The sequence below is a fragment of the Tursiops truncatus genome, chromosome 5 (genome assembly GCF_011762595.2).
Source record: "Tursiops truncatus isolate mTurTru1 chromosome 5, mTurTru1.mat.Y, whole genome shotgun sequence".
Lineage (NCBI taxonomy): Eukaryota > Metazoa > Chordata > Mammalia > Artiodactyla > Delphinidae > Tursiops > Tursiops truncatus.
In genome coordinates, this window is record NC_047038.1 from 135,258,925 (window position 1) to 135,403,103 (window position 144,179).

A 144,179-nucleotide genomic window follows, 5' to 3' on the forward strand; every position below is an offset into this window, starting at 1 on the left:
CTGTTTTGCAATTAGATTATTTCGTGACTTCTGCATATGGAAGAGGATATCATACAGATAATTAAGAGTAGACATTTACAATATAAGAAATTTGAAAAATAAATAAAATAAAATATAAGAAATTGTCTTTTCTTAGCTCAATCAGCCTAAGACCACCAGAGACAAACCTGTGTACCAACTAAGTCAGCTTTACTGACTCATTGCCATGTGGGAGACTGCACATCCAAGGAACCATGGGGAGTTTCACCAAAGAAAGGAAAAAAAAAGAGTTACTATGGGATTTTGCAAGAGTGGCCTTTAGGTGCAGTGTAAATGAGGTGGTGTTTTGATGGGCTCCAAGAAAAGTCAGGCTGTGTGTAAAGGGGCCACCATCAATTCTGGCCTGTGAAGTGAACCCACAGTTATGTTTTCCTTGGAAACAAAGTTAACGTAGATGTCAAATGCTGTGTCCAAGACCTGCTTGCTGAAACTCTGCACATGGACTGCCAATCAAGGCTGCTTCAGAGTATCACAATGATTAAACTCCTCCAGACCAGACTCTGGTGTTTTATCTTTACTGAAATAATGTCAAACAGAAATGTTTCTGATAGTTCGTGATTTCAGACAATAAGAATTCTCAGTATGAAATCCATGGTCACCCCAAGAATTGGGCTGTTACTGCCTTTTATGGCTGCAGCTTGTATTGGGAGAATTACTGTTTTCTGATAAATTCTCACCTGGCTTTACTTACAGTTCTGATTCTGGATTGACGAATGGTAAGGAAGATATTTACTCTCTACATTCAAACCAACTTTTAGGTTTTTACTCTATATTATTATAACATACTATAGCTCAAAATCTTGATGCATACGTCATTCTCCCTTCCTGGGTTATCTTGGTCAAGACACCTAAGGAGTTTGTACCTCATGTTTTAAATTCATAATATAAGGAGGTTGAAAGAAGTCCTCACCAGTTGGTTTATATAAAATTTGACCTCTTTTATTTTTAAAGCTGAAATTACAATGCCTCCTGCAGTATGTTTACAAGACCTCAGCATCCAAGTTCCCGCAATTACGTCTGCCAGTCCCCAAAGGGGAAGCCTCCCAGGTGATCCCAGGGGCCCGTGTGACATTTTCATCTTCTTCTTTTCCTGTTCTAGTTTCCCTAGGTTACCAGCTACCAGCATCACAGTCGTCAGAAGACCTCTTGCTGCCGTGACTGATGAATGTGGCACCACCGCTGTGCTCATGATGCTGCAGCTCCTGAGGTGCTGGGCACCGTTAGTTCTAGAAGAAGCTCGGAGGAAGTCTCTCCTCACCGTGATGTCCTCTGGGCCTTGAAGTGGTTCTGCTCCTGCTGGGTCTCTCAGCAGAGCAGCTTCTGCCTTCTGGGCTTCATCACCTGCACGTGATTCTCAATGCTTCAAACAAAACAGAATCAAATAAACAAATCAACCAATAATAACAATAAACAAAGGATGTCAATATTCTCAGAGATGGAATTCATTCTACCTTACATGGTGACTGATCAAACCACAACACCTGACTTCAGTCTACAGGTCACTGCAACTTTGTCACAGACAAAGGACTTGTCTTAAGTATGTGTGGTCAAAGGGCTCATTTGTTGATTTTCTAAAAACGAGGTAATTTAAACTCTCCATCTTTGGAGACCAAAAACTTCTCCTAGTATCACATTTAATTAAAAGTTTTACTTGATTTTACTCATCAAAAATATAAAATCTCTTGAGTCCAGGGCTTAGCCATGATACCTGTCGTGTACATAATCTTTACCGTGCCCGCCTGTGAACGTACATGGCCTCTCCACTTGCTTGTTGGTGTGAACGTGTGGTTTTTCTTCAACAGCGTTTCCAGTTGATGGATTCACAGGGTAAGAGGGAGGCAACATGACACCTGTGGTGGGAGGACAGTGGGGCAAGGTCAGGGGTGTGCTGATGGGTACTCTGACAAGAGCTGGCAGGCGCTTGAGGGGGTAGAAACAAGTCAGGAGAGAAGGTCACTAGTAGGGCCCTAAAATGAAGACTTCTGGATGGAGGATAATGATACTAATGATAAATAATAATTATGGAGTGTTTACCATAGGCAGGGACTGCATGAAGACCCTTCTCTGCATTATTTTGTTCAGTTCTTAGACCAACTGGGAGCGTTACACGCTATTATTACCTCCATCTGATGGGTGACGAGGCTGAGCAAGGTTCAAAGGTTGATTTGCTCAGATCCACACGGCGCATCAGTGGTAGTGTTAGTTCTCAAGTCAAAATGTCTCTGATTTCAGTGATTTGGTTATTCATTTTTAATATACTTTCTAAAGTATTATGAGATCCATGCCTCATTCTGACCTCTGTGAAGATACCTGAAATGTGCATTCAAGTATCTGAAACAGGTAAAAAACTATAATGTATCTATACACCTTGACATGTATGTTCAAAAGCTCACGTCTTACGACCACCTCTGAGTTGGTCACTCTGGCCAAAAGTGTGGGGCACTCTGACCGGCCAGTCCTTGCTCATCCACTTCTCCTGTGTCTGTGAGTATGTCAGACGTAGCTGTACTCGAAACCTGGAGACTGTGATTAGAAGGGATATGAAAATACATTCTGAGAAGACAGCATAGTAGCTACCACGGTTCACGACATTGTTGCTGGTTCAAGCCTTTCTTCGATTCCATGCAACAAGAAAAGCCATTTTTTGTCTGAGCCAGTTGAGTTATTTCCTCTTATTTGCCACCAAGAGTCCTGATCTCATCTCTGTTTTTCTTCTTAGGTGCTTATCTCCCTGCAGCATGCTGTTTACCAGATCGCCCTAGTTGGAGGTGTGGGGATCCTCTTCCATTTCTCCCTATTCCTCCTCTCCCTTTATCCAGAAATGTGAGAATTATCCTCCATTTCTCCCTATCCCTCCCTCTCCATATCCAATCAGATATCCTATGGCAGTTCTAACTCTGAAATGTCTCTAAAACCAACCTCACTCTTCCATTCCTATGGTCCCAGCCATTGTTCACGCCTTCATCATCTTTTGTTTGATTTCCCCCTTGGTTAGTTTTCTTACTTCTAGTCTTGTTTCTTTGCACTCTGCCCACCATCCTTCTGTGAAAGTGAAATGATCATGTCACTTCCCTGAATACATTTTTCTCTTGGACCCATTGCCAAGAAGTTAAAAACTTCCTGGTGACACGTTTGGGACCCTTGTGAACACTTGCTGAGGATGACTCACATGGTCCTCGTGCCCAGGTCTCAGCATCAGCTCCTACCTATGTATCCTGCTACTTGGCTACTGTGTTATCTTGTTACCTGGGTCCTATTCCTTTCAGGCATTGCTGTCCTGGCCCTAAACTCTAATCTCATAATTTTATTGACTTTTATTGGCTCTTGGGATTCCTTGATATCCTGACTCCTTCTGTCTTTGGTACTTAACACGTTTCCAAACCTGATATTATCTATAAATGACTTAGGAAGCTTTTAATAAGCACATAGTTCCTTGACTCAACCCAGATACACTGCATCAAAAATATTTTTTGAAATGAACTCCTGGAGATACAGAGGCAGACAGTTTGTAGAAGTGGTCATTTGGCAGACACCAAGCTTGAGTGTGTTTGCTGTTGCCGGCTCTCGGGGTCCTCTGATGCCTCTTCTCTACACTGGCTGAGTTTCTTCCTTTACCTACTCCAGAGACTCCTGATTGGCTGACCTGCCTTGGAGTCCCCTCAGTTTACATCCTGGTCATCTCTGCTCTGGACCCTCATGCCATCAGCCAAGAATCAGTTATTTCAACCTCTGAGCTCTCCTATAGTTATGTAGTCCCTTCATAATTCCACATCCTTGGATTTATTCTGTCTATTCTTGCTTTATCATCCATACTTCAACCTCTAGTTCAAGTCTAAATCACTTTTACCATCTGCTTTGGCCATGTCTCCAACCATAAATTCTCCTCCTCATTTAGGGGCCCCAAATACTAGGTAGATAGGTAGATAGTTAGATAGATAGATAGATAGATAGGTAGACAGATAGTCACTAACCCTTTAAAATTATCATAAAGGTTCCAGTTAGTGGTGAGGTGCAGCTGATGGGAGAATGTATACATCTCTCTCAAACTCCATATTCAATAAAATTACATTGTTTGAAATTGAATATTTACACAGAAATCAGCAAATACTCAGAAAATCCTACTCCCCCCTCCAAGGGACTGGGAAACATTTCCCATCATACCACTATTTCCAGAGTTAGACCAAGCTGTGGGAGCCCTGTGCCAACCTGCAGTACCTAACACAACACTTGCAGGTAAGACATGTGTACCATGAAAGCACAGGCGGACTGAGCCTGGACAGGTGGGTGGTTAGTGTTCTCTAGATCTTGAAAAGTAGAAGAGCGAACTCCTTATATTGCTCCAATCTGTTCACCTCCTAGACGATCCCTCTCAGCTAATGGCAATTACGTTCACATGTCATTTAAGCAATCTGTACATCAAGTTCCTCGTCCATAAAATGGGGATGCTAGTAACATTTATATCATAGGGTTGTTCCGAGGATTACATGAGCTGTGATTGGCAAAGGGCTTAGAATAATGTCTGGAATAGTTGTGATGCCCTGAAATAGTATGTGAGTATTTAAATAATTGCTCAGAGTAAAACCTGTGGAGTCAGCCTTGCTCCGTTCATTCTCTCATATCCTAGATTCGAAACTCCAGGAAATCCTTTTACTTTGCCTTTTAAAATATACATCTGGATCTGACCTCATCTTACCACCTCTCCTGTGACTACCATGTATCAGGGCTCCATCGTCCCAATCAGAGCTATTTTGATTGTCTGCAGATCCACCCCCACCACAATCTGTTCCTGAAACAACAATCAGAGCGATGATTTTCAGTCATTTTTAGACCGCATCCACTTCTCAACTGAAAACCCTCCAGGGCTCTCTAATTCCCTAGGGTAAAAGCCAGTGTCTTTACAATGGCCTTGGCTTTGCTCTGAGCTCTCCCGGGACATGACACCGTCTCAGTCTATCCAGTCAGGCCGTCCTAGCCATCCTAGAATGGAGGGGCAGTAGGGAGTACAGTAGGATTGTTAAAACAAGAACAGGGGAGAAGGAAGATGGACACAGTGAAGCAGTGGGGGCAGGCAGGAAGGGCGGGGTTTAAGTTGTACAGAGAAAACAAGTAAGAGGTAGAGTAGAAGCAGGTCAGGAATTTTGTCCAAAGCAGATCAACTAAGAGCTTGATCTGTATCCAGTCTCTTGGAAATAGGCTTAGTATGAAGAAAGCAAGATAGCAGCCACAACTAGTACCTGCAGAGAACCTGGCAACCCTGAATGCCCCTGAGTCCTGGGTAGACATGGGTCAAGTGTGGTCTGGCTTTGTTGTGCAGTATCAGAGCTGGGGACCCTGTGCAAGTCTGGACAAAAAATATTTCCAAATCTGGTGGTATGTAGAATACACTCCACTAAGAATATTGACCTCCTCCTCTCCTAGGAATTGAATGTTCCTTGGGAACACTGGGATGGGTTTAGGATGAGGGCAAAGGTTAACACAGCAAAGAACAAAATCGTGGCAACCAAGGCACTTGGGAGAATCAACCTTGATCCAGCTCATGGATAATCTTCCTTTTCCTTGAGACAGAGAAAACATACACCAAGAACAAATATACTGTGTCATCTTTAAGGTCTCATCTTGATAAGGTCGGGATTATAAACCAAACAAGCAGATAATCAAAAAGAAAACAAATATAAAAACATTGCACTAAGGAAAAGATCCCGCAACAAAACCTACTGGGATTTCAGCACAGAATCAGGATGGGATCCTGTCTGTTTTCTTACAGACCAGCCTCATCTTCTGCCTTTTCTCCTCTTCTGGTACCGATCTCTGTCTATTGATCCTGTTCTGGTCTGTACATGTACCTTTTAGGCTTTGTGTCTCATCCATGAGCTTGCTGTTAGCTGCCAGTACCTAAGAGTCAATACCTCTATGATGACTTGGATGTGGCTTGTCCACTGGCTACTTGCTTTGCTTAGATCCCTATGCTTTAGGTCCCTGATGGTACAGTAGGCTCTAGTGTTGTAATCTTTCCGCTGCTGCCTCTTTGTCCCCTGCATCCACCCCATCCTGGTTTTCTCCAGACCACATCCTTGGGTTAACCCAGGTTACCCTCAGAGATACACCCACAGAGGTAGACTCTGTGCAAACACCTCAGGACAGGATAGAAAATTCCATCATAGCACATCCAGGTACCAGATAAAAGATTCTGGAGTGCTGACAAGGTCAAAGCTTGGTCTTGGAAAATTTGTTCCAACTGAGGATTTAGGACTTGGTGATCAATCATTTCTACTCAGCAGCTGAGGCTGCTGGTTCCCCACAGAGTTCTCGTAGCCAGTGTGCCCTCCCGCAGCCGCTCAGAGTAGAGGAGCTCAAGCTTAGAACTACTACAGCTTCCTCCAGAGAACTGCCCTCGCCTTTGGCTGAGAGGAGCTGCCCCTCGCAGAGAGGCTTGGGGCCTTACTCTCCCCTCCCCCATCAGCCCACCTAGATTAGATTTCAAATCTCACGTTTTGTGTAGGTGGAGTTGGGGGGAATGATGCTTCCACCACATAATCACCAGGTAATGTGGTTATGAGTCTGTGACTTTGTGCTGATCGTGTGCTGTCAATTAAAATGATCCTTCTTCCGACCTATAAATAAAATCTACCTTGTGACTTGGAGTTTTTTGGTCAATTCAAGCATTAATAACTTTCTGTAACTCTGATTAGGGAATTATTTCCAGATGAGAGCTCTGATACATCTTCTTGGACAAGCTGTCAAACCCACACTTCATCAAAGGTGCCTCACCCCTGTGATGACTTGCATCTTTTGGAGGTAATAGAGCTTTAGACTTATAAAAGAGAGGTAGGAGGTGATGTGTGAGTTCCTCTCATCAAACTGCATTGATGTGAAGCTCTAGAGAGAGGTATTGGATTCTGTTTCCATGGCAACTGCTTCACTGCTCAAGGGGAAAAATAGGACAGCAATTGAAGTCTGTATTAATAGCAGCTCTAAATATAATCAGTAATGTGTTGAAATCAAGTGAAAGGACCACAAAAAAGCAATAGGTAAAACTTACAACCATGCAGGGTGGGGTTGAAAAATGAGGTGTTGTACAAATATTATTGCAACTACAATATGCTTTAAGAATTACAGGAATGGGGGCTTCCCTGGTGGCACGGTGGTTAAGAATCCGCCTGCCGATGCAGGAGACACGGTTTTGAACCCTGGTCCGGGAAGATCCCACATGCCGCGGAGCAACTAAGCCTGTGCGCCACAACTATGGAGCCTGCGCTCTAGAGCCCGCGAGCCACACCTACTGAGTCCACGTGCCACAACTACTGAACCTATGTGCCACAACTACTGAAGCCCACATGCCTAGAGCCTGTGCTCCACAACAAGAGAAGCCACTGCGATGAGAAGCCCGTGTATGGCAAGGAAGAGTAGCCCCCACTCGTTGCAACTGGAGAAAGCACGCACGCAGCAACGAAGACCCAACGCAGCCAAAAATAAAATAAATTCAAAAGACTAGACTTAAAAAAAAAGAGAATTACAGGAATGGTTGGTGACAAATATAGTTTTGAGGAGAATCAACTATTATTTTATTTGCCCATTCATTCAGGTGGATGAATCTGAAGCTGTAGAATCCTGATCGTATGTCAGCCACGAGTAGGATCTGAAGGCACAGAGGTATGTCAGGACTCTCTCTCTCTTACAGGCTCTCATGGTTTTATGGGGACAATAGAAAAAAACCTACTGTGATTATAACGATGCTTTACTCGTCTACCCAACACCATTCTAAGCGTTTCCCACCGTGTAGCAGTCAGGAGGTTAGGGATTGTATGGGATTAATATCACACGCAGCTCCAGGGATAATTCAAAGTCATTTACTATAGTTATTGGTTCAGCAGTTCCTGACCTCCGGTTCGCAGCCCCTGGTGGACCCCATGGAGCACCTGGCCTGACCTCCGGTTCGCAGCCCCTGGTGGACCCCATGGAGCACCTGGCCCTTACCTTTGACCCCGACAATGGGTGCTGCTTCCTGCCCTTCTTCAGGCCTGCTCTGCACACTCACGGCCCAAGGTTGCCCAGCCACGTGCCCAGCCGTGTGAGGGAAAGGCAAAGGCAGACTTGGGGTCACCGTCTGTGACGATCCTCTCTCCTCAAACCCAGCGCCTCTGGCTTCGCGGACCCCACATGTGTCTCGGCCCGTGAGACCCCTGCCTTCTTCTCGGGCCCTTGTTGCCCTGGCCACAAGTTGGAAGATGCCCACGGGAGACTTCTGAGGTGACGCGAGTCCCCTGCGTGTATCCCTTTCTAGGGATTCCAGCTGCTGCAAACCATTTGTGCTGGCTCTCCAAGGCCTTCAAAGGATTGCTTATATGTGTTTACAACTTTTAAAGTTATTTTTGGTAGAAGATTTCATTCAGTATAAGCTACACTGTTGGGCCCAGGGCTCAAAATTGTATCCATTGAGTTTTAATTTCTATTTTCATTTCTAAATGTTACTTTAAAATTTCTTTTAAATATGTGCTCAATCATTTTGAATCCCCTCTTATTGCATGCTCACTTTGTTGTCCCTTAAACATTATTTATATAGTAGATACTAAATTTATCTTTGGTTTCTAATTCTAAAATTTCTCTTTTTTTTGAATATTGGTGATTTCTGATAGTCATCTCATATAAACTGATATTCTTTTGTGGAAAATTTAAATTTGAGAATTGTTTCTTTTAGAGAACTTGCAAACAGTGGTTATATGTTTTTCCTTATTTGTCCTGAGTCTAGGTTTAAAGTACGAAGGTCTTTGAGAGTAACGGCCTCTGACACAATGCTGAAGCAGAAGTTACACATTTTATTCTTGAACTGTGTTCTCTGTGGAAAACTTAGAAAAGTGATAAAATGTTTAGTGATGAACTTAGATTCACTAAGCTTCTCAGACAGTTAAAAGCTTCAGCTGTTGAAGTTCCATACTCATCTTTTAAATGTTTTAAAATTTATTTAAAAATTAATATATTTTAGAGGGAAAGTTATTCACCTGTTAGCTAAAATTCGACTAATTTTAAAGGATTTTCTGTTTCTTAAAGAAAAGGACAATGTCTTTTTTTCCAAGGTCCAATAAGTGAAAATAAGCTTTGGTTTGGTTTGAAACTTACGACAGATTGGTAGTTGAATTCTTCATCAAGCTAAAATGAATAATCTATAAAACTAATCAAAGTCTCGTTCTGCCACTTGGCAGATGGCAAATTTGGCCTGATTAGAATTGTCGTATTTGAGGCTGTGTGTAGGAGGGATCTGCTTAACTGTGTTGAGACCAGACAGGATGGGAAGAATTTGGGTCTGAAACCAGACGTTATGTCTGGGAAGGTCCTAAGGTGGTGGCTGGGGAAGTGGGTGGAGAACAGACAGAGCTGAAAGCTCTTGGGGAGCCTGGCCTGGAAGATGGGATCCCAAACTCCCCTTGACGGCGAGATCCTAGAAGAAGGTCAACCCTCTTCTCCACAGCTACATCCAAAGGAACTCGACAGTGCCTGTCACAAAGTACTTGCTGCAAGGATATTTTAAATGAAAAAAGCAAAAAGACTAATGTAGGAGTCTAAAGATACGGCAACAGACACCTCAGGCTCTGATAACCCCTTACAAGTGTCTGCATAGGGGGGAGAAACCTGCCTGGAGAAGGACTGTTTAAAACCATCCAACAACTCGGTGACTCCTCCCGTGAGCTGTGAGCAAAAGGCGGTGTCAACTCTGAATCTCTTTCTGGCCATGATAAGTAAACATTTCTAAGGTCTATTTTTCCCCACCACAGTGTCCTGGTAATGACTGAGTTAACTTCTTTTTGGTGTGCTAAGGGCTTTTATTTATTAATTCATCTAATCCTCACACCAACCCTATGAGGTGTTACTATTAAGAAAAGTAAAACGAATATTAGAGTTTTATACTTCTGTCATCAGTCATTATTGTTCTGGTAATATTGTTCTGGAGGTCTAACCAGCTGGAAGATGTCAAATCACCCGAGGGGAAGTCCTTCCCGGTGTGATCCACACCGTAATACCTTGTATGACAAACGCCCCGTGATGTCAATTACATTGCTAAAGATCTCCTGACTGTAGCCTCCCAGCGGTTACCAGAGACTAATTTTAAATAAAGGCAAAAATCACTGAAGGTTTGAATCCAAAGTAGCCAGCAGAATGTACCTGATTATCTTTTTTTTTTTTGCGGTACACGGGCCTCTCACTGTTGCGGCCTCTCCCGTTGCGCAGCACAGGCTCCGGACGCGCAGGCTCAGCGGCTATGGCTCACGGGCCCAGCCGCTCCACGGCATGTGGGATCTTCCCAGACCGGGACACGAACCCGTGTCCCCTGCATCGGCTGGCGGACTCTCAACCACTGCGCCACCAGGGAAGCCCACCTGATTATCTTTTAAGTCCTTTGCTAAGTATAGAAGGAAATAGTGATTCAAATTCTGGATAATTTGCTGGATTAGTAATTCAGTAAGATTGATGACTGGTTCTTGAACCTGAAACTAAGGGTTGATCAATGTTTTACCCACTGGTGTTTTCTTATGGTCTCCTGAGAGAGTGCTCAGTCTTCCGTGTCATCCTTGCAAGAAAAAGAGCAGGTGAATAAGCCATGACCTCTGTGGATCGAGCACTGTGCTAAGTGCTTTACGTACATATAACATAGAATTCAATTGTTAGAACAACACTTGAACTAGATACAATAACCCCAGTTTTTCAGATGAGGAAATTGAACAAAATGAACTTTCTTGGTCTCTTAGTCCAGGCTAATCAGTCTATGGTAATAAGAAATTACCATAGACTGGGTGGTTAAAACAACAAACTATTATCACATGCATAGATCATCTAATTATCTAGAAGTGAAATGACATCTGTTGCTTCCAATATGTGTCAACTTGACTGTCATATATTTTACCTGTTTCCTATACTATGCTGTGTTTCTGGAAACATTGCTCAGTTTCTGGGCATGTGGTGGGACCATCCTAACACAAACACAACTTTAAATAAACGGAACCAACATTCCTAGGGAGATGAGGCTAAAGGGATTGTTGTGGGAGATTTCTACACCGGGAAAAGGCGAGGTTACTCTTCACCAGATATAACAGTAGACAGAGGGGAGGAGACCCAATGCAGTGAAAGGCCAGCCTGTGCATCCCCTGGAAATAGGCCTATTGGTGCTCTCTTGGTCGCACGTGAGAGATGGACCTAGGACACTCAGTGTCGCTTCATAGATGGGTGAGTCTAGCTTTTTTTTTTTTTTTTTTTTTTGCGGGCCTCTCACTGCTGTGGCCTCTCCCGTTGCGGAGCACAGGCTCTGGACGCGCAGGCTCAGCGGCCATGGCTCACGGGCCCAGCCGCTCCGCGGCATGTGGGATCTTCCCGGACCGGGGCACGAACCCGTGTCCCCTGCATCGGCAGGCGGACTCTCAACCACTGCACCACCAGGGAAGCCCGGCAAGTCTAGCTTTGAGAAGACATGGGGTTTTCTTTGAAAGTACTTCTATTTAGACTAGGTGTGGTGGCATGGGTCAATAGGAGAAATGTCCTTAGCAGTGTGTCATCAGTGTCAGATAAAAGTGCACGTATCTCTACAACACGTAACACAAAACGTGTAACTTCTTTATAAGGTTTTAAAGACAGATCTAAGCACTACTGAAGGAACCACCAACTTCTTGGTACCAATTAAACCCCTTTGTAACAAAATTTCAAAGCTTATCAGGCTAAGAGAGTTTCAGAAGCAGGTCAGGCCAGCTTGGTCCCGCCCAGGCCTGCTGTTAGGATGGGTAGCAAGAGTACTAGCAAATTCCTCATGACAAGCAGGTCAGAGGTCAGACCCAAGAACCGAGGCTAAGGCCAGGCTTATGATTCTAAGAGAGCTGTGGGTCCTATAGGTCAGGAGGATGGTGGGCAAGTGTTAGGGACCCTGGGGGCAGGTCTGGACAGCACAGACCAGGGATAGAGTATCCATCTGTGGGTCTATAGCCTACGTAACAAGTCTGGGTCAACCACAGCAAGGAAAAGCTTATACTTAGGTCTTCACTGACTGGAGCCCTTACGTAATCCTCTGGTGGGTGAGCTTGTTCCCACGGTAGCAGCAAACAGTACACCTGACAGACATGGGGAAAGGAGAGTCCTTCCTACTGTCGGCCCTGGTCCTGGACTTCTCCCAGGTTGAAGGAGAAACAGCCTTTCCACACGTGGGTCTTTCCCTTGGAAGAACTGAAGGATTTAAAGATTATTTCCCTGACAGTAAAACCTAACGCGTGTCACTTGACTGTGAAAAGCTGTTAATTTGCCTCTGAAACTAGCCAGTTAACCTTTAGAAGAGTGAATCATAACCCTGCACACTGGACATTTTTCACACTATGGATTTCTGGGCCGCTCCTCACAGCAATTAAAGGAGAACCTCTGGGGAGCTGGATGGGACCTAGGCATCTATTCTTCAAAGTTTCAGTGATTTCGTTGTTCTTCAAGTTTTTAATTTAATTCTTGAATGACGAAAGTATCAGGACCTCTTCATTGTAAATAAAAAAGATGTGAAACATTGTTACTCTCTCACTCCCTTTCTGTATGGGGGTATAACGGCTATATCCACAATATAAAGAATATAAATGAATATTTGTTAAATAAATATTTGTTAAATAAAATAAAAATAAAATAAATAAAAATAAATAAAAAAATATTTGTTAAATAAATATTTGTTTACCCACCACCTCTTTCAGTTTTATTAAAGGATAAGATATATACGGAAAAGTGCACAAATAGTAAATGGATAGCCAAGGAATTATTCCCAAATAAATATCATCTAGGTCAAGAAATAGAACATTAGGGAGTTCCCTGGTGGTCCAGTGATTACACTAACGAACGTAGTAAGGTAGATAGCTAGTGGGAAGCAGCCGCATGGCACAGGGATATCGGCTCGGTGCTCTGTGACAGCCTGGAGGGGTGGGATAGGGAGGGTGGGAGGGAGGGAGACGCAAGAGGGAAGACATATGGGAACATATGTATATGTATAACTGATTCACTTTGTTATAAAGCAGAAACTAACACACCACTGTAAAGCAATTATATCCCAATAGAGATGTTAAAAAAAAAAAAAAAAAGACTCAGCTCTTTCACTGCAGGGGCCCAGGTTCAATCCCTGGTCAGGGAACTAAGATCCACAAGGTGCATGGCATGGCCAAAAAAAAAAAAGAAAGAAAAAGAAATGGAACATTGCCACAAACCCATGTTACTTCTCCATAAAGATATAAAAAATTCCCGGTTATTTAATGGGCCACACCATTGTCTTATCGTCTACCTTTACACTTTGTTTTGCTCATAGATCTATTTTTTAATGGAGAGAGAATACTTTAGGTATGAGGTAATATTATCATATCAGTCTCTCTGAGCTAATAATATTCAGAGCAGTAACAAGTATTTTGAGTGCTCCATGCGTCCTCACGTGGTGTATGTGAATATCATATCGTGACAACAAATTTTCAAACCGTGACTCACTGAAGGAATTCAGGCTTATTTTTCTAAAACTGAATGGAACTTCGCTCTGGAGCCCCATGATACCTGACAGGAGAAAATACCTTTCTGTTCAGTTTCAGCTGTGACCTTGAGCAACAGATGGGAATGGTTGCACATTCCAAAGTGTGATGTGAGATCCCTGTGCCTGGGAAGGCGGCTGCTGTCTTGGGGAGCCTGAGGTTGCTGAGGCAGATGATGTGACTGTGTCTGTTGGACCATTTGTGGGCGATACACACAGGCCCAAGTGAGAAAGCCAGCCTGCTGGTTATTTCAAATGCTTTCCAAGAAAAGGGCCTGAAGAAACAAGGTGATCTCCGCAGAATAGTGGGCTGCCAGATTCCAAGGGGCTGAGCAGACATCGACAGCCAGCCAGAGAGGCCACGATCTTCAAAGTGACTACACCTTCCCCCCTAGAGCGGACGCGCAGGCCCAGTGGCCATGGCTCACGGGCACAGCCGCTCTGCGGCATGTGGGATCCTCCCGGACCGGGGCACGAACCCGTGTCCCCTGCATCGGCAGGCGGACTCTCAACCACTGCGCCACCAGGGAAGCCCTTGGCCATACTTTTTTGAGGAACAGCAAGCTGCCCGAGAGGGGAAATGCTGTAAACATAAAAGAAATGTGAACATCGCGACTACTACATAGAATCTAACTGTTGATTCGCTTATGTGCGTGTATGTGTGTGTCTGCGGCTCAAACGATGGAGAAATTTTAAAAAGTCGGACTACAGAAATTATGCCTGAAATTTTATCCAAAGGAGTTGAAAAGGGCTACTAGTGCCCAGAGTGGGTTTGAATAGGCAGTGGGAAGAATGATTCAAATTGTTTTCTATCTGCCGAGCCCTGTTTATCCAGTGTATTTGTAATATCAATATATTAGCTACACCCATGATTCCATGAGCTCGTTCCTAATTCTACCAGAGACCTTCCCCTTCGGCAGTGGTGACTCCCTGTCAGATGCCAGGGCTGGGAGAAGGGCCCCCAAGCAGTTCAGTGAGGTGTCAGGGGGCGAGAGGAGGAGTCCACCAAGCTTACTAAGCCAGACAACTCTTATCTACTTCCTAAGCATTTCGCCGCTAAAGAAACCTCTGGAAACAGCTAGCAGAGTTTTCTGCTTAGTAGAACCTGGCCTCTGCCAAAGGCTTACTTTTACTTTTTAAAGACTTCAGGTCAGTTATTCTTCTGAATACTGAAAATAGCAAGATAGTTTTACAAACTGGCTTGGTTATCGTTTCCTTTCAAAAAGTTAATATTTACTATCTAGAAGATAATTCTGGGCTCATGGAAGTGTGCTTTAAGAGTATTGCTACCATATGATCCAGCAATCCCACTCCTGGGCATATATCCGGAGGAAATCATGGTTTGAAAGGATACATGCACCCCAATGTTCATTGCAGTGCTGTTTACAAGAGCCAGGACATGGAAGCAACCGAAATGTCCATCAACAGCGAATGAATAAAGAAGATGTGGTACATATTTACAATGGAATACTACTCAGCCATAAAAGAGAATGAAATGATGCCATTTGCAGCAACATGGATGGACCTAGAGATGATCACACTAAGTGAAGTAAGTCAGAAAGAGGAAGACAAATATCATATGATATCACTTATGTGTGGAATCTAAAAAAAAAAATGATACAAATGAACTTATTTGCAAAACGGACTCACGGACTTAGAGAATGAATTTATGGTTACCAGGGAGGAAGGTGGTAGGGAGGGATAGATTGGGAGTTTGGAATTAACATATACACACTACGATATATAAAACAGACAACCAACAAGGACCTACTGTATAGCCCAGGGAACTCTACTCAATATTCTGTAATAACCTAAATGGGAAAAGAATTTGAAAAAGAATAGATACATGTATATACATAACAATCACTTTGCTGTATACCTGAAACTAACACAACATTGTTAATCGTCTATTCTCCAATATAAAATAAAATTAAACAAAGAGTATTGGAGAGCAAAGGAAATCAATTTGATGCTCAAGTTCTCATGCAGTTTAGCCAGAATCTATGGGTGCTTCTAGGAAGCATGGTCTGAGTCTGAGAGCTACAGGAACAGTTCTAGTATAATTTCTGGTATTTGATCACTTGGAAGTTTATCCTTTCCTTCTACACGTATTCCAATGCCTTGATCTTTTCCGCATTGTTAAATATAGTCTTTTTACAATTACACACCATTCTCTAATTCCCACTCCCTGCCCCCACGCCCCCATAACAACCTTCTTTTCCTGTGGGGAAAACATTCCCTGGCCCCTGCCTGCCTGCGTGCCTTCTAGACTCTATTTGCTGTAGAAGCAAAAACAATAAGTCTAAGTGAGACCCGGAGGTCATCAACCCCTGCCTTTGTGCCCGGACATGCAAGCCACCTAAAGCAATCACTAACCTGTTTTTAAAAGAAACCTCCAATCAGGGAGAATCCACAACTTCTTTTTGTGAACTGTTGCACCGGGCAACGGCACACTATAAACGTCTCTTCCCACCGATGTGTACTCTTATCGGCCTGTTCTTTTTTCTCCCTCATTTGCATTAACCCTTTCTTGCCTTTTTCTGAACTTCTGGGCCTTCTCTTCTCAGAAGCGGTGGGAGGCCAGTGTTACTCTGGACACAGCCAGGATGGAAAGGTAAGTCCCTGGCAACGTTGCTGCTCTAATCCCCGGTGGCTGGGATGGACAGAGAGGTGAATGCCTTCACCTCATGAGGTGTTTATTTCACTGCTGCTAAGCGAACACTCTCTAATGCTTTTTAACACCAAAAAGACTGACACTTCTGAGTCTGTTTCCATGCAGGACACTAGAGGGCTCCCAGGAGTTAAAAATAAGTGGAAAAATACGGCATTTGCTTTTTTTTTTCCCCAGAATTTAAAATTAAAGTTTATTTTTTACAATATTAAAAAAAAAGAAACCCTTACACATCTTAAAAGTGGGTTGTCAGCAGCCAGTGAACAAGTACCCGTTTTGCTTTGCAATCAGGAGTTTTCAAGGGAGCTTTGAAAGCAGAGCTGAAATATTTGAAATGTGGAACACTCTTGACCATGAAATATGTTCTACTTACATGCCTCAGCCTTTAATAGTTCTTTGCATTAGAGTCAGGGATTGCATTCTTCCTGGGGCCAAGCACGGGGCCAGCTGTGTAAGTAAGGTTGCTTTTTACCAGTTCTTCTTTTTAATAATGTGAAAAAGTAGAGCTAGAGGGCTTTTGGTTCTCTTCTTTCAGCTGACTTTGGTGAAAAGAAAAGGAATAAAGAACAGTTAGATGTGTGTTTTGTGTTTACGTGTGTGTGTGTTTCTGTGTGTGTGTGTGTGTGTGTGTGACTGAATAAACGTAATTGCTTCCGAGATACATGGGCATGTATGCCTTTGTATTATGAGAACCCTTAAAGTAAGATAATGGAATATATTATGAAGAAAAGACTGTACCATACGATTAAGAGAATATGTTTCTGAATTTGAATGTTAATACTTGGTGCTTCCGTCCAACTAGTTAAAGCAGGACTTTTAAAAATAAATAGAAGGTAGCTACAGATTTCTAAAACCTGTGGTTACTTTTCTTAAATTATTTCTGAATTTCAAAACGAAAAGCCTGGATTTGTCCAATTTTAATGCTTTTCCTTCAGGATCAAATTAAATGACTCTAGCTACAAGTTATAAAATAGTCTTGGATTTTGGTGGTTGGTTTTCACTAATTGAAACTGAATATCAAATCTATACATCTATCTTGTTTCTACTTTTTTTTTTAACCTCACTTAAAAAATCATTTCGTGGTGATAGTGATGAAAGGAAAAGGTTCCGCGTTTTTCTTTCCTCTTGTGGAGGAACTGACCGAGTTTGAGACTGTGACTCAGTTCGCTCTGTTTCCATTCATTCCCAGGAACTAGCCAGACTTCTCCTCGGGGAGGCTGTCGGGGTTTAGAAGGTCTGTTGTGGCCAGTGTCAGAAGCCTGCCCGGCTCCATCACCGGCCCTTAACTTCCTCCTCGATCCACTGGAGACCACGTAGACACCTGAGTGGAGGCGACAGCTGCGTTCAGCAAACCATGCATCATGCCAGAAGGAGCCAACGGCAGACTTTAAACTCTGTGCAGCATGTGGACGAAGCTCAGAAATGAGCTGTCCGGACAAGCCAGGGCAACTCATAAACTGGTTCCTCTCCTCCCTGTGCGTCCCGAGGGTGCGGAAACTCTGGAGCAGCCGGCGCCCCAGGACCAGGAGGAACCTCCTGCTGGGTACGGCCTGCGCCATCTACCTGGGCTTCCTGGTGAGCCAGGTGGGGCGCGCCTCTGCCCCGCACGGAGGGCGCGCGCGCAAGGGGCCGCACTGGAGCCGGGCCACCGCCGAGGCCCCCTTCCCTGAGATACCCCTGGATGGCACGCTGGCCCCTCCCGAGTCCCAGGGCAATGGGACCACGCTGCAGCCCAACGTGGTGTACATCACCTTGCGCTCCAAGCGCAGCAAGCCCGCCAGCATCCGTGGCACCGTGAAACCCAAGCGCAGGAAGAAGTATGCGGTGGCTTCTCAGGCCCCGGGACCCGGGACTTTGGTCGGACCGTCCCTTCGGGCTCAGGAAGCTGCAAGGGCAGCTGATGCTGAAGTGCCCGGGCACGTCCGGGGAGGAAACCTGGCCAAGGCTGGGGAGCGACCCTGGGGGTGGCTGCAGGGTGTGGGAGCGCAAGGTGGGGACGCAGATGTGCAGCTGCCCCGGGCCGAGGGAAGCAACATCAGGATCTACAGCGAGAGCGCCCCGTCGTGGCTGAGCGGAGAAGACATCGGCCGGATGCGCCTGCTGGCCGACGGCACGGTGGCGGGTCTCCAGCCGGCCTGGCCCAGGAGCAGAGCGCGCCTGCTGGTGTTGCAGGGGACCGGCCGGCCCGCGGGGCCCGCCTGCGGCCCCAGCCCCTGCGGGCTGCTCAAGCAGCCTCTGGACATGAGCGAGGTGTTTGCCTTCCACCTGGACAGGATCCTGGGACTCAACCGGACCCTGCCTTCTGTGAGCAGGAAATCCGAGTTCATCCAAGGTAACCGTTTCCCGGGCTTCTTGTTTGCAGCTGTTGCATTGGGCTTGATTTTCTCTTTTCCCTCAGCCTCTTTTTCTAAATGATTTTCTCCACCCGCCTTTCCCATTTGGACAGCAGCAGCACGTCTTTCCATACGCTTGGCATCCTCGATTTTCTCAGCTTTGGGAGGACGCGAGAGTGCGCGGGCGATGCTGTGCTGCACACGCGAGAGAAGCCCCCCGTGCAATCTGTGCTCTCCGTTTCCCTCGCCGCGCTTCCCGAAGGCTTATTACACCTGATGGAAGCCAGTGGCAACTGTGTGATCAGGAGAGAGAGCCGGGGTGGAGGCAGAGAGCTTGCTGACAGTCAGGCATGTTAGTAACTGGGTTTGTATGGAAGTAAGTAGAATCCTGCGCACTGGAAGTTTTTAAAAATAAAGGCAAAGAGGGTTATTTTTCTTCGGCAGATGGAATCTTTTTAAGAGGCCCAGAGCCAGACCATGTTAGATTCAACCCCTTCATCTTTCACGATGGACGTGACCGCTTTAGTTTACAAAGAAAATGAGGCCAAAAGAGGTGATTTGTTCAGTGTATATACCGACCAGCCACGTGGTTTCTCCAAGTCCATGACTATGGTTTCTTGAGCCTGAGTGCCGAGAGATGCCGTCAGGTGACAAACATCGTGGCAGGTTCCGGGGTGTGCAGCCTGCCGATTCAGCTGCAGGCGTCAGGGCTGGCGTGTGACAGTGCTCATGCCACAGAAAGGATTTTCTCTGACTCCTAAGGCTATTCCAGCGTTCCAACACAAAGTAGCGTGGGTCCTTGGCTGTGTTTGAAAGCAGAGTGATTCCAGAAGTTGCCACTCTGAACCCAGGCTGGTCCAAGAGGCTAAAATGGACCCCAAAGAGATTATAAGCTCAAAGGCTATTTCCTTACAAAACATAGCATTTCAGCCCAGTTCCCATGGAGTCTGGACTGGAATGGATTAAAGCCTTGGGAGTGGCCAAAAGCCAGACTGCATTTCAATGGCTTCAGGGGTATAATTTAGTCTTAGAATGGGCACTTCTTGAAGCACCACTGGTTTATTTAGAAAGACTTGGCATTCCTTACTCAGCCTGGCTCGTGGCTAAGCGCTGCAGATTCATAGGTGTGTTTCGATGCCTCAGATTCACAAAGTCTTCCACCAGTGTGATGCTGATGTGAGAAGCCTCTCAGCCATTCTATCAGATGGTGATACAAGTTCGTTTCTAGAGGGTGCTCACTATTTGCTAAGCGCGATGCTGCCTGAGACGTAGAGTCTCTATAGGTCTTGACTCCTGTGTTTCTCACAGCAGTACTAGGAGGTAGGTGCGATTCTTATCTCCATTTGGGAGATGAGAAAGCTGAGGCTTATTTAGGCAAAGTAACTGGCCTCATGTTAATGGTTAAGCTGGGTTTTGCGCCCAGGCCCAGTAAACTTCAAAACGTCAGCTCTTAGCCATTGGGCTTAGGTGACGCTACCACTTCTGTCCACCCTGGAGAGAGGGAGTATGCAGGTGGGCATGGGGAAGCAGGCACACACGGAGCCTCTCCTGGACCAAGCAGGGCAGAGGGTCCCCCTGGAAGGCTCCCTTGCCGTTCACTCATGTCATAAAGGCCCTGAGAAGAGGTGATGCGTGTTGAATGTATCCTGAGGCATGGTACTCTGATCTGTCCTTCCGGCTTCCCTGGGAGCTCCTGGACGGAAGTTGAGAGAGGAAAGTAGTGGTTAGGAGGCTGGGCTCTGGAGCTGGACCCCTGGGTTTGAATTTACCAACCTGTGACCCAGAAACGCTCATGTTCTCAGCTCTAAGTGACAACAGTACCCACCTCATGAGTTTGTCGCTAGTTAATACAGGGAACACACGTAGACCTGGTGCTTGACACACAGTAAATCTTCAATAAATACTGCTGTTGGTGTTACTACACGAAGCACATGAGGTTCCATGTTCACTGAGTTACTCATATAGCCTCCAAGCCTCACCTGTCATTTCTTTTTTTTAATTGAAGTCTAGTTGATTTACAATGCTGTGTTGTTTCAGGTGTACAGTTATACGTATATATATTCTTTTACAGATTCTTTTCCATTATGGTTTATTACAAGATATTGAATATAGTTCCCTGTGCTACTCAGCAGGTCCTTGTCGTTTATCTATTTTATATATAGTGGTGTGTATCTGTTAATCCCAAATTCCTAATTCCTCCCCTTCCCCTTTGGTAACCAAGTTTGTTCTCTATGTCTGTGAGTCTGTTTCTGTTTTGTAAATAAGTTCATTTGTACCATTTTTTTAGATTCCACATATAAGTGACATCATATGATATTTGTCTTTCTCTGTCTGACTTACTTCACTTAGTGTAATAATCTCTAGGTCCATCCATATTGCTGCAAATGGCATTATTTCCTGCTTTTTTTGGCTGACTAATATTCCATTGTGTATATACCACATCTTCTTTATCCATTCATCTGTCAGTGGGCATTTAGGTGCTCCCATGTCTGGACTATTGTAAATAATGCTGCAATTAACACTGGGGTGCATGTATCTTTTCGAATTAGCGTTTTCTCTGGATACATATCATTTCTTCATGTGACAGGGCTAGGACTAAAACCTAGGTCTCCTGCTGGCTTAAACTTTTTGGTGTCAGGATACCTCTTAGGTATTTAATTCTGTTCTCTGAATATCCAGCATCTTTGGGAATGAAGAAGGCAGTTGCATTAAATTTGAAGGAGGCCTTTATAATTCCAGTGTAGACTGGTGTTCCTCTCTCTTTGCAGAAGTAAGTGATGATGGAAAGAAGCCAACAAGGTTGTATTGACATGACTCTCAATATGATGAGTTAAATACCTAAGGCTGTATCTCAAGGAATACCGGAACTTTCTTTATTCTCTCTTTGATACTTTCTACTAGAATGTAGTTATTGAGAGTCATAAAATCAGACCAGTTTCCTCAGGAGGCTAGGACATGATTTATAGTTATGAGCACCCTACACAATATAATCCTACTCACGGAGACATTGTACTGATGCAAAGTACATAAATAGATCAGTTCTGGTCACGGTAGGGGATTAACAGTCTTAGGTTCTCGGTATCTCTCTTCACTCACCTACCTCTAGTCTCTTCCTGACTTGTGTCTTTCTTCCCTTGATTTCCACAGATGTGTGGGTCTTCCCTCTAGGGTCCTCCTAGTCTTCTCTTGGTCCAAGCTTAGCTTTATTTGCGCCTCCCTAGGTACCTAAGGGGGTGATAGATCTTATCTTGTTACCCAGCATCTGTTTCTGGCTCATTCTATATCATTGCTGTATAATTATAATTGCTTATTTAATCATCTCTTCTTTCCCACTACGCTCTAGATCTGTGAAGGCAGAGACGTTTCCTGTCGTGTTCATCATTGAATGTCCAGATCCCAGTGGAGAGTCTGGCACATAGTAGTTGCTCAATAAATATTTTTGAATGAATGCAAGAATGCATTTTTGGTCTGTTTCACTGACTCCAAACAGTAAATCTGTACTTGCTTCTGGCTTCAAAAACTCAGGACAAGTGCTACCATTTTAGTCCCAAATCCAGGCTGGGATTTCTCCTTGAGATTCTTATAAATAACTCATTGAAAAGGTAAAGAAAAATATCCTTGGCAGCCTCTGTATTCTGCAAATAATAAGGTTTATGGAGCTTATTCTTGTGACGACCATCAATATATGGTCTGTGGCTTCACTCCGTAATGTAATTCGATAACGAGTTTTCTATAGGAGGAAAAACAGAACTCAGCTTAGGAATGCATTTCTCTGATGATCTGGCTTGGTCTGGGAGGAGATCTCTTCATATCTGGGAGAGTGGCTAGTCAGCCAGTCCTGTAAATAATCTGCCTTAAGTGTTGTTTCTGTTCTCTGACTTTTGATGAATGTTTGTGAAATAAATTCATGCTTAGTACCAAGAACATCGCTAGTCTCTTGTGAGTCGAATATAGATATTTGGCTTATCGCAGTTAATCTTTCAAAGAAACCTATGCAGGAGATACTTTCTTACCTCGATTTTGAGAAGAAAGAAAGATAAGAAGAAGGCAGCTCAAGGTCGTACAATGAGTTAATTGTCCAGAAAGAATTCAAGCCCTTGTCTTGTAACTTCCAAGACTTTCCTCTTTATCAATCTGCTTTCCTCACCAAATCCTTTTGGGGGTCCTGAAGGTGTGTCTTCTTTCTCTATCACCACGACCTATTTGTATACCTGATTATCTAACACAACTAGACATTGATGACTTGTGTACTGCTGCACAGATATGGGCTATGGGAACCTCTTATTTCTCAAGGAGACAACAACCGTAACCAGAGCAAGAGTAATATTGAATGGTACCATATACTGGCACTCTTTTAAGTACCATGCGCCTATTATCTCACTAAATCCTCCTAAACTGTTATAAGGTGGGTACTCTACGAGAGGCCTTTTGTGGATGTGTAAGTAGAGGCCCAGTGTAATTAAATACCTCTGCTGAAAGTCATGTAAATTACCTGGCTGTAAAAAGGAGACATATGGTGCAAAGGGAGATGTAAAAGAGTGTCAGAGGCTGTGACTGAATGATATGTCTGCCTCAGCCTCTCAGATGAACTTTCTGTTCATCCAGTCCAAAGACAAAAGGTCCCGATGATAAAGCTCATCTTCAGGTATTTATCTGTTTGTTTGTTTGTAAAACTGACACAGGTGATCCTATCGGCCCAGAGCCACTAGCTCAGTTTCCTCCGGGACAGGTTCTTGGTTGTATAACTTGAATTCTAGATGACTCCCCTTGAATCCAAAAATATATATATGAAATTAGCAGGTTTACTGGCCCTGAACTGTATACTGGACCATTTTCTGACAGGTGTCACTCCAAAGATATCCCAGAAAATGGGAAGGCTGTACTTGGGGAAGGACAAGGTTGTAATTAGGTAGGGAGGGCCAGGAGGGTACCACCCTACAAAATCCAGCCATGACCACTAGACCAGAGTCTCATCCTATGCGTATCTGTGTGGGAAATACAAAAGTGAATTGAAATATAGCATCAAAGGCCTTGTAAAGAAATCCATGTTTGCAATAATGATGTATTTTTCAGTTGTAAACTTATAAAGAACCTAGTATTATGCCTCACAGCGTGTCTATGCTGCATTTGTTGTCATTTGACTATTGCATTGCTTAACAATTCCACACAGCAGATAGTATTGATACTTTATATATGGGAATCCTGAGGCTCGGTGAGGTGTGAAATTTGCTCAAGGACGCATAGCTCGTGGGCAGTGGAAGTGGAATTTGTACCCAGTTCTGTCTGATACTAAAGTATCCTCATGTTGCTTCTCTTGCCCTACGTTACCTCTCACATATAACTTGATATAATCATGGGATAGTGACAACAATGTGCAAATTTTAACATGGTGATTTCTGATTTACCATTATGCCAACCTTTCTATTGAACTTCTTTTTTCAACTCAACCACTTAACATGGTTAATATTTTCACTCAAAGGAAGTATGGCCATACTACCCTGAACACGGCTACAAGGGCTGTTGTTGTTTAAATACAAGCCAATGTTTCCCAGGTATTCTTGTTTTACCGTAAACAATCGTGTATATGCAAATATGACTGAATGTATTAGTATGTTTTCTGCCAAACCGTCGTTGCAAAAATCATCAATCATGATAGAGGTCACCAGATACTATGTGATGCTGATACATTTAAATACTTTTTTAAACAAAATATTTAAAAATATGTATCTAAGACAAGACAAAGCAGACTACGTCTATGGAGAGAGCAGAAGAACCCCAGCCCCCCGTGATCTTCCACTGAGCACTTTGGCCGAGCTCCCCAGCAGTCTGCACAGAGATGCAAATGAATCCCAAGGGCCACCATTTTGGTAGCACTTAAGCACCGGACTGTTTTTCATGCCCAGCATGGGAGATGCATTATGTGTGCGTTATTTTTAGGATGCCGCTTTACGGCCATAGAGCTGTCAGACTGGATTAGGTAGCCTCGTTCCAGGAACGCTGTGTCTCAGGGCTGCTTGGATGACAAAGTGCAGGCCCCTCACCCACTTCCATTTAAATTCAGTGTCGATTCCACTGTGCTCACTGTTCTCTGACTTGTACTGCCTCGTCTCATCATAGAGCAGGAGAAATACAGTGGGTACTTTCCTCTCTCCTCTCGAGCCCATGCGAGCAGTGCTGTGAGCTGCACGCTGGTGGCATGGCTGCCAGAGCAGGGGAGTGGCAGCTGCACAATTCATGTTGTCCCAGGCTCTCAGGTAAGGACAGAGGCACTTTGCAGGGAGTTACGAGAATAACCCAGATGCCCTCACAACTTGGAAACACACTGACTTCAAAATCCTAGAAGTCCTGGACATGGGTGCCAACTTTCTTAAAATATTGACTCAGGAATATAGGAATCATGTCTTGTTTCTGAAAATTTGGATGGAGAGCACATTGTGTTCTTTATCAGAAAAGCCCTAAGGGTATCATTCTTTAGCGATCAAGTTGAGCTGGTCAACTAAATGCATTCATAAGTGAACAAAAGTTTACTGAGCGTGGGCTCCAAGCAGTGCTGGGCTTCACTCTTGTCTTGTTTGCTCACTACATACCTTCTTTGGTAAAGTGGGGGAATTGGGGAGTGGCCAAAAGCCAGACTGCATTTCAATGGCTTCAGGGGTATAACTGGACAGCTACGTATAAAAGAATGAAATTAGAACACTCCCTAACACCATACATGAAAATAAACTCAAAATGGATTAAAGACCTAAATGTAAGGCCAGACACTATAAAACTCTTAGAGGAAAACATAGGCAGAATACTCTTTGACATAAATCACAGTAAGATCTTTTCTGACCCACCTCCTAGGATAATGAAAATAAAAACAAAAATAAACAAATGGGACCTAATTAAACTTAAAAGCTTTTGCACAGCAAAGGAAACCATAAACGAGACAAAAGCACAGCCCTCAGAATGGGAGAAAATATTTGCAAATGAAGCAACTAACAAGGGATTAATCTCAAAAATATACAAACAGCTCATGCAGCTCAGTATCAAAAAGAACAAGCAACCCAATCAAAAAATGGGCAGAAGACCTAAATAGACATTTCTCCAAAGAAGACATACAGGTGGCCACGAGTCACATGAAAAGATGCTTGACATCACTAATTATTTGAGAAATGCAAATCAAAACTACAGTGAGATATCACCTCACACTGGTCAGAATGGCCATCATCAAAAAAATCTACAAACAATAAATGCTGGAGAGGCATTTATTGGAGAAAAGGGAACCCTCTTGCACTGTTGGTGGGAATGTAAATTGATACAGCCACTATGGGGAACAGTATGGAGGTTCCTTAAAAAACTAAAAATAGAATTACCATATGACCCAGCAATCCCACTACTGGGCATATACCCTGAGAAAACTATAATTCAAAAAGAGTCATGTACCCCAATGTTCACTGCAGCACTATTTCCAATAGCCAGGACATGGAAGCAACCTAAGTGTCCATCAACAGATGAATGGATAAAGAAGATGTGGCACATATATACAATGGAATATTACTCAGCCATAAAAAGAAATGAAATTGAGTTATTTGTAGTGAGGTGGATGGACCTATAGTCTGTCATACAGAGTGAAGTAAGTCAGAAAGATAGAAACAAATACCATATGCTAAAACATATATATGGAATCTAAAACAGAAACAAAAAAAATGGTTCTGAAGAACCTAGGGGCAGGACAGGAATAAAGACACAGACGTAGAGAATGGACTTGAGGACACGGGGAGGGGGAAGGGTAAGCTGGGGCGAAGTGAGAGAGTGGCATGGGCATATATACACTACCAAACGTAAAATAGATAGCTAGTGGGAAGCAGCCACATAGCACAAGGAGATCAGCTTGGTGCTTTGTGTCCACCTAGAGGGGTGGGATAGGGAGGGTGGGAGGGAGATGCAAGAGGGAGGGTATATGGGGATATATGTGTACGTATAGCTGATTCACTTTGTTATACAGCAGAAACTAACACACCATTGTAAAGCAATTATACTCCAATAAAGATGTTTAAAAAAAAAAAACAAAGATGGGTAGGGTAAAGACCTCCAGGAGATATGGTTAGGGAAGCCTGCAGGCACAGAGAGTGATGTGTATGTATAGGGGGGTGGGTAGGGGGACTGCAGAAGGTTCTAGAAGCAGTAATGTCAGACTAGTTCTTCAAAGTCACTGTGGGTGGGTACAGAAGGGTGGAGAGAACCCATGTGTGAGAAGCTTGTGAAGGGAGTGTGTGCGTGGAAACTGCAAACCGTTCTGGAAAAAGGAGAATAGGGGCTGGCGATGGTGAGTGGAGAGTGGGTGGGATTATGTTATGGAAGGACGTGGACTTCATCCCGCAGATAATGGGAAATCATTGAAGGGTCTGAAGAAGAGAGGTGATGTGATGAGCTTTCGACTGTAGGAAGCTCACTCCAGTCAGGAATTCATGGCTTCTTCATCTACCTTAATCAACATTAAACGGCCCAGGACCAGGTCCCCCTGATGTAACCAAGACTTTACTGGCAAAATGTTTGTGGAGTTTGGCAGTGACTCCATCATCACGACCCTCTGAAGTCAAGGTCGGTTCCTGTTTTTCTAAAGGGAATATTGAGACAGGAAGTGTCTGGGAGCTCCCATTTTTATAGCGGAAGTCCAGGGCAGACCTAGAAAGCAGAAGTTCCCATCCATTAGTCAAAGGTTCAGAACAAAGAAGGACACTTTGTTTTTATTTATTTATTTTTAACATGTTTATTGGAGTATAATTGCTTTACAATGGTGTGTTAGTTTCTGCTGTATAACAAAGTGAATCAGTTATATGTATACATATGTCCCCATATCCCCTCCCTCTTGCGTCTCCCTCCCACCCTCCCTATCCCACCCCTCTAGGTGGTCACAAAGCACTGAGCTGATCTCCCTGTGCTATGTGGCTGCTTCCCACTAGCTAGCTATTTTACGTTTGATAGTGTATATATGTCCATGCCACTCTCTCACTTCGTCCCAGCTTACCCTTCCCCCTCCCCATATCCTCAAATCCATTCTCTAGTAGGTCTGTGTCTTTATTCCTGTCTTGCCCCTAGGTTCTTCATGACCTTTTTTTTTTTCTTAGATTCCATATATGTGTGTTAGCATATGGTATTTGTTTTTCTCTTTCTGACTTACTTCACTCTGTATGACAGTTTCTAGGTCCATCCACCTCACTACAAATAACTCAATTTCGTTTCTTTTTATGGCTGAGTAATATTCCATTGAATATATGTGCCACATCTTCTTTATCCATTCATCTGTTGATGGACACTTAGGTTGCTTCCATGTCCTGGCTATTGTAAATAGTGCTGCAGTGAACATTGTGGTACGTGTCTCTTTCTGAATTATGGTTTTCTCATGGTATAAGCCCAGTAGAGGGATTGCTGGGTCGTATGTTTTTAAAGTGGAGCTGATGGTTGGGGTTGTTTCAAGCGTCTGTGACAGAGGGAAGTCACAAGTGTTTCATGCTTAGCTAACGCTTGAGGAAACGTGGAGATTATTTTAACTCAGTCCAACCTCGAGAAAACCAGTTAGTGAAACAGTTAGGAAAGAAACTAAATACATTTCTATTTTTGTTGGAAGAACGGTTTTCTAAATCCCCCAGAAATTGGATTCCTAAGACAAGCCCTTGTATCGAGGATTTGGTTGGCTGCATGCAATCTACACGTGTAAAATCTATGGCATTCTGCTTCTCTGCCACCTTCCCCTTTTAAAACCTAATAGAGGTCGATTCTTTCTAATATCTGACAGTGCCGTATTTTCAGTGTCTCTGGCTCTCACACTTTTCACGCCTTGGGGAGCCCGTTGCCTCAGTCAGGGTGGCTGGAGGACTGGGCTTGAGTCCTGTGGAGACCAGAGATGCAGCGTCAAGCGTAGAATCAACACTCGTGACTTGGTTTCCCACCCACGCACTCAGCTCCTCTTCAGACATGGCTCTTCTTGTTAACGGCCAGAGCTGCTCATTTCGCTGTGCTGGGGCCCGGCAGTTCTCCGTTGCTTGGCTTGGCTCTGAGAGCTCAGCCTTTATTTTAGTCCTTCCTTCACTTGGTCCCTTTAAAACACGCTTCAACTGGCAGACACGCAACCTGATCGTCCTTACACGCGTGCTTGTCTGCTTCCACTAAACTCCCAGCTGTGGCCCAGGCCTTGCCCGGGACTGGGATTTTGCAGGGCCTCTGTTTCTGGTATGCCTCACTCTGAATCCTTTCTATCCCAAACACAGGAACCAAATGCGTCCAGATATTGGGGGACAATGGTAAATACGTGCTTTGGGAATAAGTGCATTAACAATGTTTAAAAGCATCTTATCCTCCACATTTCCTCCCCGGCCAGACTGTCACAGAATCCTATTTCACCCTCCCTCACATTGACTGACTTGTCCACATTCGCCATCCCTAAGCCACGAGATCTTACCTGCTTTTTCCACTTTCAATCGCAAGAACCCTACTGTGAGAGGCACAGTAGAAAAATAGAGCAGATAGTACTTAAGGGATCATTAACAACCAGACACCTGCTACCTGCTCAGCGGAGGTGCGCCCGCATCAACACTTGCTTTTAGATTAGAGAGCTGCAGCATTCAGGTTTTCCTTCAATGCACTGGAAGTTGCAATGGAACATGACAATTTGTTTCCCATAACAAAGGTGAGCCTCACGGTTTGGCCGGGCTTTGTTTTCTTTAGAGGGTTTTGGAGTTATTTTTAATGAAGGTCTCTGAGCTGAGCTGTCACTTTCTTTTTTGTCTTGTTCACGAGAAGCTTGGAACTTGGCCCATGTGATAAAATAGGCTTGTGATTTCAGAGCTCAGGATGTCTCTACTTGGTTTTGCCCAGTGATAGATGCAGACATTCACTGATAACTCCCCCTGTAGTTCAGCAAAACTGGTCACTGGTTCAAGGTGAAGGGCTCCTGATAAACCAGGGCAGAGGAGGTTGTGTAGAGCATTCATTCTTAGTGGATTTTCACGTTCGTCTTCTCACAAGAATGTCTTCTTTGTGCTTTTGAATAAAGAACGACTTGGGAGAACATCAAAATTCAGGGGAGATATTCAGATTTTGGAAAAAATAAGTTTTACTGGCAAGTCTCAGTTTTTTAAAAGACAATTATATAACCGTTAATTAACATGAACACCCACATTTCTTTTAAAAGCCCACCTCCTCCCCACTCTGACAGGTAGAATTTTCTCTCTTCACCGTTAAGACTTCTCTAGAGAGCCCAGTACTGCCTCATTCTGACAAATCCAGATACAAAGAGATGAGTGCCCTTCATCATCTCTGAACCACTTCAGGTAAGTTGCTTTAACCTGTTTTCTGCTTTCAAAGGGTATTTTTCTGTCATCCCTTCAGATCTATCAAGGTTCATTTAATTCTGTTATCAGCCGTATTTTATACAAAGTGGAATGCACCTCACAGTCGTTGCTCACAGCTCTGAGCTCTGGAACCAGCCTGGGCAACGTGCACAAATGCTCTGCAAGACCTGCTGGCTGGAAGGAAGGGCGTCCAGCCTGGCTCAGCCTGAGAACTGCCTCTTACCCTGCTCTCTGGAAGCCCCTTTCCCTGCGGTGACTGACGCCAGGCATGGCAGGACAGAATGTGTTTCTGTGGCAGTCAGAATATTTTGCTGAGGGGAGATGCATGTGGAGGAAAACAGAGGATGTTAACTGAAAACCAATTATTCCTATCCGTTGAAAGCTCCCTGTAGCAGTTTGAGAACCATTTAATAGAAAATGTGTCATTCAAAAAAAATGTTAAGATTTAAAGGAGAGAAATGGTAAAGGAAACACAACAAACCCATACACTAGATTAGGGATTGATTCACTGCAGTCTGTGGGTTTTGTGTGGTCCCTGAGCTACCAATGGCTTCCACAATTTTAAATGGTTGAAAAAAATATCCAAATAACAATAATACTACTATGACACTTGAAAATTACAAAAAATGTAAATTCCAGGGTGTGTAATACAGTTTTATTGGAACCTAGTCACCACCATTTGTTTATATTTTGTTTTGACTGCTTTCGTAACACAGTGGGGTTGAGTACTTGCTAGTTGACATTGTATGGCCCTCAAAGCCTGAAATACTCACCGTCTGCCCTTGACCAAGTTTGCTGACCACTGGGCTACATTATTGTATCACAGTTAAAGTGACACTGTTTAAGAATATTTAAGTGTAAGAGAAATGTTTGCAATGTAACATTTAGTGAAACAATTATGATAAACTCTATACATAAGGTGATTCCAAATAGTTTATTTTCCCTTGTGTCATTTTTGCCTCTTTTCCCTGCTGGAAATGTAAACTCTATGAAAGCAAAAAAATCCCACAGAACAACAAACAACTGAAAACCTGGCATGTATGTCTGTACGCTTTAGGCCTAGAATAGTGCTTGAGACATAGTAGATGTTCAATAAACAGATAAGGGCTAGAAGGCTGATGAATTATGTGATTGTATAACGCATGCATATAAAAATAGTCATAGCAAAACCTTTCCAGGATATGCATATATGTTAGGCTGAGGCTGAGAACTTTAAACGTATGATCCTGTTTAACAGAGTTTGTTTTGGAAGGTACAGTATTGCCCACACTTTACAGAGGATGGAAGTGAGGTTTGAAAAGGTTATATAACTTGTCCAATGTTACAAAGCTAAGAAGTAGTAGGATCAGAATTCAAAAGGTCTGTTGGGTTCTAGAGTCTGAACTCTAACTGTAAGCTCTACTCCTTAAATTTCTAAAAACAATTTACTTTTTCATGTGTGAAAGAAAGGGATGGGAAAATACCAGATGTAAATATACAAATAACAGAACCGGTTACTAGGGTAGGAGATTGTAGATGATTGCTGTTTCCTAGGCTAGACATTTTTTAATGTTTGTTTATTTGTTTTTTGTATTGAAGGAGAGTGGATTACAATATTTTATTAGTTTCAGGTACAACATAGTGATTCAATATTTCTGTAGTTTTACATTCCATTTAAAGTTATTAAAAATCACAGATATATTTTCCTGTACTGTATATCTTTGTTGTTTATTTGTTTTATACACAGTAGTTTGTGACTCTTAATCCTATAGCCTGTATCTCACCCCTCCCCACTTCCCTCTCCCCACTGGTAACCACTAGTTTTTTTTACCTGTATCTGTGAATCTGTTTCTGTTCTGTTATATACATTAGTTTGTTTTATATTTTTAGATTCCACATATAAGTGATATAACATAGAATATTTGTCTTTCTCTGTCTGCCTTATTTCACTAAGCATCATACTCTCTAGGTCCATCCGTGTTGTTGCAAATGGCAAAATCTCCTTCTTTTTTATGGCTGAGTAATATTCCATTGTGTACATATACCACATCTTCTTTAACCATTCATCTGTTGATGAACACATAGGTTGCTTCCATATCTTGGCTATTGTAAATAGTGCTACAATGAACATTGGGGTGCATGTATCTTTTAGAATTAGTGTTTTTGTTTTCTTTGGAATATACCCAGAAGTGGAGTTGCTGGGTCATATAGTAGCTCTGTTTTTAGCTTTTTAAGGAAACTCCATACTGTTCTCCATAGTGGCTGCACCGATTTACAGTCCCTCCAACTGTGGAGGAGGGCTCCCTTTTCTCTACATCCTCACCAACATTTGTTATTTGTAGTCTTTTTGATGTTGGCCATTCTGACAGGTGTGAGTTGATATCTCACTGTGGTTTGATTTGCATTTCTCTGAAAATTAGCAAGGTTGAGCATCATTTCATGACCTGTTGGCTGTGTGTAAGTCTTCTTTTGAAAAATGTCTATTCAGGTCTTCTGCTCATTTTTTAAGTGATCTTTGTGTTTTTTTTGATATTGAGTTGTATGAGCTATTTATATATGTTGGATATTTACCCCTTGTCAAACATATAATTGGCAAGTATTTTCTTCCATGTAGTAGGTTGTCTTTCCATTTACTTTATGGTTTCCTTTGCTGTGTAAAATCTTTCAAGTTTAATTAGGTCCCATTTGTTTATTTTTGCTTTTATTTCTTTTGCCTTAGAAGACAGATTTAAAAAGTATTGCTACAATTTATGTCAAAGAGTGTTCTGCCTGTGTTCTCTTCTAGGAGTTTTATGGTTTCAGGTCTTACATTTAGGTCTTTAATGCATTTTGAGTTTATTTTTGTACATGATGTAAGGAAATGTCTAATCTCATTCTTTTACATGTAGCTGTCTAGTTTTCCCAGCACCAGTTATTGAAGAGACTGTCTTTTCTCCATTGTATTTTCTTGCCTCCTTTGCTGTAGATTAATTGACCAAAGGTGTGTGGGTTTATTTCTGGGCTCTCTATTCTGTTCCCATTGATATATGTGTCTGTTTTTGTGCCAGTACCATGCTGTTTTGATTATTGTAGCTTTGCAGTATTGTCTGAAGTCAGGGGTCGTGATTCCTTCAGCTCCCTTCTTTTTTTCTCAGGATTGCTTTGGCAATTTGGGGTCTTTTGTGGTTTCATATAAATTTTAGGATTATTTGTTCTAGTTTGGTGAAAAGTGTCATGGGTATTTTGATAGAGATTGCATTAACTCTGTAGATGACTTTGGGTAGTATGGCCATTTTAACAATATTAATTCTTCCAATCCAAGAACATGGGATATCTTTCCATTTCTTTGTATAATTTCCAAAGTCCTTCATCAATGTCTTATAGTTTTCAGCAAATATCTTTTACCTCCTTTGTTAAGTTTATTCCTAGATATTTTATTCTTTTTTATATGATTGTAAATGTGATTGTTTCCTTAATTTCTCTTTCTGAGAGTTCATTTTCAGTGTATAGAAAAGCAACAGATATCTGTATATTAATCTTATATCCTGCAACTTTACTGAATTCATTTTTAGTTCCAATAGTTTTTTTGGTGGAGACTTTAGTGTTTCCTATATATAGTATCATGTCATCTTTTAGCTATACATTTTAATGTTATATTTCCTAAAATGAGTAGATTTACTCTTAATTACTTTTAAAATATGAAACAAATGTTTCTAAAGGGAAGGAAAAACAGCACAGAAGTTAACTGTTTCAATTGTTTATGTGCATAATTTCCTCATTTCTCTGAGGGCCTTGTGTACTGAGGAAACTGGCGCTTTGTCTGTCTTGTGTATTGATTTGTGTTGTTGAATTTCAGTGTTTTTCAACTCCCTTTGAATACTTCCCAGCCCTGAGAATGCGAAGTGCTAGCTGTGTATCAGTTTGTTCCAAAGACACTGAGTGATAGAGCCTCTTGGTGTTGATATTTAGAAGTCTGAAGTGCCCACATCTTTGAAAGCTGTGTTGTGTCTCTTACATGTATTTTGTTACACTGGCTTATGTGTGTCTCCCACTACATGATGGCCTGTTTTTACCTAGAATTTATTATTATTATTTTTTAAATTGGCATAGTATTTGGAGCATATACATTTAACATTATATTTATCTAATACCTAAGAAGATAATTGGGTCCCAGCAGCCCCAAATCATTTAGTACAGTAAAAGGAAATAAAAAGGAGAGAGATAACGATTAAGTTCTTTATATATGGTTCATGTTTCTTTGTCTATTTTTCTTTCAATTGTACATCAGTGACCGTGGCCTATTTTCCACAATCTAAACGACTTGCTACTGGCCCTGGCCTAAATTTCAAGGCTAAAAAGAGAAAGATTTTTCTTTTGAACAAAACTGGAATGTAGGTGATTAGAATGAGTAAGTGAATGCTATTAATATTATTAAGGTCATTGTAACACCACATTCAGGAGTGGTTAGAGGAGTGACTGTCCTTGCGTTAAAGACCAGAGATTAGAGCTCTACGTGAAGGCAAATAAGCAAGGTGGGAAAATAAAAGTCTTTAACAAAAAACAGTTATAGATTGAGAACCTCTCAGGTCATTTGAAAGAGCTTTAAAAATGCCTGTGATGTGTCTTGACATTCCAGCCATAGTTTCAGAGGATTCGAATGCCCAGGCCTGTTAAGCATGAGTTAAATGGGATTTTTCAGACCTTTGTGACTTAGTCATTTTTTCTTTCCCCCAAGAGATCATTCTGATTTTTAAGTTACAAGCAAAGCTGCTCTTCATCATCTTTCAGTGACTTTATTTGACAGACATGGGAGCTTGAGAGGGAAGCTTTGGCTTTAAGCTTACAGTGTCATTTGATGTACAGTTCACCAAGGAAATTTCTAAACTATCAAGAATGAGACAAAAACATTCGAGTGACAGATTTTTTTTGAAAAACTATTCTATGCACAGGAAGTTGAAGAAATGACATTTGCTTAAATATACTTTGTGAGGTTTTATGTGAATAAATGACCCATTACCAGAAGTGCTGTTGTTTCTATCAGAAAAACAAACAAACAAAAAAACCCCTCTTGCTCCCTTTTCCTTTCTTTGGAGATTATAGTGACTGGTGCGAAACATACAATTTCACTTTTAAATTTGCAACTTCTAAAAATTCTTTTTCTTCCTGACATCATAATATGGCCTCGGAAAATCAGACGGTTGTTATTACAAATAGAGAGCCACTCCACTCAGACACTGAATAGATCGTTATAAATGTCTGGATTCTTTCCTTTTTCATGGTGGCTGCTTTTAGATGTGGAATAAAACCACATTAACCAGAGGACGTAGTTATTGGTGGTTAGTGGCCTGTTCCCGCCACATCTATAAAGTATCTTGTTTAAAAAAAACTTTTCTTTCCTTGTCTAACAATAACTTTCCATCTTATAAGACTGCTATCAGGAAGCATCACTGAGGTATAAAAATAGTAAATATTCAGAAGGAAAAGTGATCATAAATGTCATCTAATCAAACTCTCACATGTGACAGATGAGAGTGTGAAGCTGTGAAAGACTGAATGACACCCAAGAGGACACACTGAGTCAGTAACATTCTAAAAGTGTTTTTTTGTGTGTGTTTTTGGATTCTATAGATGGCCGCCCATGTCCTTTCATTCTCTGGGACTCATCCTTATCTCCAACGAGTAATGAGACCCACTCTTCTGTTAAGCTCACCTGGGGAACTTATCAGCAGTTGCTGAAACAGAAGTGCTGGCAGAATGGCCGCGTACCCAAACCTGAATGGGGCTGTACTGAAATACATCACCACGAATGGTCCAAGATGGCTCTCTTTGATTTCTTGTTACAGGTAAGTTCAATCAAGTAAGTGGTTATCTGAGACTGATGCAGAGTTACAGAAGTCTGCCACTAAGGAATTTCCTGTACCTTGGGGTTTTATGAAGCCAGAGTTTAAGTTCTATAAAGCTGTATTTGGCAAGCCCGGTATTCTATAAGGTTGTATTTGGCAAGCCTGGTACCACATCACGAGATGTTATATCCTTTTGGGAAATATTCAGAAATGTCCCTTGGCCCTCATATTAATTTCTGAATAAGTAATTCTTCAGTATTTTACTCATGGAATAGTCATACCCATCATAGATACAATTTACTGAGATAACCCATCAACAGCTCTTCAAGGTGGAGAGTCTTACCCGACTTGAGAGGTAAGTAAACCAAAGTTTTTTGAGGTTAAGTAACTCACCCAAGTTCTCACAACTACTAAAATCTGGGGCTTGGAATCCTGGGATCTGTTGACAGTAAAAGTGTCTGTTTTCTATTATTCCACACTGTTTCAATGGTCACTTGGCCACATACCTTACAGCCACCATTTCCTCTGGTTTTTTTTCCAGTAATTCTTTGCAAATACGTCATTAAGATTAGACATTGGAGAATAATAAATATTGGCTATCTACGTAACTGAGTGACTTGATGTTTTATAGGTTTTTTAATAACTCTTACCTCCTTGTGATGAAGATCTCATGACTCTCCCTACCCCCTCATTCCAATTACCGTCTTCTCCTTCTTCCACCTTAGAAAAACTGGTTTTCTGTTTTTGTATTGTTAATTCGTATATTTGTGGCAATTTAGGACTGCCTTTCTACAGAAACATAGGAAGAAAACCAATTTAGTGCAGGTTGGGGTTGAGGAACTTCGAGAAGAAGAGATGATCTCTGGTGTCCGTGCCTCAGAGCCACCAGTGAGAACTGAGCCGAGAGCAGGCCACTTGGTTTGGCAAGGAGTCGCCAAATACTGATGAACAGGGCAGCTGGGAGACTCAGGCTGGGCTCCGTATATGTATAGCCTCATTATTCCATTTAATGAGCACACTATCTCTCTGAGGTAAGTGCCCTCTCTCCATTGTACAGGTAGGGAAACTAAGGCATAAAGAAGTTCCTGTCAAGAACGGTGAAGGGTCTGAGGTCTTACCCTGCTTGCAAGTTAACAAGTTAGCCAGCCATAGATGCTATAGCAGAAGACAAGAGCCTCCCGGGTCAGCGACAAATGACTTCATCACTCACGTTCCTCTGCCCTCAGGTCCCACTGGGGCGATGTGGAGTTGCCCCACTGAACGCTATACCCAGTGGGGTTTTGTACCTACTGAGGAAACCTCCAGTCTTATAAGAGGCTGCTGACACAACTGCCCAACATTTGCCCCAGAAGGAGACATTATCTTTATTATCCTGGTCAGGAAACAAATCTGTCTTCCACCCCAGAGGGAGACACTCTTTGTATCTTCCAAGGCTGTTTGCTATACTGGCATCCTTGAAGAGATAGTGCAGAAGAAAACTTGATATAAGATGTGCAGAAATGTCATGGAGAACTGTCTCTCAAGAGTTACCTCTCTTGTTTGGTGTTACTTAGCTAGTAAGTTCCCAAATAGAGATTTTAGCAGGTTTGGCTAACTGTATTTTTCATATTTTTAACTATTATTACATAACAACTACCAAGTTTTTCTTAGTTTAATGGAAGATGTTGGTATGATAACATGTAGTAGCAATACAGTGGAGCATGGAAGAAGATTGCTAGGCTGAAGTAGGTAAGGGTATTCCCTATGGGGAGTGGTCAGCATAGATGTTGAAGGTCCTGAGGATGATGACCATGGTAGGGGGTGGGGGATGGAGAGGAGATTCCTGAACCTTGTGGTGAAGTCTACGAGAAGGGATAGACCTTGTGGTTTGCAGCTGATGAACGGAAGAGCTAACCTATAATGATTAGATGGCAAACCCTGTTAGAAGTTGTCTCTGGTGACATTTGTTTTAATTTTGGAACCTTCAACTAAATCTCAACCTACCATCTGTCTTTATCATTCTCCTTTCTGTTAAGGGAAGCTCCAACGATCATTCAACCAATGAAGATATATTTGTGCGACATCTGCTGTGCATTAAACCATAGAAAACCACTGCAGGGGCAGCGAAGCAGTATGAGATGGTTATCCCAATGCTGCACGCCAAGTTTCATTTTTAAAACATTACTTAGGTAGGAAACTATACTGTATAAAACAAAAAGATAGATCCATGTAAGGATGGCTGGCCGAAAATAATATAAGTTCTTACTGTTATGCAGTCAAAAGAAGAAGAACCTTTTGCCATAAAATAGTGAAGGAGAAAGTTTGAGTGGGGTCGTAGGCTGGGAATGATAAAGAGGTTGGGGAAACCATGAGAAAAAGAGCATGGATCAGCAATGTTCCTATGATTCTTAGTGCATCCTAAATACAGGCATACTTCAGAGAGATTCTGGGTTTGGTGTCAGACCACTACAACAAAGCCAATGTCACAATAAAGTGAATCACACAAATTTTTAGGTCTCCTAGTGCATATAAAAATTATGTTTATAGTATATTATAGTATATTATAATCTCTTAAGGGCGCAATAGAGGGAGGAGTCTTTCTCATCCCCCATAATTCATGAGGATGAGACCTTTGCAAGACTTTAACCTGGAGCCGTCCAAGGTAAGACACCAAGATTGGAGTTCCCAGTTTTGGCTCTGGTTAAAGCACTGAATCTAAAAGTCAGAAGTTAGTCTGACTGTTAAGAGTTCATTTGGTCACTGTTTACAAAAGTAGATCAAACTATATACACAAGGGTGGCATCTGTGGGAATGGATGTACATTTTTGACTCATCCAGCATTTATTTGTCCCAAAGTCACAGACGAAGGCTAATTTTCTCTAGATGTTGCAGTGTTTCACAATTCTACCAGTAATGTGTGAGAGTGTCTGCTTCCTTCTCTCTTACCAACTTTGGGAAGTGGAAAACTAATAAATGTTTTTGCTGATTTTATGGAGGATAATGGGGTCTTGTATATATTTCCAGGTCCTTCATTACAAGTGAGGTTGAGGATAACATATTTTCATACATTGATTATTTGTGTTTTTTTTCCTGTGAATTGCTTGTTCAAATCATTTATGTTTTTATTGCATTCCATAACTTTTTTCTTATTGATTTATAAAAACATTTTTATGTGATGAAAGTTAGCTATTATCCAACCCTAAATGTCTCAAATAATTTTTCTTACTTTGTTGTTTTTCGTTTGACTTTTTAAAAAATTTATTTATTTTTGGCCGCATTGGGTCTTCATTGCTGCGCATGGGCTTTCTCTCTAGTTGCAGCGAGCGGGGGCTACTCTACGTTGCAGTGCGTGGGGTTCTCATTGCAGTGGCTTCTCTTGTTGCAGAGCACGGGCTCTAGGTGCACAGGATTCAGTAGTTGTGGCATGCGGGCTCAGTAGTTGTGGCTCGTGGGCTCTAGAGCACAGGCTTAGTAGTTATGGCACATGGGCTTAGTTGCTCCACGGCACGTGGGATCTTCCCGGACCAGGGCTCAAACCCGTGTCCCCTGCATTGGCAGGTGAATTCTTAACTACTGCACCACCAGGGAAGTCCTCTTTTGACTTTTCTAATAGATTTTACTCCAGAGAAATTTTACATTTTTTGTAAGATCTTATTTTATTTATTTTTTGCTTCTTATGTTTAGCATCATACAATGTTTATAGAGAGATGTTTATTGAAAATGTTTACTGAGCAAATAAATGAATAGATGAACAAGCTTAGGCCATTTTTCATGAGTACCATAATAAATGGTTATTTTTTATACAATAATGCTTCTCATCAATTACACTGAAATTTTTATTTTAAAGTCAAATATATGCCTTATTTAAATGGTGTTTGGGAATATGTTGGATTATACTGGGTGGATTTTGTGAGCAGTCTTAGAAAAGTTATGCCTGAAGCAAACTGAAATCACTTGCTCTGATGCTACGGCAAGGGCAAGGGAATACAGAACACACTTGTTAATTTTCTGTACACAACATTCTTTCTGTTTCACCCAATTAAAAAATCTACATTCCCAAAGGCTATGGCATTTTACTGGGTCTGTTAAATATGATAGAGGCACAAGTAACCTTTTATTCTTGAAGCGTGGGTATCTGAACTGAGTGGATAAAAATTCTCCCCCATGAGGATGACAAAGGGGAGTATTCTAGAGAGCATTGGAGTTTCCAAGATTTGGTCAAATTCCTTTCAAAAGATTAAATAAAATAACAGAAGGAGATTTAGGAGGTATAAAACTTGCTTTTTGACCTCAGATATAGTCTGTTTAACAGTTAGAAACTAAGATTCTGGAAGCAGTCTGCTAAGTTTGAATTCCAATTGCCAATAACTAATTTCTGAACATTGAGAAGCTACTTAACCTCTCTTTGCCTTGGTTTCCTCATCTGAACTTAATGTGACAGATACCACATTAGTGCTTTTGGACTCTTTAACATTATATGAAAGGCTGTGTTTGGCTTCCTAGGTGTTGTATTTAAATAATTTGCTTCACAACCATTTGTTCTATCTTTCCTATGAGCATATGTTAGTACTTTTTCATTTTACTTTATAAACAAAACTAGGAATTATAAGCATACAGGATACTGCTTACAGGGTTCGATTAAATTCAACCAACTTGGACCGAGGGATTTCTGTGTTCTAGTAGATAATTCCCACCCAATCTGTGGGCTTCAGGTATCATTTCAGATCTTGTGTCTTGGCTCTCGAATCTGACACAATGTCATCTCCAGGCCTGGGAACTATTGTTATCTCATTTCTCAGTGTGATTCTTTCCCAGAAAAGATGGCCCCTTGGTTGACTCACACACCCAGCTCCATCTAGGAAGCTGGTAAAGTCTTCTCCTGCAGAAATTGACGCGTTAGATCATCCCTCCTACTAAGAAGTTAGGCCGACTCAAAACCTCGTGGAGATTAGGAAACCAGCACTATTTCAAAAGGCAAATAGTTTCACGTTTTATGGCCCTTACATGGAATGTACTTCTGCTGCTAACAGTTCTCAGCAAGAACATGACAGGATGGAGAAAGTAAATACAAAGGCCCTGAACTTTGTCAGTCTGTCTTTTGGGCTTTGACATCTTTTCTCCGGTGGAGACCTTTTAGAGACCACATTCTCTCACTCCACAGAATTTAAGCTATTTATTTGATTTTTCAAGGATGCAACTTTGAAGATAAAGAGCTGCCACACCAACCCTAGTCCGTGACAGAGGCGTAGCTTACTGGCAACCTGGCCTCTACAGCAGGAAGGTATTTCTCTGGATCCTGGCCCACTTCCTGTTAAGGGTTCTCTGTGTCTCAAAGCATCTCCTTCCTGTGAAGAAGCACAGAGTTGCTCAGACGTCTGCTTCCAACTTCAAAGCCTTTAGAATTTTATGTATCCTTTCCACCTACTGTCTAGCATTTATTCTCAGAGCTTTCTGGCATGGATTACGCTAAAGCCTCATTTGTGTAAAATGTGGGCGGGTTGACATAGGTCTTTGCTCTTGTATCTGTCAGAATCAAAGGAGAAATGTCTGGTCAAATACCTTATATTCATAAACCTCATATTGCCAAGTGACAACCACCTGAGCATTTCTGGGTCAATTCTAATGTAATTGTTAATCAAAGCACAGTCTATTTTCCTTAATTACAGGTCATCTTTGCTTATTTCAACCCTTGCCATGGAATTTTTAGGCTGTGCTGAAATTGATTAGTGCCTGGTCAGTACACATCAATCCTAAATCTTGTTGTATCCATAGCTGGGCTGGAGAGATCAGGGATTAGAGGAAGCCTGTGTGATTCCATGAATAATCTTTTGAGACTCAAAGATTGTTTAATGCACTGTTTGAGCTAGCTTTTGGGATTGGCTTCGCCACTGATCCTATGCCATGGAAACACAGACAGTTTGAAACCATCCTTGACTCTGCTGTTTTCCGGGAAAACAGGAGGTCTAAGCGTTGAATCTAGATAAATCTGCCAGGAGGTAAATAAGGAAACCGTGGAAAAAGCAACCCAACAGTATTGCCCTAGCAACAATGAGAGGACAAGCAACTATTTATCTGGCTCCATATATATGTGTTTTGTATGTAATTATTTTTTAAAGATTCATGGTTTGTTTTGCCCAAGGAAGTAGACTCAGAGAGATTTAAGGGAGAGCTGGTCCATAAGGATTCTATTAGTGACAGGCTCTTCCCAACCATATTCAAAATGCTTGTGGACACAGATAACTAAGAGATAAACGGGACTTTTCACATTTGTTACTGATTATGGTCACATTGAATGGGACTGTTTGGGGTGATGGCTTTTCTGTGGCCCTTTCAGGGGAGTCTGTGAGGTCACAAAACTCAGAGTTTTTGCTTTTCTCTTTTTTTTTTACAATATTTACAAAATTTGCAATCATGGGTGAATCTGTTGGTGCCTTGGGATGAATCGAAGCTGGCCCCAGACTCTACCAAGAGTTGTTCTCCTTTCGTGGCCAATGGACTCATGCGAAAAGACCCATGGAATGAATGCCTGAGGCACTTAAGAAAGTCCTTGATGAAGCAATAAAAACTGTTAATGTTCTTAAGTCTCTACCTGTCAGTGTACATCTTTTTAATATTTTGGGAGAGCAAGTGGAAAGTGTGTATAAAGCACTTCTATTGCTTCCCACAGTGCAGTGGTTGTCTTGAGGGAAACCACTTATACAATTGTTTGAATCAGGAGCCCAACTCATTGCTGTTTTTTCCTTTAACACCATTTTAACTTGCAAGAACAATTCCATTTCTCTTATTATATTTTTAGAGATACAGCAATTTCTTGTAAAACCATGTTATGTTAACATGTAATGGGTGTATCAGTGTTATTTTTAAATGAGTTAATATGTAACTATTCAAGTTTTTTCAGTTTTAATTTCTATATGATAAGTAATCCACATAAAGGAGGATTTTGGGGGGCTTCAATACTTTTAAGAGTGCCGAAAGGTTCTGAAATAAAAAAGTTTGAGAACTATGGCTCTAGGGTAATTTTTCTGAAATAAACTCACTTTTGCCTGTATAGTCTCTGGTAACTTCAGCGTTATGACGTTTCTGTAATTCTAAGATTCTTTGATTTTGATTTTAACACTCTGAGCTTTTTACAAGATACTGGATCAGGAAAACATGGAGGTCTGGCCTGATTAGAGAGAGGTCTCTTAGTAGTTAGCTATCTGCATTAGACAGATTTCAGTAGGAACTGGCGTTCATTCCTTCATTTTTTCCAACAGACATTTATTGAGTATTTGCATTGTGCAAATCGTGGTGTTGGTTGATGTGGAGGATACACAGTGAATCATACTTAGAGGCATTCGATTGGAATCTCTGTGAAAGCAGGAATCTTGTCTTCTCCGTGTTGGGAGGCAGTGTGGAAAAGGCGGAAGTTGGTAGAAATCCACATCATTCTCTAGCTGTGTCTCCTTGGGCAGGTTACTTAGCCTCTCTGAGCCTTTTCTTTATTTGTAATGTGATACCTAACCTTTTGGTTTATTTTGATAATTAGTAACTGCATGACATAAAATGCTTTTGCAGTATCCTGGGATTTCATATCTAAGCTACATAAACGGCTTTATTTTATAGCTATTTGCCAACCCAGGGAGCATAGAAACAAATACATTTTCAAACAGGAAATTCTATACATGTGTGTAAAAATAATCTTTGTTTTTAAAGTCTAATTTAGTAAAGCAGAATTTGTTTATTTATTTTCTCTTTTTTTCCCTTCTAGTTTTATTGAGGTATAATTGACAAATATAATGCTTATACTTAAAGTGTACAATGGGGTGATTTGATTTACATATATGTTGTGAAATCTTTACTGCAGTCAAGCTAATTAACACCTCCGTCACCTCACAAAGTTACCGTGTGTGTGTGGTGAGAATGTGTAAGATCTACTCTGTTAGCAAATTTCAAGTGTACAATACAGTATTATTAAATATAGTCTGATCCTCAGAACTTATTCATCTTCTAACTGAAAGTTTGTTCTCTTTGACCAGCATCTTCCATCTTCCCGACTCCCCAGCTCCTGGCAATCTCCATTCTACTCTCAAGCAGCAATTTATTTTTAAAGAACCAGAAAATAATCAGTCTATCTTTCTTATAAAGAGAGCTGATTTCCATAAAAAATAAGCTTCAATAACTTTGGGGTATGTTACATTAGGTTGTGTTAATCATTGTTAAAGAAAAACTATTCCATGGTGCTTGTTAAAGATGGTAAATCAGGCTTTGTTCACGTCATCGAAATAGGTGTAGGGATCACTGCAGTGGGAGTTTACAGTGGGGAGAGAGATGGGGCTGAACCCGGAATACAGCAGTGCAGGTGGGAACGTATAGCCGGGGGAGGGGAGAGAGTAGGGGTCATGGGGTGAAAAATGGCTAAGAGCAAACATCCGGGGGAAGGGGAGTTCCAGGTAAAGTGACCTAACCAGATTCTTGCTAAAGACAGGTGCTCAGACATCACCTTTGGGATGGTGGAAGCTGAGGACCCAGGTTAGGTATTGAGCGTGATCAGGTAGCTGTAAGCGTGAGGGCTCCTGGTTAAACTGACTTTGCAGGGTTCTTGCTAAAACTTGATTTTATAAGGAAGGGCGTGAAAAGCCTCGGAGAAAGTTCAGGAGCCTGACTTTGGGCAAGCACAGAATCTTTGTCAGCATAATCAGCATTGTGTTTTGCTATAGTCATTTAGTTTATCTTTACTCATTTTTGTCACTGTCCTTATAATAAAATACTACATAATAGAGGAAAATAAAACAGATAGAAATTCCATAAGAATGCTAAAAATGAATACACGTCAAGTCACGCAAGGGGAAAGCTTTGAATGAACTCTTCCCTGAGATGTAAATGTACATCATTTAAAAATTATTGGCAACCCTGTTTAATGTTAAATCATTAAAAATGCTGTTTCATTTCATTGAAAGTCTTTTTAAGAAAGTGTACTTATATTAAGGTTATTTTATTGCTGTTTTAAATATTTGCTTCATATAAATCCATTCTATAAATCAGAATTCCATAAAATATTTACTGTCTTTCTTAGTCAAGTGCTCTTTGTAAATCTTTACAGGAAGGTGGGTGTGCCTTTGACAGGCTATTTTCACGCAGCTCTGCTTGTGCAAATTACAGAATGTGAAATTTCTTTCTCTAAAAATAGATTGTCACTTGCCTGGTGACAAGTGACTCTTTCCAGAGTCTTTCTGTGGCAGAATGATGTTTGACTTCTGGTATTTATTCAGAGGTACATGAATTCAAATACTGCATCTGTAGAAATAGATCCAAATGTATTGTAGCATTAAAAATAGTTTTACTTATATATAAAAAAGCACTGTTAGTCTTTACTTATGAGTCAGTAATGGGACAGAAACTGGAGAGTCTGCATGGAATTGGTATACACTGATAGTTATTTTTTTTTTTTTTTTTTTTTTTTTTTGCTGTTCGCGGGCCTCTCACTGTTGTGGCCTCTCCCGTTGCGGAGCACAGGCTCCGGACGCGCAGGCTCAGCGGCCATGCCTCACGGGCCCAGCCGCTCCGCGGCATGTGGGATCTTCCCGGACTGGGGCACGAACCCGCGTCCCCTGCATCGGCAGGCGGACTCTCAACCACTGCGCCACCAGGGAAGCCCCTGATAGTTATTTTTAAGTGTGGAATTCTGGAGGATAGGCGGTGTAGAGCCATGACTGCTGTTTACAGAGGCCGAGGCACAGGGGAACCGACGCCCATAGTTAGATCTATGTACCGCAAACGATTTTTACTTTTCCCATCGTTCACCAGCTGCTCTGCTGGTCACATTTGAAGGCATACTCATCTAACAGGCTAGCTGCTGCCATGGTAGCACAGAAGGAAAATGAAACCTATTATTTCATGAGATGAGCGTTCCCCAGCTATGCAGGTGCAGACTGGTGAGAAGGATGCTTTTGCTTTTGCTTTGTTGAGCTCCCAAGGTATGGGCCTAGGTCTGTGATCACAAGTACCATAGGGACCGCAGTGCTTGTCTGAGGTCGCCCTTCTCTGTGATCTAGTAGAGATCCACACACCCACTAGACCACAGGGATCCAAATCTGGTTCCACTGATAACATGGCAACAGTGCGTTGATTGACATCAAGACAAATCCAAGTACGAGGATTTTCCAGTGTGAGTTATTAGCTGGCAAGTAAGTCAGTCCAGATGCTTGTGTTTCTCTTCCTAGGGTGGGGCTGACAATTCTCACTGTTTTCTTGCCTTTTTGAGATAAAATATGTACTGAAAGTTTTCTCTCCGTGCATTTTCTAAAAACAAATGAGGTGTCAAGTGAGACCACTGGAATTCAAAGGAATCTTCCAGAAAACTGCAAATGGCAATGCTATTGTTATTTCTGTCACATGTGCGTGTTGTTTTTCAAATGCCTCTTGCATGCAGGGTGTTCCATGGACTCCCCGTGGGCTGTGAGACTCCGTGGTCCACAGTTAGTGAAACTGAACCACGTAAAGGCGCCAACCAGAAGCAAACGAGGAGGACAGGCAGCCCTGTTCTTTGCTCCCTGCCCATCTTTCCCACTCCATCCACTGGATGCTGTTCTAAAAAGACCCACGTCTTACTCTACCGGAATCGTTTTGTTCATTTGAGTCTTCCCAAAGAAGACAATGTTTTGGAGGAGCTTTGTAAATAGCCAAATGCAAAGCAGATGCTCTCGGGAGAATTCTGTCCATGGTACACGTATGTCAAGTGCCTGCTCTGTACCAAGCGTCGGATGAGTTACTACAGTGAATTGTTCAATTCCACTCATTACATGTTTTATTGTGTAATTTAAACTTTCTTTATAAAATGCAGTTTTCTTTGTAAAGGGGCAGTTTTAAATTTTATTTACATTTTCTTTATTTATTTGAAGTATAGTTGATTTGCAATGACTCAGGTGTACAGCAAAGTGATTCAGTTTTTTTTTAAACATCTTTATTGGAGTGTAATTGCTTTACAATGGTGTGTTAGTTTCTGCTTTATAACAAAGTGAATCAGTTATACACATACATGTGTTCCCATATCTCTTTCCTCTTGCATCTCCCTCCCTCCCACCCTCCCTATCCCACCCCTCTAGGTGGTCACAAAGCACAGAGCTGATCTCCCTGTGCTATGCGGCTGCTTCCCACTAGCTATCTATTTTACGTTTGGTAGTGTGTATATGTCCATGCCACTCTCTCACTTTGTCACAGCTTACTCTTCCCCCTCCCCATATCCTCAAGTCCATTCTCTAGCAGGGCTGTGTCTTTATTCCTGTCTTACCCCTAGGTTCTTCAGTTTTACATATATATGTTCTTTTTCAGGTTCTTTTCCCATTTAGGTTATTACAAAATATTGAGTATAGATCCTGGTGCTCTACAATAGGTTCTTGTTGTTTATCTATTTTATACATAATAGCGTTTATATTTTAATCCCAAATTCCCAACGTATCCCTCCCTTCCTTTCCCCTTTGGTAACCATAAGATTGTCCTCTGAGTCTGTGAGTCTGTTTCTGTTTTGTAAATAAGTTCATTTGTATCGTTTTTTTTAGATTCCACATATAAGTGGCATCATATGATATTTGTTTTTCTCTGTCTTACTTCGCTTAATACGATAATCTCTATTTTATCATCTTTTAACAAAGCAACAGGCCACATGGAATATGGGGCCCGGGGAGAGAAAAGGCAAAACCACTAGGTTTTTCATGGCAGACCATTTGAGAAGCATTGGTCTAACATACCCTCAGGTTCTCTAAAGATGCCTTTGGATTTGCTACCTTCATGCCTTTGCATGTTTTTTAGCTAATACTGCCTGTCTTTTAAAACCCAATTATAATATCCTCTCCTTCATGAATTTTCCCTGAACTCTTGCACTGAAGTTCTTTGTGTTTCTGCTGAAACCTGTGACCAGTAGTTATTGCAAGTTGGGTCAGTTAACATTCTGCACAAATGTACTCATCTCTCTGCAGCACCGTGTTGGAGGATGCCCCTGAGAAACACAGGGTGATGGACATCTGGGTTGGAAGCCTGACTTTTGTCATGTGTCAGCTGAGGGACCTTGAGTCAGTCCTCATTCATCAAATGGGACTCTTGTTAGCACTTAGCTCTTAGGGTTGCTATGAGGATCGAATAATCTACGTAAAGAATTAAGTGGACAATTCCTGGCACATACCAAACACTCAGTAAATGACTGCTATTATGTTTTTCATTATTAATATTAGCAGCATGTTTAGAATATTTTTATTGCCTTTGTTCAGGCAATAAAATTAATCATTTAATTGCTTTACTTTAGCAATTAAAAAGAGATAAGAAGAAACTCCCACAGATCCACTCTTTGAAGACACAGGTAGAAAGGGTGGGGTGCAGAAGTATGGGGAGTGACTGGATTTCTGCAGGTTTCTACTGGGCCTTAGAGAGCTAGTCAGGGCAGCTGAGACATCCTGGTTTGGGCTCTGTGCACATAACTTGAGTCACTCTTATGATACTTTTTCTTACAGACAAAACTCACACTACCAAAAGGAAAATGGGATTAAAAAAAGAAACTTGAGAGAAAGCAAGATATCTAAAAATATCCCCAACAACAAAATATTTGGCAGGAACACCTGAATTTTCTGAGTATAATTTTAGTTAGGTAAACATTGGAAAGATATATTTTCCTAAAAGAGGAAAGAGTCATTTTATAGAAACTCATCATTGGCAGGAGTCTTCAGATTCAGAAGATCAATTTTGCAAAAGATTTTCCTTGTTTTAAAGAGTAAGAAGATGTGAATTTGAACAAGTTGCAATAACGGTGATCAACACCTAACTGCTTCACTGACAAGATTTACCCCCAAATAGGTTTCTTTGTAGGATTATTATCTAAGAACATAGACATGTAGATGGTAACTATGGTGCCTGATCATGCGACACTTAAATGTGTGGACTAAACAAGTACATATATTAAAACCATATTTATGGATATATAGATGTCTAGGATGTGCTTTATTGGGCTTTAAAAAGTGGGTAAACTCTGCTCAGGGTAAGTGGAAGTATATTCAATATATAACTAAATTAAATGCCAAGCAAAATGGTGTTGAATTTAAGGGAGTGGATTATGGTTTTGTGGTCAAATTATTTTGGGTATATTGAATGTCAATTTGAAAGGGAGACTATAAACAGAATTCTGGGAAGAGCTAGGAACAAGATTTAAGAGCTGCTTAAGCCCTTGCTAGACAAGGTTATTAATACAAAGACATAATTTACTATAGTTGGATGCTAAGAAAAACAAAGTAAAACTCAGAGTATTTAAAGCCTTGCAATCTGATTCTCTATCTGTAGGTGTACACACACACACCACACACACTCAACATGTGTTAACATACCCACCAGGTACATGCATAGATCTGAAAAAAAGGAACGATAAACATTTTTGGAAGAGAAGTTAAGCTGAACGCACACACCCAGTTTCAATAACAAGGTCTGTGAGACTTGAAGGGCACAACAGTCTGACAGGGAAGTGGTGAAATCATCACAGACTGTTGAGTGATTCAAAATGAGATCAGACAAAACACTTTAAAAGTGCACTGTTCGAAACAGTCCAATGTTAGAAGATAGTAAAAAGATGCCCTAAGTCGGTCTGTCCCACTTCTAACTTTTAATGCTTTCTTTTAGCTTAAAAATAGAAAAGTATAATATTTACAGAAGTACTAAAAGTTAGGCCTGAACGTTAAAGTGCTTGTTATTTAGCAATAGCATATATGATACTCGTGTCCTTGTTGTAGAAACAACAGAAATATTGCTATATGTCTTGGTCCTTTCCCGCTACTAGAAATCAAAAATGAAGAAAGAGCTTAGGGTTCAGAGCACCATTTAAGAACTGGCTGGTAGATCTGTCATTAAAATTTAAGTTCTAAACACACATATCCAACACAACACACCTTGATTTTGTAGCCAAAATGAAAGAGGATTAAGTTTTTCCCCCTGTATATAATGTCATTATAATTGGATAAAAACATGTGAAGATGATGGGAAAAGGATTCTTTGAGAATTATTAGCTAATGTATATAAAAAAGAGACATTGGAAAGTGACTGGCAATATAATTTTATAGACAAGCCCTCAAAAATAGTCAGCCCACTCTCAAAAATCCTCTCGAGTCCAATAAGCAGACTTTTAAAACCCCACCCCCAAAGGGGGGACATCGGGTGAGAAGCATTCTCTAGAAGAGTTAACTTTACCTTCTCCCTGACCCCCCGATGGTCACTCAAAAACTGGTGAGCATATACAATCTCTCTGTATCATTTGGTTTCTCTTATAGTCAAAGGCAGTCAGGGTACTACAAAAAATACATCAAATTGAGAAGAAAGGGCTCAGTACATTTTTCTAATAGTTTCCAACTTACGCTTTTTTTCATTTAACCTGCAGTCCTATGGTTGGGCACTCTTGCCCACCTTTGGGAAACTTTGAACCAGCCCCGGGAACTCACCGTGCCCTGGAGTCAGCCGATGTGACGTTTTTGGATAAACCACTGGTTAGGTTCATGACCCTGTGGATCGGCTGCCTGGAGCCAGTTCTGCCAGAGCCCCCCCTGATCTGTAGACTGTTTCTCGACCAGCACTGTACCCTCCGAACTGTCCAAGTGCTTGTGGTTCATGGGCCACCCCATCCCACGTAACTGCTTTTATATAAACCGCATAGAAAATTGGCCTATGCTAACTTCTCTTATAATTCCTGCTTCCCAAAGTGTGCTATTTGATACCAAGTCTACTTATCTGCAGAAAACAGAGAGGAGGGTCCTTTGTCCAGTTCTCAAAGTTTGCTGTGGTAGTGAGACAAGATTAAACCACTGCATTTTCCTCCGGAAGTAGTGCTGGTGGAGGGGTGCTGGCCATGGGTGACATTTGCCTTGGTGCCTGGCCCACTGCTAGGGGGTAGAAGATGTTACATAAACATCTGTTGCATGAATGAATGAAGAGTTGTTTCAAATTAGGCTCAATTTTGGTACTACTCTTTCTGCATCCGTTCCTTAGCAAGTGGCCACAGCCCCACAGGATCTGCAAAAACCCAGGAAGAAGAGAAAGGATGGGAGTTTAGTGACAAAAGAATAAAAATGACACTCTGTGTTGAGCCATCTTTTGAATTTTGAGCGTATGTACAATCTTCTACTAGCCTTAAACTATTCAACGTGACGTATTGGGGGGAAATCGTGGCATTTTGAAGAAAAACACAACTGTGTCTGAATCTTAAATTTGCTACTTACTAATATTTAAGTAGCAGAGCGGATTATTTAACCCCTCTGAGGCTCAGTTTTCCTTCACTGAAATGGAGAAATTACCTTTTGCCTTGGAAGCTTTTTCTGAGGTAAATCACTTCATATAGTGTGTGCGTTGTGTCTCAACAATAGTAATGACAGTTTTCTTTTTTTTTTGAGTATCTTCTAGATGCCTGGGTCAGGGCTGGTGTGTATCCAGACACTTTCATTAATCTTCCCACTAAATGCGCCAGGTGAATAGTTTCATTCCCATTATGCAGATAATTAAACTGAGAGTCAGTAACGTAAAGGGATCTATACAAGGTCACAGAGCTGAAAAGTGTGAGAGAAGAGACTTGAGTTTAAATTTATCTAACTCCTGAGCCTAGGCTTTTCTTTAACCTGATTAATAAATATTATTTCTTCCCTTGCCCAGAAGAAATGGAAGTAACCCAATTCTCCCTTTCCTAGCTAATCTGTTTGCCCTCTTCTAGAGGGTAGGAGCACTATTACCCACAATAAACACCAATAGGCCCAACTGTTCTGCTCACTCTTGTTACTTCTTTAAAATCTAACTCTGGGCTCCATACATAGAGTGTTCTTGGCTATCATTACTGGATCGCGCATCTTTTCAATAGATTTCTTCTCTGTTATTTCGCGTTAGACACTGCAATACTGAAATCCAGAGAGGTTAGGGGATGCAGTAAACTTATAGAGCCTCTGAGATCACTCAGGCTTTCTGGATGTGTCGAAGTACAATTGTTTCTATCTTCTGTCCCGAGTAGCACCAGAGCAGAGATTCTTCTGGCCATGCATCGGTGTATGATGTCAGTGGGAACTCTGAATATTAAGGGTGGAGATGCTTAGCTTGGACGACCTGCCTTTGGAGCTGTTAGCAGATCTGGCAACGCTTAGACCCATCGCTGAGTCAGAAGGATATGAACCTTGGACTTTAAGTGTTGCCTTTAATTAAATGAGCCTGGCCCCAATTAGATCCTGGCAAGTCAGCTGTTTAGAAAGCGCTCATTCTTTGGAAATCTTCCGACTTTCCCAAGTTTTGTTTTTACTCAGCATCTCAGAATTGTTTTTGTTTTCCCTTTTAAGATTTATAATCGCTTGGATATAAACTGCTGTGGGTTCCGACCTCGGAAGGAAGATGCCTGTGTACAGAGTGGACGGAGGGCGAAGTGCGACAACCAGGATGCCGTGGCTCTAGCCCACATTGTCCAGCGAAAGCAGGACCCAAGACACTTGGTCTTTATAGACAACAAGGGTTTCTTTGACAGAAGCGAAGATAACTTGAACTTCAAACTGTTAGAAGGCATCAAAGAGTAAGTTTCTTGATGTAGTAACATCTGCAGGACATTACATTTCTCTTGAATAAGTAGCAAGGTCTGGAGAAGACTCACATCCTGTGTCTGATCAATGTAGCCCTTAAAGAGAATCTGGGAATGGAAGCCCAGAGAAGGGAACCAAACCCAAGGGGAACAGAATAAGGGTGCCGCCAGGTTTTACCGTCACTGACCTGTGCAACCTACAAGGTCCTACTGAGTTTCACCTCCATCATGTGGCTTGACCCTCACTGTGAAAATCCATGTGGGTGAGGTTGGAGTCATGTGGAGGTCTGTGGAATAGGAAGCAGCACAGCAGGGGTGAGCAGGTGACAGGGGCTCCATTACCAGGGCACAGGACCGGGGAACTAACAGACGAGCTGATATTGACTAGGCAGGATGTCCAAAGGCAGAATAAACTCAGTGACTTTGATCAGCGTCTGAGTAGGACATGGTAGCCAAAGACAATGGCTGTTTAATTCAAGTAGGAGGGTTTCTGAGCATTTGAAGATCCTTCCATAGACATAGATTATGGGGAAAAGTATCTTGAGCTTACACTCAAGAAGGATTTGGAAATATAGGAAACTGAGACACTCCATAGTGGCAGGAACCTCACTGCAGAGTCTGAGCTTTTCGCCCCCAACCATGGAGGTTTGAGGCTACATTTCAGTGCTTCCCCCCAAAAAGCACACTTCATGGTCTTTGTACCTTAGTGAGAAATCAGGGTCACTAAGGAACTGGGGTGTGTGTCTGAACTTGAAGATAGAAGGGTGCTTCAGTGAAACAGTCAACCGGCCTTTTGTGAAACTGAGTGACTGCTGGGGACACATGAGCGAGCCTAAAATTGAGGGTAGAAGCCAGGCCTTCCAAGTCCAAGTCCAGTAATTTTTCTGCAGTGACTCTTGGTGTTTCTGCTGTTCCTATTTCTCTTGTTAATAAAACTCTGAAGCATATTTCAACAATTCTTCCTAGCTCCATGAATGAGGTAATGTGGATTTTATGGTCTTTTGACACTAGAGACAATGAGAGTTTCAGGAGCCCCACTTTCATGAGTTTTTGTTGTGTCTTTCCCTGTTAATATTCATTCTTCACATCTGTTTGTGGACTGAAGGTAGAATATGTGGATTCTCTTAGATTCTCTCTTCTAAGTGTCTAAGTTCAGGAAATTTTATGTGTAGGAAAATTTACATACTAGAGACATCACTTACTGAGTTGGTATTACGGGGTCTTCTTTAAATCCCTGCATTTCCTCTTAGAATTAAGTGTATGCCTGGAGAATCCATCTATCCTATACATTCATAAAAATATGAATAACGTTTTATTTATGCTTTCAAAGAGGATTTAACCTTAAATGCATTATGAGGAGTAATGGGTTTAAAGTTAAATCTTCTTTGAATATGTAATTTACCCATTCAACAGCAAAAATGAAGACTTTGCTAAGCCAGATTTATGCATAGAATATTTCTATTAATCAGTGTAATGCAAAGTCAGGTAATTTTTTTGATTTTCCTTTATGAAAAGATTAGTCGCTAAAGAGATCCATGGTTTTAGCAGTTTCATCTCGTACATTCTGCCACAGCTAAATTAGTTCAAGGGCCATAGAATTTATAAATCATGGATTATTAGTACTTCGTAGAGCAAAAATTCTTACTTAATTAGTACTGTGGTCACTAAATTATATAGGACATGTCTTCGGGGAGCTCCGAGCGTCTGATTAGCATCCTTTAAGCACGTCCAGCTCTGTGGCCTTTGGTCTCTCTGCAGCATCAGAAATGCTGGAGCACGTGGATTGCTGTATCCATGCTCCCTCAGTGCTCTCCCCAGCTTGCCCCACTGACTTTTGGAGAAGGTACTTAGAGGCCTGAAACTCCTGGCAGACAGTACTCTTGAAACAAGTATATGTTCTGTTTTAGTTTTTATATGTTTTGTTTTAGCTTTTAAGGAACAACTAAGTTTACTATTACACCCCAATATTTGTACTGTGCTTTCATCAGCATTTTAATGAAAGCTTGGAGAGAGGCCAAATTGGAGATTCAGCAAAACACTGCAGGTAATTTTGAACCAGAAATTGTACTAAGTCCTTCAGATAATGTATATGCTAGACCCCTGGCTTTATTCTTCCTAAATGAAGAGCGGAAATCGCAATGCACTCTCTTTAGGTAATTCAGCAAGGATCCTTCTAAACTGACCTCAGGTTTTCCAGAGAGATGCTTCATTGTGGAATGCCCTGGGTCTCAAACTTGAGTTTTGCTAAATTTATTTGAAAACAATTTAGGATTCCGGTTTAATAGAATGTTCCCAGATTCTTAGAAATCCTGAAGTATTATCTGAACCAAAGGCAGTTCTTTATTTAATTGGGCATTTTGGAATGATTTCTTTCTTTTTACTACGTACATTTTGGATTATTTCTCATTAAGTTCAGTCATGCGTCTTCTCCTCTAGAAGAGTACTCTACTGAAATTGTCAGCATTTTTCTTCTCATATTTCCTTGCATAAAACCCCATGTTGACACTTATAAGGTTACGATTCTACTTGACTGATTAAAGTGGTTTCTATGGGGGCAATGGAGCTTAAGATTAAGGAAAGTATTTTTCCAGGTTATCAGAATCCATTCTCATTCCATGCCTCTCTTTGCATACATATTGTAACCTTAAGTTAGACATTGGTATTTATGTCAAGTTCTCAATGGTATAGAAGGTGCAGTTCCCTTGAAACCTATTCTTCTAGTATGTAATTATTAAGAGATGTGTCAGCTTGACAGTGACAAAAAACGTTTTGATTCTCACGGTATTATCTGATAGTGTGATTTCTGCCAGATTAATGAAGGGCAGAGCCATTGGGTAAGGCATAATATTTCCAAGCAATTACAAAGAATGAAATATCATTTTCTCTTTTTAGGTTTCCTGAATCTGCAGTTTCTGTTTTGAAGAGCCAGCACTTACGGCAGAAACTCCTTCAGTCTCTGTTTCTTGATAAAGTTTACTGGGAGAGTCAGGGAGGTAGACAAGGAATTGAGAAGCTTATCGATGTAGTTGAACAGAGAGCCAAAGTCCTGCTCACCTACATCACTGCACATGGGGCCAAAGTGTTACCTATGAATGAGTAGCAAAAGGTCTTGTGGCTAGAGTTCTACATATATTTATGCATTTTTGTTTTGGGGTCAAGTACACAAACCTCAAGTCCTTTTAGGGATGAGGCAGTAGCGATGAATACACAAAATAACTGAATTTAATCAAGTATATATGATGAGCCTGAACACTATAAGCAGACTCTAAAAGCTTTTACAATTATACTGCTACAAAAGGTGTACATTTTCCTTCAACACCATGACCTGTGAGTCGCAACATCTGAGCACAGAATGGTTGCAGTTATTATCCCAGCTAGCCGTGTTAAAATATCTGTCGTGTCGGTTAGTGTGAATCAGACGTAGTGACTCCTTTAATAATTTGCTGCTCTGATGGGAACGGCTCTGGATGTCCTTCTGTTGCTAATTGTTAGAACATAGAGCAGTCTCAACACTATGCACAGGCAACTCTATGTTGGAAATTGGAGGCGTATGATCTGCAGAAACCTCAGAGCTTACGGTAATTCTTAGGAGAAATGGTGGTTTATTTGTAAAACCCCCAGTGTATATTCTATTGTACCTATAAGTGATCAGCCAGCTCTGTGATCCTGAGCTCAAGAATCGCATTTTCCATTCCTTTTTAGAGAGGTATTTGTTGCCAGTATAGAAACCATCCATATCTGAAGATTTATACGTTAAGTAGTTTTGCTCTCTCAGTTTCGCTCCAACTTACGTCTAGTGGCTTAGACATTCAGCAGTTATAAGGTATTTACACATGTGAAACTATACTTACAGAGTAGCTTTTTGTTAAGTGGATGCTCTTTTTACACTTTTTGTCATCTTTACCAAGGATATACTATAATTTCTGTATATTTCATTAATAACAGTGGGTTTCTTCTAATTTGTTCTGTGTAATTATATTTAAGCTGAATTAATTGATATTATACAGATATTGACTATAGGACCGGATACTGAATGTGTTTAAATATATTGTTTGGCTTATTCTAATATGAAAAATATGAACAACATCAATTAAAACCCAACGCTGATCAATTCTCCTCAATGAAAGCACATGACTAGAACTGAAACAGCCAAAATTGTTTAGGCTCAAATAATTCTCTCCGAACTCTACCAACTTCTTAATGAGGTAGAAGGACGTGAACACATAGTATTCCTGTGTTGAGTCTTCATGTCCTTGAAGGTGTCCACATAATGGTGTTTGATAGATGGTCACATAGAGATTTCAAATCCTGAACAAATCATTATTACCCTCCCCCCATCCCTTATTAAGAAGCTACTCTACTGACTTCTTCTTTCAGTTTAAAAATACAATTTAAGAATGTTTATAATGCATTCTATCCTCTGTTTTCTCAGTTCTGCATGTTATTCCTAAAGTGCACCCCATTTTCTGTGTTCTGATCGAGGGTCACTCAATATCACTGTAAATTAGAACTATTGAAGACATTTTGATAAAGGCTAGCATATCTATAGATTATAATTTACACCAATGAATGGGGCAGAATGTCAAAATAGCATGTTGAACACAAGAGAAGACAGACCAAGGGAAAAGGAATCATTCAATCATCTAATTATAACTTTTCTAGGGTTGCATTCAAGCCCTATTCTCAGCACCTTCCCTTGCTGGCGGACCCTTGGAGAGCTGGTCTTCAGACGATCTTCTCTTCAGTGTCCCCTCTGTAGCCCTGAGTGCCTCCCCTGGTCCTGCACATTCAGTGTACGCTTGGACCCTCATGCGTCTCCACGTCTGCCTGCTGGATTTGGGCTTTTTAAGATCGCTTTATGTCTCAATAATCAGCACATTAATGAAAAATTGGCCTAACAGAAGTCTGGAGATCCAGACTCTACTTTCAAATAACTCTTTGTCAAGTTGCCTTATACCTTGTCTTATCCGTGTGGCATATTTGCATTTTAAAATGCTTTTTATGGAATATACCATCTTATCCAAATTTGTGAAATTGATGCTGGGAATTCCAAGGTCCTCAGAAGCGGCTTTAATTTTGCATCTCAAGCTACACCATTTCGGGGTAGCTTTGTCCTCCCACTAGTGGGTCTGATTGTAAGGTCCAGGAACACATGTTTATTTTAGTCACCTTTGCTTTTCAACAATGTATTTTGTTTTGGAATCAGTGAATAATTCATGCTGTATTATTTTTGAATAATGGATGACTGAGGGCCAGGCTTTTCATTCTAATAAGTAATACTCTGCTCTTACTGGAACTAAGGGAACACCCTGTGCCTTTCAGGTATACTCACTATGCTGTGGTTTGGTTCATGTCGCACGTTATGGCGTTTACTTGTAACTTGACAAATTTGAAATAGAGCAGTTTACCTGGGCAGACATACAAAAGCTTATTCTTCTGTGATTATTTTTTTAGCTGATATTATGAAAATAAATATCTAAAAAATGTATAATAAAAATATTAGAAATGAAAGATGTGTGCTTTTTATTCGTAGGTGGTTTTTTTGTTGTTGTTTTGGTTTTGTTTTTGTTTTTTTGTAGATGGGCTGCTTTTCAGAAGTGAAGTCTAGGAGAATGTTTGCTGCCTTCATTCATGATAAAAGGAACAACTGAACAGTCAAACATTATACTGGATTGTGTTTGTGTACGCATGTATTTGATATCATTAACAGTGATTTCATGACTTCTCTTGGTGTACGTTTAGCATTGTTTTAGGTGGTATGAAAATTAGGTAACAGGTATCATAAACTAGAAGAAAACACTAATTTAGGGTTTTCTTTGCTTTGGGTGAGTCTTACCATTACGTTTAAAGTTTTCTTTATAGTATTCATATTTATTAAGCTTATTAGGCACCTGGGGAGTTTATTAAAATATAAAGTGTTTTAGACTTATGCTCAAAATATTTATAATCCCTGAACTTGTGTAATAGCCTGTTTATACCATTGTACTTTTAAATATACATTAAATTACAGCTAATGACTAAAATAACCTAGTTGTAGATTCATCTACACACTGTCTTATGAAATTCTAATGTTTATCTTAGCACAGAACAACTAATGCCCATTTAGGGCACTAGTCTGAAAATATGATATGGGAATTGTACATGGGTCAAATAAAGATGATGAAGACCTTTCTCTAAAAACTAAATAGTGTCATCAAGAATTAAGAACTTTCATGAATGGAAGATGATTCGACTTGTCAGAGAAGTTTCCGGACACTTGGAAATAGCCAGAAGTGTTCTTTCAGTGCAAGGCTGGGCTTGATTTTTTATTGAATGGACTATTTAACAGTGCTCTAAAGCAGAGGTTAACTTGTCAATTTTTATCCCAGGGAGATGCAAATCATTTCTGTCTGGTGGAAGAGACAACCCTAATGGTTTTACAGTTTATTACCTTGTTGGACATTAACCAGTTTTTATATCTAGTCCAACAATCTTATCCTAACATAGCCTATAAATATTTAGCTTTGAAATACTCTTTGAAATGATCTTACCATCTTACTGGTTCCCTTGTTAATTATTTGAATAAAATCTTTGACATATGTTCATTTTACATTTGCATAGGAGTTGCAGTTCTACCTTTTTGAAAATTTTGCTTTAATAAATTTTTGACTGCAGAACCAAATAGTTGTAGTTTCTTGAGAGTCATGATTTTAAAATTTTGAAACTTTAACAACTTTCAAAACAGAGTCACATAATTTTACGAACTGAACGCTACCATTTGATCAACAGCTTAAGTTTATTTTCATTTAATCCTTTAATTTATTAAAAATTATTACTTGATCATCTACTTGAAAGGTCTGACTCAGTCGGGTTACTGGCAGACTTTGTTTTGTAGCCTAAAAATTCACACGGTATGTGAATGAAGTCACAGAAATCCTTTCTTACATCAGCGTTTCATATGGTTAAATTAGTTCAACACTTTTTTTCACCTTAGAAAGGTATCCTTTTACACTCATGTTTCCAAAGTGCATTTAATTTGTTGATAAAAATATGCACAATTTTGCACACATTCAGAAATCTCTATGCATCTTCTTTCTAAAAAAAGTAATGTGTATTTCTTTGCAGCACTTGTCAAGATTTCTAAGGCTTTTGAGACAAAGACCTAAAAACAAAACAAACAGAAAAACCCTCCCTTGTCAGGGGCTTTTATCGCATGCTGCAGAATAGCTAGCTGAGCTATATTTCAAAAGGCAAACTGGGCTGCAGGGAGTGGACCAGTAACTAAATGAGACCGAAACAGCTGTGATTTTGCAAAACGTGCCAACATTTTCTTTAGCTCTAGGACACGAGACATTATCTGGCTCATAAAGTACTCTATGTTATTGGCTCAACTTCTGTTTAGGAGAACAAGAGATCTTGTTCTGTATCCTCATTTCAGATCCTCAGGAGTATTACGAATTGAGGTCAACATTATTATTTTACCTTTTAGTACTTAAAAAATTAAACTGTGAGTCAGATATCGGCTCTAACTTGGTGAGAATACATTACAATGAAACTTGCAAGATTCAGGTCTTTCATAAGAGAATTTTGAAATAATTTATAGCAACTCCTAGGAGAGAGTCAATCTTCCTCTTTCTTCATCAGGTAATAAGTGACAGTTAAAATATAAGACTTTCCCAAGACTTCTGGTGACAATTGTGGCAGTACCATTTGTGTCATTTCCTTAGTCTTACTTTATTGTTAGTTGCAAGTAGAGATGAACTATGTTTAAAGAGGAGTGACATGGCAGCATCCAGAGCAGGAACTTCCTGATTAAGGACATAGATTCCTAATTAAATCTTGACTTTGTCCCAGGCTACCTACCAGTTGCTAGTAGTAACATGCCTTCAAGTTGTGACAACCAAAAATGTCTCCGGATATTGTCAACTATACCCTGAAAGGCAAAATCATCCCCTGGTTCAAAACCACTGCTTTAGTCCATTGATAAAAGGCCCCCCCCCCCACCATAGAAGGTAAACCTTTAATTTTCTTTTGTCTTCTTACGTTCAGTTCATGAAGATGTTCTCTGTCAAATTCCTCATATTAGAATGGATTGCCATGTTGTATGACATCAATCAGAGCCCCAAGAGGTTTGATGGTTTGGGGGAAGGGATCTTGAAATAAGCCACAGGAGAGTCAGGAGGAAGAGATATCTTGGGCTCTGAAATACAAACTTTAGGTGAGGAATAAATCTAGGAGCACACGACAAATTAAACGTCAGCGCAAACATTTTGGAACGAGTGGTGGTAAGATTGCTTTACCTTCCTCTGCCCCTGAGGCCAGCATCTGTATCCTTTGAGAAAAAGACAGGTCTGTAAAGAAGGCATGCTCTCATCAGGACTCTAACAGCCCAGGGGACCACCCCCACCCCCCAACAGAAAGTCAAATATTGCGGAGGGTGTTTCCTTACAGCAGGAGGGAAGAGTAACGAAGTGCATTAGAGGGAATTGTTGGACCAGCATGCAGTTAGCAGCCAATGGGCAGAGCAGAATCACATGGGAAATCCAAGAAGAGGATGGAATATCAATAAAATAGACTAAGTAACGTCACAGGAGCAAAGTGCCGTCAAATCTCCGTGGCTTGAAACCACACATGTCAATTTCTCCTTCACATGCCCATCCCGGCTTGGCAGGAAGGCTTTGTGCTTCCTAAACCCTGGGACCGAGCAGATGAGCAGGCTGGAGGTATCCACCGCTGTGCCCGAATGAAGGGACGTTCTGAAGGGCCGGTATATCCAGTTACAAGTCATTGGACAAAAGCCGTCTGGAAAGGGATAACTTGAACTGTTTGGTGAATGAGTGGAGGGCCAAAGGTACAAGTGGTGGTTCAGATTATATCTGAGGCAAATACAACCTATGTCTACTATTGTCCATTCAATAACCCTCTTCTGCTGGGGACCCCTCCCATCCCCATTTCACTTCCCCTCTGCCTGGGCCCCCAGGCCATAGTCGAGAGGTTAAGGGATGCATGTGTGACTTCCACTGGGCAAACACAGTCTCTTTATTCAGCTCTCTTTGCTATCATCATTGATTGGTTCAGAATCGAACACCTGACCGACTGGGTCAATCAGAAAACGTGCCTCAGAATTTTAGACCTGAAAAGGAGGAAGACCAGGACTAAAATGATAATGGGCAATATTCTGGAGATCTTATTCAGACTTTACATGAGCTGGAGAAAGCTGATTACAGAGAAAGGAGGAAAGATGGAAGGGAACCCGCAGAGGAGCTGACAGCTGACAGGAGGGGCGGCTGGTGTCTGTGGCCCTGTTGCTGCCGTTGCCTTAGTTGCCATGGAGATGCCTTCCAGTTCTTGGTTTCCTTGAAATGGCTCAGTGTCCTTTATTAATTCACCTTTTTGCTTCAACTTAATTTGGGTTGGTTGTTTTTCTGATACTTGCAACCAACAGAAAACCTCTGATTGGTTTCTAAGGTAGTTAGGTCTTCTTCTAATACAAAGTTTAGAAAGCACGTCGTGAATTCTTCCTATGACAGATGAAGATGTCCGTGCTCTCAAGTGTTCTTCCCCCACTTCTTTCCTTCCCAAACCAACTTCTGAAATATGTATCATCGTGCTCACATTGTTGATCTTCTTACTATTTACCTTCCGGCTTCCACCTGTCACAGGTGCTTTATTGCTTTGTGTGCATGGATTCCCTGTCCACCATCATTTACAGCTTCCTCATTCCTGACGTCTTTGTTTTTCCTCCTTCATCTCTTTGCTGACAGGTTTCTTCATCAGATGATGTTTACAGACTTACTCATGAGTTCTATATTCACAGAGACCTGCTCATTTGTGCATAACACTCTGTTTTATTGATGTGTTTAAACAACAGCCTGGTGATAGGAAATTTGGATTTCATATAATTTTTTTTAAACAAAATGTCGCTGGAAGTCTGTAGACATTGCAACCCTATCATTTGGCATTGAACATTACAAATAAGATTTCAGAGGCCAGCCTGCAGTTTGTTTTTTTTTTCCGTCTAACTTGTAGGTGATTTGCTTTTCCAGTTTTGATGCACACTGAATTCTTTGTTTATTCTTTAATTTTAATAAATTCTCAGGACATGTCTTAAAGTTGGTCATTCTATATCAAATTTTCCTGGAACACAACAAGAAATCAACATATTTCTATTTTTCCTCATTTCAGAAATACTTTTACAATATATATTTGAATACTCTTTTAGTTCTATTTGTTCTGTTTTCAGGTAAGGAGATATTTATGATGTGTGTATGGAATCTGCCTCCGAATCAATTGTATTTTCCTTATTTGCTTACTTTTCTATATTTTTTTCCTTCACAAAAGGTACTATTTTCTCAAGGGTTTTCTTTACGTCTCTGACTTTATTTCAGGGGCATCTATTTGTCTCTGACTTTATTTCAGCGGCATCTATTCTACTTCTTACTGCTTCTCAGTGTTAATTCCACTAACAAATTTATCTTCAAATTTCCTTTTTAGAAAGCTCAGCTTTCATCTTTTGCTGCTTTTATTAACTCTTTATTGATTTTTAATTTTTTCATCCTTTTTAGTCGAACTAGTTTTTCAAAGGGTTTTAAAAATATCCTTCAAGACTGTAGGAAATAGTTTCTGAAACTATTCAAATTAAATTCAAATGAAATAAAGTTAAAAGTTTAATTGCGAGTGTGTCAGGGAGGACGTGGAGAAGTGATCTAAAAGCTCTGGAAGTTACTTAGGCACAAGGGAATCAAGGAGTGAGGCAGGATGTGTCTAATTTTGAAGTGTTTTTCATACATAATTGTGGGTCATTATATATTTTAAGGTTCAAAGTGTATTGGCTAACCATTCTGAGAAAACTCATGACTATGGGAGATAACTTGAAAAGATATTCCAGAAACAGTATGTAAAACAGGCTGCTGTGGGCTTAGATGTGTTTTCTGCACCTGTAGTCATCACACCACTAGTAGTCTTTAAAGGGAACTATGTCAACCAGAGAAGGTTCCCTGTGTTTGTATCACTGAGAAAGATTCAGAGCAATTCACGGTCACACACACACACACACACACACACACACACACACACCCCCCACACACACCACACACGTGGGACAATAGATCCAGATAAAGAGCTAGATTGTTTTCTTTCTTTTGTTTCTTAATGAACAGGTTGATTTCTTTTCACAGTTGATTATAAACTAATTGACTTACTATTATCAGAATTGAGACTTTGAACTCAGGTTGGGATGCCCCAAACCATGAGATTAAACCCACATCTCAGGACTTTCTGGACCAATTAGCTCTGAGCTGGTGGTGACTACAGAATTTATTTTAACTTGATTTCTTTAAAGTTTTATTGTTTTATTCATGTAATAAATATTTCTTGAGTGCCAACTGTGTGTCAGGCACTGCCTTAGATCTTGGGATCCAGCAGAAGAAAATAAGGGAACACATTTTTCTTCAGCAGCTTCCATTTTCAAATCTTTGATCATGAAACTGTAAAATTTAATATGTGTCTATATGTGGTATAATGGAAATCAGAGGCGTTAGCTAATTTTTTTCATACATAAGAAAAACTAATTTTATATAGAGTTTTCTAAGCCTTTCCCTTCTGTTCTTCAAATGTTCCTACTAAAAAAAGAAATATTATTCTTTCAGATATATTTATGAATCAGAATCTCTTACATAATTTCTCAAATATCCTTCATGATAGCTCCAGCCAATGTATTTTATTATCAGGAATTGTGTTTTGTGCACTTAACGTTCTGTTCTTCAATTTTATCTTTGGTAGAAAAACACTCCTCCTATAAATCCTGACAAGGACTCCAGGAAGAAAGAGCTTGGATTTTTGCCAATCTTGGTAGTGTGCTTTCAGATCAAGGAAATGTTCTAAAATCAGTATTTAAATAGCATACTTGGCAAAGTGTTCTGCCCTGAAAGGAATGGATAACTTTTTTTTTTTGAAGAGGAAGAGTAATGGGAACCAGACAGTGAAGTTCAAGAAGCCAGTCCTATAAGCCTACTTCCCTTTGTTGCAGCATAATCCCCTTCAACTCCCTTCAACATCTCAGATCTCTTTCTCCACTATCAGCCGTCTTCTTCTCTTTCTATTTTGTTTTTAGTGAATCGCAGAATTGCAACCTTCTATTTTATTTTGTCTAAAAGCCTCTTCAGTGCAATATCTGACTATCAGAATACTTTTCTGTCATATACCACCATTTCATCTTTGTAAAATCTCCATTGGTTCTTCCCCTTTCTCACTAACATTGCTTTATCCTCCCTCTCTGAGATGGAGAGACACAGCCTTTGATGTTCTGTCCTATTCTCCTGCTTCCCTCAAAGCTCTATCCTTTTTTCCCCTACATTGTTGCTCTTAAGAAATTTATAACTTTGTTTCTACTGCCTGGGCTGATGACAGCTGAATCAGCTTTGCCTTATGAATACTTCCACAAACTGTTTGCTTGTCTTATCTTTCAGCTCTTGAAAAGTTTCTTGAATAAGTACTGGACACCATTTAAATCAACTGAAAAGAGCATGAGATAGAGCAAAAGACAAATAATGGGAGAATGATAAAGTTGGAGATCTGGTCATCATGTAGGCTCATTTGGTACAAATTTTTCATTTATATTTTGTGAGTTCTAGAGGGTTGTGGCATGAAACAGTATGGTAGATCTCCTAATTTAATCACAATAGCTACCCACCATGGCCATCATTAAAAAGTCTACAAACAGTAAATGCTCGAAAGGGTGTGGAGAAAAGGGAACCCTCCTACACTGTTGGTGGGAATGTAAATCAGTGCAGCCACTATGGAGAACAGTATGGAGGTTCCTTAAAAAACTAAAAATAGAACTACCATATGATCTAGGAATCCCATACCTGGGCATATACCCAGACAAAACTATAATTCAAAAAGATACATGCACCCTAATGTTCACAGCAGTACTATATACAATAGCCAAGATGTGGAAGCAATCTAAGTGTCCATTGACAGAGGAATGGATAAAGAAGATGTGGTACATATATACAATGGAATATTACTCATCCATAAAATAGAATGAAATAATGCCATTTGTGGCAACATGGATGGACCTAGAGATTATCATACTAAGTGAAGTAAGTCAGACAGAGAAAGATAAATATCATAATATATCACTTATATGTGGAATCTAAAAAATGATACAAATAAACTTATTTACAAAACAGAAACAAACTCACAGACATAGAAAACAAACTCATGATTACCAAAGGGAAAATGGAGGTGGGGGGATAAATTAGGAGTTTGGGATTAACATAGACACACTACTATATATAAAACAGATAACTAACAAGAGCCTACTGTATAGCACAGGGAACTCTACTCAATATTCTGTAATAACCTATATGGAAAAGAACCTGGAAAAGAATGGATATATGTATATGTATAACTGAATCACTTTGCTGTACACCTGAAACTAACATTGTAAATCAACTATACTCCAATATAAAATAAAAAAAAAGATAGCTACCCCTATCAGGTTCACGCTATGAGGCTGGCATGGTGTGATACACTTCAAAAATAGTAAATACTTTAGTCTTCTGGACTCTGTCACATGAGATAAAGAAAGAATGGAGAAGTTAATAATTTGCCTAAGAACAACCAGGAAGTGACAACCTAGTGTTCATATCCAAATCCACCCAACTTCACAGCTTGTGCTTATGACAGACAATCGGGCCACACAGCCTTCCCAAGTTCATCCAAGGCCTCTCACCACTCTGTCGCAGTGACTCACTTCCTTGAGAGAATTCGTATCTCTTATACACACCGAGATAAATTGCAGAAACCATGGCCAGGTGTTTAAGTGGAAACATTGACTAAGAGCCGTCTAATCGAGAAGAGCGTCAGCCGCTCAAGTTTGCAATAGCCCCCACACGTCTGGTTCTACTCATGTGTGTGAAATGGTCATTGTCAGTGTTCCCCAAGATGGCTACCTACTCTTTAAAAGTGTTATCATCTGGGGCCATGAGTTCGGGCTTCCTGATTCCTAGGAGACAAAGAGAATTTCAACTCAGAACTGCAATCTCAATCTATTTGCCGTGATGCTGAGTTACACAGAACTCGGGCACGTGTAAAATAAATACCTCTTTCTGTTCCAAGCCTTGATGAACATTTTTCTTGATGCATTTGGATTCCTTGGGTAAGAAAATCACAATGTAAAGCCATTCTTTACATTCGATGTTGTGAGCTTGAACAAAGGGCTGTGAGACCGCTATGGCATGAAAGCTGCTGAAGTTCACAGAACAAAGGAGGATTAAGCCCCCTTAAAATCACAGCCTTCCACTTCATTTTACTTTGTGTTGTTATGTCGAAAATTGAATTTGCTAGTTTGCAAGTACATATAATAGCCAGTTAGGGCTTTGTTCAACTGATTAGTTAGTGTGTTTTGAAGCAAGAGATTGAAAAAGCAATGAACAGATTTGAACTCATATAAAATCAGCTCTGTGCTGGGAAAGAATTTTTACTTTCACTGAGAGTCATATAAAAAAGTTTATTTTCATGACCCAAAAGTGATCCTTTGTAAAATTTTTGTTACCATTGCTATGATTGAAACATTTTTTTTTTTGCATTCCTGTTGCCAGTTGTATGAGTGACAACACTCTTAAAAATGGTGTTAAGTCCCCAATATATACTCAGCAATCCAGTATCTATCTGGTTGGCTTATATGAAGTCATTGAGGATTGTGGAAGATTGAGAGGTAAAAACAGACATCTTTCCCTTTAGATTGTGGAAGATTGAGAGGTAAACATAGACGTCTCTCCCTTTATCATCGTGAACAGTGTTTTAAGAACCTGGACTCTCCAGGCAGCCACGTATGTCGTTGTGACCATGAAACAACATCAAAGCTCATGGCCAGTGGGATATCTGAGCGTGCGATGCACAGAGTATTATGAAATTCATGGCTCAGTCCAGTGTTTCAGGGGGAGATGAGGTGCTTTTTTAAAATACCACATTCTTTCTTATGAAGCTGATAGACTATCAAATCTGTTCTATCACCATATGTAAAAATGAGAAGCCATTCCCAAAGGACTGGTTAGTATAGGACCCATCTTACAAGAAACTACTGTTGAAAAGTAAATCTCCTTAAATTCCTTCTATCAAGACTGTTGCATCGCACAGGGAGATCAGCTCGGTGCTTTGTGACCACCTAGAGGGGTGGGATAGGGAGGGTGGGAAGGAGACATAAGAGGGAGGAGATATGGGGATATATGCATACGTATAGCTGATTCACTTTGTTATACAGCAGAAACTAACACAACATTGTAAAGCAATTAGACTCCAATAAAGATGTTAAAAAAAAAAAAAAGACATGCATTTGTACAGCATTGATTTATTTTTCCCTACGTCTTTCCCTATGACATTCCAAAAAGAGCTTGAAGCACCTGGTTTCACTTGCTCCCAGTTGAAGCTAGGAGTAGCAAAATGCTACTCCTGTATTTCAAGATATAAAAATGCAAATGCTGAACTCTTGGAAGCTGAATTTTGATCCACAGAAAACAAGAGACTAAGAAATAAGGTGATTCTTCTGAAAGTGTGGTATTGGATATAGGACCTCATGAAACAGAAAAAAATCAGTGAGCTATTCAGGACCAAGACAGGCGAAGTGTAAGGGGATGGATGAATATGTGAGAGAGAAATGTCTTCAATGTCACAGCTACACAAAATCTTCACCAATGTTAATATTAGCTTTGGAGATTAAAACCAAATTATAAAATATATTTACCTTGTACCACATACAGATTTAATGCATTATATGATATATGGTTATACATACATATAATGTATATTTTCTGTCTACATATATTATATACATAGATATGTATATATTTAATACACATATGTGCATAAAATATATACATTATAAAAATATATGTGTGCATACACATAAATATTTATATAATGTATACACACATGCATTTATAATGTATAGTATGCATACATGTATTTACATTACATAATGAATTAACCATTTAGTAACTGTGTTTAACTTGTTTCATAGTATATGTTCAGTCACATACACCTAAAGCTTGAAGTCCTTCGAAGTTCAAGATCTGCAGAAGCTCTTCAGTCAGTGTTAGTGAGCGATCATTCCTGGTAATTTCTGTTACATATTAACATTCCTTTAATAAATGTTTCCTGAATACCTGCCATATCCCAGGCCCAACAAGAAGTAGTGAACTAAACAGACAGGGTTCTTGATTTTCTGACGCTTATATCTAGGGCAGAATATATACAATAACATTGACAATTGCAGTGAAAGTTGTGAGAGGGGAGCTATGTTACAGATTAGGGCAGAAACGAGGGCCTCCATAGGAGGGGTGTGGATGGGATCAGAGGATTGAGGGGCACTTACCCTGCGAACTGGAGAAAGAGCATCTCAGGCAGAAGCATCAGCACGTGGAGTGCAGCATTTCCACTCGGAGCTGGAGAAGTGCGCGGCGTCCTCCAGAAAACAAGGGAAAGCTAATTTGTCTAGAATGTAGTGAATGAGGGGGAGGTACAGAAGGTGATTGGTGAGACCACCACACCGGACCTAAGGCCTGCTAGGGAGTTTGGATTTCATCACACATGCAGTGAGGTCGCCCTGGGGTCCGTGTGGAATACAAGCAGGAAACAGGCAGTTTGGAGGGAGGCGGATAGGACAGAAGGCCACCAAGTAGCTCCAGTGAGAGATGACGGATGTGATGGGGTGAGTGGATATGGCAATTCAAGTGTATTTAGAGGGTGAAATCCACCTAATTGACTGTAAAGATTTCAGGCATGACCACAGGGTTTCTAAGTTGAGCCATCAGGCTCATTATGGTGCCCTTAACTCAAATGGGAAAGATCAAGTGAGAAACAACTTTGATGCATGAAGACAAAAAGAATATTCTGTTTGACAGAAGTCACTGTGCATTCAGGTGGAGACGTCGAACGCAGATGAGAGGTGTGAGATGGGCAAGGTCCTTCAACACTGGTGCCGTTGACATTTTGGGCCAAGGTAATGTCCTGGAGACTGTAGAATGTCTAGCAGCGTCTTTGACCTCTGCCCACCAGTTGCCAGTGACACTCTTTCTTGCTGTGACAATCAACCTGTCTCCAGACATCGCCAAACGTCCTCGGGGGTAAAACCGCCACCGATTGAGAACAACAGGCTTAGAAATTTAATTCGGGAATTGTTGAAGTGTAGATGAAATTCAAAATCGAAGAAAGCAGAAGAAATCACTTAGGGGCTTTCAGTTCCTGCAAATTGAAAAAAAATGTTTTCTAATTATCAAAAAAAAATGCAGAAACTCTCCCACTATGTTTGAAATGCTTGATAAGATCTAACTATCAAAATGTGTCACTGAGAACATAAAAAAAAGAAAATGCCCAGGCAACAGTATCATATTATAATAATTCATTATATTATTAGGATATAATAGGACTATTATATGATAATGAAAATAAGAAGGGATGGAACTTAATAAACATGGAGCTGCTGATGCTGTGGCCTTGACCCTGGAGGTGGAGGGGTTAGTTACTACATGAAGAGAACATGGAACCTGAATTTTAACAAACATGTAAGTGCTGTACAAGGAAAAGATTCAGGACTCTGCGTGAAAAAAATTCTTTCATAAGGTCTGGGCCATAGAAACCTGAAGTTTTAGTGAAAGGTGGACATGAAATATCTACCCATCATCCAGCATTTGACAAGGAAGCTCTTATGTCTGGTGTCAGGAAAAAGTCTCCCTTTAGCAATCTGAAGCTTGAACCTACGTCCCCTTCTGGTTTGGAGGCTAACTTTGCAGCACTGGAGAAGGCCAGAACTGCCGAGCTGAGAAATTAATATAAAAGGTGGTCCTTGGGGTACTCTTAGGATGTACAGAAGAAGTAATGCAAAACTTCCTTGGAGGGTCATTCTCAGAACAAGTCAGCACATGAGACCCTGGGCAAAACCAAGCCCCTCTCAAAGAAGTGCAAAATTTTAAATTAAAATATGAAGAACTTATTTACCATGAAAGAAAAGTTTACAGGAATAACAAATAGGAGAATCATTGCTTTAATCAGTTGAAACAATAAATAACCTGAAGCCAACTATATAGCCAAACTATATAATAACCTGAAGCCAACTTTAATCAGTTGAAACAATAAATAACCTGAAGCCAATTAATAATGTGGAAAATGATTAAAAATATTAAATATATACCTATATGTATGTAAGAAGAACAAGAGGGCAGGGAAAAAAAAGGACAGGATGGAATTCTTGAAATGACAGTTATAATAAGTGACTGCAAACGCAGTGGAAATCAGACAGTAGGCTCTTGCTCTACAGAAACTGAAGAAACTGGAAGATAGAGCTGAGGAAATATCACAGGTTACAGCTGAAAGATGACTTCTTTATGGAAGATAGCACAGAAAGGACCCACATGTATCTGTGAGGCATTCCAAAAAGACAGGACAGAGAGAAGTGGCAATAACTGAAGAAGCAATGCTCACAAATTTCCAAAATCGATTCAAGACACAAATTCTCACAGTGGAGAAAAACCGAAACATAAATCTCAAGGAAGATGAATAATACATTCAGCATAGGCACAGTGTAGGGAAACTGCAGAACACTGAAATGAAACAAAGTATCTTTTTTTTTTTTTTTTTTTTTATTATTTTTTTCGGTACGCGGGCCTCTCACTGTTGTGGCCTCTCCCGTTGCGGAGCACAAGCTCCGGACGCGCAGGCTCAGCGGCCATGGCTCACGGGCCCAGCCGCTCCGCGGCATGTGGGATCTTCCCGAACCGGGGCATGAACCCGTGTCCCCTGCATCAGCAGGCGGACTCTCAACCACTGCGCCACCAGGGAAGCCCGAAACAAAGTATCTTAAAAAGAGAGATCATCTAGTAAAGGGAAGAGGGACAGATGGCAAGAGGCAGTAAGACCCGTCCTGGGTGAGCACCAACAGTGAGAGAAGGCGGATCAAGGGCATCAGAACAGCCAAGGCACAGGAGCAACCCAGTGACCAGTAACAGAAAATGGGCTTCAGAAGGTGTGAGATATACAAGCACAATGGAATACTACTCAGCCATAAAGAAGAGTGAAATAATGCGATTTGCAGCAACATGGATGGACCTAGAGGTTATCGTACTAAGTGAAGTAATTCAGACAGAGAAAGACAAATTCCATATGATATCACTTATATGTGGAATCTAAAATATGGCACAAATTAATGTATATAGCAGAACAGAAACAGACTCACAGACACAGAAAACAAATTTATGGCTACCAAAGGGGACAGGGAGGGGGAGGTACAAATTAGGAGTTTGGAATTAACAGATTCAAACTGCAGTCCATAAAATAGATAAGCGACAAAGATTTACTGTAGACCACAGGGAATTATACCCAATATCTTGTAATAACCTTTAATGAAATATAATCTGGAAAAAACTGAATCACTAGGATGTACCCCTGAAACTAGCACAATATTGTAAATCAACTATACTTCAATAAAAAAGAATATTTTGGAGATTAATATCTGAATAAGTTTGTTCCTGTGTGGTTTTGCTATTTACCACCTGCAAGTGGAAAGAGAGGAAAAACAGCCCACCTAAATATAACATTTTTCTTCTGGGCGCATAGAGCACCTAACACCAGGACTAAAGCTCTTCTGCTTCCGTATATATAATTTGATCTTGGGGCCTTCTCTCTATTTCAAATCAAATCAAATCAAAGATCCTCAGCTTCCACCCAAAATCTTTCACTTGGTGTTAAGACATGTAACTTGTCTGACTTTTTAAGTTCCCTTTTATTTTATTGATAAGGCATCAACTCTGTTGCATGAAAACATTTTTTTTTCAGATTTTATCAAATTATAACAATCGAACATAGCCTTTACATTTATTTTTTATTTGAAATGTTCCCCAAAATATTTGGTAAATATTGCATGAGTAGTTGAAATGGGTATATTCTCTGAATCCTAGAAAATTTCATATGTGTCTCTTAATGTTACCTTTTAAAGTTAAAAAAAAAACTCCCAAAGACTTTCAGAATTTTGTTTTGTTTCCCACCATCAGCTAATAGTGTTTTGTTAGAAATTTCCTCTTCATATTTTTATTGATTTTTCCTTTAGTCTCACAAAGACTTTATTTTGTGTACTTTTTATTATGCCCTGGTGTTTGTAACATAAATATCATTGTTCTATTTTACTATATACTTATTTTTAACATTTCTATATTATATGACTTTAGATGAATCTCTCTAAGTAGCAAATAACTATGGTTTTATAATTCAGTTTGAGAGCCTTTGCTTTCAAGTAAGTCGATGTAGGTCATTTAATTTTATTGTCAAGATCACTGCTCTTGAGGGGTGGAGTCAAGATGGGGGACTAGGATGACACAGAATTTGTGTCTCTGCACAACTAGGGCACCAACCAGGCACTGGTGGGTGACCACGGACTCCTAAGGGGACGGGAGGAACCCCTAGCAACTGGGTAGGACGTGGGGCGTGGGGCGTGGTGGGAAGTGGGGGAGAGGAGAAGTGGAGGCGCAATGGGACTGGCATCCCTGAGGGGCGGCTGGGGGAGGAGAGAAGTTCTTACACCCAGAGGGACCCACCCACTGTTAGGGGTCCAGTGGGGACAGGGGAGATGGGGGAGACGGTGGGGGAGGGTTTCAAAGAAATGGAAGGGAACAGGGCCAGCACTTTCCCTGTCCACTTGGGCACTGGTGAGCCTGTTGGGCTCCCAGCCTAATCCTCTGCTCTTGGAGCCTCCCTCCTGCTGCGCAGAGCCCAAGCTCTGCCCCTACACCCTAGCAAGGGCCCCACCTCTACACTCAGAGACCTGCTCGGAGACACCCTTCAATGTGCTGGGCCCAAACCCCACCCACACTTAATAAAGGCCATATATAACAAATCCACAGCCAACATCATTCTCAATGCTGAAAAACTGAAACCATTTCCAGTAAGATCAGCAACAAGAGAAGGATGTCCACTCTCACCACTATTATTCAACATAGTTTTGGAAGCTTTAGCCACAGCAATCAGAGAAGAAAAAGAAATAAAAGGAATGCAAATTGGAAAAGAGAAGTAAGGCTGTCACTGCTTGCAGATGACATGATACTATAAATAGAGAATCCTAAAGATGCTACCAGAAACTACTAGAGCTAATCAATAAATTTGGTAAAGTAGCAGGATACAAAATTAATGCACAGAAATCTCTTGCATTCCAATACACTAATGATGAAAAATCTGAAAGAGAAATTAAGGAAACACTCCCATTAACCATTGCAACAAAAAGAATAAAATACCTAGGAATAAACCTACCTAAGGAGACAAAAGACCTGTATGCAGAAAACTATAAGACATTGATGAAAGAAATTAAAGATGATACAAACAGATGGAGAGACATACCATGTTCTTGGATTGGAAGAATCAACATTGTGAAAGTGACTCTACTACCCAAAGCAATCTACAGATTCAATGCAATCTCTATCAAACTTCCAATGGCATTTTTCACAGAGCTAGAACAAAAAATTTCACAATTTGTATGGAATCACAAAAGACCCCAAATAGCCAAAGCAATCTTGAGAAAGAAAAATGGAGCTGGAGGAATCAGGCTCCCTCACTTCAGACTATACTACAAAGCTACATTAATCAAGACAGTATGGTACTGGCACAAAAACAGAAAGATAGATCAATGGAACAGGATAACAACTCAAATATAAACAATATTGATTTGCAATTTTCCTAATGACCCTTCCTAGCTGGAATTTGACTGAAGATTTCATGAACCTCAGAGCCTCACATACCAATCTTCCAGTGTATTCTATGAAAGAATATCCTTATTTGGCAAAGAGAAGAGTCAAACTTGAAAAATAATTTTCTTTTTTATTTCTGGCCTTAAAAACAGAAACTCCTGGGGTTTTAATGAGAAAGCTCCTTTAACGTTAGTGGGGATATTTTAGAGAAGTTCCCAGCAGAAAGCCTCAGGCTGTGCTCTGCTCTCTAACTAGTGCCTGTAAATATCTCACATGATGGTAGGTTTCTGGCCCTCAGAAAAATAAAGACCAAACTGTACAGTAAGTTTTAGATTTTTGTGTTTCGTATTAGGGGTTCTTGTTCTGTGTTTAGTGGATGATCAAACATCCCTGAGACACCACTTTGGTTTATGTTCTATATGCCATACCTTCCTTGACTTTTCTTGTTCTGCCACCTCTGATGACTTTCAATCAACCCAAAGACATGTATTTATTGCTGCCCTTCATGCCTGCATCTTCTCTGTTACCCACCTAATCACTCAATGGCAGTAGAATTGACAAAAACCACAAAAAACATAACCGGAAAAGAATTGGGCTGGAGAAGATGGATGGAGGTGGGGACTAAAGGAAAATAAGTAAATCCTGCACAGGGACCCTTGGAATAGACTATGTCCTCTTGATGTATATGGGATCTGCTTTCCATATTATAAGAAGTGAGGAAATGTCAGTGCAGTATGGTGCTGAGAGCTGAGGACAGGAACGGGCCTTGTTTATGGCCCTGTTCTGGATGGACACTGCAGAGATGACAGCAATGGATAAAGTCAAGTCTCTACCACTGAGAAGTCTAGGATCTAGTGCTAGGTGGTCTCTCTAAAAACTAGGGCTAAAATATCAAGAGACTCCCTAATAAACATAATTAGGGACTAGGTATTACATACAAGCCAAAATATTAGTTACATTTGGGTCAAAATTTTACTTATGAAATGCCTCCTTGTTAAATATTTTATTTTCTTTAAGTTTTTAGGTATATCTCCAGTCATTTCTCAGCCAAACTGGAGAAAATGAGGTTCCCCTTCAGTCCAGGGAGGAGGAGGTAGGGGTATGAAGAAGTAAAGCAATCACCCCTCCCGCCTCAGCTGCTGGGCATGTGCTCACAGCGGCCTCCATCCCCACACCCTGGAGCAGAGGTGAAGGCACAAGACCACCTGTGCAAACTAGAACTTCTCCTTGCCTGGGGGACCAATGGTGACAGCCACCTCCTAGAACTCTTAAATCTGGGTCAGGATATTTGCCTGCCTGAGCTTACTAGCAGGAAATACAAGTTGTGCTTCTGTCGTGGCTCACCCACATGTTCATTCGCTTGTCTCCGTGTAGGCTTTGAGCTCTCCCCCGTCTCCAAACACAGAGGCTGGGTCTGCAACCTGGAACTTCACAGCCAAGCTGACATGAGCAATATCAGATCAGCATAAGGGATCATTAGTAAAGTGCTCAAGTCACAGTTAAATCCCATGCAACAGTTGGTCGGGAAGCATTTATTTACCACTTTTATAGACCATTGGATTTCCAAATGCTTCTGCAGAATTACTTTTCATTAGAACAAATTAATCACTTGGTAATTTTAGCTTTGATCCTCCATAACTTTGACACGTGTTCATGTTTTTTCTTTTGCTCAGGATTAACCCACTGCCTAAATCCAAGTCCTTTGAAGACATACCTAAACAAACTTGCAAAAAAGCAGCATTTGTGTGGCATTTCCTTTGATGTGTGCGGCCAGAGGAAACAAAAGTCACCTTTCCTTTCAGAGATATCCTTTGTAACAGCAAAGGTCTCTCATTTAATTCCAGCCATTTGACATTGGATGAATTTCTATTGTTGCTTGTTACTCAAGGTAAATAGTCTGTTTTGCAGATTAGAGTTTGGATCTACTCATATTAAAAAAAATATTTTATCTCAACGAATAGGGGGAAAACTTCTGCAACATTTCACGAAGCTGGAATTAAGTGGGGTGATTTTGCCCTAATTAGAGATCAGTTTGCTAGAATTTTACAATTCCAGGTGAGGAACTCATGGTAAAACGAACCCTAATAAACACTGTGGGCTGCCTTTCCTTCTCCACTGAGGTCAATGTAACCCAGAATCATTGGTTCCTGCCGTTCTTGTATGTCTCTCATTTTCTGTAATTTTCTTCATCTTTCATGACTGGATTTTTTCAGATAGCTCTGACCTTGGCGTGCTTTTTTTATTCTTTTTGGATAGCAGGGTGGACAGGCATCTGCTTCTGCAGTTGCTAACGTCAAATTTATTTGCCAAGAACAGAAGACACGTTTCTCAACATTTTGCAAATAAATCCTTAAAAAAGAAAAAGATTTCATGGGAATGAGAATATTTTGCAGTTAAATACCATATGATATCACTTATATGTGGAATCTTAAAAAATGATACAAATGAACTTATTTACAAAACAGGCTTAGACTCATAGACATAGAAAACAATCTTATGGTTACCAAAGGGGAAAGGGGGGAGGAGGGATAAATTGAGAATTTGGGATTAACAGATACAGACAACTATGATAAACAACAAGGACCTGCAGTATAGCACAGGGAACTATATTCAGTACCTTGTAATAACTATAATGGGAAAGAATCTTAAAAAGAATATATATTTGTGTGTATAAACATATAAAATTGGATCACTTGGCCGTACACCTAAAACTAACACAACTTTGTAAACCAACTATACTTCAATAAAAAAAGAAAGTATCCCTTAAAAAAATTAATGGAAAACTTGTTCAGTATTTTTGGAGATGAAAAATATTCATAAATCATACATTTGCTTCTTGGATGGGCATAAATCTCTGACTGTCTCACCTTCCCTACTCAGAGGTATCTGCATTAGATCTCGTAAAAATTTCAGAATGATGGCCAAAACAATAACAGTTCAAGAATGCTTTTTCATTTAGTTTGCTATCACCAATCTCTGCAGGAAGTGAAGAGCACTTTATTTTTTTTTTAATTTTTTAATTTTAATTTTATTTTATTTTTAACATCTTTATTGTAGTATAATTGCTTTACAATGGTGTGTTAGTTTCTGCTTTATAACAAAGTGAATCAGTTATACATATACATATATCCCCATATCCCCTCCCTCTTGCTTCTCCCTCCCACCCTCCCTATCCCACCCCTCTAGGTGGTCACAAAGCACCAAGCTGACCTCCCTGTGCTATGCGGCTGCTTCCCACTAGCTATCTATTTTACATTTGGTAGTGTGTATATGTCCTTGCGACTCTCTCACTTCATCCCAGCTTACCCTTCCCCCTCCCCATGTCCTTAAGTCCATTCTCTACGCCTGCGTCTTTATTCCTGTCCTGCCCCTAGGTTCTTCATGACCTTTTTTTTTTTCTCTTAGATTCCATATATATGTGTTAGCGTACGGTATTTGTTCTTCTCTTTCTGACTTACTTCGCTCTGTATGACTAACGCACGTCTTGAGTACACATGCCTTCAGGGTTACTCACACTTTGTACTCATGTGGTCCTGTTGGGAGTTTCAGGAAGATAGATAAGGAGGTGCCTCCTGTTTGTAGGTGAAAAAAAAAAGACATCATGTGCAGCCAATGCTTAAAACTCCGCTTACGTTTTCAAGAGGTGTCTATGGCCAAGCCTTCTTCTCACAGATTGTGAAAGATTGAAGAGGCTTGGGGCAAAGTCCCAGCAGGTTGTTCGATTTCTTTTCTGTCTTATTTGTCGCTTCATGACATTGTGGATGCTTATTTTTACCTCGTTTCACCTCTAGAGAATGTTGCCAGGGGACACACTGAATGCTTGCTAGCATCCTCTGTGGCTTCTCTGTTTACCCATCTCCAGAGAAGCTTATGCAAACAACATGCTGATGTTTCATGACTTTAAATTCCAGGGGAGCAAATAAGCCCCTTTCTTAGAATGCTACCAGGAGAAAAAAAATAGAAAATAAACCCAAATTAAATTTCACCAGTCATGGCCAAATTCTCATCTTTTGTAACTTTATTAGGAAATTTTATGAAAAGCCTCTTAGCCATTTATGTATAACTTTTTCCCCTTTTTAACAAAATATTGCTTCAAAATTCATAAAGGATAAGAAATCAAATGACTAGCTTTGACATGTTAAAGATGTATGGCTTTTACGTACTTTTAAAATGAACTATTCATAAATCCACTAACTGTAAGTTATAAATTGACTTTCCAAACAAGTTTCTCTTAAGTGGACATAGTTGCTGTACTAAATGTATTTCTACAAGCTGCCATAAATTATTTCTGAATTACTTATTGCTAAAAAATAAACGAGCAGGTTTCCCCCCTTTCTCTCCACCTAAAACCATGTATTCTTTAGTTAGACTTCAAAATACTGAACTTGACATGAATAATCTTGACACTGAAAAAGCTAACCCCAACTTAAATATTTATTTTCTCAATTCCTTAATGCAATATTCAATCAATAGCAGTTAATTTTAGTAAAATCACATTTGGACAATATATTGCAAGGAAATGGTTAATGTAAATCCAGAATTTTGATATGATAACATCAATATGTATTTTATACAAATGAATCAGCTCTATTTTTCTTGAGTTCTGAAGAACATGAGTTTCTAATTCTAGAGATGTTTTAAAGCTGAACTCAGGGGTAAAGGGCTGCTGAATCAATGCCATGCTGCGAGTTCTCTGCATGTGCCCTGTGGGGTGTAGACTTTGGTACAGTCTCATCTTGGGGTGAGAAGTGTGTGTTGCACGGGCTTGGGGGTAAGGAAGATTCTGGTTTCTAGAGACTGAAAGTTTCCATAGAAAAAATATTAAGAATAACTTAGGGCTTCCCTGGCAGCGCAGTTGTTGAGGGTCCGCCTGCCGATGCAGGGGACGCAGGTTCGTGCCCCGGTCCGGGAAGATCCCACATGCCGTGGAGCAGCTGGGCCCGTGAGCCATGGCTGCTGAGCCTGCACGTCCGGAGCCTGTGCTCCGCAACGGGAGAGGCCACAACAGTGAGAGGCCTGTGTATGGCAAAAAAAAAAAAAAAAAAAAAAAGAATAACTTAAAGTTTTCCATTGTAACATATTTGCCCTAATGACTTTTATAAAATCATATTCCATTTTAAATATAATATAATTGCATTTAAACTTTGGGGAAGTGGAAAAAGAAAAAATCAGTCATAGCTGCACTGCTCTGATGTTAACCACTGTTAACATCTTGCTGCAGTTTACCCATTATTTGTCATTTTCCATATTTTATGCTCCAAATTCCTTATTTGACACAGCTTTTTCAGGCAGATAATACTGAATTATCTATGGAGAACTTACTACAAGTACTTTACGTACATTATCCTGTTACGTCTATACAACATTCCTGTGAGGCAGGGACTATTTATTACCTCTGTTTCACAGACAAAAGAAAATTGAGGAAGGCTTATGAAGGTTAATTAATTTGTCCAGGTCATACGGCTAGTAAATTGCTATGTCTGGCCTCAACTCAAGGAAGCGCCTAACTTTAGAGCTCTTGATTTAAATGTTATGCTATATTGTGTCTCTACAAAGTTGCTTTTGGTGGAATTTATGTAGATTGAAAATAAAATTATCTGACTATTGCCAGAAAAAATTTTTACCATGTTTCTCTGTTAAAGCTACAAGTAATGGGCTCCAAGCTAATTTTGTAGATTGATTATATTGTTCAAATTTATTGGCCTAATTTTTCTTATCAAAATTATGGTTGGCAATAACTTGAAGGGATATTTGGCTCAGTAACTAACTGAATTACCTTTAATTTTGACTGAATTTTCCTTCCTCCCCTGTTGTTTCACAATCCTTCCCTTTTTTTTTTTTTTTTTTTTTTTTTTTTTTTTTTTTTTTTCTGGACTGTGGTTACCTTACTTAATCAGTGAATATGTTTAGTACTGCAAAGACACTTGCACACTGAAATTCGTATTTACTCTTTGGCTTTAAAAAGGGATCAAGGCAAAATTAATCACGCTTCCTTTTAAAATTTATTTCTGCAAGGGCAAAGCCACAATGGTGCTTGAGATTTCGGATTGTATAGAAAATGAAACTTGGAGAAAGGATGAGTGAATTGCAGGCAGGAAGGCATAACTTACAAAAAATCAGTCTGAATTTTTATTGCCCAGTTTCAAGGGCGTAAATCACTGTTGATGAAGAATGTGATTGTTGTTTGTGTAACTGTCTTTTTTATATCCAGAGCTAGACATTAGCAGCTGCCCAAGCAAACCCTTCAGTGCTCTTTTGAGCAAATTGAAATGCTGAGAATCAGGAGAGTTTGGGGAAGAAAGACGACTTTGAGATGGTTTAAGCAGCTGCATAGAATCTGAATGAGGTTTTGGCTTTTCCTACCAGATTATTTATTAGATAAAGAGTGATAATAGCAAAGGTTTGCCATATTCACATACCATAATGTACTCTAGGTCCTCAGAGTGAAACACAGAGGGGAGAATTCCTCTCCTGGAGACAAAATCAGGAGCCCTCTCCTCCACACTGTCTGTAATCAGGGATGGAGAGCAAAGGAGAGTAAAAATTGGGACAACACTACCCCACATGTATTCTTGTGAGTTATACAGGCATCGTGGGGTAGTAGTGAATTGAAACCAGCACCATTTACAATAGGCAAGACATGGAAGCAACCTAAATGTCCATCGACAGATGAATGGATAAAGAAGATGTAGTATATTTATACAATGGAATATTACTCAGCCATAAAAAAGAATGAAATAATGCCATTTGCAGCAACATGGATGGACCTGGAGATGATCATACTAAGTGAAGTAACTCAGGCAGAGCAAGACAAATACCATATGATATCACTTATATGTGGAATCTAAAATGTGATACAAGTGGATTTATTTACAAAACAGAAATAGACTCACAAACATAGAAAACAAACTTATGGTTACCAAAGGGGAAAGGAGGAGGGAAGAATAAATTGCGAGTCTGGGATTGACATATGCACACTACTCTATATAAAATAGGTAATCAGCAAGAGCCTAAGGTATAGCACAGGGAACTCTACTCAATATTTTGTAATAACCTATAAGGGAAAAGAATCTGAAAAAGAATGGATACATGTATATGTATATGTATAACTGAATCACTTTGTTTTACACCTGAAATTAACACAACATTGTAAATTAACTATATTTCAATAAAAATTTCTTTTAAAAAAAGGAAGAAGAAAGAATAGATTAAGTACAATGGATACCTGGAGATGTCTGTCTCTGTCACTAACTAGAGGGTAACCTAAGAGACAACTAACCTCTCTGGGTCTTAGGTTTCTCCTTTGAGCACCGTGAAAAGATTGGACTGGTTGACCCCTTCTCTTATCACATTCTTTGCAATTTCAGTAGCCTCATGATTCTTAGTTGGTGTTGAGCACATAGGAAGCCATTACATAGCTTCTGATTAAGTGGCTCTCGAATCAGATGTAGGTGAACCTGGGGGTGACCACATAATACAGGACAAAAAGGAATACACGCTTCACATGACTGATGAATAATACATAAGTGGTACTGAGGAAGGAAGGATTATACATTACACATTTCATATTTTAATGGACGGTGTTTGAACTGAACATGTTCCTTGATTTCCATGAGGACTTTGATGCCTGAGGTGATGGTCTTCAGAGTGAAACCAAATTCTTTTCTTTAATAATAATTTTTAAATTAAATTAAATTAAATCAAATTTTTATTGAGGTATAGTTGATTGAAAACACTGTTAATTTCAGATATATATATATATATATGGGGATATATATAAAAGAATATAATATATAAATATATAATATAAAAGAATATACATATATTCTTTTTCAGATTCTTTTCCATTATGGTTATTACAATAGTTCCCTGTGCTCTACAGTAGGTCCTTGTTGGTTATCTATTTCATATACAGTAGTGTGTGCATGTTAATCCCAAACTCCTAATTTATCCCTCCCCCCTTTCCCCTTGGTAACCATAAGTTTGTTTTCTATGTCTGTGGGTCTGTTTCTCTTTTGTATATAAGTACATTTGTATCATTTGTTTTTTAGTTTACACATATAATCGATGTCATATGATCAAATCACTGACTTCTGTAACGTATCCATATAATTAGGTCTAAGTGGAATCTTGGCTTAAGTGACTCTTAACATGTAAGTTCTTCAACAGGTAGGGCAGTGCTGCGGCTTGGATTGTGTCCTCCCCAAAACGTCTGTCAAAATCTGACTCTCCATCACCTGTGAATTTGATCCTACTTGAAAATAGAGTCTTCATAGATTTAGTCAAGTCAAGGTCATGATGAGGGACGTTAATCCAATATGACTGATGTCCTTATTTGACGATGGAAAATTGGGCACAGATGCAGAGACATAGGAAAACGCTATGAAATGGAAGCAGAGGTTGGAAGGAAACACCTACAAGCCAAGGAACTGAGGATGCTCGGCTGTGACCAGAAGCTGGGAGGGGGCACAGAGCAGATGTCCCCTCAGAGGCTTCAGAAGGAGCCAACCCTGCCGACAACTTGAGCTCAGACTTAGGGCCTCCAGATTTGCAAGACAATACATTTCTGTTGCATTAATCTATCCAGTGTGTGATCATTTGTTTTGGCAGCTCTAGGAAACCAGTAGAGGTAGGAAACTTCTTCCAAGCCATTTAGTCCTGGATGATGAGACTAAAATAAATCCAAGTTGTAGAAAAAAAGTTTAGGTAGTCAGCTATTTCCTTCCTCACTGATGGAAACCAAGCTTCGAGAAACCTGAGGATTCTGGCCTTGAGATAAATGTTCTCACTAATCAGCAGAAAGGGAGCCTTTTTTCCTCCTACGTTTAGAAGCTGTTCATAACTGCCCACAGGGTCAACAGTTTGTGAACTTTGCGATTCTGCTTTCTACCATTCTAGTGAAAACAATTTCAAAGTTGAACTGTTTTAAGATGAAAAGGTAGGGATCACGCCTAGTATTCCAGATTCCGGTGTATATACGTGTGTTTATGAAGACAAAGAACAGCAGATCTCAGTGAGCTATCATGAGGCTCTTCGTGTGGCTGACTAGCTCTCACAGCAACCATATAACGTTATTTGTCTATTGTACCAACATGTAAACTAACGGTAGTTATATGCTGTGCTCTCTGTCACCTCTTCCTCACCCACCTCCTCCCAAGGAAATCAGGGGAGCACCTTGGGGACACCAAATCTATCTAAATTGCTTAATAGTTAAAGACATGAAAGGGGTACATATTAATTGATCAGGTAAATGTTATACGCTTAAGTGCTCGCTAGCACTGTGCCAGGTGTTTAAAGCGCTGTGCCAGATGCTTTAAACAAAATATCAAGGCATGATCCCTGCCTTCCGGGAACTTAAAATGCGGTGAAAATAGGGATCAAGAGTACAGACCCAGGACTTCCCTGGTGACGCAGTGGTTGAGAGTCCGCCTGCCGATGCAGGGGACGCGGGTTCGGGCCCCAGTCCGGGAAGATCCCACATGCCGCGGAGCGGCTGGGCCCGTGAGGCATGGCCGCTGAGCCTGCGCGTCCGGAGCCTGTGCTCCGCAACGGGAGAGGCCACAGCAGTGAGAGGCCCGCATACCGCAAAAAAAAAAAAAGAGTACAGACCCAGGAGTCAGGGTGTCGTGGCTTTGGTCTGACCTCCATGCAAACTGTTTCAGAAACGTTGGGCAAATTACCCTCTCTCTGCTTCATTTCTTCACTCATCAAATGATAGCAGCTACTACATATGCCAAAAGAGTTATTTAGGTTAAATCCTTATATAATAGTAAGTGCTTAATAAATACTGACTATTGTCATATTACTGACATTCCTTTTGAAATTAGTTTGAGAAGTAACATTAACGAACACAACAATCTTAGAGAAGACTCTTAGGAATAAATGCTAAGAAGCAAAACTCAACCGTGAAATATATCTATATCTGTATCTATACCTATAATATGAATATATAGAAAACGATATATAAATATATATACAGAATTCATTGCATGTTAGACTTCACTATTTTAATCTTGGTGACTGAGAAAGAACCAGTATTACGGGCCAATAAAGGAGGGCTTCGCAGTAGGTTGGGTAGAGAAAACAGTCAGTCCGAGTAATTTTTTTCATCAACTGGGTGGAAAGGAAAAACTAGCAAATTTCTTTTCTTAGAACTTTGTATTTGACTGAATGTTTTTAAAAGGATTTCTGTGAATGTCATTCTCATTGCTTAAAATGAATAGAATACTAAAGCTTACGTCACCAAATCTTAGTTGTGGTAGCAGAATAATGATCCCCTAAGGATATCCATCTCCTAACCCTTAAGTCCTATGAATATTTTACCTTCCAGGGCCAAAGGGACTTTGCAGAGATGATTATGTTAAGAATCTTGAGGTTGTCGAGAGAATGCTGGATTTTCCACATGGGCACAGTCTCACCATGGGTCATTAAGGGCAGAGAATCTTTCCCTGCTGTGGTCAGAGGGAGACAGGACTCCAGAACAACAGTCAGAGAGGTTGCTGTCTTGGAAGACGGAGCAAGGAAGCCGTGAGCTGAGGCAGGTGGGTGGTCTTTGGAAGCTGGAAGAGGCAAGACAATGGATGCTCTCCTAAAGCCTCCAGGATAAAATGCCGACATCTTGACTTTTGCTCACTGAGACCTGTGTCAGACTTTTAACCTGTAGAATTATACATAATAAAATTGTGTTGCTTTAAGCCACTAAGTTTAAGATAATTTTTAACAACGGCAACAGAGATCTGAGCTATCAGGTACTGTACCCTATCAAAACAAGCTAGGAAGAGGACATTTTCAGCCTTTCCCTGCTGTCTCTTTAACTGTCTGTTGTTTTTTCCTTTGTTCCTTTAGTTGTTGTTGTTGTTTTTAATTGTTAATATTTATTTTTATTGATAAAACTCTAGTGACGATATGGTCAACAGAACTACACCGCTCAAACTTTCTCCCTTTAGTTGTATTTAAAAGGTGAGGGATAACTTCGTCTTCTGCACAAGATATAGTATCGGTGACTGAATATTACCCTCCTGCTTGATAAAACCAAAAACCAAAAACAACCACCCAAAAAACAGACAGTACGTAAACAGTGTTTTCAAGACACTGGGCATCAGACTCAAAGCATAACGATCCCTGAAAAGAAAGCAAGTCCTATCATTTCCCCAGTTTATTGCCCCAGGTCACAGCAGGGAGGCGGGGAGACCCAGGTGCAGCCCAGTGGATTACTGAGTTGAAGAGTTGGATGTGAGGGTTGATCTGGGGAGACCAAGGAGGCTGGAGTTCTCAGGACAGAGCCCTGGAGACTACAGAGCTGCACAGAGTTCGCTCCCTGGAGATCTAAAGAGTAGACTTTCCTTGGAGTCGTCATCAGAGGACTGGTCAGTGCAGGGGAAGAAATAACCATTCAAGCCTAAGGAAACAACCAACCAAAAGTGTCAGCAGGAACAGTGATTGGCACTTACACAGCCTGGGAATAGTTCCCGTTTCCAGTAGCCATGCTGGAAAAACTCATAATTCAAGATAGCTCCTGCACAAGTACCAGGAAATTATTAGTCCTAGACTGAGTACCTCTCTGGATCTGCCTAAACAATCAGAAAGCCAAGCTCAAAAAGCTTAAATTATTTCCAAGTCCTTAACTGAATCCTAGAATAAAGCCCCAAACAAGGCAAAATTTCACTTTTTAAAAATTTTTATTAAAGTGAATCTTACCAGGCATGCAAAGAAGTAAGAAAACATAATGCAGAGTGAAGAGAATAATCAGAAAAACAAAAATGACCTAGAACTGCCACAGATGTAATAATTAGCAAAAAAGGACATTCAAATAGTTATAACTGTTTTCCATATGTTCAATGTGTTCAGTAGAGAAAGACTACGTTCAAAATTTTAGGGGCTAAAGCTACAATGTATGACATTGGATGGAAATAACAATTTTCATCACAGAAGAAAAAACCAGTGAACTTAAAGCCGTAGTAGCAGAAACTATACATAATGAAAAGCAGAGAGGAAAAATTAAATGAAAAGCATCAGTGGGTTGTAGGAAAATTTCAAGCAGGCTCATGTAATTTAGGTCCCTGATGGAGAGAAGTGTAGGGGCAGGAAAAACATCTGAAGAAATGATGGCCAAAATGTTTCCAAACTTGATGACAATTTTAATACTATAGGATCAGTTCATCACAAGCATTTAAGAATTCTAAACGTTTATGCCTCTAGTAACGGACACATGAGGCTAAACAGATAGAACTGCAAGGGAAAGTAGAAGGGTCCTCAACTATGGTCAGAAATTTCAATACCCCTCTCTCAGTAAATGACAGAACAAGAAGAGAAAATATTAACAAGAATGTAATAAAACTTAACCGCACTATTTCCAACCTGGTCTATTGGACATTTATAGAATACTCTACCCAACAAAAGAATAATATGCGGTTTTTTCAATTGCATGTGGAATATTTACCAAGATAACTCACATTCTCAGTCATAAAATAAGTCCCAGTCAAAACCTCAGCAGGTGATTTGTAAAAATTGGCAGGCTGATTCTAAAATTCATACAGAGGTACAAAGGATTTAGAATAGCCAAAACATTTTTGAAAGGAACAAATTTAAAGGACTAATCCTAACAGATATCAAGACCTTTAATAAAGCCACAGCAATCAAGTCATGTGGTATTGCCTTTAAGATAGACAAATAGATCTATTAAAAGGATAGAGGTCCAGACATAGACCCACATGTATAGGGACAATGGATTTTTGACAAAGGTGAAAGTAATTCCATGGAAAAAGGATAGTCCTTTCAATAATTGATGCTGGAACAATTGAATATCTATATACAAAACAAAAAACAAAATACATTGGTCCATACTATATCTCACTGTATACAAAATTAACTTAAAATGGATTATAGGCCTAAACGTCAAACCTAACATGGTAATAATTCTAGATGTAAACATAGGAGAAAATCTTTGTGATGTTTTGTTAGGCAAAGGTATCTTAGATACATTACCAAAAGCATAATCCACAAGGAGTAAACTGACAAATTGGACTTCATCAAAATTTTAAAAAATCTGCTCTTCCAAAGACACTCTTAAGGGAAAGAAAAGCCAAGCCATATACCAGGACTTGTATCCAGAATATAAAGAACCCTCAGAACTCAATAAGTACAAAGAACCAAGCCATCAAAAATAGGCAAAAGATCTGGAGTCAATTCACAAAAGGAGATTTAAAAATGGCGAATAAGTACACACACAAAAATGCTCACTCATTAATATTAGGCAAATGGAAATTAAAACCACAATAGGATGTCACTACAGACTGTGCAAAAATGTAAAAGACTGACCACCCCAAATGTGGGCAAGGATGTAGAGGAATACAGCACACGTACACTGATGGCGAAGATGTAAAATGATACAACCACTTTACAGAGCAATCTGGCGATATCTGTAATAGTAAAACATATAGCTATCACATGATCTAGTCATTCTGTTCCTAGCCATTTATTCGAGAAAATTACCAAATACTTGTACACAAGTGTTCATAGCAGCTTGATTTGTAATAACCAGGGACAGGAAACCATCCAAATGTGTGTCACATGTGAATAGATAACCAAGCAGTGGTACATCCATACAATAGAACATGAGTAAGTAAGAAAAAGTGACGACCTGTTCATACATGTATCAGAATGGATGATTTCAAAATAACTCTGCTGAGGGAAAGAAGCCAGACAGAAAAGGAACATGTACGTTGTGATTCGACTTATATATAACTCTAGCTATATTCACAGTAACACACTAATTTGTAGTAATCTAATCTGTACTAGTCTATAGTAACATAAAGCAGATTAGTGTTTACCTGAGCGGGGGGAAGTGAGAAAGGGATGGCAAGTTTGGGAGCTGGATCTATGCGTCATTTCGGTTGTGGTGATGGGCTTCACCACGTGGACATGTGTTACTCAGTATGGGCTGTGCGGATTAAATGCATTTGGACCTGCAAAGTCCTAAAAAGTGTGTTAAAAAAGTAGATGCTTGCAATTCTTAAATATTAACATAGTGTCTAAATTTAAGTATTTCCTGTATCAGAGTTTTAGCATTTTCAACTCAGTTTCTTACAATTAGAACCTTTCTTCTCATCTTCTGTTTTTTTTTTTTTTCATCCTCTTCCTTTCAAGAGTTTTTTTTTCCCCCTTTGGTTACTCTTTTTTTTTACTTCTCTCTTTATTCTTATTCTAAAAATGCAGCCCTACTGCTTCTCTTGCTACCACTAGATTTCTTTGTCAGTGAAAGCAATGGATCTAATGAAGGGGAAAAGGTAAGCTTTTTCATAATTCTAGTCCTCTGGAGTTAATGCAAGAAACAGTGGAATAAATCACCAGATCCTACCTGTTCATAGATAGTATAACTGGGACTCTTATAAGGAAATAAAACAGCATTTTAGTTCTCAATTTATTCAGGAATATTAGAGGTGGGATGGGGAGTAAAGAGAATTGCAGTGTGTCAGCTCAAATGATTCATTCTTAAGAAGGTCTTTTCTTTCCAAAATAGAAAGGGGCTATAGGCTAGAGAAATCTAAAGATGAAGCAAAATAGTTGTAGTAATCCTCTCATCTAGGAAGCGCTATGGTGGTGGCACAAAATAGTCCTGCAATTTTCTTTCCACTAAATGAAAGAGGAGGGAAGTGTAGAGACCAGCAGTGATTATTTAATACAGGTTAAGAGTAACTAGCATCAAATAGCATTTCATCCATGCCCTGTAATAATACCTTTTATTCCTTGTATGTATCACCATACATATAAATAAAAATGTCTTCACATAAGTTTAGTTTCATAAACTATTTTGTAGGAAATGTGTCCTGAAGACATAGGTACCATAGCAACAGCTAATGTTGGTTTTATTCAACCACAGTGAATCATACAAAATATATTAAAGGAAAGAAACAGAATCAATAGTTTTATCAATAGTCTACACTTTAAGAAATATGGACATGTCATTTTGCATAGCAACTCATGGATGTTTGTGGTCTATTGCTTTAGAATATTGTGATTTATTATTTCCTTATTGTTAATAAAATGATTTTTCTATGGAATTGCTTGTGGCCATTATAGCTTGAGCTGTAACCACAATTCTAGACAGTTTTGGTCATTATGTGGGTCAAGAACCTATAAAAATTGTTTCCATGTTGGGCCTTCTGTGTCTCCATGGAAACTCTCCATGAGTTAAGTGTTTATGAATGATTCGTGGTCCTTGATGAAGCAAACTTTCTATGAAACAAATGCCTTCATGAGCCATTTTTGTGTGTGTGAAAATTTCAGAATCTTTCCCCCTAAGATTCAGTGCCCAATTTACTTTTGCTGGTTTTAGTTCGTTCAGTTTAGTTACCAGTGTGCTTCTAATTTTTGTTTTAATCTATTGCACTTGCAAATTCCTCTGTTTCTGCTTTCAAACAGTTCTGTGGTGGTAGTGAAAGGCTGCCAGGTCCTGTCTCAGAAGTGACTGTTCTCTTTCCGACATTTCATTCAGTGCAGAGTTGCAAATAGACAACCATGCTTTCAGTATCACATCTGGCTCAGAGGCTTCCCTATTTCTTAAATCATTCTTGGAACAGAATTAATTTTCCTTCCATTTTCTTTACAGCACAATTGTAATGACGCTAAGCAGACAGACATTCTTATTTAGGAGGCAAAGCCAAAGTATTTCCATCAAGTATTTAAAATATTAATTTCTCAAATTCATACTACTCATTTTTATCAGAATATTTTAAACTTATACTGTTATTAGCCTATATATTTAGAATTTTACCCAGGAATACAGAGGTATTCCAATAGCATTCTAATTATAGTACTTTAACACCAGTATTAGAGAATACTAGCCCTACTAACTTAATATTTAAATAAACTTTAAAAAATGTATTTCCGGGCTTCCCTGGTGGCGCAGTGGTTGAGAGTCCGCCTGCCGATGCAGGGGACGCGGGTTCGTGCCCCGGTCCGGGAGGATCCCACATGCCGCGGAGCGGCTGGGCCCGTGAGCCATGGCCGCTGAGCCTGCGCGTCCGGAGCCTGTGCTCCGCAACGGGAGAGGCCACAACAGTGAGAGGCCCGCGTACCGCAAAAAACAAAAACCAAAAAACAAACAAAAAATCTATTTCCACAGAGCTCTGGCCATACAGGCTACACTCTGTGAAAACTGTAGTCATCCCGGTGGAGGCGTGGGAAGGGTATTTTCCTGTTTTGACTTGTATTTCCCTGATAGCTGATGAGGTGACCGTTTTTTCATATATTTCTTAACTGTTTGTATATCTTGTTTTGGAGAAATACCAATTTGGATTCTTTGCCTGGTTTTAATTGGGTTGTCATTTTATGGTTGAGTTAGACTTTTTAAAAAATTAATGAGGGTGGCTTCCCTAAAGCTATTTTTTAGCTGGTGAGTTTTAGCTGACTTAAAAAAAATGATTTCCACTCTTAATGTAGAGCCTGTTCTACTTAAACCTAATGGATAACATTGATTTTTATATAAAAGTATCAGTATCGTTTTATATTTATTTAAAAATCAATCATAGCAAAATGATTTCATTAAGCAGTACTTTTAAAACAATGCCATCTTCTCCCTCAAGGATAGCGTTTCTTGGGAGGAAACACATAGAGCGTATTTTGGAAAGCAAGAACTGCTTATTGCTTGACAAACAGTAGGGCCTGATATCATGAAGACTTTTACAGTTCCAAGAAGACCTTGGCCTTTAGACAATGACAATATTGTTTGAATAGAAGTCAGTTTTGAAATGGCGCTAACTTTTTCCTACCCTGACTTGGTAATTTCCCCTGAATGTCTCTGTAGGAAGATTAACAGCGTTGTGAAAATCAGCTGCGTGTCTGAATCTTTAAAACGTGAAGCGGGCTGGATGTCACAGCAGGAAATAAAAATATTTTCTGCAAAACAGCAATATTCTAATCTATTGACTGTGCAGCTCCCTGGAAATACACGTTTGATTTTTAACACTCTTTGTAGAGTGGCAAAGTAAATTACAATACAAATGAAAATACTAGAAAAATGATTTAGAAAAAACATTATTAGTATATTTTTCCAGATAATTGTCAAAGGGTCTTCAAGAATTGTATCACTTGTAATTTGTAAAAAAAATTTTTTTAAATTATATTCTTGGCATTTTCATTATTTAAACAAATCTGTCTTTCACAATAAAAACACGCATTAAAAAATTTCAACCACCACAAATTAATCTCTTTTTACTTTAAAAAATTAATACTTAAGGGGTAAAATTTTCCTTAAGTGTTTTACCTGCAAGTTTCCTGAGCACAGAGACTTGCCTTGTGGACCACAGAACCTGGCATATAATAAGTACATAATATATGTTTATTGAATGAGTGAATTAAAGCTATTTTTTAATTGGTGAGTTTTCACTGAATTAAAAGAATGATTTTCACCCTGCTCAAGTTCATCCTAGTACCTACCATTGATTTTATTTAAAGGTATCAGTATAATTGCAAACTTTATAAAGTAAAGGCCACCCCAAACTGGGGTTCCTGGGGTGCACGTGGTCTGCTTCAGCCCAAGAGGGACTGGAGTATTTAGAGCCACTAGGGATGGAGGGAGAAGGAAGGTTGAGGGGAGAGAGGGCTTTGGCAAGAGGGGTGAAGGGAGTGCCTCCCCTCCCCCCTGCCCCTCCATCTGGCAAGAGGGGCAGGTCTGGGGCAGGGGGCTGAAGAGGGTTCTCAATGGCTGGCCCTCCACAGTGAAGAGGCGGCTCCCTAGCTTGTCTGCAGGGCTCGGTGGTCCTAGGGTCCTTCCTGGTCCTTCTCGTAGCAGTGAGCTTGGTCCCCGTCGTCAGCATCTTCCTGACGGCCTCCTTGGGGCTGGCAGAGATCACTGTGCTCGGAAGGGATGCAGACTCAGGGACCCAGAGGTTAGACACCAGGCCCTCCTCCTTGCTTTCCTTATTACACTTTTAAATAATAATGTTTTTTTCTTTTCCCTAAAGCAGGCTGCCTATTATGGCCAAGGATGTCTGTGAGTGTTACTGATGAAAGGAGGAATGAAACCCTTGGACATAGACTTCCCGCAGGGTTACAGCTATTGAAGGATGGTCTGTGAGCCCTTTGCCCTTTAACCTCTCCCACCCTGCGAATTCCGGCTACACCCAGTGCCTGGCAGAGGTCACAGGGCTACCTCTCAGCAGCATTTGCCGGCAGTTCCTTTCAGATTCTTGGGAAAGAAAAGGAAGAGGAGATACATTTGCCTTTTACATTGTTTAGCCAATGATTTACAAAACAAACAAACATTGGTTACCACTGGAAAGATTGTTGCCAACTATGTTTGTCCCAGGACATCATTCCTTCCTGATGCTGGATATTTTTAGTCAATGCCAGATTAGCACTGCAACCAAACTGTGTAACAATGACTCTACAAAGCCAGTGCTGAGATGTAACAAAAATTGAAAGCATTTGACTGGCAACAAACCAATTATTTCAACAATTTTCTTTTACTTATAAGAATGCAAGCAATCTTAGGCATGAGTTAGTATTTTTAGAATCCCTATTATAATAAGTTTCTTTCAGTTCTAGGCTCAATTAAGAAATTGAAATTATGTAGGAAAGAACAAGCATGACAAGAAACCTCACTTCACCTTAATCATGACCATGAATGCATTGCTTTTTCCTCCCTAGAGCGAGAAATGCTGAGGGGAGATAATTAAATTCATTTGGAATTGAAAAGAAAATTGAGGAAGTAAAATACAAAAGAGATTTTGGGGGATAAAGGACCTTAGAGATGTAATCTAGCGATTACTCAGCTGTTCTTATTCTGCTCAGATATTTAAGCCCAGGAATGTTCATTTCACAAGAACATCCTGCACAAGAGACCAGGCAATAAATCTGAAAACTGAGGAACAAGTAAACTGTCACACATCTACCAAAGAGAAAATATGCAAAAAATAACCCCTCACTAAACATATGCCACAAACTCATGGTCAAACATGAAGAATTTCACTTAAACACTGACAGTCTTTCCTGCTATAGAATTAACAAATATCACTGCTCCAAGTGATGAGAAGTAGATGTTGTGATGGGGGGAAAGTCTTCTGGTTGGTCCTCAGCAACAGTAAATGATAGATGTTCTCTCTCTGACCTCGATTGACCAATTTTTAACATCTTGCATGATTGACTTTGTTATTCTCTCTTGCTCTCTCTGCCTTTGTCTCTCTGTCTCTCTGTCTCTTTCTCACACAAGCACATATACGCACACACTGTGGTTTGTTTTTGTTTTTTATCTGAACCATTTGAGAGTAGGCTGCATATGCCACACTCCTTTATCTGTTGTGGCTTTCATGCGGAGCCATTGTCTCTGCTTTGAGCTTCTGCACGTAGGGCCATAGTGAACAAGTGTGATGCTTTAGGCTTCCGCATGGTTAAACCAGGTAGCCAGGCTAAAGCGTCTTGTCTGGGTTTTATATTCCACATAGTTGCACAGAACTACTTAAAAGTCTAGTCTTTATAAAGGCAAAATGGTCTACTAAGGCATTTTGTAATGTTGTATCATGGTGTCTAAGAACTCTGACTACTGAATTTTTCTCATTTTCTCCCTGCAAGACTGGATCTCTCTCTCTCTCTCTCTCTCTCTCTCTCTCTCTCTCACACACACACACACACACACACACACACACACACACACACACACGAGTTTTTCTGGAAAGAACTCAAAGTTCTATTGTTACCAAAATTCTTTCCATGAAGAATACATTTTGTTTTCCTCTTCAGAAAGTTGCCTGCTTTACATGGAGAGGAACTGTTTTGTCTTATTTCTAAAAAACCGTCATGCATGGAAAATGCAAAACCTTGTTTGAAAGAGAAAGCGATTCTCTATTCAGTGGGAGAGAGGATGGCTTGTATAAGAATTCCTCATTGTTAGGAACAAATCCCCAAACAATGGCAAACTGCCTTGTCTTTCCTTGGGACTAAACCAATCAGGCTGGGTGGCAGGTATATACCGATGCCATTGCCCCTTTGCCCAAGAAGCAGTAGGAGCTGAAAATAAGTTTGACTTTTCTCCCGATGGTGAAACAAGGCCCCAGAGTTTCCAGAAAGGATAGACAGGAGGGCCTCCTTGACTCCCTAGGGAGAAGCCAGGGTACTCGCTCCAGCCCCCTGCAGGAGAGGCAGAAGCTGTCTCAGATCTCTGCTGCTCTCCGCCTACCATCTGGGGCCAGTCCCGTTCTTGTCAGCCTTGTGCTTTACAAACCAGGTCTTATTTCTTCTCTCCTTAAAACTGTTAGTAGTTTAATTGCTGTAAAAGACCTTTTCCTGACTATGTTTCTGACCTTTCTGTCGCTGTGCCCCAGTAAGCTTTTCTGAATTAACTCTCCTCTTCACCCTTGGCGGACACCTCAATGTGCTGGGTTTAAAGTCACATTTTTAGGTTTATTATGTGATATGGTTGATATTATTGTCTTATGTGATATGATTGATATTAATATCTTGATATGATTACCAAGACTATTAACTGTTCTGGAATTTAATAGACTGTACATCCGATGAGAAAGGAAGAAAATCTGGGTTCTAATTTAGCTCCTATCATTCATGGTCTGATTTTGTAGACATCAGTTAGCCCCTGGGAGCCCATCTCTGTATCTGCAAAATGCACATGGGTTTGAACTGTGTGGGTCCACTTACTTGCTGGTTTTTTCCAATAAATATGGCCTAGAGGACTACACCAGACAACGCTGTCTGAATCAAGGGATGCAGAACCCCTGCTGCTGAGGCTGGCTGTGAAGTTATACTCAGATTTTTGACTGCATACAGGTTGGTGCCTCTTATCCTCGTGTTGTTCAGGGGTCAACTGTATTACTACCAACTCTAAAGGCTTCAGAGAACTTGAAAGAATAAAGCTTGTTAATAATGATAAGGTATTTGGGAATATGATGTTACGTAAACACGACTGAAATTTCCCTTGCTCATCAGTTATTTTGCAGTAGTCTAGAATAGACAGTCTTAAGTACAATGTACAGGGATATATAATTATTCTGCTATTTAAAAGATCTTTTTCCACAAAATATTAATCAATATATGAGTTGCCAAAACTTCTCTCAATGTATCACTTAACTATCTAGATAAGTTTATTAGCCATGCTGGTCATAGAGAAAACTTTTGTAACTGTATAACTATAGCAAAGAGACTGCTACTTGTTATAGATGGTGAAGAAATAGAGCAGAATAAAACTAGCATGTGTTTGCATCTAGTTTGTGCTACTCACTATCCTATGACTTAGACAATTTCTGTGTATTGCATATGCTATCAAAAGAGAGAACAGCATTCAAAAGCCTTAAGAAAAGAAACCATCAACAGAGTGAAAAGGCAACCTGTGAAATGAGAAAAAATATTTGCAAATCATATATCTGATAAGGGGTTAATAATCAAAATATATAAATAACTCATACAGCACAATAGCAAAAGACCAAATAAATCAATTAAAAATTCACAAAGAGGGTTTCCCTGGTGGTGCAGTGGTTGAGAGTCCGCCTGCCGATGCAGGGGGCGCGGGTTCGGGCCCCAGTCTGGGAAGATCCCACGTGCCACGGAGCGGCTGGGCCCGTGAGCCATGGCCGCTGAGCCTGCGCGTCCGGAGCCTGTGCTCCGCAGCGGGAGAGGCCACAGCAGTGAGAGACCCGTGTACCGCAAAAAAAAAAAAAAAAAAAAAAAATTCACAAAGAACCTAAATAGATATTTCTTAGAAGAAGATATGTGAAAGGCCAACAGATATATGAAAAAATGCTTAACGTCCACTAGTCACTAGGCAAATGAAGTTAAAACCACCATGGGATATCACCTCACACCTGTTAGAATGGCTGTCATCAAAAAGAAAAACAACAAGTGTTGGTAAAGCTGTGGAGGGAAGGGAACCCTTGTGCACTGGTGGGAATATAAATGGTGCAGCTACTATGGAAAACAGTACGGAAATTCCTCAAAAACTAAATATAGAGCCACCATATGATCTAGCAATTCCACTTCTAGGAGTACATCCAAAGGAAACAAAACACTAACTTGAAAAGATGTCTGTACCTCCTCGTTCAGAGCAGCATTCTCCATGATAGCCAATAGGAGAACTGGGATTCTGTAAAGTATTTGCTAAAACAATATGGTCTTCTTTGTGAGATCCTCACCATAGATCGGAAAAGACACTGTGAAATAAAAATATAATCCACCAATTCTACCATTTATAATTAATGTGTATCCGAGAGGAAAGGAGATGAACGTATGGTAATAAAGTGGTATCAGGTGATATCAGATGCTGCACTTATGGAGTCGCAAAAGACACGTGGCTGATGACATTTGGGACTTGGGGTTATTATTTGCTTTTCACTATACCTTTATGAATCATTCATGTCTAATTACACAGATCAGCGGTAGGCAAGATACCACACAATGCAAACCAAATCTGGCCTGCCTCCTCTTTTGTAAATAAAGTTTTATTTGAACATGCCAGGCCCGCTAGCTGACCTGCTGTCTATGGCACTCCAGCGGCAGGGCTGGGTTCCTGTCACAGAGGCCACTGGGGTTACACAGTCTAAAATATTTTCTCCCTCTCCCTTTACGGGAAAGCATCCCAATGCCTGCAAAAAACCACAGGTAAAAATCGAAAAAACACAACAGCTCACCTCACCTCCCTTCCGTGTGGAAAAGAAATCAGTACTGATTCATTCCTGTTTATCTGGCTGTGTTTTAATTTTTATTGTTTTCATTATGTGCAAAAGTTGGGAATAACATTCTGTTTTCAACTTATCTATCTAGACATATGGGAGTATTTCTTTTTGAAAATATTACCAAAGTTAATGGTATTGTCTCCCTAAATTCTGTAAATTAAATCACATTACGAGTGACTAGCCACATTAGCAGTTGCTTTCTCAATTACTAAGCAAGGAAATATTTGAATATCTTACTAACATTTTAAGATTAAATAAAATGTTCTTTTTTTAGCTGAGTAGTTAATCTTTCTTATACTTTTAATTCTCTGGGAGTCAGATCTGGGGAAGTATAAATCTGCATTAGCATTATTCTCCATTTTTCTTTTCTTATTCTCTCTGTACACTTTCTTAAGAGCACATAGTATTGTTTTCAACAAGATCACAACATGTTCAAGATAAGTCAGTGTTGAGTTCTTGAGTAAAGGCTGTCTCTGAGGTCCTCACTAATTATAATTCTGCTCTAGAAATCGAAAATGTACTTATAAGGTTTTTGCTGGGTTGGTGCGAGATAGAATTACCCTTATCTGTTAAGTAAGGTGAATAGAGAGACTTAGGAAAGAAATTGTCCTCAATTTAATGATTCGGAGCTTTCTGAGTGCCAGTTGATGGAAGTCTGAAAGTGTACCAGAGAGCAATGGGTAGCATGTATCAAGGACAATTTAAGTGAATGGCTTTTGAGATTAAAGTGAAGCTCTAACAAAAGTACTCCAGAGAGAGACAGGAATTGGAATCTGTTCTCACACTGGGAAGGTCCTTTCACGGGACACTTCCCAGTACATCTGCACATCGATGCGTGCGGCATTGTCATGGGGAATTCACTGAGCCCCTTAGCACCTACGGATCCTTGGCTACTTAAAAGAGAAGATGCTGGTGTGTGTCCTAAAAGGGATTGTTACCACCCTACTAATGATTCTGACTTCTAAATGAAATGCTGACTCATCAAAGTCTTTGTTTTACTTCCAAGGGTTGTAATATATTAAATATTGTAAAAACTTAGAGTTGCAAGTATGGATAGAGATAGCTGTGTTTGAATATAAAATAAATTTTAAATAAAGCATGGACATTTTTTAGACTTTCTGACTTCATAGCAGTGCTGCTTTTGTTATTCTCATTTGTCACCTTAATCAAAATATCACAAATACTTAGACTTGACTCTTGACACTAATATAGCCTATGGTAAGTTCATTGCTGACTTCAAAGTAGACAATTATTTTATTGGTGTTAAGTTTTCTTTAACAATGCATTTTATTTATTTGTTTGAATTGCTAATGCAAACAGACTACAAAATTTAAAATAAATGATATGCTGTAAAATGTAAATCTCCCATCCAACTGCTGTCAGTTGGCTACGTAGTTACCTTTCCTGGAAGCCATCAGCATCACCATTTTCTTCTGTGTCCTTCCAGACTTAGTCTGTGTATATGCAAGTATTAACTTATATATTGGTTTTTTAATAAAGCAAATAGTACCATGCTCTTCACATAGTTTGGAACTTTGCTATGTTACCTTAATAGGAAACCTTTGAGATTGTTTCCCATTAGCACTTCATTATTTGTAACAGCTTCATAAATATTCCATTGCATGAATGGACCATAATATTTTTGACCAGCTCCCATACCAAAGTTTTGTCTAATTTTCTGGCTTTTTGTTTAACTTTTTGTATGCAAAAGCATATTTTGGGGGGTTTTCTTCCAGAATTTTAAGGATAACCCTCGTTATCTTCTCACTTATGTGGTTTCTGACGAGAAGCAGCAGTAATTTTCATCATTGTTTCTCTGTATGTGGTGGGTCTTTCTCTCCTCTGCCTACTCTCAAAATTTCCTTTTTATCTTTTTCAGCAGTTTGAGTGTGATATGTCTCTGTATATGGCTTATGTGTTTTTATCCTGCTTTGGGTTCTCTTAACCTCTTGACTCTGAGTTTTGCTGTCTTTCATTATTTTAGGAACATGATGGCCATTATCTTTTCAAATATCGCTTCTGTCTTGTACTCTGTTCTCTTTCTGAGTCTTCAATTACAAGTATGTGGATGATTTGATGTTACCTGACAGCTCTCTGATGCTCTGTTCTATTTGCTTTTATGCTTATTTTCTCTCTGTGCTTAAGTTTTGCTGATTTCTATTGACCCATCTTCAAGTTCATTGGTTCCTTCCTCAGCCAGGATAAGTCTATTACTGAACCTGTTGAAGGGAACTCCTCAGAGGATGTTAACTTAAGCCCCAGGGCTGACAGGTGTCATTTTCTCTCCCGAAGGCATTTGCTTCTGAAGAGACAAGGGGGTGGCCAGGGGAGCAGGGTTTGCCTTTCCCAGGGTGGCAGGGAGTAGGGATCCCCCCTCCAACCCCTCCTCCATGCCTGTCTCCTGCCCTGACCCCAAGCTTTCACTTGTGTACCCGCTGGAAGTCTGTGGAAAAGGGTTTGTAAGTAAAGGCAAGTTCTTCTTGGGTCTGGGGCTATCAGCAGTTTCATCATGTCATACTAGCCTATACTCAGTCTTCAGTAATTTATTAAAATGTTAGAAGATCCCTTCTTACCTTCTTGTCTGGTGGTCCTAGCCCTAGATGAGACAGTTCATACCGTCCCTCTCTCTCCTAGGGGCCCTGCCCCTTATTGGATTTCCAGTCTACTTGGTGTTACTTTGTGACATCAGCTCTTTGATAGGTTTAAGAAAATGTATGATTTTGTAGTTTTTCTGGCTTTTTCTTGTTGTTAAAATAAGAGAAGCCTTCTTTTCAGCTTTCCACAGCTTAGGTATGGGAAGAACTCTCTTATTAAATCTTTTTAAGATTTTATTTTTTTAGAGTAGTTTTAGGTTTATAAGCAAAATTGAGGGGGAAGGTACAGAGATTTTTCCATATACTCCTTACCCCCGCACAGGCATAGTCTCTCTCATTATCAATATCCCTGACCCAATGGTACATTTGTTACAGTTGGTGAACCTACAGAAACACATCATCATCTCCCAGGGCCCATGGTTCACGTCAGATTCACTCTTAGTCTTGTATGTCCTGTGGCTTTGAACAAGTGTATGATGACGTGCGTTCTTCATTTTAGTATCACACAGAGTAGTTTCACTGTCCTAAGAAATCCTCTGTGCTCTGTCTATTCATCTCTCCCCCTCACCCCCAAACCCTGGAAACCGCTGACCTTTTACGGTCTCTATAGTTTCACCTTTTCCAGAAGGTCATAGAGCTGGAATCATATAATGTGTAGCCTTTTTAGATTGGCTTCTTTCACTTTTGTTTTCACTTTCACTTCTTTCACATACAGTAATATGCATTTAAGTTTCCTCCATGTGTTTTTGTGGCTTGAGAGCTCATTTCTTTTTGGTGCTAAATAGTATTCCATTGTCTGCTGTACCACAGATTAATTATCTGTCCACCTACTGAAGGACATCTTGGTTGCTTCCAAGTCTGGGCAATGATGAATAAAGCTGCTGTAAACATCTATGTGCAGATGCTTTTGTGGGCATAAGTTTTCAGTCCCTTTGGGTGAGTAACAAAGGACATATTTCTTGGTATTATAGTGAAAGTATGTTTACTTTTGTAAAAAATCAACGAAAAAAACAGACCTGTAAACTGTCTTCCAGATTGGCTGTAGGTACCATTTGCATTCTCATCAGCAATGGATGAGAGTTCCTGTTGCTCCACATCCTCAGCAGGATGTGCCTGCTGTTGTTGTCAATGCTCTGGATTTGGGCCATGCTAATAATTGTGTAGTAGTACCTTATTGTTTTAATTTGCATTTACTTGGTAACATAGGAGCATCTTTTTGTATGCTTATTTGCTATCAGTATATTTTCTCTGGTGAGATATCTGTTAAGGATTTTAGCCCAATTTTTAAGTGGGCTGTTTGTATCCTTATTGCTGGTGTTAAGAGTTCTTTGTATATTATGGATACAAGCTCTTTATCAGATGTGTCTTTTGAAAATGTTTTCTCACAGTTTGTAGCTTGTCTTCTCATTCTCTTGACATTGTCTTTTGCAGAGCAGAAGTTTTAAAATTTTAATGAAGACCAGCTTATCATATATATCTTCATGGATCATGCTTTTGGTGTTATATTCTTATTATTTTTTTATTGTGAAATTTGAGGTCAGTGTGTTTAGTCCTCAAAAGAAACGACTGTTGTGTTTTTATTGTAATCTTGAAAACTTTGTAAGCTGACGGAAGAGATTTAACATCTTATGATGTGAAGTCTTTCTCCTTAATGAAAACATGTGCCTTATAATTGTTCAAACTTCTTTTTGCATTCTTTAGTAGCATTTAAGTCTTTATTTATGTACATCTTGTAGGCTTCTTAAGTTTATTCCTAGATATTTTACTTTTTTTGTTTTATTTCAAATGAATTATGTCTTCCAACTGGCCGTTATTTAGTGATGTGAAGATTATTGATTTCTGTATATTTAATTTTCCACTCAAATTTAGTAACTATTTTTACTGCTTATAATTCTTTTTCAGCTGATTCTTTTATTCTTTTCCCCTGGAAAACAATCATATAATCTAAATATCATGATAATATAAATTTCAAACTTCATATATCTTCTCTTCTCTGATCTAACTGCACTGACTAATACATTCAAAACAGTGTTAATTAAAATGAGGAAAAAGGATATATTTGTTTTAGTTTTGATTTCAGTTAAAATGCTGTTAATGTTTCCCAATTAAGCATGATTTATACAGGTAGCTTAAATGTCAGATTATTGAGAATACTAGTAATTATGTTAGCTTCTTGGTAAATGCCCTTTAAATATGTATGAAGGGCATTTATATGACTTTTATTTATTGTTTCCTCAATTAATCTTCAAATTTATATAAATAGATATACTAACGTTTAACCATCCTTGAATTCTTAGAGTAAATAACAGTTCTTATGCTGTATTATTATTTTAATGTGCTTTTTGAATTCTATTTACTTTTATTTTTACATTCATAATCATTCAGTGAGAATGATTTTTACTCAGCTTTCCTTTCTGCTGTTGTTCTGGGTTCAGAATCCATATTATAATTATTTCCTAAAGAGTATTTGAGTTCTTTACATTCTTTTCCCCATTGTACTTTATTTTATTTTTTGAAGAGCATGAATTGCATTGTAGTTAATTTTACCTTACAAGTTTGGTAGAAATCCCTGTGAAACTGTTTGATCCTTTGAATTTTGGAAAGAATAGCTTTATAGTGAAATTTTTTAGAGTGATTTGTCTGGTAATATTGTATAAGTTTCCTGGGTTTAATTTTAATGTATATGTTCCCAGAAAATAATTTATTTTATACAAGTTCTCATTGTTATCAAGCAGAATAGTGAGCAAAATATTCTCTCATTGACCTCTCTCATGAGAGGTCTGCTAGGAACATGCATGGGATGGAGACAGGGTTTGGTGTTTAGTGGAGATCAATGTTTTCACACATAATTTATCCAACCCCGAAATATTCTGATTCAGTACATCTGGGTGGGGCCTGGATGTCTGTATTTTTAAATAGACTTTTTAAAACACTGAAGGGCACCACTGCTTAGGATCACTGATCTGGGGGGTAAAGACTCTATAGAATGTCAAGCATCAGCTAGCACATGCGAAGTTTTGGAAGCCTGCCTGGTATCTTTGGATCACTCCACAGAGATCATTGCTTACTGCCCTCAAAGCCAGTCAGCACATAGAGCCCTCTCTGACATCTGATGGGCTCTGAAGTAACACAGGGAGACTTGTTGTCATAGAAAAAAATAGAAGCATATAGAGAAACAGAAACCCAGTATACCAAATATTTTATTGCATGTTCTTTGTCCCCATCTGAATAATTATTTATCTTGGTAAAATTGTTAATGTTGATACGTAGTCAGTTTATGAAATATAATTCAAGGGAGGCTATATTTTCATCACTCACTGAATTATACTTTAACCTGTTACTTCATCCTCAGAGTTTCGATTTGACAGATGCATGATTAAATGACTTGGGGTTCATGTTTATAACAACCTTGGGTTCTTACAAGATCTTTATGTAAACTCACATTTTGTTCCTGAACAAATTATTGGAAATAGAAACATATTTAATTTATTGTAATTGTACTTAGGATGAAAAATTTCTGGAATAGGGAGGAGTTTCTTTGAAAATATTTTAATTTTCTACAGGATTTGAAGACAACTCTTAGAAAGGAGTTACCATATAAGTCATACATACTTTTACCATCTAGATTAGCAGCTAAATATGTCAATGTTTCATATTCTTTTGTTGATGTAAAGTCCCTATGATATTACAAAGCCTTGGCTCTCAGCAGCTGGTTCTCCCAGCCATGTGGAAATCAGAGTTGACGTTGCCTGAAGATGAGGGCAGAGGTCCTTTGCTTTAAGCAAAACATGGTGCTGCTTTTGTAAGTCTCCAGATGACTCTGGTGTACAATGGAGTTTGGGAAGCACAACCGTTGAAAACATATAAATCAATTAAATAAGGGTTTTTGTTTTTACAAATAAATTTAATCATGTCTGTTGTCCTTTATAAAAATGCACATTTATTCACTGGCTTCTGAGATCCAGGAGCTATTTCAGATATATTCGCGTCCATTATATCAATAATTTCTTGTCAGACATGTGACTTGCTAGATTGAAAACAAACAAAAAAACAATATTAGCCTCTCTTCTTTGGGAGGAAAGCAACATAGCGTCATGATGCTTAATTCTAAGGAAATAGCTTCAACAACTACTGTTTTAAAAGGAAACAGGCCTTATCACATTCCTTTTCTGAAATATCGCCCAAATTGTTTTGTTGTTGGTTTGGGGAGTAGTGAGGAAAGGAGGTGAGGAGAGGACAGAATTATTCTCTTTTCTTATTATAGGCCTTCTAATCTGTGCTATATGATGTCATCCAGAATGACTTAAAATATCCAAAGGCCCTCAGAAAGTTGAGAGGAACAGTTTTGCAATGCTGTGAGGAAACGGGGTCCCATTCCAGGTCCCAGATGCCTGGAACGTGAAAGTGTTGGGCGACCTTCAAGTTCTCTCCTCCCAGTGAGGTTGAACGCAGGTATCATGAGCTCATCTCAGGGATGGGGCTCAGGATGGTTATTCTTTTAAAGTCCTGCATGAGGTCTTCATGCTGCATTTGGTGCCGAAAAATTTCTTCTGAACAGTTTTTTTTAAACTTACAGTTGAACGGGAACAAAATGATACATAATATGTCAAAACTCTTAAAATTCCTGCTTTCTTCCTCAGGGCCAAAACCTCAGAGTATCATTGCAAAACTTCCTCTGGAATCCCAGGGCTCTTGGTGGAGTCGAGTCATTGAGCATTCACGATGAGGGAGGAAACTCTTCCTCAAGAGAGCCTGTGGGAACAAGAGTTGGGAAAGTTGGTACTCAAACTGATGTCTGTTCTTACTCCCTTTTCTGAGATTTAAAAAAGAAAAGGTCAACTTAGATATTAAGGAAAAAACAAAAACCAAACTCCTTTGCCTCCTTCTGCATTATAAATCAAAGATCTAATTTAAAGAAGAAACTTAATAGAACATTTGGTCCAAACACCTTCCTAGAGAATTAAAGTACTCTCATTGTTTTTGTTTAATCTCTGATCATTTGACAGAGGTCTCAAGAGGCTAAATAAAAGATTCCATATTACATATTTGGAATAGTTAAATATATATCTAGCCAATTACATTCTCATTCTTGAGAATGATTTGAGTTTAAACAGTTGTCATTTTAGGTTTGACAGTTTTATAACAGGCTTTTGTAGTAGGTTGCCAACTTCGTTCTGTCATTCTCAGCCTCGTGCTGAAAGGGGAGGGTTTTATGTCCTTTTCTGAAAGAGCAAAGTGCGAAGATCTCAATCTTCCCTCTCCAGTCATCCTCACAGTACAAGATCCATGACCTTTCCACAGCAGACACCAAATTCCCCCCTCTATATTTTTGGTTTGAGCTAGATTATTTTAGAATTAAAGATGAGGTTCAAACTAATATCCAGAGTGTCTTTGTTACTCCCAAGTCTAATAGCTTTTATGTACAAAACATATTTATGTGATTTGATATGTTACGATTTTTTAATTGTCAACTCACAGCACCTGCTCATCAACAGGCTGGCCTTTCTGTTGCCTAAGAGCAGGTCCAGTTAGATATGAATAAAGATGTCTTAAAACACTGAACCGAGGGATAGTACTCATCTAGACATAAACAGAAGAATTCAGTCATGTCACTCTTTTATTCAATTAATCCAGGACACGGTTTATGTGGTGATTAAATAAAAGTGGAAGTAAACACTGAAAAGCTTAATATGTTAATATTCCTAAATCTTAGTTTACCTCTAAATATATCTGTGAGGATGAATTGGTCTTGACTTGCGTTAAAATAAATGTTTTTAAAATTGTAATAGATAGCATACTGAAAATGAAAGTTAAATTTTTCTCCAAGTTTGCATCTCTGAAAATAGATATGTCTTTGACCAAGTCTATTTTTTAGTTTTTTTAAAAATCTCTTTTTCCTCACGTTGATGTATCTATGGGTTAATAAGAAAAGCCAACTTAAACCAAAACCAAAACCAAAAACTATTAACTTCATCTGTCAATACCCTTATGAAACTTCAGAATTTTTGTTAAAAGTCATTTTATAACAGAAAAGAACAAACCTGACTCCATATTGGATCTATTCCTTTAGCTCTAAGCCTTGTGCTCTGTTGCCTGTGCTTAGTCCAGCTGGCTCTGCACCTTCGTAAAAGACTGTTGTCTATAGCCTGCAATATACAGGATAGTCTATTCTCAAGGCTCTGACCTTTAAAAGTATAACACTCTTCCATTCATATAGTGATAAAAAGTTGCAGAATGGAGGATAAACACTCCCTAACACCTTACACAAAAATAAACTCAAAATGGATTAAAGACCTAAATGTAAGGTCAGACACGATAAAACTCTTAGAGGAAAACATAGGAAGAACACTCTATGAAATAAATCACAGCAAGATCCTTTTTGATCCACCTCCTAGAGTATGGAAATGAAAACAAAAATAAACAATTGGGACCTAATTAAATTTAAAAGCTTTTGCACAACAATGGAAACCATAAACAAGATGAAAAGACAACTCTCAGAATGGGAGAAAATATTTGCAAATGAAGCAACTGACAAAGGATTAATGTCCAAAATATACAAGGAATTCATGCAGCTCAGTATCAGAAAAACAAAAAACCCAATCCAAAAATGAGACCTAAATCGACATTTCTCCAAAGAAGATATACAGATTGCCAACAAACACATGAAAGGGTGTTCAACATTACTAATCATTAGAGAAATGCAAATCAGAACTACATTGAGGTATCACCTCACACCGGTCAGAGTGGCCATCATCAAAAAAATCTGCAAACAATAAATGCTGGAGAGGGTCTGGAGAAAAGGGAACCCTCTTGCACTGTTCCTTGGAATGTAAATTGATACAGCCACTATGCAGAACAGTATGGAGGTTCCTTAATAAACTAAAAATAGAACTACCATATGACCCAGCAATCCCACTACTGGGCATATATCCTGAGAAAACCATAGTTCAAAAAGAGTCATGTACCACAATGTTCATTGTAGCTCTATTTACAATAGCCAGGACATGGAAGCAACCTAAGTGTCCATCGAGAGATGAATGGGTAAAGAAGATGTGGCACATATATACAATGGAATATTACTCAGCCATAAAAAGAAACGAGGGCTTCCCTAGTGGTGCAGTCGTTGAGAGTCTGCCTGCCGATGCAGGGAACATGGGTTCGTGCCCTGGTCCGGGAAGATCACACATGCCGCTGAGTGGCTGGGCCCGTGAGCCATGGCCACTGAGCCTGCGCGTCCGGAGCCTGTGCTCCGCAACGGGAGAGGCCACAACAGTGAGAGGCCCACGTACTGCAAAAAAAAAAAAAAAAGAAAAAAACCAAATTGAGTTATTTGTAGTGAGGTGGATGGACCTAGAGTCTGTCATACGGAGTGAAATAAGTCAGAAAGAGAAAAGCAAATACCATATGCTAACACATGTATATGGAATCTAAAAAAAAAAAAAAAAAATGAAGAACCTAGGGGCATGACAGGAATAAAGAGGCAGATGTAGAGAATGGACTTGAGGACATGGGGAGTGGAAAGTGTAAGTTGGGACGAAGTGAGAGAGACATGGACACATATATACTACCAAATGTAAAACAGATAGCTAGTGGGAAGCAGCTGCATGGCACAGGGAGATCAGCTCGGTGCTTTGTGACCTTCTAGAGGGGTGGGATATGGAGGGTGGGAGGGAGATGCAAGAGGGAGGAGATATGGGGATATATGTTTATTTATAGCTGATTCACTTTGTTATACAGCTGAAACTAACACACAGTTGTAAAGCAATTATACTACAATAGAGATATTAAAAAAAAAGAAATGGTAATAAAAATATTAATGAGCAATACTAATGATTATACCTGCCTGGAATATTGGTATCAAATATTAAGCTTATATTCTCCATCCTGCATAAAAATATAAATTCTCCTTCCTGTGGGGAAACACAACTCCTTAGATTTCTCAGTTCTACCTTAAAAAGCCCTAGCCCTCTGAGACAAGGAAATGTTAGGACACAAAGACAGGCCCTGTTTGCTTTCATTTTTCCTGGAAGCATTTGACTCTTCACATATTATGAGAGATCTGCAATAATTTGGACTAGGTCCCTAGGTTAAGTCCCAAGGTGCCACAAAGACTGGAGAACTCTTTTCCTAGCTATTTACATTCCCAAACCTGTGAAGTCCAGAACTTGGCAACATCTCTAGGTCACAAAAGCTGGAGACATTCAGTGTTTATTTGGCCCTTGGAAAGATGTATTTGCATTCCAAAAGTTCAGGGTGAGAATCCAGGATCCTTGCCATCACTTCTCAAAGGAGCAAAAGTTATATATTTTTTCTCCTTCTCCTTTCAAAATAAGAGGCAGATAACTGTCTCTCTACTGGATATAAACAGAGAAAATGCACTGTTCTCCATTCCTTTGCGGATACAGACTGAAGCGTATATGGGTAGGACATTTTACCTGACTTTCCTTGTGTCACCCGTAGGGTAAGAATCAAGGTGTTAAGGACCACAATGTCATGTTTTGCTTTTTAAGTGAAAAATGATAGTCTGTCTTTGATACTCTTACCTCATTTGCACATCCAGGATAAAATTGCTAAATATCAATATTAAAAATCCAGCACTAAAAAAAAGCTCAGACCTCTGGTGTTATGCACTGTCTCTACCTCACCAGGTGATGTTGGGGGTATCTCCATGAAGCCTAAGTGTGGCATCTCTTGCTCCAGAGATTTATGAAGATTAAAGTTATTTGCCTTGAGTATACTCAATATACAATGACTGATCAGCTCCAGGACACCACAGTAAACACTCCTGGTGGGAAGGAGAAGGATGCAAGTCACATGGCCAACCTGTCCATATGAAGATGACATCCTGCAGGACAACAGATCGAGGGCCCTCTGCCCTCCCACCCTTATCACACTCATATATTGGGTTCTGAATGTTAACTGCTCGCCATACTTATTGTTATTCTCTCCATATTCTCTGGACAGTGTGTTATCTGTAGAACAGACTTCCGCCCCTCTGAGCTACAGCCTTCCCTGTCCATTGCTGGATGCAGTTAACAGTTAATTGAATAAGTATGATTAAATCTCACTCAGGAACTACTTACTGGAACTAACCCCGAGCAAAGATTCACAGCTGGATTAGGTACCCATGGAATTCCCCTTCTTCTCCCAAATGTCTAATTTTTCACTGTTTGAATTTTTCAAACTGTATTATACTGCCTGAAATTTACTTTTTATATTATGGGTAAACTTTTAACAGTAGTAATAAAAATACAGTAATTCTCATCTCTACATACCTACATACAAAGTGCTAATCTGAAAAATGAAACACATTTCGAATATCCCATTAAAGGCATCAGATGAAAGATGAGGCTGAAATAAGTCAAAGATGCAGTCAAGTGGAACAGAAATACAGCTCTTGGAAACCAAATTAGAAAATTTCTATCAAGTTTTATTCTGATTGAAAACTCTAAATTAAGGAAGAGTGCTATCCACCTCAAATTTTCTTTCACATGAAGCACAATGTACTTGCATGCACAGTGGGTATATATATTTAAACAGTATCTCAATACTCACACAATATGTATTCATAACAGGATATAATGCATCTTGGTTTGATACAGCATTACTTAAACTCTTGTGCTCAGATGAAATGCTTTCTGATAAGACCACAAACGTTATATTTAAAATTAACCTCAAATAAAAATAGAATGTGTGAACACAAACGTCAAGTGGAATTTATTCCCACTCCCTCTCTTATCTGTTTCTCCTTAACCTCCTCCTTTCTTCTCTTCCTTCTGTTTGTTAATGGAAGAGAGAATTTTTATTCTAATGCATCCATGTTCTCAACAAATATTCATTGAGTGCTTGCTATACAGCATTTCTAATTCTATAATATTCTAAGCTTTGGGAAAATATTTCATAAGTATTGAACTAAAAAAAATATTTTTTGAGTTTGTAGTGCATTCATGGAATTCAAAAATCCAAATGATATAACAAAGGCATGCATGTAGATATTCATCACCCCTGTCCCTGGCTGCCCTGTATTGATTGAACTCCTTTAGGAAACATGTTTTATATGTTCCTGTGTAAACTTCCAGCGTTTCTTTATGTACATATAGGCAAATATAAATATGTATCATTATCTCCCTAAATGAAGGATATGACACTGTTATGTACCTTGACTATGTTTTTGTTGTTTCACTTAACTATGTATCCTAGAGAATTTTCCATATCAGGGTATTAAAAACCCTTTTCAATTCTTTTTTTAAATCTTCACATGTGTAACTACCCCATAGCTTATTTGATCAGCCCCCTTTAGATGGATATGACTAGTTGTCACATGGCTAATAGAAAAGTACTGCAAGAAAATAACTTTCTATGTAAAAATCACTTTAGGTGTTTCTGTAGGGTAAATTCCCATTCAAAAAATTGCTGGATAAAAGTATTTTAAATTTTGTTAGGTTTTATCAGATTGCCTCTACATGGGTTGTGGTATTTTATACTCCCATCAGAAATGAATGAAAGTGTTTTTTTTTTTCATACAACCCCACCAACAGACTGTATTGTCAAACATTTTGAATTTTGACGAATATTATAGGTAAAAAATGTTATAGTATTTTAATTAAGATTTCATCTATGGTGAATGAGGTTGCACATCTTTTATTTCTCCAGAAATATTTTTATTTGATTTTCAATGAACTGTTCATGTCTTTGATTAGTTTTCTGTTGAGTTGTTGGCTCTTTTCATGATTTCTAGGTATTTCCATATTTGGGAAATTACACTTTGCCTCCCACAAAGTTTCTCTTTATTTCTAGGTTGGTCACTTGTCTTTCTTTTGCTTATGATAGCTTTGTGATTAGTTTTCCTTTTAGTGGCATTAAAACAACAACAACAACAACAAAACCTCTCTGATAATTTTGTCACTTATTTTAAAGGGTTCTGCACTAACAATGATGGTTACAAAGACCTTCTTTCTCCACCCTAATGTTACCGAAAATGCATCTATATTTATTTGTAATACCTTTATGATTTCATGCTTTGAAGTTATTTTATTTTTGTTCTATTGCTATCTAATCTTGGATTTTCCAATTGACATCCATATCATCTGCAAAGAGTATTAATTTTACTTTATTCTTTTGTACTTTTAAACTTCCGATAAAAATAAATTTCTGCCCTAATTGCAACGACTCTAGCTCCTGGATCATTAGTCGCAGTGGTGGTGAGCCAACTCCTTCCTGCTCTCCGTGTTGCTTTCCCATGTGGCGCTGGTCCCCGGGCTTAACCTGTTTGTGGGCACCCATGACCCTAAGTGTGTGCTAGTGAATATTTCACTAATTTTGATTTTGGGTGTCTTTCCTTTGTAAGTAAAAATTAGTATAAAATTCATCAAATACCATTTCGGCATGCAGGAAAGTGATCATGTGAATTTTTTCACCTTAGATCTATAAAGAGAATTAAACATAATGATAGATATTTTTAATATTCAACTATCTTTTATTTTTTTTGCCTGGAATAAATCCCACTTGTTTTTGACGCATGGTTATTTTAATGTGCTGCTAGATGGGTTTGCTACTATTTGATTTAAGATTTTCTTAAATATTGAAAATTGGTCAGCTTTTTTTTTTGGTGATTTGTCTTTTTATGATTTTTTAAATGTTTTAATATCAATATAACTCACACTTTATTAAAATAATTTATGATCTTAATGTGCTGTAGAATAGTTTAACTTGAATTATTTGTTTTAAAGTTTAGAAAAATTGTCTGTGAAATTATCAAAGTCTAGTGTTTTTTATTTTAGGAGATAGCTCTTGTATATATAACTTTTAGATTTTTTGTTTTAGGAGTTATGTAGATTCTGTGGTCAACTTTGGTAAATTGTATTTTCCTTTGAAAATGCTTATTTCATCCAGATTTTAAATTTGTTACACTTGTAATTAGGAAAGTAGTCTTTTAATATTTTTAAACTACTCAAGAAATAAGCTTCCAAGTTTACTTCTTGAGATCTATTTTCTTGTGCACTAGCTATCTTTCTTCTTTTATTCTTGATTATAATAGCTAAGGTTGAATTATTTTATTGATTTAAAAAAACGAGCTTTGCTTTTGATTACTTTTATTGTTTTATTTTAACTAATTAATTATTTTGTTATTGGTTCTAATCTGCTCCCTTTTTCGTATTTCAACTCATTCATTTTGCTTTTATTTCAATTATTATTCATTTCTTTTTCTTTATGGTTTATATCTGATATATACAGTATCTTCATTATCGTTACTTTCTTGATTTTTTTAAGTTTTAGGTTACAGCTCTTTGATCTAAAAGATTTTTTATGTCAAGATTTTAACTTTCAAAACTTAAAACTATTTCCAAGTGGAAGGATTTTTGTTTCTTATTTTGTATTAATTTCTGGATTCAGTATATTATGATCAGGGAATTCTTCTTGTATTACTTCTGCATTTTTGGATTTATGAGGTCTTTTTATGACCTAACATATGATCTTATTTTATGCACCTGACATGGGTCCCTGTGCCTATTTTCAATGAACATATGTGCATACATGCATCAGACTTGCTTTTAAAAAAATATATTGTTCAGGCGTTCATTATTCTTAATTGTGTTTTTATACTTTTACTCTGTCTTTGATTGGCTAGTGAATTTTTAAAAAGAGTGTATCATATAATAAGTATCTTACACCATTTAACACAACTGAAGGGATGTTCATATTTTTGTATCTTTCTTTCCCTTTTCTTAACATAGTTGCAATATCATGCAGATGTGAACTGGAGGACTTCCAGAGTGTTTTAACTGAACCACAGTTTGTTAGTCAAAGGTCAAGAACGGTCTCATTGTCAAAGGGCAGATTCTGGCGGGCACTCCTGACACAATGTTGCATTGGTAATTTCAACACCAGTTCCTGCTTCATGAACACCCTGCCTCCCTCTAATGAAACTTGTGAAAAGTTTAGCAGTTCTTTTGTTATTCCTTGAAACGAACATAATAGTTGGAATTGATCAAAGTTACTGCCATAGCGCCCTATTGATACGGAATGTGACTCCTGTCTGCTTGGGGTCAAATTCCCTCCATTCCAAAGACGTGTGTGGCACTCTTTCCCCACAAAGAAGTCTTTTCCACAATTCATTACATCTCCTTGTCTTTGCGTGAGTGGGTACACGCACAGTGAAAGCTCAGAAAGATGAAGGGGATGTCGGAGAAAAATGATGACTCCGATCTCACACAAGATGCATGTATTCTCCTCAAGTTAAAGATACAAACATAAAAAACATGCCCAGAGGTCCCTGTGAAAGAAGAAAGAAAGAAATGTCCTTTGGGTGTTTTTTCTATGTCAAATCTTGTGCTTATTTAGAAACATTGGAGAGTTACTATTGCTTATTTGAAGCAAACTCATTTGATTTTGAAAAATGAACAAAGAATTTTAAAATACTTAAGAAAAAATTTTAAAACCTTGTGCTTATGAGTGAATAATAGTAATTGAAAATGCTTTAGTAACTCAATAACAAAATGTGAAGAGAACTTAGAGGTAAAATTCACAGAAGGGAAATATATCTGGCTTATAATCATACAAATCTAATATAACCTTGAAATGGTGTCTCATGTCCCTGTATAATATTGTTGAAGTTATTTATTCAAAAGACAATATTCAGTGATGGTAATGGTGTGGTGCAAAGGGCATTATGATAGACTGCCCATAGGATGCAACCCATTTGTGAAGAAATTTGGGTATGAATGTAATGCCAAAATACTGTGGCCCAACAAATCACTTCTCATGTCCAAAGGAAATACTTAGAGATTAGTACAAATCTTCATATACAAATATGGTCATTGAAATATTATTTATGACAAAGACATTCAACCCTCTTCCTGGACACAAACTAAATGTCCAAATATAGGGGTAAAAGTTAAATAAATTGTAGCATATTGATAATATAGGAGATTATGCAGTCATATAAAATTAGTAATTTTGAAGGAAATTTAGAAGCATGGAAAAATACAGCATAACATCATGTAAAATAAAGGCTAACAGCATACTTCTATTGCACCTTTATCTTTATATATAGACACAAAACACGAAGCAATACTTTAAGGAACACGTTCTCACACACACACACACAAACTAATATTTTTGGAAGTAAAACTCCAGAATGTTAACAGTAGATATTACTATATGATAAGATTATATGCTTTAAAATTTGCCTTTATATTTTAAGTATTTTCCACAGATTTTTCACTTAGTATATATAGCTAAAATTTCTAACAGTAAATTTTTATTGGGGTGGGTTATTAAACTTCTTATTATCTCTAATTTTAGTTCATCATCAATCATTTTTGCAGGATTATCAAATAAGCCAATAATCACTTTATTGAACTCAATTTTGTAATACAGAGTTTCAAGGATCAGTCCCAGATTCACACATCTAGCTTTCCATCTCTGCCCTTCTTTCCTGGTGATTACTTCCAAACTCCATGCATCAAGAGTGGAGTTGGGGGGCTTCCCTGGTGGCGCAGTGGTTGAGAGTCCGCCTGCCGATGCAGGGGATGTGGGTTCGTGTCCCGGTCCAGGATCCCACATGCCGTGGAGCAGCTGGGCCCGTGAGCCATGGCTGCTGAGCCTGCGTGTCCGGAGCCTGTGCTCCGCAACGGAAGAGGCCACAACAGTGAGAGGTCCGTGTACCGCAAAAGAAAAAAAAGAGTGGAGTTGGAAAGAAAAATTATTCTGTGTCCCTCCATAAAGTTTAAGTAGCCATATTGCTGAAAAGTGGAGAATAAAGAAAAAAATTTTTAAGTAATAATAAGCAGCAATCACAAAAAACAGTACTAGGTACATTAACTGCAATGAAATGTATACAGAGAAGGATTTAATCTTCAAATGTACCTTTTACTAAAAGTGTGCATTGAAAATTAAAAGTGGAACTATATATAAAATAGATAACTAATAAGGACCTACTGTATAGCACAGGGAACTCTACTCAATACTCTGTTACGACCTATATGGAAAAAGAATCTAAAAAGGAGTGGATATGTGTATATATATAACTGATTCACTTCGCTGTACACCTGAAACTAACACACATTGTAAATCAACTATACTCCAATAAAAAAAAAAAAAGAAAATTAAGTGGAGATCTTCATTATTATGGAATCGTCTAACCAAAGTGTTAACGTGGTGAGAATTTTCTCTTCAGTTTATTACAATCAAAACTACTCAGGGATTTCCTTGGTGGCGCAGTGGTTGAGAGTCCGCCTGCCGCTGCAGAGGACGCGGGTTTGTGCCCCGGTCCAGGAGCAGCTGGGCCCGTGAGCCATGGCCGCTGAGCCTGCGCGTCCGGAGCCTGTGCTCCGCAACGGGAGAGGCCACAACAGCGAGAGGCCCGCGTACCGCAAAAAAAACCCCCAAAAAACAAAAAACTACTCAGAAGGTGTGTTAGGGCTGGTACTTTCGCCATTTCAATTTGCAGTGTTTGGTGGACGGTAATGCAGCTTCATTAGCGTCGTGTTGTTGGACTGAATGATTCTGTCAAGACAGCACAGGAGATCTCCTTGACAGTCCCAAGTAGAAACAGCCTGAAACTTGCAAGTCACCTGGGAACCATCCGTGAAATGACCCTGGAAATGATCAATCAGCCTACCTGATTTTTGATCTACCGCAAAGACTGAGGAGGTGGACGGGTATACCAAATAGTTTTGCAGATGCAGCACACACATGCCTGATTTAATCCTCCTCCCAAAATATTGGGAAATATAGAAGAGCATCCCACTAGCTGGATCTAAGTACCCGCTTTTGTAGTATTGGCAAATTTCACTTCAACCTCCTTCAGTTCTAGAACTTCAGTAATAGGTTAACATTTTTTAGCCATAATATTTAAATTTAAAATATCTTTTCAAAGTTAGTACATATATATATATATATATATATATATATATATGCTTTTACAAGAATAGTAGTAAAGATGCCTATGTATTTATGTGCCTCTGTTTTAACATTTAGCAGGTGTTATTTCTGATATATCTGTGTTAATTCCCCCTTTTTTTCCCTCAGAAATAAAAACACTGGGCCTTGACTATAATTACAAGACAAGGTGTATTTTCTTATGCACACAATGTGTTATGCAAAAATGAGTAATAATTCTAAAACTTTATCAGATAAGTATTAAAAGGGCAATATTCCTTAAAACTGACATCTGGGAACTGTCAGACTTAAAAGACATTTTTGAATCAAGTGCATTTCTTAAATTGTCCAGATTGGTTTGGTGTGATAGAAACCCAGCTCACATTTACATATGCTACCAACTCATTGTGAATTTCTCTGATTTGGAACTAAAATAGTGGTAAAAAATGCTCATCTGATTAGTTATTATTTATCTCTTATAACACTAAAGTTATATCAGCTGCTGTACAAAGCACATTATAATATTCCTCCAAGCTTCTACTTTTGAAACAATCTTTGTTTAATCTAGGGATTGAGATAATTAGATGTTTCTAAGTTGTCTCATTTATCATGGAAGAATATAGTCATAGAATCTCAAGAAGACAATAGCTAGCCCTATATAAATTCTTCACCATCTAATCTCCAAAAATGAAATTTTCCTTCCTAAGAAAAACTCTTGCCATTTCAAAACTTGGTACGCTGGATTGTAATAAAGAATCTGACTCCATTATTGATGTTTGACCGACAAGAGCTTTTGAACCCATCATTTACCTTCCTCTTTTGCCCTACATCTGAACAAGCTGATAAGAAAATGCAGGTTTTTTCTCCTTTGGCACCAGCAGTAAATTTGAACCCTGCAAGTCCTGATCTGCCAGCAGGACTGCTCGCTCCAGCCCCACTGCCTAATTCCAACAAAAGCTAAACCCTTCTCCTTTCCCTGCAATTTCTAAAGCCATTTTCAGACCTGTTTGGGAGCTTGCACTGCATTCCCCAGAAAGCCTCATTCTGTGGGCAATAAACCTTCTCATACCCTCTTAGCGCGTGTGTAGTGATGCAACAGCCACATCTGAACCACATTTTGAGTGGGATCCACCCTGCCTCTGTGAACTGATCATGGCATAGAATTCAGTGGGGTATACTCAGCTGTAATAATAAGAGATCCCAGAAAGAATTCTAGTTCCTCTTTCATAAAATGAAGATTTAAGTATTTGAAATTCATGACTGTGTCTCTGATTCTTCCTCAATCTGCTTATGTCCAGTTTGTTTTGTCATCCTCAAGATCTGATAGACAATTACCCCTGAGCATTTGACCTAAGCCTCGAACTTCTCTTGTTCAGGGAATAATTCATAAAGCTTCCTTATCTTTCCTGTAACTTTCCACTCCAAGTGTTCGCCTTGACACAGCTGGTAACTCATCTTCTGTGTTGATCTGTCTCTTCAATGGTTTATCTTCTGTCTTCCATTCTCTCATTGCTGGTGTACCTCCCAGAATCACAGTTGATTCTCTGTACCCCACCTCCTTCATCCTGCTCTGAAGAGGTAACTGAGTGCCAGGTTCAAGGCCTGCTCATTTTTCGCCACAGAATGAGTAAATTGGTCATGTGCTGAACTATAGCACCATGCTGAGCTCCATGTGGCTCTGAACTGGACCTAATTTTTTCTTTTTTTCGGACCTAATTTTTGATATGAACCTAGACCTACACAGACGGAGGATTAACAGACTAACTGCAGTGCAGGAGGAAATGCCATTTTCTTCTCTGAACTCTTCCACCAGGGACTTCAGCTTTGTCTCTTTGTACGACTCCTGGAAATAAGCCTAGGCTGTGGGACCGTAAGATGCTTGGTTACAGTCGTGGAACTGAAACCTTGAAACTGCCTCTCCTACTTTGAAATCTAGCTTTGTCCAGCCCTGATTGCTGTCTCTGGAATAGCAGTCTATGTGCTTTCGATCAGCTGCCATTTCACAACCCTCATCAGCTCATGAACTGTATCTCTTCTGCAGCATGATCTGTGGACCACAGGTGCCAAATGAGATTCCTTCTGTGTGGACCCATATTTTCTATACGTTCCCAGCCTTACATAGAACCTACTTTAGTCAATCTTGACTCCAGTTCTTCCTGTCTTGAAGAGATCTGAGTAAACTTAAGGAATTCCTAGAATCCTGATTAAGATTCATCTCTCAGATCCAGTGATATGAAGCCATTATCTTTCTTTCATGTCTCTTTGTTGGGTCACCTGGCTGAGTCTTTGCTGGGAAAACTTCAATGTTTGTTTCTTTAGGCCTTTCCCCTCTATGGCCGCTCAGAGGTCAAGTTCTGGGAATTCCAGCTTCCTGGAGAGTGAATCCCTGGCTCTCAGTGTTCTAAGAACCCAGAGAGAGAAACAATAGAGTTTCAGAATTTATCATTCAGTTTTCATATGTTTATTTAATCCCCCATTTCTGGTTTGTGCTCATCCTTTCAACAGATTTCTCCAAATCTATGGATCTTCTGTTTTCTCTTGGCCATATAACAACCATGTAGTCTTCCTGGGCTAGGGAATGGAATGTCCTATGGAGGGGTGGGATGGAAAAGGGATCTAGGTATCTAGATACTTATTAAACAGCTTTCAATGCATCATCTTTATTTCAATATTCCCTTTACCCCAAGTTACAGAGATATTTGGTCCTATCAGGACCCTAGCCAAATGATGATTTTCAAGTGAGGATTGGGTTGGATCTGTGATCCATATGCTTTCCAGCTTCCAAAAAAATGTTGTTGATATATTCTTCTCCTTTTCACATACTTGAGGTATGCTTTTTTTTTTAATCTTTTAATTGGAGTTTTAATGTCATTTCCGGATGCGCCAAAATTAGACATATACATTCAATCCACTGTCTTTACCTGGCCATCTACTTCTTTGACTGCTATTCTTAACTTGTGTCCTCATTTGGAGTCCACAGAAATATCCAAGACTAATATTCCTCATGACCCAAGATTACAATGATCTCAGAGACTTATTTATATATGATGGGGAATATGATGTCTACCTCAAGCCTTACATTGACCTTGGAAGAAGAAACAACCATTTATGTTTCCTGTCAAACTTGGAGCTCGTGAGGAAGTTCACAGTTCTGGACTGAAGTACAATCTCAAAATCAGTTGTTAGTTTGGGTGACTCTGGGACCAGCTACAGGGTAGCTGTTATGGATGGAAGATTTGTGTCCTCCCAAAATTCATATATTGAAACCCTAACTCCCAGTGGTATGGTATGTGGCAGTGGGGTCTTTGGGAGGTAATTAGAGTTAGATTAGGTCACAAGGGTGGGCTCCTCATGATGGAATTAGTGGCCTCATAAGAAGAAGAAGAAACAGAAATCTCTCTCCCTCTTTGTGTGCACACGTGGAGGAAAGGCCATGAGAGGCCACAGGGAGAAGGCAACTCTGTAAGCCAGGAAGAGAGCTCTCACCTGGAACCAAATCTGCTGGCATCCTGATGTTGGACATGTCAGCCTCAAACACTGGGAAAAACAAACTCTGTTCTTTAATCCACCCCATCTGTAGCTTTTTATTATGACTGCCAGCCCTGCCAGTCAAGACAGGAATAATAAAATACGTCCTTATGGCACTTCCTAGTGTTTCTAGCTCTTTGGCTGAAATTGCCACGCTAGACTTTAAGAGGTAAGCACTAAACCATGAGAAGCATCTAGATATTAATTTTAATTAAAACTCATACTCTGAAAGCTGCGTGGGCTTGAGAGAAAAGTAGAGAAACGAAAACCTTTTTGTCCTGACATTTTACTGGAGTCATGGGGCTGAATCTTTTTTTCTTTATTAAGTTATAATTGACAAAATTGTAAGGTATTTAAAGTGTACAATGTAATAATTTGACATACATATACAGTGTAAAAGGATTCCTCTCATTGACTTAATTAACACCTCCATCACCTCACGTAATTACCTTTTTTTTTTGGTGAGAACACTTAAGTTCTATTCTCTTAGCAAATTTCAATTATATGATACAGTGTTATCAACGAGAGTCACGATGTTATACATCAAATGCTCAGATCTTATTCACCTTATAGCTGAAACTTTGTATCCTTTCACCAACCCCTCTTTATTTCTCCCACCCCCCTGGCCCTTGGTAACCGCTTTTATACACTCTGCTTCTATGAGTTAGACTTCAGTTTTAGCTTCCACATATAAGCGAGATAAGGAGGTATCTGTCTTTCTCTGCCTGGCTTATTTCACTGAGCATAGTGCCCTTCAGTTTCATTCATGCTGTCACAAACAACAGGATTTCCTTCCTTTTTAAGGTTGAATGATATTTGAGAAAGAAAAGGAAATCACACTTTCTTTATCCATCTATCTATTGATTGATACTTAGGTTGTTTCCATACCTTAGCTGCTACAAATAATGTTGCAGTGAATGTGGGAGCACAGACATATTTTGAGATAATGAATTTGTTTCAGTTGGATATATACCCAGAAGAGAAGAAAACCAATCCTAAAATTTATATGGAACCATGAAAGACCCCAAATAGCCAAAGTAATCTTGAGAAAGAAGACAAAGCTGGAGGCACCACACTTCCTGATTTCAAACTATATTACAAAGCTATTGTAACTAAAACAGTATGATATTGACATAAAAACAAATAGATAGATGGAAAAGAAGAGACCCCAGAAATAAACAATGCCTAAATGGTCAATTAATTCTTAACAAAGGAGCCAAAAATATACAATAGAAAAGAATAGTCTCTTTAATAAATGGTTTTGGGAAAACTGGACAGCCACATGCAGAATAATGAAATTAGACTACTATTTTACACTATACACAAAAATTAACCCAAAATGCATTAAAGACTTGAACATAAGACATGAAACTATAAAGAAGAAAACATAAAGAGTAAGCTCCTTGATTGATATGGGTCTTGGTGATATATATTTTTTATTTGACAACAACAGCAAAGGAAACAAAAACAAAAATAAATAAGTGGGACTACATCAACCTAAAAAGCTCTGCACAGCAGAGGAGACTACCAATAAAAAGAAAAGGAAACTTATGGAATGGGAAAATAATATTTATAAACCACATATCCAATAAGGGGTTAATATCCAAAATATATAAGAAACTCATACAACTTAATAGGAAAAAAACCCCTAAATATCCAAGTTAAAAATATGTGGTGGAGCTAAGCAGACATTTTCCCAAAGAACCCATACAAATGGCCAACAGGTACATGAAAAAGTGCTCAACATCACTAATCATCATGAAAATGTCAATTAAAACCACAAGAAGGTATCACCTTACACCTGTCAGAATGGCTATTATCAAAAAGACAATAATAACAAGTGTTGAGGATACGGACAAAAGGGAACCCTAGTGCACTGTTGGTGGGAATTTAAATTGGTGTAGCCACTGTGGACAACAGTTAGGACTTGCTCAAGAAATTAAAAATAAGACTACCATATGATCTAGCAGTCCCACTCATGGGTATCTACACAAAGGAAAGGGGATAAATAATTTTAATGAGGAGCTGATAAAAGTCATCAAGCAAACTCTTTATCTGTGGCAAATATTGACCACTGCATGAATGCTAGGAGAAGGACTTTTGCTACAAAAGGGTGCATATTCAACTATCATACCCTCCTCATGGAGTTGTACTAAAGAGCTGCGTCACTGAAAAGAATGGCTTGAAAGAAATGAGAGGCTGAAACCAGAAGAAAGTGAGTCACAGAGTGAGTGATAATAAAGTGAAACCCATCCAATGTAAACCGTTCTGATAAGCGGTTTAGACTTGACAGGAAACCAGGAAGGGAAGTTGCTTAAATAGGAGGTGAACAGACTAGGGAAGGGTTATTTTTTCCAGGACGAGAAATACGAGTTTGTTTTTAAAAGGAAGAGAAAGAGCCAAGAGTGAAGGGAAGTAGAAGGTAAAATAAGTGGACGTAATTAAGAAAGAAAATTCTCAGAGCAGACGGGAAGGGAGGGGAAAGGATTAGCTTTGGACACAAGTAGGAATAGAGTGAAAAGAGATAAACAGATTAGCTCGATGTGGAGGGGAGGGAATTTGAAGGAATTCATACCTCAGAGTATTTTCTTCTTTCAACTGGAGACTTAGCTATCTGTTAGGAATTTAGATGAAATAAATTAAAAACAAAACTGTGACAACTGATATGGAATGGGCAAGTGATGTAAGTAAAGTTAAATATATCATAGAGCAGCACTGATGGACAAGCCAAGAGTCTGAACTTTGCAGACCATGCAAGCACTCTGCGGGCTAACCTGAACATTTGTTCACCATTTTTGTGGGTTTGGTGCTGAGTTTCCACTTAGAGTGCTATTTATGATATTTCTGATGATATAAATTAGAAATTTATTTATGAATTTCTAATGATAAATTAGAAATGCAGTGATGAACTAGTATTATGAGGGTGATTGGTTTGGTTAGTATTAAAATCATTATGCAGCGATGTAGTATAATGGAAAGCAACTGGAATTTGAAATAGATAAATCTATGTTTCAACATTGGCTATGCTGTTTGCAGTGTGATCTTGAGCATGCTGCGTACTCTGAAGCTCAATCTTTTTGCAAGTATAAAATGAAAGTAATGATGGGATTAAGTGAGATACTGTATTTTATTATATTATTATTATCTTTGTTGTTGCTATAACCTAGTGAAAAATAAGCTTGCATGTGATCTAAATGTAACTCCTCAGTGGAAAAAGCATGAAAGACATATTGTCAGGAGACCACGTGGGTTAGGAAAGATAACTATGAAAAATTGTTCCTTCCCAAGATGGTCAAATCACAAGATCTTCTGACAGTGTGTCTTTCATACTCTTTCTATTGAGAGGTTAGGTTTATATCCTATGCACTTAGAGGACTTATATTCCATGTCATAGAGGAGATTCAGCCTCCACCTTGATCACGGGCACACTCCCTCTGGAGTCCTGACCTGTAACACGAATAGTTCTGCTGGCATGAGGTCACCATGCCATCAGGAAGTTCAGACTCTCCATCTGAAGAGATGTCATGGGAAAGCTATGAGACTCTATGAAGAGAGAGATGGATGACCCGCCCCCAAGCTGACCCATTTTCACTTACAATCTACCTGCAGTTTCATGGGAGACTCTGAGCCACACCTGCCCAGACAAGTTATTTATGGATTCCTAGCAGAAAAAAATCATGAGAAATAATAGCATTATTATTGTTTTATGACACTAAGTATTTGGGAGATTTGTTTTACAGCATTAGTAACTGATAGGATAACGTTTCCATTTATTTCTTAAAAGGTTTCCTCAAAAAATGGGAAGATCACATTTGTTGTCACATTACATTTATTGTTTTCACAAAGAGATATTTAACTTCTCGAGATGACATTATTTTTCTCCTCATATTTATGGCTAGAAACTTATTTTCTTTGATATGTGAGGGTTATGATACTTACTTTTCCCCCTCTTCCTTATTTCCGTCTCTTTTGGGAGAAATGGATCGAGTGACAGCAAGAGAAGCAAGCATTACTTTCTGGATCAGTACGGTTACCAGAATCAGCATCTTCCTTCAGCATAAGGTTACTTGAAGTTACCTTTATACTTTTATAATGTATTTTCAAAGTATTTCAATATTTCTATCATTTGGAGATGATCCGTAAACCTCATTATTTTGATCTAATTTTCATATGTAGTTGAGTCTTCATGTATTTTGCAGTGTGGTTTCTCTGCATTTTCCTACGGCCAGTGACCTTTTCACATATGCTAATATAGCTCTTATTTGCAAACTCACCTCCTTTGGTCAAAATTCTTAAAGCACCTAGTCTCCCTGGTTATTTATTGAGCCAAATTATGATGATGATGATGAGAATGACTGTGATAATGATGTGAATTCTTCTCTCTTTCTTTTCTTCTTTTCCTTGTTCTTGTTTAAGGATTTCAATTTCCTTGTTTCCCAGTTTTGTTCAGTGATAAAGGAGTTACCTATAATTAAAATATCTTTATTCTTTTTGTATATTGTAAAATCCATAGTCTTAATTAGCCTAAGGAAATGTGTATCATCAAGAAACAAAAGAAAACTTCTTCTAGTTTCTCAGGTGTCCCCTGCTTCCTTACCAAAAGCGGTTGCAGGATGAACTTGTGAAAGGGCTGGAATTCGCCTTTGGCATTCCCAGAGGGTACACCCCTTCTCTTTCTCCCTATCTGGATGTCAGCTCCTCCCCACACCCCTCCCAGGTCTCAGGACCCAAATGTTCTCTTTCCTAAAATCATAGAAAAGCTTCCTCTTAAATCATTAATTCACCCTGAACTGTAAATGACTATTAATGGCAACATTTAATCCCTACATAAATACTTTCTTTTAAATGACAGAACAGCTAAAGTAATAAAGACCTCATTGTAGATTTACCAGTGGGTGATAAATGCTTCTGAAGGTGGCACTAGTTCTTTTTAATGGCGCTGAAATAACACTTGCAGGTGATCACTGGAGAGATGAGTTTGTTTGTTTCAAACACATTTACTGACATTTACTTATAGAAGATCACTTTTATTCAGATTTGGGTCTACATAGGCTTGTTCAGCTCCAGATAAAAGAGAGAATGCTTCTGATATCTTCACACTATTGCTTTTCAACCTATGAGATTTTCTTAAATACAGGAAATATTCTTCATGCAAGCCATGGCGTAAAATATAGTTTAAGTCCTCAGTGAACCTCTTGGGGCTTCTCTTTGTGAAAGCAGGAAGTCAGCATTAGTATGTAGGACAGGAAACATGCATTTCTTATACTGTACATAAATTAGGTCATTTTCACTGTAGTCACGTGTCTTAAAGAATATTCTATTTCCAGAGTGTTAGAGAGAACATAAATTACACTGTGGAATCTATTCTCTGTTCTTATGAGTTCTGCTCCTTGAGCATTGCTTCACCCAGATGCTGAATACGTGAAAACAGCACGGTTACAGCCTGGTTCACTGTTGCTGGAATCACAGTGGCTGTGATTCTACTTCGTGGACCACTTGGAAGCCAGACATATGTCAATGGATACAGAATTTTGGTCCTCTTTAGTTAGTTTCATCTATTGGTTCAGTTAGTATCAACAATTTTTCCAGGATACTACTGAGGGAAACATGATTATTTTTTCATGTTTAATTCCAGCCCATGTGGTAAGACAGTTGCCGATAACTTGGTGTTTACTGGCAGAATGCATCTCCTTGTTTATTGCATTCTATTGCAAGCATTTTGCCATTGTGCTTGGTATATTATTTGAACAATATTTGTAACAATATTTGTTACATAAATATTACTCTGTCCTCAAATACAGGGATCGGAATCCGCATTCCGCCATTCCGAGTTGTGTGGCATCCCTCAGAGTGCTCATCTGAAAAATGGTGGTGAGGATAATAGTTCCACCCATTAGGGTGGATTGAAAGTTACTACAGGGAAAGCACTTTTAAAAAGTGCCAGCATATTAATAGTAAATGTTGCCTTTAGTCACTCATTTTGCCCAGAGATAGCTCCTACCCTCCTGGCCATCCCAGCAGAATGTAACAGAGCGGTGGTTCTTACCTTGGCTTTGTGCAGAAAAACTCGGAAGGCTATAAAAAATACTGATGCCTGCGTTCGCACAATGAGTGTGTTTGACTTAATTGGTTTGGGGTAGAGATTTATAAAGGCACCCCAACTGTATCTTAAAGTGCAGCCCCAGCTGAAGAAATACTGGACTCGATGTGGTACATAAAGGCACTTCTACCACTAAATCTTATGGCTTTTCCTCCAAATGTCTGGAAATCGGCAATAATTTATCAGAATCACTCTGCTTAGGTTTACAATTCCTTTTATGCTAGATGAAATCCAGATATTGATAGATAGTATCTTTATAATCTTAACACTGTTAAGGCCTGGATTAACGTCTCTTCTGCCCAGGGTGCGTGAGCTATTAAATCTGCTGTTGTAGGGCCATCTTTGTGAGACGTGAACACCCTGACTAATGATGAATTTTACACACGTATATTTTCTAGAAGTGATGATTGCGTCTTTTCAAACTTCCTTTTTAGGAAGTACTTCTTTGATTTGGTATCAGGGAACAGAATGGCTAATACTCTGAACAGACATATGTTTTGCTGTAGGAATTCCTTAAGCATGATGTCGGCAACTGACAAGATGAAAAATGGTCCTGTGATTCATTTCCAGTCTCAGGCTTATAGACCCACTTAAATGTTTTGAAAGGCCCTCCCACACAAGGCCCTGTGATTGTACTAAATCAGAACTGGAAAGATCTCAACACTCTGAACTTGATCCAAGGGTTAAGATAGCATACTCTTTATTTTCTTTTTCATAACACACTTAATGCTATAAAAATAAAGTTTATGAAGAAGTATTAAGTATGCTTAACACGCTCATTTGAGCTTCAAACCTGTTATACTCCGTTATAAATTAACTCCTCAAGTAAAAAAAAGATGACGTATACCCCACACATGCCCTTAAATATCAAGCACATGGGATGAAAAAATATATCCTTGGATTCTTGGAACCATTTGCAATTCCAGACCATTTTGGGCCAGTCATTAACATCTTCTGTGCTTTGATGCCTTGTGAAGTTATTCTCAAGCAACGCTCTGTGACTCGGAGTCAGGGGACCAGGCCAGTGGAACTTCTCAGTGTGAAGTGCTTCTATGGCATAGAGAGGTCTCTATTGTCCTTCAATATGGACTTGGAGAGCAACACCGAGAAAAGTCAGATGGGAAACTCATGTCAATCCCATTCAGAAAACATGACTCTTTCCTTAGATTCAACATAAGCTTTATATCAGGAAAGAATGCAAGGTCACTAAAGAACAACAATCTCACTTGAAATGTATAAACAACAGTGTAAGGGCCCACAAAAACTGTTCAGCTAAAACATTAGCTAGCTGTTCTTTGCGAAAAGGGGGTAGCCTTGACATTTGCAGATAGCTGACTGTCCTATATTCAAATATCAGATTTTATTTTAGACACAGATTTATGACTGTAATATTCATTATGCTTTTATTCATCCCACAAATATGGATAGAGTCCCTACCAGGTGTCAAGCATCATGATAGGAGTTGGGACCTAGTAGAAACAAGACTAGTGCTTGTGTTTCATCATGGAATCTATCAGGGGCATAGGGAAGCTTCATATATATATATATATATATATATATATATATATATATACACACACACGTGTATGTGTATAGCAATACAGCCCTTATGGGCAGGTCCACCCAAATCTGGAGGAATACAGATACGCATATAGAACTTAATATATGTGAGATGCTATTCTAAATGTCTACACAGAATAGCTCACTTCATCTTACAACAATCTGTGAGGTGGACTCTGTTAATAGCCTTCTTTGACATTTCAGAGAAACGAAGCCCAGGGAGGTTAAGCCACTTGCCTAGGATCACCCAGCTAACAACTGTCAGAGCTGAGGTTCTCTTCTTTCCAGATAGTCTGGCTCCTGTTTTATATTTTGAGCTATATTATGGGCCAGTATTACAATGAGTAAACACTCATTAATTTTTTTAAGAGAAAGAACATTAGTTCAAGTAATTCTAATACAATAATCCTTTGGTGTTCATTATCTGAGGCAAAAGTACAAGTTAAGGAGAGAAAAGAACAGCAAGAAAATTTGAAGGAGAATCAACAGAGGGAAGACAGAAAGTGCTAGCTTACATGCTATGCCTTAACACTCAAAATATCTTTAGAAACATTAGTTTTATATTTTCAAATAAAAAAATTAATAGTCATTGTGGAAAATTTGTAAGTATAGAAATGTAAAAAGAAAAAAGTCATCGATCTCACTATCCAAAGAGAACATTTGACTTATGTCTCTATTCCTTTTCTGTGTGTATGTTTACAAACATAATTATGATAAGGCGATAGTGATTATGAACCAAATTTGTATCCTATTTATTGCATCTATTACCATAATGTGAACATATCTCATGGCATAAAAATTTTTTCCTAAACCTTATTTTCAAAAGCAGCTTCCCGTTTCACCTCTTGAGAAGAGCATTCTCTTCCATACCATTCATTGACACCAGTGTTACTGGAACATGATATTTACCTGAGCCAGACTGGTGGTTTGGGAGTTATGTCCTTTTTATCTTTAACACGTAGGGAAGGATGGTCTGGAAAAACTTAACTTATTGCTCAGCAATTATATAAACTATCTGTATCCAGAGAGGAGTCCAAATCTCTCCAAATAAGTGACCACTCTCTTAGAGAGGTAATCTTCTCAATGGGGGCGGGTGAATATTTATTCTTTGTAATATTACGACGTTACTTCCCAGTGATGGAACCCAGTGTCAGCTCCTGAACAAATGAGATCAATGTGTTAAATCACAAGTTCTTCTGATTCCCAGGACATGTCACCCTAAATCTTCATGTTCATTTATTTCACCAGCATTTCATACCCCAGCGCATGATTTATTTGGTATGATTCCAATGTATTGTTGGAGAAAATAATAAAGGATGCACTGTATATAATTATCTGGGAGACTAGGCCTTTGACAGGGGAACTACTCATTTAAAGGTGGGTGGCAAAGGCTGTCAGTCATCAGGGAATGTCTGAAAGCATTGGCTTGGTCCTAAATGAGTCTTTAAAGAAGCCTTCTGTAGAACAAATAATGACAGAGGTTGTGTAGTTTAAATCCCAAATTCTGCTAGCAAAGCAAGGCTCTTGTGTATTATTGGGTATTTTTATTTCTTAAGGAGAGAGAAAAGTAAAAAGACAGTGAGAGAAGAAAATGCAATTTCTCCAAAAAACCACTACCACCTCTACCACCAACAACAAAAATAAACCCCCCAAATGCAATTACAATAGAAGAGCTGACGAAGTTGTAGGGAGAAAGTAAAAGAGGGAAAAAGGAGGTGCAATGCAGGAAGAAAGTCACATGGTGAGCAGTACGTGGAAATTCTACTTAGTGGTAGTGATTGAATGAATGATGTCACCTGGCCTACTGTGTGGTTCAGAAGACTGAAGGCTGAATTCAGGTACTTTCATTAGCGATTGGGCTACCTTGAAACATGGCATATATTTATTTTCCTGTCTTAGAGCAAAAGAGTAGAAAAGAAGAAAATCCACTTTACTTACTAAGGTCCTTATCAGAATGACATGTGCATTGGACAATGGTATAAAAATCATTTTAGCAATAGTAATGAGGTCTTTTATTTGTTTTATGATGAGTATTTCTTTTTGTGATATTCTTGAATCTCATTTCTATCCTTTATATCTCTTTATGATTAGTACTTCTATCATGAGTTAGAAAAACAACAGCTATTTATTAGTAACAAATGGAAAATCCCATAACAGAGCACAGTTACTGAGTGATTACAATGTGTTCAACACGCATCTAAGAGGTTAAAGTAAATTTTCATAGTTAATTCTCACAAATATTCACAAGTTAACTGGTGGCGTCCTACCGTCTTCCAGGTAGAGAAACTGAGCTACAGAGAGGTCATTTACTCAGTGTTGGTATACAGGCTTATTCCGGAAGTTATTCTCTTACCCTCTTAACATTTACATTAAGTAGAAAAAAAAAAAGCCAGGAATAAGTGGGATTTAAAAGCACATTTTATAATTTAAAAAAATATTTCCAACATTGATTCAACTAATATTCATCAATCTCCTTCTCATCTCAAGGTAGCAGGATATACTGGTACCATCACGATGAAGGATACACACAGTATCTGCCACATGGGATGTACAATCTAAAAGATTATTAAACACAAATCATTGATCCATTTTCCATGCATGACAATCACAAATCTGGGGGATTTTACAACTTAACTATCAGGTTCAATACCTTAAAATATATACTCATTGGCTTTGGGAGGCTCTTATTCTAAACTTTGCTTCGCTAAAAATGTTGACTGTGTTATTCGGCAAGTTGCATCTTCTTTTTACTTCACGTACATCAACCACAAAATGATGGTAATACCTACCAGAGAGGCAGGAGAAAATGATGACAAGTTTCAGTAGAGTTCTCAGCTCTGCGGTAGGGCGAGGAAGACAAACGCAAAACCCTTTTTGGCCACCTTGAATAATTATTACACCGGAGAGTCTAATCCTTGAACTCAAGTTAATAAGGGGAAGCGACCCCAAACAGCCTAATTTGAAAGGTTACAGGTTGAAGCAGAAATAGGGCATCAGGAATAGCAGGCATATTGTGAAATAAACTTTTGCTCTGGGGGTACTTGTTTGTTTTCCTAAGGATGTTGAAATAATGGGTTGAAACCCTGGAGACAGAGTGATGCATTGGAGAAGCTGTTTGCACGTGAGGCCAGAAGTGAAATGATGAAGCTACAAACACACTAAAAAGGGGGCCAAAAGGGAAGAGAATAACTATGGCTCCAGAGGAAAGTTTCCTGAGCCAGAGTTTTTCCCAGCATTCTATCTTCTTTTTAGGTTGAAAATGGGAGTCTGCTTTCAAGTTGTTTAGCTGTGTTTCACATGCTTGCGATTTCTGGAGCCGTAATAAGTGTCCTAGGGATGGCTTAATTGTCCTAGTTTACATCAGAAAGTAATTAACATCATCAAGGTGGTCAGGAGAGGTCTTCTTAGGTCCATAAAATCCGTGCTGGTGTATTTTTCACTTTATTTGCATCATTTTTTTCTTCAGGCTGTGCTTTCTTAGAACTAACTTAGAGATGAGAAATCATGCCTTAAATTCGTAGGTCTTCCTCTTTCTCTCCCCCCCCCCCTCTTTTTGCATATAACGATCCCCTGTTTGAACAGGATTTTCCTCCTCTGAAATATCCACGTTAAAAACTAAATTTGTAAATTTCCTCAACTTCTACAACTCAACTTGATGGTAGTAGAAAACGTATTCACGTGTCTAAATAGACAGAAATTACTATTTTGTTTGTTCATAACATAAAATAATGATTTCATTAAAAAGACCGTCTTTTTCTCAGGAGGTGGATAGCATCAGCGTCACCTACTAACTGGTTAAAAATGCACATTCCCAGGTGTTACTCTAGACCTGCTAAATGAGAAACTCCATAGGTGGAGCGCAGGAATACACATTCTAACCAGCTCTTCATGTGATTTTCATGCAAACTCAAGTGTGAGAAGTACTAGTTTATATCATTTCCACTCACACCTGCTTGGCCAGACTCAGTCACGTGATCCCACCTGGACGCAAGGTGTGAGGGCAGACGTTCCTGGAACAGCTCTTCTCTTCTTCACACACACGTACCCAACTTTGTCCAGAATCCTTAGCAAACAAGCAGCCACCTCTCGTTAGCACTAATCTTTTAGAAGAAAAGGTGTATTATGAGAAAAGAAGTTTAAAAAGATACTGGAAATACTGGGTTTGCCCAGCAGTCAACTCCATTTTCTTTTTATTGTTTAAATCTAAAATATAGTGACAATTTGTGGGCACTGTGGACTAATTTTTAACCAAAAGCCTTGATAGAGGAAAAACGGTTTCAGTGAAGAGTATTATTCTGACAGCAGGAGACCTGAATTTTATTTTATTTCTGTCAATTACTAACTGAGTGATCTACGAAAAGTGGTAACTATTTTTTTTAAGAAATTCAAATGAAAGTAAAGCCTTGACTATTGAGGTTACTGTGAGACGAGCGTTTAACGTTTTTTAATGTTAATATTTTGTGATTATAATTAAATTCAATAATTAAATGAATATGTATTAGGTTCTTTATTTTATGCTTTTCAAGGTAGTTCCCAGGAATTAAAAAATTTAGTAACAGAGGAATTAAATACATAAATACTGAAAGGTATACATATGTGCTATTCTTCTCTTTTCATAAATTTCATGTGTTTCAACTTAAAAGAAATTTTTTAACTATCAGAATAAATAATTCACAATTTAGAACTCTTCCTAGTGGTATTATTATGAGGTAGACCATATAGGATTTATTAATCACGTCTTAAGTTTTTCCTCATTACTGAGGATATGGTAATCAATAGGAATAACAGAAAGTTATTCCAGGCACCAAGGAAACAATAACTGTTTATTATTCAAACAATGCTCTGGAAGCAAAGTACCTGAGAATATGTATCGGTTAAATGAATGAAACACAAAGTTCCAAATGTTAAGGGGGGTAGTTTAGATATGACACAAAGAGCATCTCTCTAACAACTCCCTAGAGTGTTATGTCTAACAATTGTTTTTGACTTACACTTCTATCAGAAACGTCATTCATGTAACCACCAGTGTAGCTGAAGAGAAATAAAAAGTTCTCTCTGAAAAGTGGTATCAGTGAGTCAAGCAGGCACTGATTGTATGTGGAGTTTTCAAACCTTCTGCATGTGTTAAAGTAGAAAAGAAATCAGTCCAATTTGTAAAAGAAAAAAATAAATGTAAAAGAATTCTGTTTGTGTATGTGAAAAAGCAAGATAAACAAAATGTATTTGACAGGAAAAATACAACTTCGATTAAATATTAAAATATATATCTTCAATTAAAGAATAAGAAGAAAAATCAACTGTACTCCAATAAAAATTTTCAAAAAAAGAATAAGAAGAAAATATTCTTGTGTCTTTTAAAGGAATAAACACCTAAGATAAATGGAGCTTTTTGTCCTCTATCCTTAACTCCCTGACAACCCCACCTGATTCAGAGCACTTCCTAGAGATCTGGCTTATTTTCAGGAGCTGGGCATCTGCCTTCTCTGTTCTATAACAACAGCAGTCTGCGTCCTCTTGTAGGCTCTTCAAATGAATCGCGAAGAGTTTAGTTTGTTGGTGCAGAGATAGCCTTTTCTACATAGGACCAGGTCAGGTGACGCATATGAGGGGCCTCATGCAAGGCCTTGCTTTTGTAGTTGTGAGAATCTAAGGAGAGAAGCGGACCCCCATAGCGGACCCTACGTGCAGGGCACTGTTAGCTCTTCCACCAACTCCCTGGCCTGGCCTGAGTCTTTTCCACTCAAAACAACTGTGACTAGCTCCCCTCTGACTGAAAACCCCCTCTGCGCCTGGAAAATGCCCATCAAGAGGTTGCTTCAAACGCTTTCTGGAAGAAGGTGCACTAATACATGAAAAACAGCTTTGGTCTTCAGCATATTCTAAGTAATTAAAAACATGCTAACTGTAAATTCAGGTATGCAGCTCGCAGGATGCATGAAAGCTTTCCAGGCTTTCGGTCTCTTAAAGAAATTGGGAAGGACCGTAAATCTGTGACCAGAGTCCCCTCTAAATAACCAAATTAAGTTCTCTTGAATGATTAAGAACAATATTCTTAAACGATATGATCCAAAGTGAGCTTAAGACTTACTTTAAAAAAATAGACAAAGGGCTTCCCTGGTGGCGGAGTGGTTGAGAGTCCGCCTGCCGATGCAGGGACACGGGTTCGTGCCCCGGTCCGGGAAGATCCCACATGCCGTGGAGCAGCTGGGCCTGTGAGCCATGGCCGCTGAGCCTGCGCGTCTGGAGCCTGTGCTCCGCTACAGGAGAGGCCACAACAGTGAGAGGCCCGCGTACCGCAAAAAAAAACCCCAAAAAACAAAAACAAACAAAAAAAGACAAAAAAAGAAAATAAAATCTGGAAATAAAATTTAAATTATTTACCAAATTACATGATGTACCAAAATATGTTATACGATGCCAGTGAAGGCTGCACATTACTCCTCCTTCACTAAAAGTTAATGCTTGTAGAGGAGACAAATTTAACAATCATCAAGCTGAGAGTTCTTCTTATTTTTTCCCTAAATGATTGGTATATGTTACTATCTTGGTGTTCTCAAACTGAATAGACGCATTTTTCATGATAAAGGACTTGTAAAATTTGGTACTTTATTAATGCTATTTGAGGTGATCAAAACCAAGTCCCCCAATTTTAAAACAACATTTAAATTATAGTCTATAGTGACAATGCAGTCTTTAATATTAGTGAATGAACATTTTAAATTCTTTTATCTGCTGACAGCAGTGACCAATGCTTATATTGTCTACATTAATTACTTTCCTTGAAATGAATGATGTCATTTCCTATGCTTAATTTTTCTAAAGGTAGAGTTGCTTATAGTGGAGGAATGCTTGTTGGCACTGATTTTCTAAGAGCTTAGCGATGGTTGAAGATTCCGCCTGCATTGGGTCATTTGTTCATGTCTCCATGGTAACAGCTTGGCTTGCATGGGAACCACATACAGCCACTGAGGTGCAGTGGTATGAACAAACCTCACGCAGCGTTTCTGGGGTTGTCAAGCTAGTTTATATCGTTCAGGCATTTTCTACTGTATTATATAATGTTTCACCTAGAGATTCCCAGTGCTGTCCCATTTAAGGCTCCCATAATCACTCTTCTCCCTTAAAACAGCCATGAGTCATCGTCCCCCTAAGAAAACCGGACCTCAGCACCAAAGGAAATGCCACATTCTCGTTCCTACTCTCCTAGTGCCCGGTAAAGCTTCTATCAAAGGATGTCTAGTATTTACTGAATCTGTCTCTCTTGCTTATTTTTTCCCAGTTTTATTGAGATGTAATTGACAGGCATCGCTGTATAAGTTTAAGGTGTTATCTTGCTTATTAACTTACTATATCTTTTCCTTCACATAGACTCATGTGGCCTGTGCCCTGAGACTTTAGGTCTTATTCATCTCTGTATATTCAGCTCCTTGCCCCAAACCTAGCACATGTAGTCATTTATTTAACAACTCTGTGTTAAGTGCCTCCTCAGGGGTAGACCAGAGTGCGCTTTAAGAACTCATTAGTTGTGTGATTATGGGCACTCATTTTCCCACTCTTTGCCTCCTTTGTCTCATCTGTAAAATGAGTGTAATGTAGCATCTATCTCGCAAGGTTGTTGTGAGGATTATATTGTCAATACGTGAAAAGCGCACAAAGTAAGTTATGCACAAAATCCATAAGTGGAGGCTATTATTATTACTAGTATGAGCCCGGCGCTACTCTGGCGCTATCTGGTGATAAGTGGTAAACAACCATAGCAAGAGTGGAGGGAGACCAATTGAAACAAGTAGCAGATAATCCAGGCGTATTCTGATTGTAATCAGGGTTTCGCAGACAGTGAAACAGGGCACTGTCATAGAGAATTTCTTGGGAGCAAGGGCCTAATTTACATAGGGTAATCAAACAAGGCCATTCTGAGGAGGTAAAGTCTGAGTTGATACCTGAATTACAGAAAGAAACCAGGTATGGAAAATCTGAATTGAAAACAAGCTTTGTACGGATAAAAAAATAGAAAGAAGTTCAGCATGTGTGCATATTAAAAAATGTTTATTTGAATAAATTCCTGGAAGATTGAACGCGTTGTCCTATTTTAACGTGTTCAAATGCAAACCCCAAAGAGATTCTTGCATTTATCCAAACATTTGGTTTATATTTTCTATAGTCAAATGCTGTGGTCTATTCAAATTTAAAAATGCTCTTTTTTCAATTTCTGAATCTGGACTATGTAAATTGGTGTAGAATCATTGTTCTTTCCTGTATATTTTAAAGCGAATATTGGCTAACACTTATTGAATGTTTTTCGAGAAATGTTCTAAGCTCATATCAATACAGTGAATTCTCAAAACAAACTTCTGAGTATAGCTCTCCATGTAGGATGGATGATTGCACCCCAAAACTTGAAGGAACTTGTCCAAGCTCTCAAAGAGAATAAGGATGGACTGACCTTAACTAACTTGCCTTAACAACAGTATAAACCTGCCCCTTTGGCAAATTTAGACAAAACTTACTCTTTTGGGCTTTATATATTTGAATGGTTATTTATTTAAATTTGGTTTTATGTGTACTTACGTTCACAGACGGACACACTGTTTTGTAATTTCCTTACAGACAAGGTCACTGGCATGTATTTAGCATCACGTTGTTAAACACTTGAGGATTGGTGCCCCCTGAGAGCCTTCGGAACCCTCTACATGGATGGAGGGATCAGAGCTCAAGCCCTGGCTGGAGGCTGATGGACTCTCCCTCTGTGTTGTCAAGTGGCAGGGCTGCAGCTGACCAAGGCGACCACCATTCTGTTTCTCTGCTGCGTCAGATTCAAAACTGATGAACCCAGAATGGGGCTCATCAAGTTCAAAAGCAAAGGTTCTCTGCTTTCTTTGTTGGTCTCGGAAGATAAATATTTCTCGTGGCACCTCTGACATGGCTACGCGTCTGTGTAGGTCAGCAGTAAATAGATGGGGTTGATGGATGAAAATGGCAAACCGACAGGACAGACTCACTCAAAGCCCACTGTGGAGGGCCCATGAATCTCTCCATCAAATTTGGTTAATGGTCAATCTGACACTTTTCCCACTCAAACATGTATCTAGAACAACTAATGTCGATTCTCCTCTAGGGACGTATCAGGCAAGGATGGCTGCATTTGACTTGAAAGGGGCAAGGAAGAAGCTCAGTGAAAACAGAGTGACATTGTGTGACTTTTAGGTGAGGCTAGCAGGACAACTGCTTGTGACCAGGAGAGCTCATGTCTGAGCGGCAGGAAGCGAATGTGCGTGGTCCTCTTACGTTCTGTTGTCATTTTTTTCTTTCCAGAATATCAGTGACCTTTGCTCCCAATCTAAGAATTTAACTTAGTAGAGTACATTATATTTGTAAACTTGGGGCAGTAATGGCAAAGTAAAACAACACAGCAACAACAAGACAATAGCATCTCCTGGTCCTTACGTGATAGCTGAAGTCGATAGCATTTGTAAAGATGTCTGGCCCAAAGGAAGTAACACAATGGTTGACGAACACCACCATGGTGGATGCTGTTAGTTGAGGACTTATTATGAACACCTACTATTTGTTGAGTTTCACCAGGATTTTTTTTTTAATTTATGTGCTTTCTATACATTTTCTCTAATACAGTCATAACAAACTGGTAAGCAAAGTCAGTTTCCCATCTTACAGTCAATGGAATTGAGGTTTAGAGAAATTAAATTAATTGAACTAAGTTATATAAGCAGGAGGTGAGAAATCAGACCCAGGGCCCAAGGTCATTCTTTTACGTCTCATTGTAAATATTTAACGTACAAAGAGTGAGATTCTCATTAATAAAAGGGCAAAATGTGGAGGAGCAAATGCATGGGAACTAAAGTATGAATAGGCTAAAGCTTCATTTTCTATTAATCCACATTTTTCTTTCTCTTGATGCTATTTCTGCCTTAAATGTGAGTAAGCAGTCTCATCTGGGTGCTGAGATTCACACGCTTAAAGTTTCAGCCTTAGGACTCGAGGGATTTGAATTCTTCCCATAAATTGTAGGGAAACATCAAGACTTTAAAAATGATGCCTTGTATTATCTTTCACAGTCCCCAATTACAAGAATACATTCATCAAATGAAAAACCATTGAAAATGACAGGCTTACCTGTTCTGAGTACCGAACTCATAGGGTTTAGCAAGACAATGATTACCTTTAAGAGAGTTATGATACTTATAGATGCAGTGTTCAGCATAACTACTGTGGGCTATTAAATTTGGATATTCTTGAGTTCTGTTATAAAATACAACACTTCCGGAAATGGTCAAGACCTAAAAAGATTCATGCTATCCACAGTATGGGTTTTCCAGAATTAATGAGGAAGTGTGAACTTCTCGGTTTGTTGTTCTGATACAGCTGAGGGAAAATGCTGTCATACAATGAATGGGCACTCAGCCAGCAGGCCGCTTCTGAATAAAAACACTTAACATTGTGCCACAGCATATGAAAAATAGCTTATAAGACACCAATCTAGGACTTGTTGAACTAAAGGAAACAGAGGATGTGATATTTTTTGGTTACATCCCAACTTAGAAACAAATGTCTCTGTTTTGGTCACCAGAATAATACCTAAAAATAGTCTTGATACTTGTGGTCTGTTGCTGTGTCACTTTTCCCCTTGGGCATCAGATAGCACTGCATCACATAAAATAAAGTATTTAAAACATAAGCCTTCACGATAGAGTATTGTCAGCCTTAAGATACTCTTGTTTATGGGCCTTGGAAAGGGATTATTTTCAGCCAACTCAAGTACTTACTGAAATGGGAGTAACTAAAAAGAAAAGAAAACATTCTGGAGGCACTTGACAAGAAAAGTGCACAAAATCTGAACATAATTAGGAGTCAACACTATTTAGTCTCTTCTCTGTGCAGAAACAGTGCAAATGAGCACAGTGTTATTCGAGAATGATAACTTTCCTACTCAGAAGAGAGAGTGGCATTGTTAATCAACTGTGCTCCAATAGGAGATAAAAATTTCAAAAGAGATATTAAAAAATAAACAATTATTTAAACCTTTGGGGGAGAAAAGAAGTGGCATACTTTTTGTTTGTTTGTTTTTCTGTTTTGTTTTGTTTTTTTTGCGGTACGTGGGCCTCACACTGTTGTGGCCTCTCCCGTTGCGGAGCACAGGCTCCGGATGCGCAGGCTCAGCGGCCATGGCTCACGAGCACAGCCGCTCCGCAGCACGTGGGATCCTCCTGGACCGGGGCACGAACCCGTGTCCCCTGCATCGGCAGGCGGACTCTCAACCACTGCGCCACCAGGGAAGCTCCGTGGCATACTTTTTGAAAAAACTGGCTTTACAAAAGGGATACACTTTTTGGAAATGACAATGTAACTGCTACCACCAGTATCTTGCTACAAACTGTTTAAATCCTATCTAGTAATTTTCTATGGAAAGTCAAAACAATGAATAGGGTGTGAAAAACAGAAACTCAACAACTGATTAACAAACACCTTTTTAAATTATATCTAAGAGATACACACAACAAATCGTTTTAGTGGTCATGGTAGAAATGGTAATGTTTTTGGAAACACTGTAGTCCTCTGGGAATGTTGAGGGGGATTCTTACAAAGGAGGGAACAAGTAATGAAACTTAATGGGTAAATCAAAGTTTTCCAGGCAGAAAAGGAAGATGGACATTTCAGTCTGAAGCCCTCCAAGAGTCAAGTCTGCAGAATGTGAGACTTGGGTTATGCGTTGTGTGACTATGGTACAAAATTGTGGGTTAAGGATGAAGAAATAAATTGAAAAGTTTAGTTGGGATTTATTTTCCTGTTAACAGTGAAAACAAATTCAGCCTCAAGGACCTTTGACTGAAAGACATGAAAATTTAGGGTTAGATAAATGTTTGGGGCGTTTCTTCATTAGCACGACCCAGTTTCTCATCTGCTTTGCTCAGCCCTGCTCCCTCTCTGCTGGGTTCATGCTTCACTAGATGCTCTCCTCATTCTGGGTAGGCTTTCTACCCCATATCCTTCCCAGTTCAAATCTGGAGAAAAGGAGGGCAAAGCTCTCTCTGGCCACTCCCATGCTTGACCTGTGATTCACTCTGGTTGGGTTGGCTTGGTCAGTCTCCCCTTCCTGATCGCACAGTGCTCTGTACCATTGACAACAGTGTGGTCCTCCTGCAGCCCTGCAGCTGAGAGTGGAGCCCCACTGGGAGAACGCAGGGGACATGGGTCATGGCAGCTATGAAACAACGGAGGTCCACTCTAGTCCGTGCCTTTGGCCACCTAATGTCCAAACACGAGTCACTCTTAAAGTCCTTATTCCCAGTGACTATACCTATAACTGGGCCTAAGCTCCTACTGCTTGCCTCATAACAGGTCAATATATCCAGAGACAAGGTGCTGGGACAAGGAATAGAAACTTTACTCAGAAAGCCCGCAGATGAAGAAGATGGTGGACTAGTGTCCCAAAGAACCACCTTGCCCAGGTTTGGATGCTAGTTCCTTTTATAGAGCAAAGAGGGGATGGTGAGGAGGAAAAGCAAAAAAAAAAAAAAAAAAAAAAAAAAAATTCCACAGTGGTTGCAAATCTTTCCTGGTTCCAGCCAGACTCTGGGAGGGAAGTGTTCATTTCTTCCTTCCTGCAGTCATTCACAGGTGCGTGGGCCTCATCAGCATGTTTCCTGTGAGTTAAACAAAGGTATTTTACCTCTGGCCTGGGAGTCAGGGTTCTCCGGAGATGGGCCATTGTGTGTGCTTTAAGGTGTAGGCAACATCCTTTTAATGATTAACTTGTAGAAAAACAATAGAATGCAAAGGCTAAAGCAAAAGAAACAGATCCAGTGTGGAGTCAGGTTGTTCTTTCCTGCTACATATTCAGCTCTGAGTCTCTGCCTCTGGTTGATATCGGTTCCATCCATCAGGTCTGGATGCAGTTCCTCGTGGTCCAGCAAACCAACAGAGGTGTAACTCCTTCCAACAGCTTATCATATGCAAAACACAATTATAGAGAATAAAAATATTTGTAATAAAACGTCTACTGGATGGGGCAAATGAGAAATAAAATACAGCGGCCAAGCGTCCATACCATGTATAATAAAAATAGCAGGATTTGTTGCCTTGTTTGTTCCGGTGCTAGAAAGAGTTCTTTTGTCAGCAGATCTGCATTCGTTGCCCTGATTTTGTTCTTCTGGGCATTTTCCCTTATTCTTTTGTCCTCAGTGCTCATACAGGAGATGGGTACGTGGGGTGTGTCCCATCCCTTAGGAATTTGGGATCTGCTTTAGTGATTGTAATTGTAACCTGTTGTGTTCCAATGTTGATGAGCCAACTTTCTTAAAGGTTAACTGGGCTTTCAATCTCTGTGTTCCAGACAATTCCATGGGCTAGTACTAAAACCCAGATATCTCCTCAAGCCAGCATTTGTATTAGAACGAGACCCCATATTTTTCTCCTAATGCCTTCCAGCCACCTTGCTCTGTCCATGGCCTTCATCCAAGTTATTGAAGCTGAATCCAGCCTCTGTACCCTGACACTGAATTAAATCTCAGAGACAGAGTTTTGGGTGAAGTAGAAAAGAATAGTTTCATTGCTTTGCCAGGCAAAGGGGGACACAGTGGGCTAATGCCCTATGGCATTAAAACTGTGTGTTTTAGACCTGGAGCAGTTAGTGAGGTGTTTTATAGGAATGGTTCAAAGAGGGCGTGGTCAGCTCATGGACGTCTTTCTGACTGGTTGGTGATGAGGTCATCGGGAGTTGGCACCACCAGTTCTGGTTCCACCAATCTGGGGTCTAAGTGCCTGTGGGCAGCCTCCAGTTAAATTCTCTACCTGGCAGGGGTTATAGTATCTGCAAAACAGCTCAAAGGTATTGTTCTGTGTATCCCTTGAGGGGGAACCAGGACCCTGCCCCAAGGCTGCACTATTGTTTCCGGACTGTTCCTCCCTTGCCTCTGCATCCCCTCCTTTCCCTGATTAGCAACTGTTTGAACCTGCCTGTTGGAACTCAGGGAAGGTCATAGAGACTGAATGAAGCCTATTTCCTATAATCAAAGAAACGGGGGACACAGAAAGCCTTTGTGCCCAGGAACCCCACAGGTCCTGCTTAGGATCATTATCTTAACTTTGCTTCTGCCTTGCGGTAATTTAACACACTGATATTGACCAGCGGAGATAGACCACTTTGATTCTAGTTCCCAGGTACACACATGTGGTATCTTTGAGACCAGGTCATCACCCTCCTTTTCTAAATAATTTAAAATAGCAGCTTCTTAGGAGGAGACTGATGAAAACGGCTTCTCACAGGTTTTAATATTATTTCCTGCTATTGTTCCTACTTCCTTGTTTTTGTTGGCAATAACTTTAGTTTGGAGGAGAGAATTCAGCTTTCTAATCTTTCAAATTTCTCAGCGACCTTGAATGGGTTTCAGGCAAGAAAGGTACTTCTTAGCTAAGACAGTTTGTTTTTCCTGTCTGCACTCAGATGAACTAATTTCAACATAAGCTAGTCTTTTTATTATAAAACTTACAGAGGTCCGTAAGAACAAGAATCACACTGCAAATTCCTACGTTTTTCATATCAAGACCAGAAATGCTGTTGCCTCATTAAGGATAAGTTCTGAACACCAAGCTAAGACAGGTGTAAATTGACTTATTTTTAACCTTTGTAACCAAATTACAAATATTATTGTGTCCCTGACACAGATTCATGAGAGTCCTGCCCTCTCCTTGATTATGAATTTGGTGTCTGTCATTTATAATGTTCTGTTCTTAGTGCCAGCTTGTTCTATCTCCTGATGTCAAGTGAGAGGAAACACAATCCAAAGTGTTTAACCACAAAGGGAGAGTGTTGACTCTCACCTGAAAAGTCCAGGGCCTGCTGCATCTTGGGGGACATTCACAGGATTGGGTTTTCCTCTGTTCGAGTTTTAGATTCAGGCCTCCTGTGTTGACGCCTTTTTCAGGGAGTGTGCTGGTTTGTATTGTGTTGATTTTGCTAGGCTGGAAGGACAGAGCTGTTCCCTCTGTGATTCTGGATTCGGTCTTCCCACAAGTGAAACCGAGCAAGACTTGGAGAGTGGAAATGAAGCTGTAGACCCTGGCCTCTGAGGGTCAGTGTAGGAGGCCAAGTGATGACGTAGCTTGCATGTGTTGACAGCTGTCTTACCTTGTTGATCTGGGGCAACCATGTGCCTGCAGCTCTCCCAGCACCTGCAGCACCTGGTCCTCCAGCTTCTCTGGGTCCAGTAAAGCCTGTGTCAGCCCGTTGTCAGGAAGTACATCAGTTCCTTCAGTAGGGCAGCCATGAAGTCAAGGTTGAGGAGGTGGGAGGTGTGCTCAGGCTCTAGTGTGCCCACATGTGGTCCAGTTTATTTTTGTGGGTTCCAATTTTCTCTCATTCTCCCCCCATTTGCTGCCCAGTGTTTCTTCTTGAATGTCAGTTTCAATGCTGTCACCAGACACAGAGGCAATGTCCTTCTGTGGATTTCTTCAGCAGCCTTCACAGTTGAATGAGGTCTTATCTTAGTAATAAATCCCTTATTCTATATAGCTTATTGTTGTTCTGTTTCCCTAGCCAAACCCTAACTAATACAGAGAGATTCTCTTTTTGTCTTCACAATATGGCAAGACTAACTTCAACTGACGTCCTCCCAAGTTCAAGTCTACAGGAAAAGGTTTATGTCTCTTTTGAGTCCTGAGATCCTTTCTTATTGGATCACCTTGGGTCATCTGGTCATTTCCTATCAAGCTTTGTGACCAGGATGGCTAAGCCTGGTTCATATGTCCACCCTTGACTTAATCACTGTTGTCCAGGGAATTCGGTATATTGATTGGCCAATCCTGAGTCACATGCTCTTATTCTAAAAAAGTGGCTGCACTGGGTGAGAAGGGGTTGATTTCCAAAAGAGTCCAAGCTGTTGCTATGAGAGAGAGGATACAGGGTGTTCATTGCAAGGTGGCCTGTAACCCATGGAGGCCTTGCAAGTCTGGACGTATTATATGGTAATGGATAGTCACTGGGATTTCTAGAAGTAGGTCACTGCCACAATCCAGTGGACCTCTAACTCTTCAGTTCTGAGGACAACATTTCATGAGATTTTATTTTCTCATCCTAGTATTGTGTCCGCAACATAGTAGTTGTTAAACAAGTCATCAGGTTGTTGAATAATATGACCTCTGTTTTGAAAAGATGGTCAGATACTGTGTAGGTATAGACAAGTGGGCAGTAATTGAGCAGGAATGATGGACTTGTCTGGACAGAAAATACGGATGAAAAGAGAATGGCAGAAAGTTTAAAGGCAAAGGAAGAAGTGATGATAAAAGAGATTGAAAAACAGCAGTAAAAATGGATAAAGAAACTGGAGTAAGTCTGTTTTGTGATCTGATTAGACCAGCAAGCTGAGGGAAAAATGGAATGTTTATACGATGAAGGAATTTTTAAATGCATTCATGGCTATGCATCGCTCTGAATAAATAAATGAGAAATGGATTTTTCTATAGGAAGGAAATAGGTTTGGATTAACAATCAAACATAAGAGGACATTATTTTAGTTGAAAATAAAAACAACTTTAAAGACAGGAACTGAGTAAAAAGTAATCCGTTCTTAGGAAAAAGAGCTCTATGAAGATTAGATAATTTATCAAACTTTATTGCAGGATGCCCATATGAGTCTAATTTTGAGTACTGGAACATCAACATTTAACATTACACATGACATTTGAGAACACTCCAACTTTGTTATTTACTTTTAAGTGTTTCTTAACAAGAAACACATGTATCATAAATAAATTTGCTATTCTTCTGTCACTTCTGAGTTTTAGAATTCATCTTCTTGAATCAGTTGCTGAGTGTTCATGTAACCCGGGCCAACACCTACACAGAGAACCTCAGTGAAAATCGGGTCTTGTGGTCTGTCCTGCAGCTTCTCAGGAAGAGGGCATGAAGTCGTGTCATCAGTTTTATTGTCTAATTGTTAGGGATATAGTGAGCTACGTTCTCATGGCTTGACTCTATAATTATAGACATGAAAAAGCAAATCATGTCATGATTGGCTCAGGAATTTCAGCCATAAAATTGACACTTGTCAAGTATCAATTATAAAATTCAAAGCTTTATGTAGATATTAGTGGTATTATTTTGTCCTTAGAACATCAGAAGACATGCAATAACAATTACTGTCATACCACATATACTTTAAATCCTATTAGTAAGATAATATCTGCCTCAGTAATAATAGTATTTTTCTATCCGTTCTTCTTTTTCCCAGGGTATTATAACTTACCAACTCACAGAATTTTTATTTTTGAGTAATTTTTTTAAAAAGCTGACAACATAAAAAAAAAAACCTCACCAAGATAAAGCACAATTCAAAGAAAAGGTAAACTGCTAGTTAGGGACCATCCGTGAACTGGGATAGTGTTAGTGAGATATTTCAGTGCTAAGACATCACAGCAAGTACAACAACTCATGTTTTTCTTCACATAAGATTTCCAAGTCAGTCCTTTTAACACACATGTAAAACGAAAACTCTGATGCTATGAAGACTAAATTCAAAAACTGAACAGTTTGTACAGCAAAAGTAGTCAACAAAATTTGAACTCTCATCGACTTGGCTTTTGAGATTAAAAAAGTCATTGACCTTTATAAACTTTTATAAGTCTTTGGAAAAATAATAAAAATGGGAACCCTACATTACAAAAATGATATAAATGACTCAAAGCCACACTCAGATCTGATTCTATGATTCAGCAATAACACAAAAATGAACTAAGCCTTCAACTTAGAATAGCTCAGAAAAAACTTATAAAGTCACATCCTCTCTGCCTTTTCCTCAAAATTGAAGAGAGGAAAAAGGGAAAAAGGTAGGAAGATAGGACCTATTATATGTGAATTAAAAGAAACAAGAAATTATAGCAGAACTGCAAAGGAAACATA

At 39.4% G+C, this 144,179-nt stretch overlaps 1 protein-coding gene and 3 long non-coding RNA genes across 6 annotated transcripts; 3 read left to right on the top strand and 1 right to left on the bottom strand.

The window, feature by feature from the left end:
- Positions 1–956: 956 nt before the first annotated feature.
- On the bottom strand, positions 957–18,109 carry LOC109548586 (uncharacterized). The gene is made up of 5 exons (XR_012332219.1): positions 17,975–18,109; positions 17,365–17,544; positions 16,597–16,762; positions 1,791–1,889; positions 957–1,399 (listed from the first exon to the last, which is right to left on the bottom strand). It is a non-coding gene; the product is annotated as an uncharacterized lncRNA (long non-coding RNA).
- GASK1B (golgi associated kinase 1B) lies at positions 17,540–58,807 on the top strand. Its single transcript, XM_033857420.2, has 4 exons — positions 17,540–18,555; positions 35,476–35,690; positions 51,986–52,212; positions 55,111–58,807. Exons 1-4 carry the CDS (start codon positions 17,646–17,648, stop codon positions 55,316–55,318), a joined length of 1,560 nt encoding a protein of 519 aa, XP_033713311.1. The 5' UTR covers positions 17,540–17,645; the 3' UTR covers positions 55,319–58,807.
- LOC141278831 (uncharacterized) lies at positions 35,699–42,674 on the top strand. Of its 3 annotated transcripts, none has more exons than XR_012332221.1 (3): positions 35,699–37,858; positions 38,246–38,331; positions 40,860–42,674. It is a non-coding gene; the product is annotated as an uncharacterized lncRNA (long non-coding RNA). The 3 variants fall into 3 exon arrangements; XR_012332222.1 differs by lacking the exon at positions 38,246–38,331 and having other exon boundaries at positions 35,699–36,721; positions 37,706–37,858; XR_012332220.1 differs by lacking the exon at positions 38,246–38,331.
- Positions 58,808–120,960: 62,153 nt separating the features above from the next.
- Positions 120,961–137,396, top strand: LOC117312477 (uncharacterized). The gene is made up of 3 exons (XR_004526807.2): positions 120,961–121,030; positions 122,585–122,670; positions 134,876–137,396. It is a non-coding gene; the product is annotated as an uncharacterized lncRNA (long non-coding RNA).
- The last annotated feature ends 6,783 nt before the right edge of the window (positions 137,397–144,179 follow it).

What these genes read in the sequence shown, in the direction of transcription:
- GASK1B (XM_033857420.2), top strand. Translation starts at nt 17,646, where the DNA reads ATGAGCTGTCCGGACAAGCCAGGGCAACTCATAAACTGGTTCCTCTCC. An exon ending in TCTTTGATTTCTTGTTACAG is followed by an intron (nt 35,691 to 51,985) that starts GTAAGTTCAATC and finishes TTCCCTTTTAAG; the next exon opens with ATTTATAATCGCTTGGATAT. An exon ending in CTGTTAGAAGGCATCAAAGA is followed by an intron (nt 52,213 to 55,110) that starts GTAAGTTTCTTG and finishes TTCTCTTTTTAG; the next exon opens with GTTTCCTGAATCTGCAGTTT.